Raw genomic sequence first — 144,179 nt, forward strand, 5'->3', positions numbered from 1 at the left:
CAGGTGTGCCCAGAATCGAAACTGTGAAGTAAATGGAATTAACCTTTGTTCTCCTTCCAACCCTCCCATTCACACCCACACACACACACACCACCCTGAGCTCCGAAAACACATTCGGGGGCAAAATCTGACCCAAAGTCAAGGGGAGCCTGGTGACAGACGTCATCACAGTGAGCAACTCATACCCTCTGCTGTGGAAGCTTCATGTGTTTGACGATGGGAGCCTAGGGTATGGGGCCCAGGTGTTTGGCCGGTGTCTAGTCTAGAAGTTGCTGTGAAGGTATTATTTTTAAGATGCAATTAGTGCTTGTGATCAGCTGCATCTTAATTTTATTGTTAAAACTTTTTTCATTTTAAGTAAACTCCACACCACACGTGGGGCTCGAACGCAGAACCCAAGACCCAGCGTTGCATGCTCCACCAGCTGAGCCAGCCAGGTGCCCCTCAGCTGACTTTAAATAGAAGAGATTCCTCTCAATAATATGGGTGGGCCACCACAACGAATACCTTAGGCCCGGGGCCTAAACAACAGAAATTTCTTTCTCACAGTTCTGGAGGCAGGAAACCCAATATCAAAATGCCAATGGCTTTGGTTTCTCCTGAAACCATTCTCCTTGGCTCATAGGTGTGCCCCCCTTCCTGAGGCCATGTGAGGCCATGCGCTTCCTGCCACCCCACCCTCCCCACCCCATAGTTACTTCCTCTTCCTATAAGGACACCAGTCCTGTTGGATTAGGGCCCCAACCTGTGATCTCATTTAACCATAATTATGTCTTTAGAGACCCTATTCCCAAATACAGTTAGGACTTAAATGTATGCAACTGGGGAGGATGCAATTCGGTCCACATCAGCCCCATCCAATCCATTGAAGGCCTTAAGAGTAAATGATGAGGATTCTCGAAGAAGATGGAATTTTTGCCTCAAGGCCATAACACATTTGAAATCCCACCTGAGTTTCTAGCCTTCCGTTCTGCACTGCAGATGTTGGCCCTACCAGTGCCTACCACCACGTCAACCAGTCCCTTAAGTCAAATTTCTCTCCATCATCTATCTATCACCTATCTATCTACCTGTCATCTATCATCTATCTATCATCTACCTATCATCAATCATCTATCTACCTATCATCTATCATCTATCTATATAAGATCTATCAGGAGATCCTTGGGTGGCTTAGCGGTTTGGCGCCTGCCTTTGGCCCAGGGCGTGATCCTGGAGACACAGGATCGAGTCCCACGTCGGCTCTCTGCATGGAGGCTGCTTCTCCCTCTGCCTGTGTCTCTGTGTGTGTGTGTGTGTGTGTGTGTGTGTGTGTGTCTTTCATGAATAAATAAATAAAATCTTAAAAAATATATATGTATAACATCTATCATCTATCTACCTACCTATGATCTATCATCCAACGATCATCCACCTATCTACCTATCATCTATCATATATCTATCATCTACCTATCATCTACCTCTCTATCATCTCTCTATCATCTATCTATCTATCATCTATCTATCATCTATCTATCTCTATCATCTATCTATCATCTATCACATATATGTGTGGCATGGAACATATGACAACTAAGGGGCAGTGCCGTGTACCCCTGCCTTCTGACCTCAGGCTCTCCAGGCCTTGCTGTCCAGCAGCTGAAGGTCCAGCACCTGAGACCTCAGGGTGGAGCGCCCTGGGACCAGAAAGAAAGTGGGCAAATGTGGGTTCTCCAGAGTAGCTCACTGAATACACCAGTCCTGAATCAGTAGGGGACAAGTGAGCCCCATTTGAGTCAATGGAAAGTCTTATCATGTTATTTCCCTAGATAACACCTTTTCTCAGTCTTTGGTGAGAGGTACGCCTGCCACCTTCTCTTGTCCGTTGGACTTACAAACCATCTCAGTTGTAACTCCGAGCTGCTAATGAAGTCCATTAAGCACTGCGAGAGTTTGGCCTGCAGCAGTGCTATAGAAATCGAGGGTCTTGCCGGTGACTAATCTGTCCGGGTATATTAATTATTGCATGAAATGTTAAAGCTTTGAGAAGGTTCTCAAAACATCCTAAGGATACCTTGATAACGAAAGATCTCCCCCTCCAGTTGGCTTTTTCGTGGGCAGGAGAATGCCTCGTACCACAGGAAAGCCTCCGTCTGTGGTAGCACACCCAAACATGCACGAATGTGCTTTCACACTCGCATCTGTGAGGGCTGGCCGGGGTGGGGTAGCAGTCATCTCCCACCGCCCCAGTGGGGCCCAGTACAAGTCTGGGGAATGAAAGAATGAATCATCATCTTTTCTCTCCCCTCCCCTCTATCCTGGATTTTGTTCTGAACGAAGGGGAAAAGTTCGTTGGCTACAGGTATCCTCCCTTTACGTCTTGTGAGAAAAGTTTGGGGGAGCTGTTTAGGATAGAGTCCAGATGACCTCTTGCTGGGAAGGCCCTCCAGGCACCAATTTTGCCAACTGAATATCCAGTCCTGCTCTGCTCTGGGAATCTGTGGCCAAAGTCGGAAAGGATTTCTTCCTCGCAAACATCTCTCTGTGGCCAGCAGTTCAAGTGGTTGAGATTTCGGGGCACCTGGGTGGCTCAGTGGTTGAGTGTCTGCCGCGCAGGTGCAAGCATCGGAGGGCAGTGGGGAGCAGGTGCCTGGGTGAGAGGCAAGAGCACTCTCGGAAGACTCGAGGTCCTGGGATGCACTGTGTCTCTCTCACAGTGATGTCAGGGCAACCCCGGGCCCAGCCCAATGAGGCAGAGAAGCGCAGCCTGGAGACGCAGGGGCCTCGGGAAGAGCATCTAAGGTGGGAAAGGTGGTCAGGCTTTGGAGACCGACAGGCAGGGTTCAAATTCCAGCTCCAGCTTGCTATATGATTCTGGGTGTGTTCTTTACTTTCTTTGAACCTCAGCCCTCCTTTCACATGGGATTTACCATATCTCACAAGGTTGATGTGAAGATTTAGGGGAAAGCACATGTAAAGTGATAAAGTGCTGTGCTCCGGGCATGGCAGGTAACAAGGGCTCGATAACATGAACATCCTTTCATCCTTTCTTCTCCTGTTCGGATTTCCTCCAGGCTCACCTTCACCCACCCACCCACACACACACACACAAAGCAATGCAAAAATTGTTGGTTTTATAAAAGGCCCATTCTTACCTTACGATCTTTAGACAAGTTTTTCAAATTTCTGGTCACAATCCACGGTCAGAAACACATTTGAATATGGGACACCTGGGTGGCTCTGTGGTTGAGCGTCTGCCTTTGGCTCAGGTCATGATCCCAGGGCCGGGGATCGAGTCCCACATCGGGCTCCCTGCATGGATCCTGCTTCTCCCTCTGCCTGTGTCTCTGCCTCTCTCTTTCTCTCTCTGTCTCTCATGAATAAATAAATAAAATCTTAAAAAAAAAAAAAACCAGAGGCTGATTATCATAAAAGTCAGGATAAGGCTGCATCTGGGGTGGGGGTGGGGGGGATCGAGGTGAGGAGGGTCAGCCAGCTAAGGTCTCAGCCCTGTCCTAGTTCCCAACCATGGTGGTGGGAGTTTGGGGTGTTGCCTAATTAGTCTTTAAAATAGAAATTGTATATATATGCTGCTGGGAATTTAATAGTATTTACAATTAAAATAGAGGTGAAAAAATAAACAGAAATACATTTATGCCCCCATACCAGCACACACATTTATCTATCTAGGTGTGTTTATACTAAAATGAAAATTTCACAGAGAAACCAACTTTTGGGGATGCCTGGGTGGTTCGGGTTTGAACGTCTGCCTTTAGGCCCAGGGCGTGATCCCAGGTCCTGAGATCGAGTCCCGTATCGGGCTCCTCGCAAGGAGCTTGCTTCTCCCTCTGCCTGTGTCTCTGCCTCTCTCTCTGTGTCTCTCATGAATAAATAAATAAAATCTTCAAAAAAAAAAAAGGAAAAGAAACCAACCTTTATTACATGAGGTGTACATGTCTATTCTATTCTATTTGGTTCAATTCTATTTTTCAATGTAGTTGTGACCTACTAAACTGATTTCAGAACCCCCTGGTGGGTCATAACCCATAGTTTAAGAACACTGCCTTGGACTGATGATAAATGCCAACATTCCCCCCAACCCCCTTGCCTAAATGAGAAAGGCTATTTGAAATATTTGGCAAAGCCCGATGTGGTCAAGACAGACCTTGTTCTTGGAAGGGATTTACTCACTTTTGATCAGCCATTTGCAGGTCAACGGCAGAGTTTCTCCTGGGGAAGCCTGTCCAGTAGGTGATTGCTGGTTGTGGCACTGCCACTGCCAAGTCACACACCCTTGTCATCTGATTCAAACAACTGAGGAAGAAGAAGGCTGAATGCAACAGTCTCTGGGGGCCAATGACCGTGTTTCCAAGAAAACCAACCAAAGTGTGCCATCAGGAAACACACAGCGGAAGCTACTTATTGATGCGGCAGGGAGTGGGAATCGCAGCAGGTGCATCTAAAGGAAGGGAATGCTGAGATGAAAATGGAGCATAACAGGGCATCCCATGGAAGAGCATTTCATCCTGTTGCGGTTGGCAAATGATGTGGAAGGAGCAGCCTGTGGAAGAGAGAGGGGCTCGCTGGCTAGACAACAGAGCGGCCGTAGGAGCCATCACTCAGTAGGAGCCTAAGGAAACACTCCCTAGGGTCCAAATTACTCAGAATGTTCCTCTTCAGTGCTTTGGTGTTAGTGTTGCCTTTAAGTCCGAGCATGACCCTGGGCAGAGCTGACTCCCATGACTCAGATCCATACAAATCGTGCATTTGCTCTAAGAGACCAAGCACCTGTTTGGATGGTCTCCTGCTTTTCCAGGATCCCTCAAAGGGATCCATCCACTCTCTGGCTTTCTTGTAGGCTCCCGAGTTCAGTAAATGATGACTCCTTCACCAAACTATAGAACCCAGACTAGAGTAGGAGCCAGTGGGATGCTGTATCCGGGGCCCTCAGCCCATCTAGCAAACCCCATATGGGCTATTTCGGATGCCGCCTGTGGTGGGCTAATCCCAGGCTCCTCTCCAGGGAGTGACCAGAGTAAGAACTCTGGGGCGTTCTGCTCAAGCCTTGAAAGGGTAAGTGGATGGAGCATCGAGGTGTTACAGTGGGAGAAGTCAGAGCTCAGCACTGCCCTATCCCCGACCTGAACCACAGGAAGGCAGAGCAGAGATTCTGATAAATACCTGGCCGGTAGATAGGATCAGAACTTCTGATGTGAGCTGCCAGGAGGCAAGGACATCATTTGGGCTCCAGATGGCCTCAGTAGTGATGTCCAGGTGGCCAGAGTCCCACCCAGTCATAGGGAGTGGTTGGTGGTAAGACAAGGGCGGGAATGAGAGAAAATGAGAAAGAGGAAATGAGAGAACTCTCACGTTCCTCTCTTTTCTTGAAAATCATTGCAAATTTATAGCCAGAACAATACAACTTAGGTTCCCAGATCCTTTTCATCCCAGCACTTCTCTTCCTAAGTCGGAAGGAGAAATGTCCTGCCACATTATTGACACTCTAGTATCATCTGATTTGCAGAGAAGACCACCCCCAGGTGTAGCTGGTCCACAGCACTCAGGGGCTTCCTTTCGCATCACGGTGTATGGCAATGAGGAAATCAGGAACCTTCTGTCATCTGAAAGAATCCATGAGGGAGGTCTGCCAAGATGACCTGAAATGTGTCTCCTTCATCCCCAGAAAACTATTCATGCTTCTTTGTTTGTGTTGCATAATCGCAGCTCTGTATGTGTGCGTGCGTGCATCTGCATCTGCTTGTGTGTGCATGTGTTTGTCCACAAATTGGAGACAGAGGGAACAAGCTTCTGAGCAAGACCAGAAAGGAACAGAAACATGGTCTGGTAAGCAAATGTTGACATAATCAGGACCCAGGTATCCCCTTGCAGGTTTTAGCTCAGAGAGGGGGCCCTGTCCCTAATAGCTGGGGCTCTTGATCAGTCATGCCTGCTTCTAACCTACTTTATAGAAAAGACTTACATGTGGGTGTTCGGTAGCCCCTAAAAGGAAAAATCTAGCTTTGAGAAGCTTTAATGGAACAAAGACAGTGATTCACAGTAAATACACATTTCTTGATAATAACAGAAATTAAGCTGCTGTGGGTTTTTCCTCTCCTACTTGTAGATGCGTCCAGAGGGTAATAAGCCATGAGCACATCCAATAACTCCAATAATTGAATAATAAATAAGCATCGAGTCAGCACAGACTGTGTGAGGGAGCGATGCCAACAGGCTGGAGCAGCACCTCCCCAAGTGGCACAAGGGCAGGTTGATACAGATCAAAGAGGTAATATTAGAACAACCCTCTATAGATTTCCTGACCTTGGCATTTGTCCAGGACATGCAGCTGCAAACAAACTCCTCAACGCACACCTAGCACACACCACCGACCTCCTTGCAGCTCTAAGTGAGTCTGTTGAACACATGGTTGTTTTAGCGTGGGCTTAAGGCAGCCACTGGCAGCTGCAGGCCAATTGCCTGAAGTACTTAGACCATCACAAAATTGGATGGATTCTGACTTCAGCATCAATCAGCTTCTTCTCTGGGTTAAAAAAAAAAAATGTGCACGTGTGTGTGTGTGTGTGTGTGTGTGTGTGTAGTAGGAGGGTGGAATTAGGTTATTGAGTTAGAAGAATTAACATAATGGAAGGAAATGAGGAGCTACATAAAGTATATGAATTCATTGCCATATATAACTCACTCCCGGAAATTTCTTTTTCCCTTTATGATTCCTGGCAGATTTGGCCCAATGATTTGGGGCATGTCTGAGGCTCTGTTTAAATTTGAGGTAAGGGAGAGTAGAGCTCCTTCACTAAAGAAAGATCTACAGGCAGCTGATGAGTTGGGAAGGCACGGCTGGTGAGCGTGTGATGGAATGCGGAGCTCACACTCCTCAGGGGAGCCCACGTTGGAGGGGGGTCTGCACTACCCAATTACAGCGCCAGCCTTCCTCTCCCAGGAGCTTCCATCAGGGAGACCACGGCCCCTTTAATAGAAACTCCTGGAGCCTGCCTATGCCCATGCTCCTTTGCAGTCTACGAGAGGGAAAGAGGCCCGGGGCCAGCAGATTGTTGCATGTTCCATTAATGTTATTAGCATGTCCCTCAAAGTAGTGACAAAGCACCAGGCTATCGTTAGAAATGGAAGATACAGTCTCTGTGTCCATCCGCAGGGTAAACCTAAACCATGAAGACAGTTCTTCGCACATACATCTATCGATCTAACAGGCCCCTGTATTCACTTTACACGCTTTGCATATAGTGCTCTGTACACAGAGCCTTTGGTAAAAGTTGTGGCTGATGGTTGGAGGAGGAGGAGGAGAGGGGGCAAGGGGAGGAGGAGATATTGATGATGACGACGATGGTGCCTTGGAATGGCTTGGTGCAATCTCCTGTAGAAGGGATGGATTACGTTATCTATGCAAAATCTTGTCATCTATGACTTTATTGGTCAGTCCCCAAATTGATTTTATTTTAAGGATGTTTATTCATTTGAGAGAGAGAAGGAGAGAGGGAAAGAGAGAGCACAAAAGGAGAGCGAGAGGAAGAAACAGACTCCCCACTGGGCAGAGAGCCCAACCCTGGGCTCCATCGCAGGACCCTGATACCATGACCTGAGCCCCCCCAGGTGCCCCATCAGTCCCCAAATTCTGCGGATTGTGTCTCTCAGTGTTGTGCATGTAATAGTTGAGTAAAAAATGCCCCTGAGCTGATTTTATGAATCCATTTGATAGGTTGTAGGTGGAAAGACTAAACCTATTCCACCAACAGAGAGTTTGTTATTGGGGGGGGGGGTGGCTGAGAAAACCTGATTAGACAGAGTCTGAGATGGAAAACAGGTCCTTGAATAACGAGTCCATTGGATTCATTACTAAACTCACCTTTTCTACTAGGAAGGGAAGAGTAAGAAAGCATCCAAGCTGTGACGATGGGGATATCAGAGCCAACTCCTTCCCTGAGAGGGGACAATCCCACACATCCATTACACCATCAGGGGATTGATGGTGTCACCATCAGCTGTTTTGTTTTGTTTTGTTTTTAACATCTCCAACTTCTTGTTTTCTCTGTTAGTGGAAATGAGTAAATTTTAAGTGCCTATGGTTTATTCATCCATCCATTCACTTATTCAATGATTTTTTTTAATTGGAGTTCAATTTGTTCAATGATTTTTTTTTTAAATAATTTATTTGTTCCTGAGAGACACACACAGAGAGAGGCAGAGACATAGGCAGAAGGAGAAGCAGGCTCCACACAGGGAGCCCGATGTGGGACTTGATCCCAGGACCCCAGGATCCTGACCTGAGCCAAAGGCAGATGCTCAACTGCTGAGCCACCCAGACACCCAGTCTGTCCCTGATTTTTATTTTTTTTTATTTGTTTCACTGAATACCTGCTAGATATTGTACATCATTGATGCTAAGCCAATCAAGAGACTGTCAGGGCCCTCAGGGAGCTTGTAACCTAGTAGAGCCTAAGAAGTATTCTGCCCAAGGCAGGAAAAGGGGAACGTCTTGAGAGAGACGTAGGCAGGCTAGTAGGTGCTCTGAGGCGGGAGAGATAAGGCAAGAGAAGAATCTCCCATCTCCATCATCGCGTGAGAGTAGAGCCAGGAAGGAGGTTCGTCAAAAAGCAGAAGCCAATCGGGGGATCCCTGAGTGGCTCAGTGGTTTAGCGTTGCCTTTGGCCCAGGGTGTGATCTTGGAGTCCCGGGATCGAGTCCCACGTCGGGCTCCCTGCATGGAGCCTGCTTCTCCCTCTGCCTGTATCTCTGCCTCTCTGTGTGTGTGTGTTTCTCATGAATAAATAAAATCTTTAAAAAAAAACACACAGCAGAAGCCAACCTGACATTGCAGATATATGGGCAGGATGTTGGCCTTCCTGCCTACGACCCATATCCCCTTATCTTGCCTCACTATTTGGTCTCTCTAAGAAACAGAGTGACTTTGGGCCTTCTGCTTTGTGGTTCAAGATCTAGGAGCCTGAGACGACTTCAAGTGGTCTTCATATTTGTCCTGTCAAGAGACAAAAATCTCTGACTACAGCTCAACAGCCCAAAAGAAGGACAGGGTGACAGGACTACATGCTGACACTCTCTGCATTGTCCGACCTGCAACATGTTTTCTAGGTTACCTACCCTATGGGCACTCAGGGTGAGACGGCCCAGTGTAACCCAAGAAATAGCATCATTTCAGGCCCTGCCATTGCAAACACTAAGAATACCGGGTCCCATGATCTGCCAAAAGGAAGAAAAATATCAACTCCTCTTACGGAAATACCCACCTGTCAAGGTTTCTCAGTGTTCCCCTTGTTTATATTCCTGACTTCAGGTTTTTGCATTAACCCCAGAACCTTCCTGAGGAATTCATGTTAGCAAACCTCAAAGAATTACAGTCTTTCTGATAATACGGCTGCCAGGGCCTCCTTCTGGGTACCACGTACATGGCAGCTTTACCTTGCAAGGGCTCATGATGTAGACTCTTTGGAGAGAACTGTCTAGGGTTAGTGTCTGTGACGTTTCTTTCTTACAGAAGAAAGAAAATCAATCTGAGGGGTTACCATCAACCCTGATGTCAAAACGCCAGTGGACGCTGAGAAATAACAGAAATAATGCCAAGAACAGTTTCCCTCCCCGGAAGTCCCGATGATTCTCAAGAATACACGGAGCTCCCACTTGTAAAATCAAGGGAGGGCAGACCGCAGAGCAGAGAAGTACATAATATCTCAGGAGGGCATTTTCCGCCTTATGTTTTCACGTATTCAAGCAATCGTACGCTCAATGTAGAAAAAGAGAAAACACAGATAAGTAACAAGATATTAGAAGAGCCAGCCAAAATTCCACTACCGAGTGAAAATCGCTGTAAATATTTTGGTGTATATTTATTGATGGAATGTTTGTGCATCCCCCTCCCATCCCTACCCAAATTCATATTTTGAAATCCTAACCTCCAATGTGATTAGGAGGCAGGGCCTTTGGGAAATGATAAGGGCACGAGGGGGGAACTCTCGTGAACGGGATTAGGTACCCCTATAAAAGAGACTCCAGAGAGCTCTCTCCGCCCTTCTTCCACATGAGGATGGAGGGAAAAAAATGACCATCCTTGAATAAGGAGGTGGATCCTCACCAGACACTGAATGTGCTCGCGCCTCGATCTTGGACTTCCAACCTTCAGAACAACGAGGGCTACACTTCTGTAGCTTCTAACCCATCTTGTCTGTGGTGCTCTCTTATAGCAGCCCGAACAGACTAAGACACCTGCCCAAACTTTTTCACATGTTTGCGTGTGTTTATTTTTTTAACGGAATTAATGCTGCATTCAATATTTAGTGACCTACGTGTCCTCTTCACATATCGTGAGTATCTTTATGTAGTTACAGGCGCACACACAGGCCCATCATCATTTTATTATCTTTATTATGTTTAATGTTTCAAGAATTCTATTCTCGAGATGAACAGCAGTTCCGTCCTGTATACCCGTGGACATTTAGGTTACTCGCAGCTTTTTGCTATCGAAAGGTTAGAATGAGTGTCTTCGTATGTACATTTTGCATACTCGTCCATTATCTTCTTGGCATAAACCCCTTACAGTGGAATTGCTAGGTACAGCCTACCCTTTTGAGACAGTGACTACATATTTCCAAGCTGTACTGTGGGATATTTGCACTGATTTACACTTTCAGCAACAGTGTGTAAGACAGCCTCTTTCCCTAGACCATGAAAGGCACCTTTGAAGATCCTGTGTGTCATCTTTGCCCTTGGACTCCCAACCAGGACACACTCCTTTCCTGACAGCAGCTTACAGAAAGGGCTCTGGGGCGCTCGTGTGCACCAAAGAAAGAAAGATGGGCCGGCAGCCATAAACTGGAGGAATAATTGAGAGGCGCTGTCAAGACAGAGTGAAATTTTGCTCAAGAGAAAGAAAGAAAAGAACCAGGTGTCAGCCTCAGAGATATGTGGCTTGGTTCTCTCTTCCCTTCCTCCTGTTTTAGAAGCAGCAACACAGGGCATCTGGGGGGCTCAGTGGTTGAGCGCCTGCCTTCGGCTCCAGTTGTGATCTTGGGGTCCTGAAATTGAGTCCCACATCCGGCTCCTGGCGTGGAGCCTGCTTCTCCCTCTGCCTGTGTCTCTGCCTCTTTCTCAGTGTCTCATCAATAAATAAATAACATCTTTAAAAAATAAATAAAGTAAAAGCAGCAATGCTTTCTGTTTCTATGGCACCACTCCCTGAAAAAGTTAGATTACCCCAGCAAGGCTTCAGCTGACAACCCCTTCTCCAGATTCGAGCACAGTTAATATTTGTGTGCGTTTACAGCGATCCTCATAGCAGATCCTTCCCATGACCATAGTGTTTGGTGCAGGTGTAATCACCCGCTTCGCTGCAGTTTAGGACACTTGCCTAAATGGCAGGGTAGAGCTTTGAACTTCTGGTCTTCAGTCTAGCACTCCCTTTAAATACTCTCCTCTTTCATTTAATATTTAAGGCATTGGAATAAATATATAACAGCACCAGGATCGGTGGTAAAAATTGCATTTTTTTTCATAACTCCTGCTTATCAACTTTTGTCATGCTTCTACTTCCTCCTAAAGAAGGAGACAGCAGCAAAAAAAGTAATAATAATAAAATAATAATAATAAAAAAAGAAGGAGGCAGCACAGGGAAAGAAAAGCTGAGATCTGGTCCCAGCTATTCTGCGGGTGCCATGACACTAACCACACCAAGGGGACCCTAGACATTGTGTGAGTGATCCTCTGGGGTCATGGTTACTGATTTGGGAGGAGATACCAAAGTTTGGACAGTGCCCTAAGGACCCTGTCAAGGTTAATTTTTCTGGCAATTTGGTGAGGCCATGATACTTAGATATTTTGGTCAAACATTATTCTAGATATTTCTGTGAAAGTGTTTTTTGTTTGTTTGTTTTTTTTCAAGGAGTTAACATTTATATCAGCAGAACTTGAGCGAAGCAAATTACTCTCCGTAAGGTGGGCAGGCATCATCCCATCAATGGAAGGGCTTCATGGGAAAAAAAATGACCTCCCCTGAAGATGAGGAAATTCTGTCTCCAGCCTGCCTTTGGACTTAAACCATGGCATCAAATCTTTCCTGCACCTGCCAGTTTGCCCTGCAGATTTTGAACTTGCTAGCCTCCACAACTGTGTGAGCCAATGCCTTAAAATAAATTCACTCCAATTCTCGCTGATAGATAGATGATAGACAGATAGACATATTGATGACATCAACTTGTGACAGAGCTTTCTGGCCAGGGTTTTTACCTTATCCAGTGTCACTTCCAAATCCAAGAAGCAAGCATAGGTGAACTCCATTCCTTCCCACTTGTCAAAGACAACTTGAAATGACAGTGATAATAGTAGTAATGTCCCAGGTGCTGTGCCAGGTTCACAAGTCAACAGCGGGAGGTTGGCCTTGGAGCCTGCACTGACAGGAGAGGAAGCTAAGGCCAGGGGAGGCTGGGCTACCTGCCACTAACCTTGTAAATGTGCCTCCAGCTAAAGGGCATGGGCAGCTCCAGGTGTCAGGCCTGGGGCCCTGAGTCAGGTTCGCCTGACCCCCCTGACTTCCAAGCTCAGGCTCTTTGACCGATCTAAGCCACGCTGCCTTGTTATATATGTGGTTTGGCATTTGAAAAAATACTCAGTTCCAACAGTGCTCTAAATTCTCTATTTCCGAGCATGCGAAAAACCCCTGAATACTGTTTCAGTTCTGAAGACACAAAACGAGGTTCAGGCGGGAAGGAGAGACCCCCTTCCCTGAGCCAGTGTGTCGGAAGGCTCAGTTTCTCCCCCTGGAGAATGACTGAGATGCTCCACGTCTCCCACCCGATTGTTTACAAACCTCCGTCTTCATCCGTGTCCGTGTCCGCCTCTAATCCCTCTCTAAGGTCCTAACATGCACAGCTGGGCTCCTGACTCAGCTCTTCCCCAGCGTCCCCATGGGGTCACCTTCTGGCCAGGTCGCCTGTTGGCTGCACTAGCCGCGGGCTGAAAATATCTCTAGCACATTCCCCAGACCTGCTGTCCTCTCTCTCTTCTCGCTGCCACACTCTCCTTCCTTCATCCTCTTCCTTTGCAGCTAAAAAGAACCAGAGACAGGAGCCAAGGGGAGGAAAAGAGGAGGAGGAAGACCAATGCCATTCCTTCCCTCCCTTCTTCCCTCTCAAGTCCAGACACAGCAAAAACATAATAAGCATCTTTCAGCCTCCTGAATAGATGCTGCGGTAACTGTCACAAGAAAACGTCAATGTGTCTTCACACTCAAGGGGATCGAGCTGTAAAAAAAGCCCTGCCTGCCACTGCTTGGAGTCATGGAAGGGAGAATGACAAGATGACAACAGGCACTGGACTCCTAGTTGGGTCTAGGCAGAGGAGAATGTGAAAAACACCACTTGCCTTTCCCTGATGACACCTCGCACGTCACGAAAGTATGTTCACCCAAAATATTCAATATTTTATAGCATTCTTTCCTGTTTTCCTGGGAAAGATTTACAGAATCATTCTGCTTCTTCATTTCTACTGTTTTCCCCCCTCCCCCACCCTCTGCAACGACAGAAGCAGCTGCTGTTGCCTTGGCAACATCACAGAATAAACTTGTTGCCTTTGGACCATCTGTACCCAACCTGAGCTATGTCGGAGCTGTGGGTTTCCTATTCCTGGTTATCATCCACCAAAAGTCAGACTTTGTATTTAGTTGCTGACCTTCCAAAACAGTTCTTTGAGAGCTAACTGAACTTCTCAGTCGTTCTATGAGAACTATCTCAAAGTTAGAAGGGCTGGTCATTCCTTCAAATTGGGGTCTTTTCCGTAGGACCCCTCGTAACACATATGCCCACAACTAGGGAGGTGGGGCCCACCGACACATTACAATCCAGTGGGATTTGTCCATGTTCTTGCAGAAAACAGAATCTCAATGGACAGAATCACAGGCCCACCATGTGGGAAAACAAGTACTTTATAATTATATGCACTTTTTCCTGACTGGCAGACATATTTTCACTAATTTATCTATTTGTCATATTCCAAAAAAGAGATAATGTAGTGATTAGAAAATAATATTTGTATCTTAACACAGATTGGGCAAATATAGAACAATATTTAAATATTACCAATAATCCTGTTGCCCACAAACACTGATATTTTTTACATTTTTTTCTTCTGTATTGTTATGTTTCCTTAAAAAATAAGATAGGTTTATTTTATAAATACAATTTTACATCCTGATTTTCCTAATTCAGTATACATTGGGCATTTTTGCATGTTATAAAAATTAATTGAAAAAAATTAATTGAAACCTAATTTCTCTCTCTCTCTGCAATGTATTTGTTATCTGGTAAAGAACCCAGTCACTTTTCCTACAACCTGGATTTTGCTAGTCAGATCCCCATGTTGCCATTTATCTTGTTCCTCTGTCCCCTATATTTCCTAAAAGTTGGTAGTTAAATCTAGAAGTTCGATCAGAGGCACATTTGTTACTTTAGCAAGAGTGCTCTGCAAGCAGTGCTGTAGATCTCCCGGGTGGCACACAGTACCTGGCTGTCTTTCTGTGATGTCAGCAGTGATACTTGCTGCCCAGATCGATTGCGGCATTAGGAATTTCAAAAAAGTATATTCTCATTTTATCATTATTTCTTCATTTGGGAACTGGACTACTTCTACAAAGAAAAACTTCTCATTGGCTAATTATACTTAGGTATAATTCATAGAAGACAGGCAGGATAAATGCCCAATTTATCCCTTTTATTCACTGGTTATCAAAATAATGAATTAAGTGCCAAGTATGATCCAAAAGAAATGAATTTGTTTTTCTAGTATCACTATGAATGCAGGGATTTAAACATATTTGATGTGTTTTAATTCATTACAGTTATTATTCTTAATCATGCTTCAATTGTCCCATCTTCAGCTAGTAGGGGCCTCTTGGCATTATTTTCTGAATCCTTAAGAAGGCCTTAGCATTTTTTTCTAGTATTTTTTTTCATTGCATCCTTCCTTTCTGATGTGATAAGATGTTCCAGGCTCATCTTAAACATTTTCTGCTACAGATCTGGAATTAGACATTTCTTCAGAAAGATCTAGTTTGTTTTTAAGTGGGAAAATGTATACAGAAGCCGCAACCTGGGTTTTAATGTACTTGTTTTTTCAAAGTCTTTTCTGTGGACAGAATTAAGAAACTTTGCTTTTGCTCTTCTTTTCCTCCTCCTCCCTCCTTCCCCTCTGTCTGCTCCTCAACATAAAATAGACCATTGCAATTATTGCCATTTGAATTCAAGACTACAGTATTTTTTCAACCTCATCAATCTTAAACCTGTGGCTCCTTTCTCTTACCTCAACAACACCCGCATAATTATCCATTTGCTTCATCAATGATACACACACATACAGACATCAAATTACCCCAAAACTTAATGATGCAAAGCCACAATAAACACTAAGAATGTCATAGCATCTATGAAGGAGCAAATCAGAAGCAGCTTGGCTGCGTGGCTCAGGGTCAGAGTCTCTCATGAGATTGCAGACAAAATGTTAGCCAGGGCTTGCCATCATCTGAAGGCATGACTGGGGCTGGGAGATCTGTTCCCAAGGGGGCCTACTTACATGGCTACCAAGTTGATGTGGACATTAACTGAAGACTTCTTTTGCTCTCAGAGGGCCGTTGAAGGGTCCTGACAGCATGATTTCCGGCTTCCCCCAAAAGTGAGTATTCAAGATGACAATGCTCTCAATGATCTAGCCTCAAAAATCATACATTGTCTTGTCTATTGCATTCTGCTATTGTAAGTGAATCACCAAGTCTGCTCATATTCAAGGGGAGGACAACTAATCTCCATCCATTGAAAGGGAAATATCAAAGAATGCGCAGGCATATATTTTTCTACTTGCTGGCTTACTGGTTTACATTGCAAATGTAAAATACACTTACTTTTCCAAAGACTCCCCGAAATTCATTCTTTTACAGGATCAGCTTGAAGTCTGGAATCTTGTCACCTAAATCAGGTCTAGGTGTGGAGAAGAAGCCCAAAGACTTATGATCTAAAAAAGAGACGTTATTGGCCACCTCCTCACATATACACACACTTAACACATAATACATACAAAGGTGGGACAAGCATAGGATAACTACTATGGACCATGGCCCCCAACACACACACACACACACACACACACACACACACTTTCAAAATAGAAGAAAACGGAGTCACATAGGAGCCTCTGACCCACAGCAAAACCATCAGGGAAAATGTTGGAAGTTCCTTGACTAGGACTCCTGACTCTTAACTAGGCCTGAAAATGAGTCTCCTTAGGTCTCAGCCCCAGCCTCTGTGCTCTTCATTCCATCCCCTAGATCGAGGGTGAATGATCTCTGTTGAGAAATGCAGCCCAGGTCTTCTGCAGAGGAGTTTTCTCAGCTTGCTTCCCGCAGACAGCAGCTTCAGAGTTCCAAGGCTTCTTACCATTTTATACTGATTCTGCCCCCTTTCAATCCAAGCTTGTGGCATTTCTGCCAATTTACTTCTCTTAAAAACTGCATGGATCTCCTGCGATTCTTGTGGCCCACTCAGACAACACCATACTCACAAACTCCTCCAAAATAAGCCCTTCTTGAGTTTAGGCTTCTACTCATAGTTCTTTCAAGGCCTTTTAAGACTTTCATGAATACTTTCAGCTTCTGTCCACCACCCAATTCCAAAGCCACTCCTACACTTAGGGTTTTGTTAGTAGGCAGCACCCTCCTCCTAGCACAAATTCTGTAGTTATCTATTGCTGCCTGACAGATTATCCTAAAACTTAGTGGCTTAAAGCAACATGAAACATGGATTATCCCACAGTTTCTGTAGGTCAGGAACCTGAGAGCAACTCCGCTGGGTAGTTCTGGTGGGGATTTGCCCATAGCATTGCAGTAAGGAATATGTCCAGGGCGACAGTTATCTGAAGGCAGGGTTAAGGCTGAGGGATCCACTTCCATGATCTTACTTTCATGGTTGGCAAGTTGGCACTGGCTGCTGGCAGGAGACATTAGTGCCTTTCTGTATGGGTCTCTCCAGGGGGCTAATGGAATGCCTTCATGGCATTAAGCTAGCGATCCACGAGAACGATGGAGAAACCACAATTCCTTTGATAATCTGGCTTCAGAAATCCCACGTAATCATTTCCACACTTTTCATTAGAAGCACTCACTAACTCTGTCTCACATTCATGGGGAGGGGTGATCAGGCTCCACTTTTTGAAGGTGGTGTCATACTTTTAAACCACTACCAATGCTAGCATTATTAACAATATGATTACCTAAAGTAGTTAAACTTTTATTTTTTGTTTTTTTTTTTTAGATTTTTATTTATTTATTCATGAGAGACAGAGAGAGAGAGGCAGAGACACAGAGAAGCAGGCTCCATGCAGGGAGCCCGACGTGGGACTCGATCCCAGGTCTCCAGGATCAGGCCCTGGGCCGAAGGCGGCGCTAAACCGCTGGGCCACTGGGGCTGCCCAGTAGTTAAACTTTTAACTTATTTTTGCCTTTTGGGCATATTTTACTAAAGAGTTACAGTAATATTATCATGTTCTAAAATCACCTAAAATTGTCCTTTCTGTGGGCATCTACCACCAACTTGAAAAACAGATTGTTTTATCTTGCTTTCAGCTTTTTTTTGGGGGGGGTTCTCTTTTGTATTTTTGTTTCATAATTATATAAAGTAATTTCAAGGTATCAAAGCCAAGTTATAGAACAAGATATATTCAGAGAAGTCTAGCTTCATTTCTGCCTTCTCCTCTGTCTTCCCGTCTCTCCTCTATAAGTCACCTTGTTTATGGTTTATTATTTATTTTTCTGCTTTTAAAACATAAATAACAAATACATATCCCCCATTCTAAGATAAGCACTTTGCATGCTATGCACAGAATTCTTCACATTTCTTTTTTGTATCTACTAATACCACCTGAATTCATTGCATAACTATTTGGAGATTAACGTCATTTCTTTTTAAGGCTAATGGCCACCATTATATAGAGGGAAATAGTTTAGTCAGCCAGTCCCCTACAGAGGGATAAAGCGGAGGTTTCTAGTCTTTCACTATTAAAAATAGTGCTGCAAGAATAGCTTTATGCACATGTCTTTCTAAATTTTTTCCCAGAAACATATTTTTATAGCTATAATTTATTCCACATTTTGAATAGATGTATCTTAAATTATTTAAGTGTACTTCTCTTGTGGCCACATAAGTTTTCTCCATTTATTCCACTGGTATAAGCGATACAACAATGAACATCCTCGTTGTTAAGTCTTTTTTTTTTTTCGTTGTTAAGTCTTTGTTGACATTTCTGGTTATAGCACAAGAACAGATTCCTACAAATTTAGTTAGTAGGTCAAAGTTTATGCATCTTTTTAGGCATGGATATATATTGTCAAATTGTTTTCAAGAAAGGGAACAACAAGTTTACCTTCTCAGAGGCAATAAATCCCAGTATCTGACACTGGAGAAGTCTAGGCTTCGAGTCCTATTTTCACGTGTGCTAGTTGAATAACACTGGACAAGTTCATTTTCCTGAGTCATGGCTTCCTTGTCTGGAAATAAGAAAAATAATGCTTATCTCATGGGATTGCCGTAAAGAGAAAAATAAGATATCAGATTGTGGATATACTTGCGAACATAAGCTGAGTATTTAGCGGAGTGCTTGACATACTCCAAGCATGTGTATGTTTGTTACTATTAGTCTTTTCACCAGTAGATGAGAATGTCAGTCTCACAGAAGATTCATCAACACTGGATACTATTGTTTAAAAATAAAAAGAGCCAATTTGACAAGTAAAAGATGCTATCTTGTTTTGCTGGCATTTCTTAGAATTCTAGTTCTATTAAACATTTTCCATTTATTAATATTTTTATTTCTGGGGTGGCTGGGTAGTTCAGTCAGTGAAGCGTCTGACTCTTGGTTTTGGCTCAGGTCATGATCTCGGGGCTGTTGAGATCGAGCCCCGTGTTGGGCTCCACATTCAAGTGGAGTCTACTTGAGATTTTCTCCCTTCCCCCCCCACCTTTGTCCATCTCTCCCCATCACACACGCTCTCTCTCTAATAAATAAATATTTTTAAAAATATTTTTATTTCTTCTCCTGTGTAATTGATTTATATCCTTCATCTAGTTTCTCTATATAATTTTAGTTCTTTAAAGCGTGTATGCAAAAAATAATAATAATAAAAAAAAATAAAACATGTATGCAAAAGTTCTTCACCAGGAATACAAATCTTTTGTTGTCATAATTGCTGCAAATATATCCCCTAACATGCTGGTGGTTTTTTTTTTTTTCTTCTTAATTTCACTTGTTAGACATCATTTGACAGAATTTAACATTCTATGTAATCAAGTATTTCCCTTTTTACTTCAACAGGCTTTTAAAATCTTATGAAGAACCTCACTATTTTGAAATGCAATTAGGTGCTCATCCACATGTTACTTCAGTATTATTTGGGGCATGTATCTTACATACAAAAAAGGTGCCCTGATGGTAAGTTCACAGCCTAAAGAATTTTCACAAAATAGATGTATCCACTGTATTAGTTTGCTAGGACCATCACAACAAAGCACAATAAACTGGGTGGCTTAAACAACAGGAATCTATGGTGTCACAGGTCTGGAAATGAGAGGTCCGAGCTCAGAACCGCAGCAGGATTGGTTCCTTCTGGAGGCTGTGAGGGACAATCTGTCCCACACCTTTCCCTTAGCTTCTGGCAGTTTGCTGGTCATACTACGTGTTCCTTTGCTTACAGAGATATTGCCCCACTGTCTGCCCTCCTGTTCACATAGTTTTCCCCCTGTGGGTACTTCTCTGCATCCAAATTCTCCCTTTTTATATTAGAACCCTAGTTGTATTGGGGAAGAGCTTGCTCTAATGACCTCATTGTAACTCGATTACCTCTGGAATGACCCTATTTCCAACAAGGTCACGTTCTGAGGTAGTGGCAGTTAGAGCTTCAGCACATCTGTTTTTAGGGAAACAATTTCAACCCACAACATTCACAGAATTAGAACACAGACCAAGAAACAGAATATACTTTGCTTTCTAAAACCTACCTTGTGTCCACTTTAGCTCTAACCCCTTGCAAAGATTATCACTGCCCCGGTCGCCCACACCATAGACTACCTTGTCCATGTTCTTGAACTTCATATGAATAGAACCACACAACCCATATGCTTTCATACCTGACTTCCTTACCTCAAAATTACATCTGTGAGATACACCCATGTTATTGCATTGTTGCATGTAGCAAATAATTTGCTTTTTCATTGTTATATGGTATTTAGCAAAAGGGGGGCAAAAAGAAGGTAATTTACCCATTTTATTGTTGATATTTAGGTTGTGTCCAGTTTCTTAACCACAGTGGATATAGCTGCAAGGTTGCAGTGAAAATCCTAGTGCAAATCTTTTGGTGAGCCAATGCTCACATTACTCTTGGGCACATGGAGTAGGCTTTCTGGGTCACACATAGGGTATGGATATGTTTAGCTTTAACAGATATTCTCAAACAGTTTTCCAAAGTGGTTTGCAGTAGTGCATGATATTTTTGGTTGTTCCACATCTTTACCAACACTTTGGGTTGACTTAAACAAAAATATTTTGGGTGAAAAGATGATGATGATGATGATGTTGATGATGATGATGGGGGCTTCTCATTAAAATTACTACGAAAACCAGGCACTGGGCTGGTCATTTCACCTCTATTATCTCATTTGATCTTTAAGCTACTTTTCAAAAGCATGATTAGCTCATTTCACAGACACCAAAACTAAGCATCAGTGATATAAATAATTCGCCCAAAGTAACAGTAAGTAGCAATATTGGGTTTGAACTACAATTTGTCTGATTACTAACTTTCAAGTCCAGATGAAATGCAAGTCTGATTGCTACAGAGATGAAGGGGAAGCCCTGGGCATCATGGTGTAGAATGAGGGCATTGGCGTGACCACTGCAGTGACACAGCTCTAAATCTCTATTTGAAGGCTGGCTCCTGCCACCCTCTTTTGGAGACATCAAGCATGAGCATCTGCCGTTAGGGTTAATTCCAAACATTTCTCAGCGGATGGTTATTTGGAGGACTGATTCTGAGGACAGATGATGCGCTTATTAATATTCTAAAATAGAATGACAAAAATCAGTTTTGGGGTACAGAGCTTGACCAAAAAAGTCTAAATCTAAGACCAAAGAAAAGCATCCACGAGAGCAGGTCTGTGGCGCTGCCCTCACTGCTGACATCAACACACACCCCTCAGCTCCTGGCCCTCACTCCCAGGCCCGGCCCCCAGGTCAGCAGGAATACCTACCCTTGAGAACATAGCAGGAGCCGAGTCCACTGTATTTACACCCTCTGTTTCTGTGGCCCTCGAGTGTAGGGTGACTATCCATAGGGAAAATATTTCATGGAGCAGAAAGAAAAAAACATGCTGCCAAATAATCACCACCAGGGATCTGCAGAAGACTCAACTGTTGAGAGTCTGCTTCGAAGCAGGCACCGTGCCGGGACTTCTCCATACATCATCTTAGTCTCCACAATGACCCTGAGAGACAAATTTCTATTATCCCCACATTACAAGTGTGGGAACCAAGCCTTCGTGAGGTTAAGAAATCCCTCTGAGGTGATCCAATGGGAGAAACAAACGACACAATAGTTCCATTATAACAGAGGATATAGAAAGGGGAAGTCTGGACTTTTCTGAATTGCAAATTGTGTCTTTAAGGAATCTGTGGGAGTATATGCTTACTTTTATTTGATTGTTTTTTTAAGTGAGGCAATGAGAGAACACTGAATGCTTTCCCGGTGAACCGCTAAAAGCTTGTTCTGGCAAATGAAAACTTCGGAAAGCAAATTCAGGTGTTGTGGCCCAGCAACGCTTATTTATGAACCACATAATGAGAGGGTCCGGGGACTCATCTGCTATAACGTCATATCACATCGCCTGAGCTTCTAATCAGTTCAAATGTAGTTACCTTCTCGTTTTGTGTCAGTGCAATTATTTTTTCAAAGTATAAAGTTTCCGTTAATTAAAATGGAAGCAGCAATTAGGTGTTTGGCTCACTTGTTTCTCAAAACATTGACTTGGTTTTAAATTCAAGTTAAAACTAACATTTGCTTTTGTCCTGGTTTTAGCATATCCTGCGAGGGTTTTTTCCTATTTTAATGGTGTTGTTTTTATTGCCTGACCAGGTAGGTCATAGATGCGGGTGTCCTAGGTGTGCGCATGCTTTGCCTACATTACACCCCAAGCACTGTAGCCAGAGGAGGGTGAGAGCCATTCAGAAAGATCACTGGGCTCCCACTGTGGGTGCAATTCACCCACAAGGCTGATGCGTCCTCACCCGGGTGCCAGGTGACTTCGCCACAGAGGAACCACTAAAGACAAGGGGAGACACAGCACACTCAACTCTCATGTGTTAGTTGCGAGGACTGACTAAAGCCATCAGAACTCGTTCCCAAGATACCTTAGGGCATTCTGTGTACTGTTCCGGAGACTTTCTTCCAGAACCAGCTTAGTGCCCCCACCTGCCCCACTCTGGAGAGGGAGCGCGGACAGGAGCCTGGGATGCCCTCTGCCTGCGTCAGCCCAGAAATGTGCTGCCGGCGTTCGGTGTTAGCCCATGTGGTGTGTGTGCTCCTAATCCCTATTTCAATGTCTCCAACAATCTAGTGGTTAATTAGCAATTTGCTGCCCACCAATATGCAAATGGATGACAAGCAAAGGCCCTCCACATCTGTAATTATTTTGCTGATTTACAAGCCACTTTCCTCTCTGTGTAGGTTTTTCCGTGTGTGTGCATTCATGCATCAGGGATTTCATTATTTTTAGCAGCATACTCTGTGCATTTTTATGCTTTAATATTCTCAGGCTTCAGTAATTACAGTATATATATATATCCCAACACTACCACCTCCAAATGCTTTTGTTAGGGATTCTTTGCTTTGATAAAGATTGGAAAGTAAGATTTATCAAGGGGCTGAAATCCAAATTACGGAGAGCACAAGACTGAAAGATGCACGTTTCTATGCTGCCAAATCCCTGATCTGGAATCGGAGTCTTGTAATATTTGATTTTCTCCCAAGCAGCTCTGGTGAGTCGAGCCCCGATCTGCGTTATTCCATCTGCCTACTTTGGAGCAGGGTGTTTTACTATTTGGCGGTTTCAAAATGCTTTATGTTTTTGGTGGGTGTTTTTTTTTTTTTTTTTTTTTGCCGGCGCATTAAGAAAGGCTCTCATGTTAAATTAAGTCAATTAATAAATGGAGACACATTAAGCAATCAATTTTGTCAGCCTATCTCCGCAGCATTATGTACGGTCGGCTGTAATCGCAAGATAAATGCGATGTGCTGATCTATGGTAATGTTCAATAATACATTCTCCGCCAGGCTCAATTCATCAGGGAGTTTCGGGAGGGGAGGCATTTGTTATTGGCTGTCTCTGCACCTCAAGGATAACATTTCTGTCCTTTTGATTGGCCGCCTCACTGCTGCAAGATTCTAACCGTCTTATTTTGATGATGAATCTGAAGGCACGCTGAGCTGAGCCGGGCTGGAGCGGAGGGTCCTTGCAGAGCCCAGGACTTCCAGCTCCTGACGCCCCTCGCCGAGCCAGCAGCATCCCTCCCCCCCCACCCCAAAAGTTGTGATGCTTTTCTTTACCCAGTGCTTTGGGGCTGTGTTAGATCTCATTCACCTCCGCTTTCAGCACTACAAGGCTAGACGGGTTTTCTCCGCTGCCGGGCAACTTGTCTGCGTGGTAAACCCCACGCACAACCTAAAGGTGAGTTGCTGTGGATCGTTTGACATTCGCGCAGCTGGGGTTAGGGTCCTTCCCCCTCCCCCCCGCCCCCCCCCCGGGGTTAGAGACCCTCTGCGCGGGGGGGGGGGGGGGGCCGCCTGCGCTAGGGGACTCGGAGCGGGTGCCTGGGGTCTTCGGATGTCTTGGGGTCTCGGTGATCGCGCCTTGTGTGTCCCCCCCCCATTGGCAGGAACGACTGGAGTGATGGCCTGGCCTCTCCCCCCCACCCTACCCCCCCCACCCCCGAGGTGTCAGGGTCAGGGTCGGGGTCAGAAGCGAGGGCGGTGGAGGGAGTCAGGAGGCGTCCTCTCCTGGATCCCATATATTCCCGGGGCGAGTGTTCAGCAGCCAGGATGTGAGAAGTTGCCCACGCTGCGGACCGTCCCGCGCTGCCGGGGAGGGCAGGCAGGCAGTGGATTTCGGAAGCTTCTCCTGGGGACGCTGAAGTGGGGGGGGGGGGACTTGGGAGTTGGTGAGGGGGCTCCTTCTGCGAAATGTCTCTCCTTGTGCTCGGACTAGGCGCGTGAGGGTGGGGGGTGGAGGGTGGGGAGGGGACATCCGGAGGAGTTTGCTCGCTGGGAAGCTAGCTGCACCCCTGCGCGGGGACCCAGGGGGCGGCTGCTGCATTTGTGCCTCCAGGTGGATGCCCTTTAAAGAAGAGCCCGGATCTGGGATCATCTGGGATCTGGGATCTGGAAGACAGCGGGCTGCACAGCCGAGACTGATGGGGGAATGAGTGCAGAGCCCGCCCGCCTTGGCTGGGGGGGGGGGAGCCAGTGCAGGGGGGTCCGGGGATGCAGATGAGCTGCTCCCCACCTTGGACCCTCCGAGCCACCCTGGCTCTGTTTTCAGATAAACGATGGACTCGTTGGGGGTCGCTTGCAGGTCCTGGTCCGGGTGCACAGGGCTGGGGGGGGGGGCAGGAGCAGGCGGCAGCCTGGGCTGGCAGCAGTCTCTGTGAGGAGGGGTCTGGCGTTCTGACCACTGTTCTTGGGGAGGAAAAAGTGTTGCTTGTTGCTTCTCACTTTGTAAACTCCGATGAGGCATCAGACTGTCCTCAGGCAGTGCCCTGCAGGTCAGCACTGATGGGTGCCTTCCCCCCTGCCCACCCCCCCCATTCCTGGAAGTCCCTGGGAGGGACCACCTGCCTGCAGGCCCTGCAGTCTAGAGGTAGCCAAGCCTGGGGAGGGTGGGGAGGGGGGTGATGGACCGCCCTGGGGCTTCTAGGGTGCACAGACTAGGAACTGGCTCCCTGGGGTACCCAGTCTGTGACCAGCACCCTTCCGCTCAACTGCTCTCGCTCCCTCCTTCCTATGCTCCCTCTTTCTCTCGCTCTCCCTCCCCTCATCCCACGGTCTCCTTTTGCCTCCGTGGCTTAGTTTTATAAATGAGAATTCACTGCTGGTCACCCTTGGCAAAGCAAGGGTACGGCGTACATACTAAGATATGATTCTGAATTCCATTTTATGGCCCCTTTTGAGACCGCAAACTCCCATTATTTTGTCACTTTACATTAGTTACTTCCCTGTGGCAAGAAATTTTGTTTACTCCTGTTTTGCATTTTAATACCTTTAAAAATTGTTTATGAAAAAAATTGTTAGGACTTAGCATTTCCAAAGTTGGAATTTATATGGTTCATGGACTACAGCTGATGATGGAGGAGAGAGGTGCTAAGATCTTGGGGGTGGGTGGGGTGGGGGTGGGGTGAAAGGCATCCCTGTACAACTTTTCGGTGAGGTCTGCCCAGATCGTGCTAAATAGTCCTGCTGCCTGAAACCCAGGAGTTCAGAGTCAGGGTTGGAGGCTTTGCGTCAGCTCTCACCAAGCTCTGTGCCCTCAAAATAGTCAATCTCTCTGAGCCTTCCCTTCCTCACCTTCGAAATGGACATATGAATGAATATCTCCATGGCTCTGTGAGGCTAAAAAGAGTTACTAGAGGTGGATGTGCTGTCTAGCACTCTCCTCAAAAAAAAAAAAAAAATCATGCTAGTGTACATATAACCTGTGGGGTTTCACTAGGAACTTGAAAAGTTGTCACTTCAAGTCTTTAGCCCACTTAGAAACCATATAAGTGACAACATAAAAATAGGTGTCATATGCCTTGGGAGGCTGTTTTCCGTGGCTCACCTTTTCAAACATATACTCATTTGGCTTTTCATTTTCCATAAAAATCCACTTAGAGATTTTGCTCGGACAACCGTCACCGAGGTAAACAAAGCAAGGTGAGGGCTGCTGATGCTGTGAGAGGGTCTGGCAAGGTGCGCGGGACTCGCAGAGGCCATGCCGGGCAGAGAGCCCTCTGCAACCCAGGGTACCTTTATGGTGTCTCGATAAGGACCATGTATGTGCTCTCCCAGGGTCCAGGTAGTCCATTCAGGTAAATGTTACCTGCTTTGCAAACCAGAGGGCTAACAGCCATGTGCAGCGCTTTTGAAAAGAACAATTCTATAGGAGCATTGCTGCCCCCATCATTCGCATTAAAAAGTGAATAAAACCTCAAAAGAAAAGTGCTCCTTCTAAGCATTCATTTCCATAGACAGACCACAGAAATATGCCTTGGATATAATAAGCTGTGATCTACATGGAGGAAAAAAAAAATCTTTTTTTTTTTTTTTTTAAAGAAAAAGAGATTGTGGCAATGTTAACCCAGAAGAGCTATTGATCTGTGGTGCTTCCCTGCACTTTGTATGACAGGCTGCTACATGAAATGGTGACCAAGGACAGAAACTGCAACCTTGCTTTCAATTTTCTAGGTTGTGTGCAGCTTCAAAGAGGGCTGGGAAGCCTGTGTTTTTCTTTGTGGAAGCATATTTGCGCTCTGTCCTTTCCCAGGCTTCCCCTAGAATTGCTAACAGTATTCGAGGACCGGAGGCAAGTGCTGAGTTATAATGAAAATTCACTTACTGAGCAGAGAAAATCGTGTATTTACCATGCTTCTATAGGTCACCTTCATTCTCAATCTTATTACAGCGATTACTCAGTAACCTGGGATTCCTTCGAGCAACCTGATGCCTTTATGCTTCTAAACGGAAAAGCAGACGCTCTCCTGGGAATGCAGACACCCTGGGTAGAGCCATCACACCCCTTAAGCCCATCCTAATTAAAAGGGGGCAGTCGCCAGGGCTGGAACGTGAGGGAACCCCGGGGACCTCTGCTCTAAGTGAGGGGCAGGCAGAGGGAGGCTGCATGGCAGGGGGCTCCCCATGGAGTGCAAAGGACACTCCGTGTTTCCCCATGTCCGTCCTTCTGTCTGCCTGAACGGATGGCTCCGGGCACAGATCAGGATCCCCCATTCCTCCTTCCCACTTCATGAAGAGTGACCACCCAGAGCCAGTGTTCTTGGCTTGCTGCCCCCGGCTTCATTCAAGAGGTTACAGAGATGTGGCTACGGGCTTCAGGCCGGCGGCGGGGGCTCCCGCTCCTGCTCCTGATTCAGCATTCCTTCCTCCCTCATGCTTTTTGCTTCTTTCCAAATCAAGGAGGCCTTTCTCTACTGGCGCCTCTCCTGCTGGCACTAGCCCCTTCTATAATGCCCTGGCCCGGGCAGCCCTCCCCTTGGGCTCCCCACCCCTAGGGACCTCCTCCAAGGGCTGGATTGGCCAGGCCCTGCACCCAGGCCCTTCCAGCCCCTCCAGGGTCGGTCTCTCGCGCTTCCCAAGCAGACAGTACCTGAGCCGAGGCTGCTGGACCACGTCCTCCTCTTAACTACAGCTCTTGATAAACTGGATTCCAAAAGACTAGCAAAACGCTTTCTAGCAAACTTCTGAAAAAGGCCCTGGCCAGTACTAAAGTCGTTGCTGAGACCCCCAGCGCCCTCCGTAGAGTCTAGTACAGAGGGTATAACCTCCTCACTTGTTGTGGAAGGCTATTCATGCCTCCATCCAGCTGCTCCTAGACCTCTTGTTGTTGTTGTTGTTGTTGTTGTTGTTTTAAGATTTATTTATCTGAGAGAGTGAGTGCACTGCGTGGGCATCATGGGAGGAGCAGACGGGAAGGGGGAAGGCAGGGGGAAAGAATCTCAGGCAGACTGTCTGCTGGATGCAGAGCTGGTCAAGAGGCTCCAGCCCACCACCCTGAGATCACGACCTGAGCAGAAACCAAGAGTCTGATGCCCACCTGACTGAGCCACCCAGTGCCCTCTACTTCATTGTACCCATTAACCTTGGGCTCGCAGACAGACAGACAGACACACACACACACACACACACACACACACACACACGAGGCGGGAGGGGCATCCACATGCCTTTCATTCCAAGACCCATTTCATCCCAACTGGACCCGTGTGGATGAATGTGTGTTGAGGGATGGGTGAAGGGGGGCAGGGATGAGGGCTGCACCGAGAAGGAGAGGGATTACCAAACGGAGGGAACAGAGGAGAAGAGATCTGTGGCAAAGCCAAACATCGCCTCTCCTGTTTGTGGGATAATCTTTGGAAATCCCGTTACCACCCTAAGGCTTTCACTAACTCTGCTCGACACAGTGCAGCAGGCCCCTGAATGAGAGCTAAAGACCCGAACATTGTTTTTTAGAGATTTACAGGTGGCCTTTGGAGTGTTCAGCCTCAGTACCTGTTTTAAAGCAGTTAAAGGCTTCCGACAAGATTGTTTAACAGCTAGCGCCTGTGGGTGACTCAGCTCTTGTTGACATAACGCGCCTCGGAGGATCCCATTCCCCATCCTCTGGAAATGTCACCGTCTTCCTTCTGCTGCCCTCTCTCGAGTCCCCTCACAGTTCATTAGCACCTTGGAGGAGCCCAAGCCAGGATGAGGGAGGGGCTGAAACTGGGGGTGGTCCCTCTCTGAGCTTTATTCTCAAAGCTTCCACGTGCAGCCTCTTCCAGCCCTTGGGTTCCTGTGAATATTGTCTGACACTCCACTCCACCGGCACAGAGTGGTGGTGCAGCGCTTCTGGTTGATGATGATTGCAGATGAGGCTCCCGAGTCACATAACCAACAGCCCCAAGCCCCGAGCCGTCGTTCGCTGGCTGCGTGCTAGTGATGGAGGGGCAGGCAGGCTGGAGCGGCCCCGAGCTGCTGCGGTGAGCCGATTACCGCCGTGCTCCATCTATCCAGCAGCCCCAAAGCAAATTTTGTGTGACTCCCTTAGCCACGGTCCCTCAAGCTGCAGAAAACTGTGGCCGAAATTAGAAAACAGGTACTGAAAGCTTTCCTTAAAGTCCACAGAGAGGTCAGAGCTATCTGGATGACTTCTCTGGGGTAAGGCCGAGTATGTTTCTAGCCACTAACAATAAGAAAGAATAAATAAGCGGCCGTCCACGAAGGGATTTTACCCTTAATGGAGTCATCTGGATTCAAATAGCTCTGTTCCTCAAAGGCGAGAGGTGGCCCGTCTAGACGCTCCCTTGTGACCTGGAAAGGGTTGGTTCCAGAGAACGGAGACCTGTCCTCCCACAGGGGCCTGACGTTCTGGGAATGACACAGAGAGTGTCAGAGCTGGGAGGTCAAACCTTCTCACTGCATAGTCAGGAAACTGAGGCCAGAGAGGGGAAGTGATGAGTATTTGTTTCCGAGGACTGCTGTAACAAGTTGGCACAAACTGGGTGGCTTAAAACAACAGAAATGTATGCCCTCGCAGGTCAGGAGGCTACAAGTTCAAAATGAAAGGTGTCAGCAGGCCCGTGGCTCCCTCTAAGGCTCTCCAGGGAAGAATCTGCTCCTTGCCTCATCCAGCTTCCCATGGCGCCATGTGTTTCTAGGCTGGTGGCCACATCCCCCCAGTCTCTGCCCCTGTGGTCCCGTCGCCTCTGTCTCTGTGTGCCCTCTCCTCTGTGTGGCTATCTTATAAGGATACGTGTGACTGCCTTTAAGGCCTCCCTGGTTCATCCAGGATAAGCTTCTCTTTCCAAGATCCTTAATTTAATTCTACCTTTGGTCATATCATATTCACTCTTTTGCCATATAAGGTCATCTTCACAGGCGCCAGGACGTGAACATATCACCTAGTGGACCACCCTTCAACCCACAACAGGACTTCTGCGGAATCAAACCCAGTGACAGAAATGGAACCATGAGTTAGGTCTCTTAATGCCAGGCTTATATCCCCTACACTGTCCCAGGCTGCCTTCAAATTAGCACAAACAAAATATCCCTTGCTTGGGTGCATGCTGTCAGAGCAGAAAATTGCAAGGACCTCCCTCCCCCCAACTTCCTGTACCCCTATCAGCCCTGGGCCAGCAGTAGGATCCCATAGGTTGTACCACATACCCTACCATCCCCGCCCTTCACCAAACCCACGTTTCCTTAGCACATTGGAGCCTCTGCATCATCCTGCCCCCTACTCCCCTACCCCCAGCCATAAATCTCCTTTCTTTTTCTTTTTTTCTTTTTTTGAATTCTTTTAAAAATAATACAATTAACATGAATTCACGCAGACTGTGTTCTGTAAATCAAAGGATAAAGAGATACATAGTCAAAAGCATAGACCTTTAAATCCACCAGAACAATATGGGGAGAATCAGTGGACACAGGGAAAAAAAAAAAACCAAAAACATCAGTTTGGGGGCAGCCAGGCCTGAATTCAAATCCAGACTGTGCCACTTGCAGATGTGTGACTTTGCACAAATGATTTAGCCTCCCAGAGGCTCCATTTCCTCATCTTTAAAAGAGAGAAAATCATGTCCACCTGCTATAGCAGCATGAGGCCGAAATGAGCTCACATAAGGAAAGTGTCTGCCTGACAGAGAGAGAGAGAGGGAGAGAGAGAGAGAGAGAGAAAGAGAGAGAGGGAGGGAGTCAGGAAACAGCAGCAGCAGGTACTGTCAACATGGTCATTACCAGGAAAGCAGCTCCTAGGAAGCTGGAGGCAACTCCCTGCAGCCCCACCTGGCTTTCTCTGCCCTCCCTCCCTCTCCGCAAGCCTCCCATTTGCTCTTTCTTGGTATTTGTGCATCGCCCTTGGCCTTGAAGAGAAATTTGAATAGAACAATTTCTTGCCTTATATAAAAGTCCAATTTGTCCTTAGTGCATAGCTTCAACGACAGCCCTGCAATATAGCACCGCTTGGGTTTTTGAGCCCATGCGGCCATGGGAGAGGGATTGGGTCTCTGGAGGACACAGGTGGCTCTGTCAGGACGGGAGCTGAGGAGCAGGGTCCCCTTGTCCTTCACAGAGCCAGGAGCCATGCAGAAAAGTCCCCACCTCTGCCCTCCTGAAACCTGCCCCTCATGCCTTATGCATGACTTCATTAGTGGCAGCTGACTAAGCACAGGGGTAAGTGGCCCTGTGGGGGGCATCTGATCTGGGGGGTGTGGGTCTGAGCTGAGCGAGATTCAGCGGGTGGGAGATGGAGCGGGCTGACGCTGCACGCTGCCTGGGACACGAGCCGTCTTCTCTTTGTCCCTCAGTTCATTCCGCCTTGAGAAGCAGCTTCCCTCTGAGCAGGGCAAGGATGAAGGGGGACCACGCTCCATCCAGGCCGCAGCCATCGAGGGAGGGCAGGAGACATGCTCTGACCTTTCAGAGCCAAGAAAGCATTCCTGGATCCTACTGTCATCAGAGAGTTTCTTTTTTTTTTTTAAGTACTGAGCGCAGGCCCAGGTCCCCTGCACTCTAGCCTGAGTCTCTACGCACGCCCGCACACTCACACACACTCACGCACACAAGTCAATGGCGATTGTGAGGTGCCAGGCCCTCTGGACCCCGGCGTGGCCTCTGCAGGATGGCAGGAGGCAAAGCCCAGAGCTGGGGGCAGGGAGGATCCTGATCCCCAGCACGGTGGAAGGAAGAAGAAGACGGAGATGAACCAGATCCTTCTCCCCTGTCCAGTCTGGGACTGGCCACTGCCGTCTCAGGAGGGAGGTTCAAGGGAGAAAGTGGTGTTGGCAAAGAAAAGGGGCCACTCTAGCTGAGGTTTTAAAGTACAGGTTTTGGAGTCAGACGGATCTGGGTGTGAGTCCAACGTGGCTGTTCTCCTCGAGTGAGCTCTCTGACCTCCGTGAGCCTGCATTTCCTCGCCTATAAAATGACGGTTGGGAGGATGAAGAAATGTGATGGACATCGGGTGCTTAGTGCAGCCCCTAGCACGTGATGCGTACTCCATAAATGGGGGCTATCGTGACTGTGAAGCCGTGTCCCGTGGTGATGCCACCTGGTGTCACAGGAGCTGACCAAGCTTCTTTTGTCCAACTCGGGTGGGTGACCAAACTTCTCCTACTCCAACTGGATGGGGGGAAGGGTCAGCAGTAAGATGACCCGTGTCAAGTGACTAGGATCTTGAAGCACAGTCTGCTTACTTAAGGTCAGAGAGCTAGAGCGATGCTCAAGTGCCAGGGCCGGGTCTGAAACACAAGGACCAAAGGGATGAATGGCTTGCCCAAGGTCACAGCTGATAAGGGGCTCTGTGACACCACGCTGCGTGGGGGTGAGGACGCTGGTTAAGGACACTGCCTCTCCACCAGGACTCTGTGGCAATGCTGGACATCTTCCCAGGGGCTCCTTGACCCCAGGAATGTGCCATAATATAAACCAGCCGGGCAACGGTGGGGCAATTAAGAAAGTAAATGTTCCTTGGGTCTCTCATACTGACGCAAATACACAGCGAGGACGGGGGTGAGGCTCCCAACGAAGTCACCAAAGCCATGAAGCCAAAACCCCACACTTGCAAAGAGCAGTTGGTGGAATCAGGTTCTACGACAAAGGAGCCCCAGATGAAGACGCCCTCAGAAGACAGATCTGAAACCAGCCTAGTGTCTTCAGCCATAGAACAGGTGTCCTTGCGGATAATTTAGACCTGTGGTCTAACTGGAAACATCAGTTTTACTTGCAAGATGCGGTATCTCTTCATAATTTCTCTGTCCTTTAATGTATTTTTAATAAGGAATTCGTGATGAGGAGGGAGCTGTGTGCTGCAGGGCTGTCTCCAGCCGAGGCACCGGGAACTCCAGCCAGGGGAGAGCTGCCTGTGGAAGGGGCAAGGCTGGGCGCCCCCCCCCACCCCACCCAGGACAAGGCTGGCAAACATCCTCTATGGAGGGGAGAGGCCACTGCAGACCACACTGGAGAGGGAAGATGGGGTTCGCTCAGCATCAGGAAGGCCCCCAGAGACAGGCCTTTAGATTGATAACAGATTTTGTAAGACTGGCCAGCGAGGCTAACCACTTGCCCTGCTTTGCAGCCAGACACCAAGACGCCCCCCCTTCCACCCCCAGAGTTAACTCCTACAACCTCGCTGAAGGTATGCCAGGAGGTCTGATGCAAGTAGCCACCCGGAACCTCGGTTTCCCTTCTATAAATCGGGGGTATATTGTGACTTCTACTAAGCTGAGCCAGCTACGCATCCTAAAGCCCTTAGTCCTTTTCCAGCTGTCTCAGAGACGCACGTCAGAACAGCAGTAATGACAGTAGGAGCCACAAAACGGCCACCGTTCACTGAAGGCGGGCTACGTCCAGGAACTGCATTGAACGCTGTACATTTAATGCTCGCTAGGAAGGGGTATATTATTACCATTCTCCATTATACAGAATACCAAACCGGAAAAAGGTGGAAGAGCTTGTTCACTGGGGTGGAGCCTTCTTAAATTAAAATCCTGTGCTTATTTTAAGCGCTTCTTGCTACTTCACCCTTAGTGCTCTCTTTTCACAACAAGCAACTGAGCCAACAAGCTTGGCCATAGGACTAGGATTGAGTATATTATGTTTCATTTAAAAACCCTGAGGTGGGACCCTGTCTTACCCTTGCATATATACATCAAATCCACACCTAGATGCTCCAGCTCTTGACGGACAGTCCTAGGAGGCATTCTCCAGGCTTCTTTGTGCTGCCGCTGCCGGGTAGAACCAAACCCCTGTGGCCTATAGCAGCCCCTTTCCTCCCTCCTGCTTCCCGGAATCGCCTTCCAAATAAATTACTGCATCCAAGTCCTTACCTCGGGCTCTATTTTTAGAGAACCCAACGTAAGACTATGTATGTGTGTGTGAGCTTTTTTTTTTTATTAGCTAATGTTTATTGAGCACTTACAAACTGCCGACTGCTGTGCTAAGTGATTTACCTGAATTGCCTTTTTTTTTTTTAAACATGCTCAGTACAATGCCATCAGCCTATCCCCACTTTGCACAGGAGGAAGCCAAGGCAGAGAGAGATTAAATAACCTGTCCAAGCCCTAGAGTTGAGCTGGTGCTTTTAACCTCTATCTTAAGCTCCCCCCCCCCCCCCCCCCGGTTAACACAATTGCTTATCTGTAAACGTCTACAAAGAGCAGAGCCCTCCAAATTCAGACTCAGTAAAAATTAGGATTGGCATCAAATGGTTCAGGGAAAACTTTGCAACAACTTTATCTACACACCCAATTCTGAATTACCCTGCATGAAAGAAATGTGTCCCCCATGACCATTCTTTTTAATGGGTGCACAGCAAAGGAAACTTGCCAACAAAATGAAAAGGCAACCTCCCAAAGGGGAGAAAATATTTGCAAATCATATATCTGATGAGGAGTTAATATCCAAAATATATAAAGAACTCAATTCAATTGCAAAAATTACAACAGCAACAACAAAAAATCCAATTAAAAAAATGGGCAGAGGATCTAAATAGATGTTTTTCCAAAGAGGACCCACAGATGGCCGGCAGGTTCGCGAATAAATGTTCAACATCACTCCTTATCAGGGAAACGCAAACCAGAACCACAAGGAGATGTCACCTCACACCTGTTAGAACAGCTATTATCAAAAAGACAAGTAGTCACAAGTGTTGGCAAGGATTTGGAGGAAAAGGAACCCTTGGTGCACTGTCGGTGGGAATGCACATTGGTGGAGCCACTGTGCAAAACAGCATGGAAGTGTCTCAAAAAACTAAAAGTAGGTCTGCTTCCTGATTCAGCAATGACACTTCTGGGTATTTATCCAAATGAAACAAAGACACTAATTCAAAAAAGATATAGGGGCCCCTATGTTCATTGCAGCATTATCTGCAACGGCCAAGATAAGAAAACAATCTATCGGGGCAGCCCTGGTGGCTCAGCGGTTAAGTGCTGGCTACAGCCTAGGGCGTAATCCTGGAGACCCAGGATCGAGTCCCACGTCGGGCTCCCTGCATGGAGCCTGCTTCTCCCTCTGCCTGTGTCTCTGCCTCTCTCTCTCTGTCTCTCATGAATAAGTAAATAAAATCTTTAAAAAAAAAAAAGAAAACAATCTATCCATCGATGGACAAACGGATAAAGAAATTGTGATATCTATCTCTGTATAGATATTTATAGAGAGAAATAGATATCACACAATGAAATACTAGACAGTCATTAAAAAAAAGAAGGAAATCTTGTCATTTGCAAAGACATGAATGGACTCCGAGGGCATTATGCTAAATGAAGTGAGTCAGATAGAGAAAGACAGATACCATATAGTCTCATGTATACGTGGAATCTTAAAAAAAAACAAAAAACAAAAAAACCCAAAAAACTCAGACACACAAAGAACAGGCTGATGGTTACCCGAAGGGAAGGAAGGGGTTTGCAGGTGGGTGAAAATTTTGCAAAGGGGGTCAATTGTAGGGTGACAGATTGGGAGGGACTATGCTCACGTGGCAAGCACTCCGCAGTGTACACAAAAAATCAAATTAGTAGGTTGCACACCTGGAACTAATATAATGTCATATATCAATCTTACCTCAATAGGAGTAAAGAGAGAAACGGTTATGTGTTTTATGTGTTTTAACAGGCAGACAGGTGTCTGAACCTAGCGTGACCCCCAGATCCGGGGCATGTGATTATCTTGTCAATGCGTCCCTTGCTTCTCCACGACCATGGGAGCTAGGTGACCGCGTCACAAAGGCAAATGCTTTCTGAACACGGGGACAGCATTAGACCGGCCACATTTTCTCAGCAAGAAAAAAAAAGGAAATTTCTTTTATAAAAAAGTGAACATGTCCTTTAAGAGAATGTGGCTCTTCCCATGTCACACCCGTTCTCTAAGAAGATCCACAGGCCATTGAAATTCCCTGTCTCGTTCTCAGCCATATTTATTGCTAATTTTCTTTTCCCCCTAAAACCAAAGAGAAATGCAACTTTAATGACCATGTGCTACCTAACCTAACTCAGCCTTGGTCTTGATTTCTGGCCAACCTTTCTCCTAGTCCCTTGCAAGCATTTTTCTCTTTCCAAAACTGCTGTGAGGTGAACTGAGGGAGGGAGGCATAAGCCCAAGAGGTGAGCTTAGGGAGAGGAAGGAGAAGGAGGTCTGTGAGCTTTGCTTCCAGGGTGCCAGCTGGAGAAATGCAGGGTAATGTTCACAGGGACTTTGGAGGGCAGGAGGGAAGTCGCCAGGGTGAGCCCAGGGCCCCTGCCCCAGCAGCCCTGACGTGTCGGGGGTCAAGGGGGGGGCTGCACAGGGCTCGCAGGGGACCCTGCTGGGGAGCCAACGACAGGACGCCTATGCACGCCGCGCCAGGGCACCCAGGGCCCCGTGAGGCCTGCTCAGCCCGGCCTCCCCGGGAGCAGGGGGGCCTCCAAGCACAGTGAGGACCAGCCTCACTGCAGCCCAAGTGCTGCAACTGTTTGTGGTAATTAAATAAATGCCAGCTGGACCCTTCTGGGCCCGCTGACTGAGGCGGGCGCCAAAGACACCAGGCTCTCCAAGACTCCCGGGGAAATCCGAGGCGGGAAGGCAAGCGCCCAGGCACTTACCACCCACTGCTTGAAAACACTTGGCTGAGGAGCTCTTCTCGGCACCCAGAGGCTGAGCTTTTCTCTGCAGGCTGGCTCAGGTCCTGGCGGGTCTTGTGCAAGTCCCGTCACCTTGACTTCTCCACCTGTCAGGGGGGAAGGCGCCACTGCTCTGTGTGTCCCTCCCAGGTGACCCTGATGTGCCTGTGGAGGGGGTCCTTACCTCTGACCCCGCCTCCAGGCTGCCCCTCTGCCAAAGAGGTCTGAGGCCACCTCCCCCAAGGGCTGCGGGGGCAAGGGAAAGACGATGTGGGGGGGGCAAGTGGGCTCACCGTGCCAGCCTGGCCCGTTTACAGTGAGTGACAGCACCTTGGTGACGCTGGGAAACCCCGCACACGTGTCTTAAACACCTCTGAGTACACTGGAAAGATCATAGCCCTTGGACTCCCACGTGCCTTCCGATTTAGCTCCTGTGTTCTTCGCTGTGTGACCCTTGGCAAGTGCCTTGACCTCTCTGCGCTTCATTTTTTTTGTTTGTTTGTTTGTAAGAAGGTGTGCGGTGTGCAGCGGCCGGAGCACATGTGGCAAATAGATGGAAAAGCACCTAAATGGGGCCTGAGCACGTGGCAGCGCCCTCAGAAATGCTGGTTTATTTTTCCTGCCTGCCTTCTTTCCTCTCTTCCTTCCTTCTACCTTTCTCCTTCCTTGTTTTTTTTTTCTTTTCATTTGTCTATCCGTGTTAAATAAGCAACCCTCCCAGAAACACTACTGCCGTGACCTGATTAGTGGGTTCAAAGGGCTTCTCTGGTGATGAGAAAGAATTGGGAATTTATGAGAGGAAGAAATGCCTGTCGTGCGGGGAAGGGGAAAATTTTAGAGATGGGGAATGACTCAGTTAAGCTTATCCAGAGTCACTAAAAGGTGGGCCTTTTAGATTTTCTGCATCTTATTTTTGTTATCTGGGTGAGGGGTTAGTAAGATGGGCTCCCTTGTATATGTCCGATCTCGCAAAGGGCTCTGGAGTTCAAGGGACACGGAGGGTGTGCGTTGCACACGAGGCTGGGAAGGCCAGGGCACGGCTGCAGGCCCACGGCCAGCTTCCCAACAGCAGGGCAGCCCTCTAGAATTCCAGGCAGCCGGCAGGAAGGAGCCCCTGCTGCCTGGGCCGCGAAGCCCTGCTGGAGAGCCTCCTTCCCCAGGGGGAGCCAAAGCTGCCTCACCTATTCACATCTGTCCCTGCGTCCGTCTGCACATCTGTGTCCCTTCTGGACGCTGAGTCCCCCAAGGGCCCGTGTCCCCAGCCGTGGCGTAGATGGACGGCACGCAGGTGCTTAGTAAATGCAGGTCTCGCTAACACGCAGATGGCTCGGGATCAGAAGAACAAGGCAAGGGAGTGAGAGACCTGAGAGGGTTATCCAGAGACCCAAAAGATGAAGCCCGTGTCCCGAAGCCTGCTCTAAGCTATGACCACCCCACCCCACCTCCCAACCCCCGCCACCGATCCTTCCTGCCTGAGAACACGGTTGGGTCTCTGAGCCCAGACTGGATGTGTGGGCTCATGGGTGAGGCCAATGACTCAGGAGGAGGTAATGCGATGCTAAGTGATGGACTCTGGAGCCACCCCGCCTGGGTTGTGCAACCCCTGCCTCCACAGCTATCAGCCTTGTGACTCTGCACTTGTCACTTAGCTTGTCTTATGCCTCAGTTTCCCCACCTGTAAGATGGGGATGATAATAGCACCTGCATCCCAGGGGGGCTGTAAAGACTGAGTTGATATGGTAAAGTGCTTGGCACACAGTGAATGGGGCACAGGTGTTCCCTACTCTCCTTACTGCTGGTGGTTTGGTGGGGTCATTACCGGATGCAAAGGGGGCGGGGGGTGCACACAGTCAGCCCAGAGGTCCTGAGATGCAGAGAAAGGAGGGAGGAAGCTCGCGGGTTCTGGCTCCCGTCCACCAACCGTATTACAGCTGCTCCAGCTTTAACTGGTTAGGAGCTGATCATCTGAAGATTAGCTCTCCACGTGCTGTTGGCAAATGTTTTGAGTTCCACTCTGAGAGCATGGGGCGGTCACTACTACCCTGGTGCTGCGTGGGTCGACTTTTTGAAAAGAACACGGGTTGGAGATCTGTTTGCTGATGTCTTCAAGTGAATCGGGGCAGTGGGGGGGGGTTGCTTCGCGGTTTAGGGGATGGTGGAGCAAGCTTTCTGTCTTTATACGCTATGTCGTGGGCTCTCAGGCCTAAAGGTGACAAAAGAACATGAAAAACCCCTTCAACTGCTGAAGGGAAGTTCTTGTTTATTTGTGTCTAAACACATAAAGCACTCGGTGCCAGGCACATGAGTCTAATGATAAATACTCAATCTTCAAAATAACCCCGAAAAATAGAGCTCCCCTCAGCCGTACTCTACAGGTGAGGATAGGCAGTGGGCACCCAGCCACACAGCAGTGCGAGGGGAGCCTGCCCCCCAAGGCTGCTCCCGTGTCCTTGCCACACCGCCTCTCTGGAAGGCCTGTGTTTGGGGAACCGCACAGGAAGGTAAGCGGACCCTACTCAGCCCAGGATGAGTTGAGCTGCCTGCAATCCCACGTCCCCCATCAGAGCAGCCGTGCCGTCCCTGCTGGAAGGAAAGAAATCCCACAGACCGCATCACATTCCCAGGTTCCTGCTGACTCTGGGGGCCCAGCTTTGGAAGGAAGGCGTGTCTAGCAGCTGTGGGGCCTCAGCTCCCAGCAAGCACTGCCCTGTACCCTGGGCTCCCCCCCAACCCCCACTGCTTCTGCCTGGGGGACTTCCTCTTCTCCAGGCAGGCGGAGCAAAGGAGCCCCAGGGAGGCTGCGGATGTCAGTAAACAGGGCTGTGTGATCGCGGGGCCTTCACAATTGGACGGCCTTCTCTTTCCCCTGATAGAGATAAATGTTGATAACTCAATGATGATGAAAACATTGTAAAGTGCCAAGCGCAGCATGTTTAGTTACAAAAGCCAGGAATAATTGCCTCAGCCTTGCTGCTAAGAAAACCAGTTGTTGAGTCCAGAATAATTCTAGGAAGAAATTGGCATTCGGGGATTAATTGTTTAGAATGTAATGACTGCTACAACCCAAGCTAATGAGAACAGAAGGCAGTTTCCAATTTGAATTTCGGGAATGAAATAGGCTTTGCCAGGCTGGCTGGTGCAGAGAGAGAGAGAGAGAGAGAGAGAGAGAGTGAAAGGGCCTTTTTTTTTTTTTTTTGACCTCCGTTCTGATTGGGCGAAAAATAAGAAAGCATTTTGCAAGAACAGCTTCTGAGGAGACTAGCCAAAAGTCTGTGCAGACGCCTCAGGAAAACTCTTGATTGATTATTAAAAGCCTGGCTGAGCTCTTCCTAGGGGCCCTGAGCAGGTGTGGGGGCAGCAAGGCAGTGGTGAGTCATGACTGCAGGTGGAGGGTGAGCGGGCCCTGGGCATGGAGTCAGACCTGTCCCTGACACTTCTGCTCCGACCTTCGGTAGGTCACCTGTCCTCTCTGAAGGTGTCCCCCTGTAAACAGTACTCACCCTGCCAACCGCAGTGGCTTACGGTGAGGCTCGGATGAGAAATGGCAAAGTACTCTGCGATCTTTATATCACAGTGCGGCTGGAGAGCATTATTTGGATAAATTACTCCCTTCCACATCCATTAGAACAAGCCCTGCCTTGTTCTAGAAGGGACTCAGGGCAACCTGCCCCCCCCCTTTTTCCCCTAATTTCTTGCACAGCTGTGAGTACCCTGTAGAGTAACTGTCAAGGCAAACAGTGGTTCAGTACCAGAAGAGACCAGAAGAGACCCAGATGGTTGGCAGGGTCCACCAGACAGGAGCCTGAGACCCCTTAGGGAGTAGAACCCTGGCCTGGATTTTGGAAGGGGCTATGGATAATAATAGGCGAGGGAGAAGGGACAATGGGGTGGCCCACTCATTCAAATGTCTACTTACTGGGCTCCGGCTACGAAGAGATATTTATTTATTGAAGGGCTGTTATGGGAAGCAGCGCTCTAATGGGGAGATTAAAAGGACCCTCACAAGACCTATTTAACGGGAACCCCGTGGGACAGGCCTCAAATTCTCCACCAGTTTCCCAATTTTTTTTTCTTTTGAATTATTGGTGTTTATTATGTTTACTACAAACTCTGGCTTCCTAAGTAATATGAAATAGACCCAGTTACATAACAGAGTTTGAGTTGCCTATAGATTTATTTCATTTTTTTGGCAATCATAGTTGCTATTTTTTTATTTATTTAAATTCAATTCATTAACACATAATGTAGTATTCGTTTCAGGGGTAGAGTTCAGTGGCTCATCAGCTGCATACAACACCCAGTGCTTGTTCCATCACGTGCCCTCCTTAATGCCCGTCACCCAGTTACCCCGTCCCCCCACCCACCTCGCCTCCAGCGACCCTCAGTTTGTTTCCTAGAGTTAAGAATCTCTTATGGTTTGTCTCCCTCTCTCATTTCATCTTATTTTATTTTCCCCTCCTTTCCCCAGTGATCCTCTGTTTTGTTTCTTAAATTCCACATAGGAGTGAGATCATGTGATAATCGTCTTTCTCTGATTGACTTATTTCACTTAGCATAACACCCTCTAGTTCTATCCATGTCATTGCAAATCGCAAGATTTCTTTTTTCTTTTTTGATGGCTGAGTAGTATCCCATTGTATATATATCCCATATCTTTATCCATTCCTCTGTTGATGGATATCTGGGCTCTTTCCACAGTGTGGCTATGGTAGACATTGCTGCTATGAACATGGGGTGGGGGGGCAGATGCCCCTTTGGATCACTACATCTGTATCTTTGGGGTAAATAAATACCCAGTAGTGCAACTGCTGGGTTGCAGGGTAGCTCTATTTTCAACCCTTTGAGGACCCTCCATACTGTTCTCCAGAGTGGCTGCACCAGCTTGCATTCCCACCAACAGTGTCAGAGGGCCCTCCTTTCTCTGCATCCTCGCCACCATCTGTCGTTTCCTGACTTGGTAATGCTAGCCATACTGACTGGTGTGAGCTGGTATGTCATCGTGGTTTTGATTTGTATTTCCCCGATGCTGAGGGATATGGAGTATCTTTGCATGTGTCTCTTGGCCACGTGTACGTCTTCTTCAAAAGCTTCCCAGTTTCTTACCCAGTTTCTTCACATCTCCATCCCTGCCTTCTGGCTGACATTGCTAGTAGAGATGCTGAACAGTGTTCCCCTGACTTACTTCCATGGGAATGTACCCTCTTCAAAATCCTACCATAGGTGAGGACTCCTCAGACTGCCTGCCAGACTTGAGGTCAGAGAAGGTTCTGAGGGAGGACTTAGATGTGATGCTGTTAGGATAAAGACAAAGTCACTGGAAAATCACAAGTGTTGGCCAAGGAAGGATGTGAGGAACTGGAAACCTTGTATGCTACCAGTGAGAAATGGTGCAGCGCCTATAAAAAAAAAAAAGGGGGTGGGCAGCCGGGGTGGCTCAGCGGTTTAGCGCCATCTTCAGCCCAGGGCGTGATCCTGGAGACCCGGGATCGAGTCCCACGTCGGGCTCCCTGCATGGAGCCTGCTTCTCCCTCTGCCTGTGTCTCTGCCTCTCTCTCTCTCTCTCTTTCTCTGTGTGTCTCATGAACAAATAAATAAAATATTTAAAAAAAAACAAAAACACTGAACTCTACCCCTGAAACGAATACTACACTATGTGTTAATGAATTGAATTTAAAAAAATTAAAAAATAGCAACTATGATTGCCAAAAAAATAATGAAATAAATCTATAGGTAACACAAACTCTGTTATATAACTGGGTCTATTTCATATTACTTAAGACAGGATGCCTGGATGAAGGGTCCTCAAAACATTTAACATAGAATTACCACGTGACCTCACAATTCCACTTCCAAATATACACCGCAAAGAATTGGAAATAGGCTCAACCAGGTATTCGTACACTGATGTTCGGAGCAGCACTCTTCGCAACAGCCAAGCGGTGGAAACCACCCAAGAGCCCATCAACAGATGCATGGATAAACAAAATACGGTCTACACATCCAATGGAATATTACTTAGCTATACAAAGGAATAAAAGCCTGACACACATGTTCTGACTCTAAAATATGATGCCAAATGAAATAAGCCAGGTACAAAAGGACAAAAGGACAAATATGATATGATTCCACTTACATGAAATACCTCAAATAGGCAAATCCATAGAGACAAAGGTAGATTCAAAGTTACCGGGAGCTGAGGGGAAGAGGAAGCGGAGAGTTATTATTGCTTATGGTCACAGTTTCTATTTGGGACGATAAAAAAGTTCTGGAAATAGATAGTGGTGGTGGTCATACAACATGATGCATGTAATTAACGCCACTGAACTGTACACTTCAAAACAGTAGAAAATGGCAAATGGTGTGTTTTATATATTTTATCATATAGAAACTATATACTTTGCTTTAAAAATAAATAAATAAAAGGCGGAGTCCCTAAACAAAACTGGGCCTGGCAGGGCCCTTGCTTTCCCTGTGGTGGGCTGGGGGGGGGGGTTACCTCGATTTCCCTCTCTCCCCCTGCCTCTCCAACTTTGCTGCTCACCTTACTCCCTGCCACCACTGGGCCTTTGGGATGCTCTTCCCCCCATCCAGAGCAAGCCACCCTAAGTCAGGTTCCTTGCTTACGTTCTCAGAGACCCATGCTCCTTCTTCACAGTACAAGCTCCAGTGGTGGGGTATTTGAATGACGTCTGGCTCTCCCATGAGACATCAGTGCTGTGGTAACAGGCCTCTGTGTCTCCTGCCCACAGCAGGCCCTCGGCAAATAAATATATCCTGGATAACGATACACATTGAACAAATGAACTCCTCCATCTTTTCCCCGCCCCCCCCCCATCTCCCCGCCGTCATGTCTATCCCGTTATTTGTTATCCATAGCACTTACATCTATCAAAATAATGTGAAGTATTTATTCCCTTACCATCTACGGTGTCCTTGCCTTCTCATGAGGATGCAAACCCCCTGAGAGCAGGGACTTTTGCTACCTTGCCCCCTGCAAGGGAGCAGCACCCCCAGGATACAGCAATGCCTGGCACGTTGTGGGGCTCCATGGGTGTCTATTGGATCACTGAATAAGCAGACCTTCGTTACCTCCCGCCTGGATTATCTTCTACTGAGTCTCGTGTCTCCATAAGGATGCCAGAGTCACGTGTCTACACGTGTCAATTTGTCCTTGTACCCCTTCTGCTCTAAGCCTCCAGGGCTCCCCCAGGGCCTGGAGCCATGCTCCTGGTAAAGCATACAGTGGCCTCTCCTGACGCGACTCAGGTCACCCCTCAAAACCTCCCACACCCTCTAGATAGACCATTCTTAACGCATGCTGTTCTCCTCCCCGCTTCTTTGGCTTGTACTTTCTCACTCCCCAAGCCCGCTCAGAGGTCTTCTCCTTCCAGAAGTCCTTCCCTGAATGTGTTTCCACCATGTTGACGGCCAGGCTCTCCCACTAGACTGGAGGCCCTGGAGAGCTGGGAGCCACTTCCATTCATCCCCATCCCCATGCATGGCTTATCCCCAAGTGGCCTGGTGTATGGCAAGCCCTCACTGAAGAAGGATTTAACCAAACTGAACTCTTCAGAGTGACTTTGAAAATGAAGAGGGTTTTCTCCTGATGGAGACAGATGATCTCAGTTCTGTGGAGTCACCCTCGGACCAGACAAAAGGGCGAAACCGTGTGCTCTGTAGGTGTCACCTGGCTCTCCTCAGGCTGTGCCCCACACCATGTGGGGTGAGGAACCTGCAGCCCCAAGAGAACGTTCCTACCTGGAGCTCGGATCTTCCCTTCTAAGCTTCTCTCTGTGTACTCAGAGCCTGTCTTCCACAGATCTACCCTCCTGAGGCCACACGGTGCCACCGGCGTACGTGCCCCTGGGCCGGACAGGTGGTCAAGGCTTCCTTTCTTGTGGAAAACCACAGCAGAACCTAGATGTACAGGCTGGGGTGGCCACACGCATGTGTCAGGTATGGGACAGAACCAGAGAGGGGAAGAAAAGGGAGGTGGGCCGCCCATGGCTGACTCACTCTCCACCACATTCTGGAACTCTGAGAAGTGTGAACCCTCTAAACTCAAGGCTGGCTTGCCGACGTACTGTGAAGATGTTTATTTATTAAGATAGAAAGAATATATGTCTTTTACATAAGTCTCCTGGCTCCGCATACAACTCTGAAACTTCTAGACAAGTGGTCTGTGAGCCTCCGTCTGACCCTCGCCCTGAGTCTTGCTAATGTTGAGGGTAGGCCTGCACCTCGGCCAGAAGGAGGGATGTCCTCACCACGGGGAGAGGAAGATCGTGAGACATGGATTTCATGTCCTGAACAAAAAGCCTCTAAAAACACAAGGGAATTGCTGCATTGAATAGGTCTTTTTTGATAAGCGAGATTCAGCGGCGGGCTCTCATGGCCCTTCGGATTGAATGTGGTTGCCCTGGAATGCCTGATGGTGAAGGGAGAAGCTTCACCTTAAAGACCTTTCTAGGGCCGCCCGGGTGGTTCAGCCGTTGAGCCTCTGCCTTCGGCTCAGGTCGCGATCCCCAGATCCTGGAGATCTGTCTCTCATGAATAAATATATAAACTATTTTTTAAAAAGACCTTTCTAGGGCAGCCCGGGTGGCTCAGCGGTTTAATGCCACCTTCAGCCCAGGGCGTGATCCTGCAGACCCAGGATCGAGTCCCACGTCGGGCTCCCTGCATGGAGCCTGCTTCTCCCTCTGCCTGTGTCTCTCATGAATAAATAAACAAAATCTTAAAAAAAAAAAAGAATTAAAAAAAAAGACCTCCCTATATGCATGAGCATACATCTATATATCTGTATAGGTGCATGTGTACACGCGCACACATATGTATGATTTATTAGCAGACCTGAGACAAAGGAGCACCTGTTGGTCTTCTCTGAGGAAAAAATGCAGGAAGGGACACAAGCAAGACTGTTGTGCCTCTCACTATGTGACACAGACAGGTGTCAGAAGAGGGGTTACCTAGAAGTGGGTGCGAGGGAGGTAGGTTGACTGGGAAGGAGCGCGAGATGCTCCCAGGGCGCTCGAAGGGTCCTACATCTTGACCTGAGTGGGGGTTCCTGGGTTGCGCACAGTGAAACTCCACCGGGCTGTACACCTGAGATCGGTGCACACCTGAGATCGGTGCACTTTACACACACGCAGTTTTGGGGAGTCCATCACCTTGGGCTTGCCAGCCCAATGCCCTTGAGCGGGTTAATTATCCTCTTAAACCCCAATGTACTTACTACGTGGTGGACCCCCTGCTCCGCAAGGAGTCAGCACACAGTCAGCGGAGGCCCTTCATCCCATCAGCTGGATAAACCACTATTGAATTAGCTGGGGTGGCTGGTGCTTATGAAAACGCTCGAAACTTTGAGATGTACGGATTTTTGTTTTTAAGGTGGCTTTTCTTTTTTTTTCTCTCAGAGCCACAATAACAACAACATGAGTTCACTGTATCCCAAACCCTCCTCCCTTTCAGCTCTTCCGTCCACACCGGTCATTCTCGGGCACTGAGCTCCTTTACGCAGCGCTTGGCCTGTGTGTGGACTGTTCTGCGTGGGAGGCAGGTTCCCCTCACCATCAGGCATTACTCTGCGACAGAATTTGGTCCCCGGGGAACCCAGAGCACTGTGCGGTGGCTGCTGAGACTGGCTTCTTGAAAAAGGCCTTTATTGCTCTCATGGGGAACGTCACCTAGGCCCCAAAAAGAGGCCTGGTCCCCGGCTGCCTCTGATTCCTGTGCTAATGCCCTGGCTCTTACCTCACCCCACCCTGGAACCCCAGCGTGGGCGGCTGGGACACTTTGTTGTCACTGCAGGTAGGCCGGAAAGCTTGTTCCCGAGACTCCAAAATGCTGAACACGCCTTGCTTGGCAACCGCCATTTAACTAGGCAGTTTCAACTCCAGATCGACCTGGAAAGGAGAAGTGGGCTCCGGGAGCTTCAAGAGGAGCATCTTCATACATTCATCAGACCCCTCCTGGCACCTGCCAAGGACAAGGGACCGTCCCAGGCACCCTGGGAGGAAATAAAGAGGCTCTGGGCCCTCAAAGAGCGTTACGGGCCCTGTTTTAGACGAGGCCCTGCAAATGTGAATGTGAGCGCCACCACCGGCTGGGCGCCCAGCACCTTCCCATTGAGTCAGGCACAAGTCCACACCTGCGGGAGGAGAGCCCAGCAGAGCGCTGTCAGGCGGGGCGCCGGGGGGGGCTGCTGTGCCCACGACTCATTCAGTCCTCCCGGTAGCCCTGCAAAGCAGTTCTCATCATTCTCATTTCACAGATGCGGAAACAGGCAGTACAGAGAAGCCAGGCCGTGGCCCAATGTCACAAACCTCCTACGTGGAGGACTGGCTGCATAATTCGTGGGGTACACAAATTTGTGGATTTGTGGGGTTCACATAATCCGTGAAAAGTGAAATAGGGATCCTTGGTTAGAGATTCAAGAATTTTGCAGTAATGACAGCTGCGCCTTAAATCAAGCCTGGGGCCCTACTGAGCTTGGGGCCCCAGGCGGGTGCGCGCGTAGGACGTCCACGCAGCCTACTTCCAGGGGTTGCAAAGAATTAGGGGAGCACAGAGGAGGCAGGAAGGGACTAATCTATGTGGGAAAGAAGAGCACAATGAAAAGTCTTCTTGGGAGACGTGGCAGTGAGCTGGGCGCGGAATGTGGTTTCCGTTTCCTACAGACAGACGTGAGGCTGCCCTGGGGACCCTTCTGGACCAGAGCCCAGTGCAGTCAGGAGCTGGGGTTTCTCCTGAAGCCTCTGGGACTGAGAGGCCTGTCCTGGGAGCAAGCTGCCTGGACCGAAGGCCAGAAGGAATCCAGCTCTTCACCTCATCTTCTGCTGTCTGGAAACTTCTCCATCCCTCAATGAGCTCTGTGGCCTCTGGACCAGCTCCAGGGCCCGGACCGGCCGTGTCTGCACGATTCCCCATCGGTTCGGGATAACATCGATGCGAGTAACAATGACCAAGCACCGGTGGCTTGAACCCGTGCAGGGTCTCTGTCTCACGGGGCCGGGACTGGGACCAGAGAGCTTCCAGCACCAGTTCACCTGCTGCACATCAAGAGTGGCCTCTCGGTGATTTTCTTGCTCTTTCCCTTGGGGCATCAGCGATGCAGTTAGGCGTCCCTGCGGCTCTAGCCGTGGCTGCACCCAAAAGTAACTGCAGGGAAACGAGGACACTGCGCCCCAAAGGGAAAGCAAAAGCTCCCTCGGAGTCCCCACCTCCCCTGACCCGCCCTGGTTCACGCGGCCACCCAGAACCGCCAAGACGGCCAGGGAAGCGCAACACGGGGACTGCCACTGAGCCCGCTGAGCCCCCCCAAACAAGCCCCACGTACCCGGGGCCAAGGAGCTGGGACTGGTACCTGCGCCCGAGCTCACCCGGCCCTTGTGCGCGACCCTGAAAGTCCTAGGGGGCCCCGAGGCCGGCTGGCCGGGCGTGACCCCAGGGGACCCCTGTCCCCGCGCTCTTCCCCCGGGGAACCCCCCACTGCCTTGCAGGGCGGCGGTCCCCTGAGGTTGCATCCCGCCCCCGGGTCGCAGGCTCCCGGGCAAACGCGCGGCCATGAAGAGGGACCTACCCAAGGGGGCCGCCCCCAGAAGCGCCGCAACCCCGACCCCCCCCTGCCGGGGCGCCCCCGACCCTGCCGCTGGCCCAGCATCCCGGGGACACACACCCACAGGGGCTGAGAGGCAGCTGAGGCGCTCGGACGCCACGTGGTGCTGGCACCTCCCCCGCGGGCAGGGGCTGCCTTCGGCCCCCGGGACTCCGCCTTCTCTAGTGGGGTTCCGTGGGGAGGAGCGTGGGGGGTTCCGGGGGGAGGAGTGTGTATGGGGAGGGAGGGGGGAGAGGGGAGGGGGAGTAGTATCCCGGGGTTCCGTGGGAAGGAGCATGGGGTTCCGCAGGGAGGAGTGTGCAGGGTTTCTATGGGGAGGAGTGCAGGGGTTCCCCGGGCAGGAGTGTGAGGGGTTCCACAGGGAGGAGTGTGCGGGTTCCCCGGGGAGGACTGTATGGGGGTTCCGCGGGGAGGAGTACGAGGGGTTTTACCGGGAGGAGTAGGGGAGTTCTGCGATGACGTGTGTGCAGGGGTTCCGCAGCAAGGAGTGTGGGGGTTCCGCGGCGAGGAGTGCGGTGGGAAGGAAGCGCTGGCACAGCCGCCAGGCCCTTCCCTGCCTTTTCTCTAGCATCTTCATTCCCGTTTATTAGCGTGATGCTCCCGGAGTCGAGATAATGATTTAAAAGCTCTAATTTTGTTACATTCTGAACCCTGTCTGCCATCGAGGCTGATGGTAATGAGATTTGGAAAGGAGCCGGGCTCTTAGCCGGGGTCAATTCATCTCTGGGAGAAAGTGCTACCATCAAAACGCCCAGGAATTATTAGCACTTAGAGGACAGCTGAAGAGGCCTATTAACCTGAGATGCCAGGGGGAGTCCTGAAGTGTGAGGTGCAATTACATTTCTGCTTTATTCCCCCCGCCCCCGGCTTCATATTTAAGGGTGAAAAAAAGATGGGTGAGTAAGAGCTTGCGGAAATCAATAAATATTTATTAGGCCCCCAGAATGCCGTCATCCCACCTCATCTCTGTCATCCCACCTCATTTCTGCGTGCCGCACCCGCATGCACGAATACATGAACACGGTGGCTCCCTAACTCACTTCTCAGCCCAGCCCTGGAGACAGCAGGCCCACCTGTTTTGCTACTTTTGTGTCTTAACCAAGGGGGAATTCAGGGCACAGCAAGGATACTTCCCTGTCTCTAGTTGGTGGCAGAGCAGGATTTAAGTCTGGATTTCCCAATTCCAGCACGCTGTCTGCACAAGCACATGCCAGCACTTTCTCTAGCTGCCAGGCTCTACATGGTGAGGCCAGGCGGCGAAAGCGCCAGCCTGTGGTCTCTTTTGCAACAGTGGGTCTCACTCTGCCTGCATGTTAGGCTCATCTGGGAAGCTTTAAAAAAAAAGAAAGAAAGAAAGAAAGAAAGAAAAGAAAAAAAGAAAAGAAAAGAAAGAAAAGAAAAGAAAAGAAAAGAAAAAAGAAAGAGAAGAGAAGAGAAAGAAAAGAAAGAAAAGAAAAGAAAGAAAAGAAAAGAAAAGAAAGAAAGAAAGAAAAAATACTGAACCTGGGTCCATCTCCCAGAGATTCTGCTTTGATTAAGGGCAGACCCAGACCCCATGAGCTTCTAGAGTGTGGGAGAGTGTTGTGTGCCCATCTCAGCTCCTCAATAACCAATGTTGCGATTGGGCAGGCCTCTGTGGCCTTAGCACGATGGCAAGAAGCCTGCAGCAATAACCATCAGGAAACTGCAAAACTGAAGGTTCATCACTTACAGGGCCTGGAAATTATACACACGGCAGGTCCTATGTAGGGGGGGGGGGAAGCAAGGCAAGTGGGGGAGAGAGGGAGACCCCAAAGAGGCCTCAGGGTGGGAGGCTGCGTGGCTCATGGTCTAGTTGTACATACGGCTGGCAATGTGTTTCTTTGAGAGAGGCATCTTCAAAGTGGACGCTTAGGCACTCAAAGTTTATGTCAGGTCCTTGCATTACAAAATGCAAAAACAAAGTAAAAAGTAAAATAAGAATGGTCAAGATTTACACTGGAGAGAGAGAGAAGGAAAAACGTGGTAAGAGACCCATGAGTTGAGGGTGGGGGGAGAGGCAGGAGGGGCTGTGGTTACTCTTTTTTTTATCAATACAGGCAGTTACCCTGCCTGCTGCCAGGCCCTACCCCCTTCAATCCTACCAACCACCCTTTGAGCCAGGGGACATTACTCACCCTTTGAGGGAACGTCATTGCAGAGTGAGACAAAGAGTTTGGAATGAAGAGGAACTGACTTCAAAATCAAGTTCTGCCGGTGGCTATTTGTGTGATGTTGAACAAGTCACTTAAACGTCTTTAAGTCAAATCTGTCTACTTTGTAAAATGGGATGTAAAAATTTGCCCTAAGTTAGGTTGTGTGAAGATCAAACGGAAGAAAGTCTATCTTTGAACTTCGTAGGGTCTACTCCGTAGGCCATATAACATCATCCCAGTGATACTACAATGGGGGAGAAAACTGAAGTTCAGAGCCAAGAAGCCATTTGCCCAAGGTCACAGGCGGGGGACCCAGGCTTCCAGTGGGACAGACACACTCCTTTTGATATGATTCAGCACCGCTCCCTACACTGAATGGCCTATAATAGGGTGAAGCCACCAGAGGCACACTTTCAGGGCACCTGCTTGTCCAGAAGGCATTCGCGTTTTTGGCCTCTGCCTAAAAGAGAAGGTAGGACAATTTCTGGGTGGAGAGAAGCTGGAGAGGCTTCCCATTGTCTTTGGATAGTGAACGTTTTGGGGCCAAAATGTTTCCAGGGCTTGGAGTATCACAGAACAGACGAAGCTCTCGATACAGTTGAGAATTTACATTCAGATAATTGAGGAATTTTAAAGCCGGAAGGCATATCAATCGTAGCTTTCACAGAAAAAAAAAAAAAGAAAGAAAGAAAATTGGAAAAACTCCAGAGGTAGAATGAGATTTAAGGTTTCTAAAGTAGTGCCTATAAAAAGACTTGCCAGGGAAACTAGGGCAGACTCTCCTTGCAGACAGCGGCCCTCGCCCATCCGCTAAAACAGTGGACAAGAGCTTTAAAAAGTCGGAAGCAGCAGTTCTCAGCCGTGACTGCGAAGTAGAATCACTGGGGGAGCTTCACGAGATCCCAGAAGCGGGGCCCCACCCCGGAACAATTAAGTCAGAATTCTGGGGGTAGGGCCCAGCAGTCACAACTCCTCGGGCAATTCAACCTAGCAGTTGAAGCTGACCAAGGCCCCTCTGAAGCATCATGCAAATATGAGTCATTAGTATGCAAGTGATCTAGGCCAATTACGGAATAAGGTGCCCACCTTCTGCCAAGGTTCCAATAAGGACTAAGGGCTTTAGTCTATGGCAGGAGGGACCAGCTAAGCCTAAGGAGCTGATGGTCCGGAGGGAGATTAAGAGAGTCCCCAGTGTTTGCCCTTCTCCAGCATGATCCAAGTGTAGACTACCATGGAAAAGTCATGACCTTCATTTGGTCTTCATCTGTTCTTTAATAAAGAAAATAAATAGACCTGCGCACAGGGAATATTTAAGGCCGTGGCTAGTGGCCAGGGGGGCAGGAGGTGGAGTGTGAGAAAACAGCAGCTTTAAAACCAGCTCCTCTTTTTTTTTTTTTCCCTCCTTTAAAACCTCTTCAAAAATGAGGATGAGTTGGTCTCTTCCAGGCCTCCAGCACACCCAGCTCTCATACACTATCTGCCACCTGCACTGAGGGTATGGACTCTTTTAAAAACAATGGATTTTCCGATTGTGTCTAAAAACTGCATGTTTGTTTTCAAAATTTGGAGATGAAAAACATAAACAGCTTAAACCTCCAAATAAATAAATAAACCAACAGTTTAAATCACCCATAATCTCATGGTCCAGAGGCAATTATTATTAATATTAACACTATTTTCTGCCTTTTGTCCTCATGATCATACGGATATTTAGACGTGAAAACCGAAGCTCTCTTTCTTGTGTCACAGGTCACTCTTGAGTAATAACTCAGAGCTGAAGCTTAGATCACAAAAGATTCCAATTCAAATACAGCTTATTTGGCTACAAGATCTTTCCTCTTAGTGCCGTGTGTTTTCACATGATCCAATAGGCTGCCTACTATACTTTTAAAAATTAATGAATTGTTGGGGAAATATATTCACCCCTAAGAAAGTTATATGACAGCTGAAGCACAAGAATCCAAATCACAGTCCTGAAAGACTGCAATTTTCCTGCTCATGGCACCCAAGTTATGAGAGTGGGATAGTATTCGGGTCTGATGTGAGACCCCAGGGTCTGCGGAGAGCACCCTGGCCTCCTTCAGACTGATAGCTCCAGCAGCCAGACTTCTCTGAGACGCCCTGGGTGCCACCCCAAGAGCAGAGGCATGCAGTCTGAGCCAGAAACACACAGGTATGATCCATTTCCTGTAACCGCCCCATAAATCACTCCTAGCAGGCATTTCCCTCAACCCAGGGGCCCTCAACCCCGCTTCCCCGAGGGTGGTGCTGAAAGATAAGCCCCAGAAATCAATTCGGGTGCATGAAAAAGAACCTCCAGGTATTTCCCAGTGAAAGAGCTTTCTGGTTCTCTCTTCCTACCCAACTTGCAGAGCAGAAGGCCTCCCCACTCCCCACACTGCACTGCCTCCCCGACCCACTCCCCTTGATCAGTAAACCCATAGTCAGGAACAGGTATCTGCTCTATGTCGGGACCATAACTAGGGGATGAGATGATCTGTCCTAGGGCCACAGAGTCACTTAAATAACACTTGCTCATTTTCCTCAGCCCTGCCCCCCCAAAGCCTGACTTCCTCTTTGATTTTTTTTGTTTTAAATTGGCACCACTGATTTCTTGTAGAGGCCTTTGGTGGTCTGATTCTTCCCCAAGGACCGCACTCCTTGTGTGTACCGCACCCCCAGCCATGCCCAACGCTGTGCAGCCCCCAGACACACCCGCTTCCTCTGGCCTCTGTGAATCGGTGCCCACTGTCTGTCCTTTCTTCCTGACACGCTCTTCCCATCTGGTATCTGCGAGAAATGAAGTTCAACGGCAAATAATACCAACCGTGTTGCTGTGTCACAGCAGGCTGGAGGCCGGCAGGCGGCCCCACAATAGATGGTGAGCGCATGGGCCGGCAGGGCCCGGCTACTATGGGGCTTGCCTCCTTTCTCAGCGATGCAGACAGTCCACAGGTGGCCCTGGCCATCCAAGCCAGCACACCCACGGAGGAAGGGGTTAAGAGCACATGCACTGAGGTTGCTTTCCCTCAAAGAGCTTTCCAGAAAGTCCAACTGACAACCTCCACTGACATTTCTATGCCCCTGCCCCATCTAGATGGCAGGCAGGAAAAATGTACCATATATGGCCAAGCACATGAAGACCCCCAACAAAATGCAGGCCCACTTCTGAAGGAAGACAGGGAGACTGGAGGCTGAGTGGTTACTGGCGGTTTCTGTTCTACTAGGGCCCATCTTAGGGTTTGACTCAGGGGGCACCTCTTCCAAGAAGCCCTCCATGCCTTGCACGGGCTCACTTATGAGCCCTTCTTGATCTCCCAGTGCCCTCTTCGTGACTCTGGGTCAGCATTTAGGTAGAAGGTTTCTTGACCATCGCTCCTCAGAACGTGAGCACCAGGGAACAAAAGAGTGCTTTATTCATCTGTGTCCCTAGCCCTCCAGCACCTGACAGGGGCTAAGAGTAAAATTTTTTGTGTGTGATAACTGTTTTATTGTAGTAGGCTGATGATGGACCCCAGGCATGCCCACGTCCTAATCCCCAGGTCCTGGGAATGCTACCTTCTATGGCCGAGTCTTGGCTCACGGGATTGAGCTCAGGATCTTAAGATGGGGAGGTTGTCCCGCATTACCAGGCAGGCCCCAGGTGCACTGGCATGTATCTTTAGAAGATGGGGCAGGGACAGATTTGGCACAGACGTATAGAGGGGAGGGTGATCTAAAGGGAAGGTGAACACGCTGGCTTTATAGACCGGAGTGATACAGCCCCAACCCCAGAGAGAGGCCCAGAAGCTTCTCCAGAAGCTGGGAGAGGCAAGGAAGGACCCTCTGCTGGAGCCTCCAGACAGACATGGCCCTGCCGCCACCTGGATTTCAACCTCGTGCTGCTACTTCCAGATTTCTGACCTCCAGAACCGTGAGAGAATACATTTCTGCTGTTTGAAAGCACCCACCAAGTTTATGGCAGTTTAAATTTGTTACCACAGCCCTGGGAAAATATCACGCTTATTTACCACTTTAAAAAGCCATTATTGAACATAACTGCGTAGAGAAACACAACAAATACATACGTGTGTGTGTATGTGCCTTAGTTTGGGTTCTCCAGACGCAAACCTGAGACAATGACATCAACGCAGGTGGTTTATCAGGGAGGTAAACTGAGGAAATGCCTGTAGGGGAGTGAGTCCATGAGACATAAATGGGAGGGAGCCATACAAGGTGCTTGCGTGAGCACACCACCACCATCAGGACCTGCTGAAAGGCGCAGGACACACCTCAGAGTCACCCCTTATGAAGGAGGAATCTGGGTATTTTCTTCCAATTTCTGGTCATTGTGTGTCAACAGCTACCTCTGGGGCCCAGTCAAAGATACTTGCAGTGTGAGGCATCAGCATGTTTGGGAAGGCGAGGTGGCTGAGGGATGTGCACAGGGCACCTGCAGACCTGCTGGGGATGGGTCACGAGCAGGTGGTCTTCCCTGCACATGTGTGGGAGGCGGCCATGGGGCACAGTGTGTGAGAGCAGGGGCTCGGGGATCTAACCGACCTCCTGTCATAGTCTTATCTGTAAAATGGGAATAGCAATTGCTTCCTGACTCATGAGATAGTTAGGAGGAGTAAAAAATACATATAAATATAAAACTGTGTATAAAATATGAATATACATTATATTTATTAAAGTGCTTACAGTGATGCAGACACTCTTTTAAGTGTTTTATACAAATGGCTGGTTTAATCCTCAGTAATCCTAAAAGGCTGGAGGTATTATTACTCCTAGTTGCCTATGAGGAAATTAAAGCACTAGCTAGTTAAGTAGCAGAGAGAGGATTTGGTCATCTCATACTAATTCCTAATCACAACGGAGTATGGCCTTCTTTCGATGAAATAATATGACCTGATTTGAGGTAATAACTACCTGGTTGGTAACAGGCTCTCATAATAGTATTGTTGTTGTTGTTGTTGTTCCTGTCATTATTGTTTACTACTGCTACCTCTAGGCACGTGTGGCTACTACAGACACTCTCGGAGCGCTCTTCTCCAGCCACACTGGAGGGCGGGTGGGAAACAAATGCTACCCAAAGCAGAGAGAGCCCCCTGCTGAAGTCATGTGAATGCACTGAGCAGTCCCACGGGCCTTGACCGTCTTGGAGGCAAGGCAGGTGAAGGTGAGCAGAGCACTCTGACGCTGCTCTACCCCAAGCAAACCAACCTTAGGTACATGGTGTGGCCCCAGAGTCCTACTGACATGAGGGCTGTGTTAATATTTATATGAATGCTGATGAATGCTACCCCTCCAGGGTTTTATAGCTCAAAGTTTCTATTTATGATGAAACTTTTAAAGATAGAAGCATATGCATAATTTTCCAGTCCACATGTCAGTGGAAATAAGTGGCTATAGACACCTGTCTTATTTTTTTTTTTAAGATTTTATGTATTTGTTCATGAGAGACACACAGAGAGAGGCAAAGACACAGGCAGAGGGAGAAGCAGGCTCTCCAGGGGGAGCCCAATGTGGGACTTGATTGCAGGACCCCGGAATCATGACCTGAACCAGAGGCATATGCTCAACAGCTGAGTCACTCAGGTGTCCCAGACACCTCTCTTCTCTAGCTGGGATATTAGCAGCTTTCCCTGGCTAGGCCTCACTTCACTATCTTTATTCCAGTCCAGCCATCAGGACCCTGAAGTGAAGAAGCCAGCAGAAGCAGGGTTACCAGTTCGCCAGACTGCAGGGCACCAGTCCCTGCAGGCTTGTGAAAGGAGGAGAGGGCCCCCTGGAGTTGTGCAATGTCATGGCACAGAACAGAAATACAAATTAGATGGAGCTCCAGCTTCAGCTCCTTATGCTCTCAATCCAGGTCTAGCTAGCAGAGTTGGGCAAGCAGAAGGGCCCAGCCTAGCGACCTCAGCTTCCTGAGAACCTGGGCGATGCAGCTGAGCTCCATGCCTCGGTGTGTTCTCATCTCCAGAGTAAGGTTGATGAAGCACACATGGCTTTGCTATGAGATGATGCATGTAACTTGCTTAATGTGACTCTTGGTTTTTGGAAAACGTTATATAAATAATATCTGTTGTCACTTTTATTATAAGCATCCCACACATTGCTGTGTCACCTTAACAATCTCTGTGAGTTGTGTGACAAATGAAGAAGAGACTCCTAAGAAGTTCATCAACTTGTCTACGCCCTGGAGTCTCATTCCAGACTGGAGCAAGAATGGAATTCAGGAATGTTATTTCTACCAAGCCCTTTGAGATCATAGTGTGAATACTATAATCAGTGGGAAAAGCCAGAAAGGTTAGTCTTCCCTGGTGGATAAGATGTAATGCTTTTAAATGAATCAGGCAACCTAAAGGTGCCAGGGCTTATCCACGGTATTAGTCAGGGTTCTCTGGAGAATAGAACCAATGCCAAAAGAGAGAGATTTATTATTATAAGCAATTGGCTCATGCGATTGTGGGAGCCGTCAAGTCCAAAGTCTGCAAGGCAGGTGGAAGACTGGAGACCCAGGGAAGAGTCTGCGTTGTAGCCAAATCTAAAGACAGTCTGCAGGCAGAGTACCTCCTCCTCCTGGGAGCTCAGTCGGCTTTCATCCAAAGCCTTCAAATGATTGGATGAGGCCCACCCACATTATAAGGAGTGATGTGCCCTACTCAAAGTCTACTGATTTAAATGTTAATCGTGTCCAGGGGCACCTGGATGCTCAGCTGGTTACGCATCCTACTCTAGATTTTGGCTCAGGGCGTGATCTCAAGGTCACGATCTCAGGCTGGAGAGATCGAGCCCTGCGATGAGCTCCATGTCTGGCTCCACACTGAGCATGGAGCCTACTTAAGATTCTCTCTCAGCCCCTGCCCCCCCACCCCTGCTTTCACTTTTTCTAAATAAATAAATAAATAAATATTCATTTTATTTAAAAAAAATCCTTTCCCAGAAACATCTGGACTGGTGTCTAACCAAATATCTGAGTACTTTGGACTTGCCAAGTTGACACCTAAAATCAACCATCACACCCAAAAAGATGAAATATTTCAGTATGACCCTTCCCCAGCAAGCACCCACAGTGATAGATTTTTTTATTTCTGCTAGATCTTTTTTTTAAAGATTTATTTATTTATTTATTTATTTATTTATTTATTTAGGAGAGCGAGAGTGCACATGAGCAGAGGGAGGGGCAGAAGGAGAGGGAGAAGCAGACTCCCCACTGAGCAGGGAACCCCACAAGACAAGGGGGTTCTGGGATCCCAGGGTCCTGGAATTATGCCCTGAGCTGAAGACAGACTCCTGACTGACTAAGCCACCCTGGCAGCCCTATTTCTGCTAGATCTTTATGGACAAATAAACTTGGAACTTCCTCCAGCAGTCTAGAACAATCTGAAAAGCACGGTGCTATGGGGCAAGCTGAGGTCTGGGAGGGTGAGAGAGAAAGAAGCCTATGGATTGCTGAACTACCTTTGCAAGCACTGTTCCCCATGCCAACAAGTCTGCTCTCCTGTTTCTTCTTGCTTGCCCAGCCTCTCTTGGAGGCCACTTCTGGGGAACCTTCCCTGATACCCCAGGATAATGCTGGTTTTCCTATTAAATATCCTCTGGCAGCCAGCACGCTCCCCGTGTATCTAAGTATGTAATTGCTTAACAGCTTGTCAGTTTCTCACACTGAATTCTCTTTTTCTTTCCTTCCTTTTTTTTTTTTTTTTTTTTGAGAGAGAGATTGAGGAGAGGGGCAAAAGGAGAGGGAGAAAGAGAACCTTAAGCAGGCTCCACACAGCCCAAAGAGGGGCTCAGTCTCATGACCGAGAAATCATGACCTGAGCCAAAACCAAGAGTCAGATGCTTAATCAGACTGAGCCACCCAGGGATCCTACTCCCACTGAATTCACAATGTCTTGGGGACTATGCTCCAAAAACACTTCTTGCATAGATGGATGAGTGTTATGCACCGCATGGTTGTACCCTCTGCCCCAAAACCTACACATTGGAACCTAACTTCCAGTGGACGATATCAAAAGGTGGGACCTTTGGGGGGAAATTACATTTCAGTGAAGTTGTGAGGGTGGAGCCCTCACAATGGGATTAGTGTCCTCCCAAGAAGAGAGAATCTAGCGCTCCCTCTGCCATGTGAGGATACAAGGAGACGGCCATCCGCGAACCAGGCAGAGGGCTCTCACCAGACACTAGTCCTGCTGCACCTGCTCTTGGACTCGCCAGCCTCCAGAACTGTGAGAAGCAAAATGCTGGTGAAGCCGCTCAGCGTATGGCCTTCTGTTAGGGCAGCTTGAACTAACCAAGAGAGAGAAGCAAACAAGAGAAGGAATGACTTTGGAAGGCTAGGGAGAAGGGCTCATCATTACAAAGCTGGCCAAGGGGGTCTCGGATGCAGGACTGCAGAACAACGTTCTCTGTGTCTTAGTCTACTCGGGCTCTTGTAACAACACGCCACAGACAGGGCATCTTATAAGCAAGAGGAACTTAATACTCCCAGTTCTGGAGGCTGGAAGCCCAAGTCAGGGTGCCAGTGTGATCAGATGAGGGTCCTCTTCTGGGTCATGTCCTCGCATGGTGGAAGGGGCGAGGGAGCGCTTCAGAGCCTCTTTAACAAGGTAGCAACCCCACACATGATGGGTCTATCCTCATGATTTAAATACCTCCCACAGGCCCCACTTCCTAATACCATGATGCTGGGCGTTAGGATTTCAATATATAAATTTGGAAGGGAGAAAAACATTCAGACCATGACATTCGGGTTCCCTGGCAGCAGGTCAGGGCTATTGTTTTCTTGCCCCCTAAACCTTTGGAGCCGAACAGCCTCCTTCCCACACTTGACCTCTCCCCCTTCTCAGCTATAGGAGAGCATCACCATGCAGAGCTGAGGCCAGCCACTCCTGGCCAGGCTCACGTACTCTGTCTGGGTCCAGTCAATGTGCTTGTGAGTGTGGATGGTGCCGACAGCAAGGGCCAGGTGCTCTCTCACTTCCCAGCAGCCCCCACGGGAGCCTGGAAAGCACGAGTGGACCTCCGTACACGAGCTTCCTCCTGCTTCTGAGGACAGACAATAGCCTGACATTTCCAGCCCAGGAGAGGCTCGGCACCTTTAACTGCTACCTGCACTCGAGCCTACGCAGATACCCAAAACTTGCTCTCATGGCAGGAATGCCCTGCGTGTGTCATCTGCAAAGGCTTCTGTAGCACTGGAGCATCAGAAAATCCTAGGGCATTTCTGCTTTCTCGTTCCCCGGGGCCTCAGGCCTTGCTGCTAGCATCCAGCTGCCTCACCAGGCTGCTCCGAGGTGCAGGGGTGTGTGTGGACGTGTGTTGAGGGGGTGGGTGGATGTGGATGTATGTGGGGGGCTATGTATTATACACACACACACACACACACACACACACACACCCATGTGTGTCACAAAAAAGCCAGACATTAAGCAAGACATACCCTGGGCTCCCAGTGATTCTGTGTCATAATACTGATCATTATAATCATTATAATATTAGCCACCCGCTGCTTCAGGACGCCGGTAAGGATTAATGAGATGCTGCTAACAAAGTGCCGTGAGTCCTTGGGGAAAGCTCTTTAGCAGGCACTGGTTTGAACCTCTTTCGGGTGGGAAGGAAAATATAAACTAGGAATGGAGCCACATCTGGCCACTGCCCTGCCATGTCTTAGCTGTGGGGCCTTAGGCCAGGATTATATCCTGACTTTGATTCCTCCTCCATAAAATGGGCTCATAGGGTATGTCTGTTTTCTCCCCTGGGGACTGGGCAGGACAAAAAAAAAGAGATTGTGTGAGTGAATACCCTATGAAAACTGGCAAGCTTGGGACATATCCCCAAGCTTGACACTGTCAACTCTCAGGCCAGGTCCCTGCACCACCAGGTTGGGGATCCACTGGCAGCTCTTCCTCAGAAGTCCCTATGTTTGTTCAAACGTGACTCACTTTCTTCACTTCCACTGGTGCTGGGAGGAGTCCTTTGGATGAGTGGCTTTAGGCTAAAAGGAGCACACGGGGAGGATCTAGCCTTGTTCTCTATGTCCTCAGCGTCTGTGCCCAGGTGATGTGTCCCTCCCCAGTTGACAGCTAAGGACTCTGAAAATCCAGATGGCACCTTCCCATGGGATCCCCGCGTGGAGCCACTCTCGCAGCAGGATAGGGCTAAACATTTACTGATTTCCCAGAGGCAGGATCGCCTTCCCTTTGGAAGACTCCTTTCTCCAAAGTGACTCCTGAGCCCTAGGTCACTAGTGGTTGGTGTACATGGGGAGCAGAAGGTAGACCCAAAAGCCGCCAACTCCCAGGGAGGACGGGCTTGGGAAACCCTTGGGAAGAGAAACTGGAGCAGGGTGACAACAGAAGCGACCATCTCCTGTCCCCCACCATAGTTTCCTAGCCCTGAGATCCTCAAATGGTCTCCTGACGCCCAAAGAAAACGTCACCCACAAGGTTTCACTTAGAGGACACGAAAAGTACTTTTCCAGAGTATCTATTGCTCCTGTCCACAAAGCCTGACCGCAGTTTTCAAAATCCATTTAGGCTGAAAACATTCCTTTCCCCTAAGAAGCGTTCACCGCCCCCACCGTGGCCAGAGTACCAACAGCGACCATCCTTCATCCCCTCCAACTAGTCCTGCTTCCCTAGGTTCAGAGAATCATCATCATCACTACCACTGGCACCGATTCACCACTCCTCTATGCCAAGCAGGGTGCTGAGGTACACGAATCTCTCTCTTCATTCTGGAAATTACCCTATGACAGAAGTTCTATTACCGGTCTAATTTTACAGGTGAAGCCAGAGAGCTTAAGTAACTTTCCCCAGATGAGCATTTGAGCAGCTGCACTGGGACTCAACCCCAGGTACCCCAAACTCACGCTGTGAACTTCTTCCCTGTTTTGCTTCTCTTGGGCATAACAGAGTAGTTCCTTGACCATAGTTCCACGGAAGCCAACCAGAAGGATATGGGCGTGCAAGCTGTATATTCATTCTTTCTGACTCAGTGCCTGATTTCTGGAACGTCTGCCCCAGGCCCTTTCAGTTCCTGAACATGCAGACCTCATTTTATTTTTATTTTTTTTAAAGATTTTATTTATTTATTCATGAGAGACACAGAGAGAGAGAGAGAGAGAGAGAGAGAGAGAGGCAGAGACACAGGCAGAGTGAGAAACAGGCTCCATGCAGGGAGCCCGATGTGGGACTCGATCCTGGCCCTCCAGGATCACGCCCTGGGCCGAAGGCAGGCGCTAAACCACTGAGCCACCCAGGCTGCCCGCAGACCTCATTTTAACTAAAAGTTCTGTGGAGACAATGAATCAGAGGGTCTAGAGCAAATTTGCTGCCTCTTGTCTCCAGAGCCGCCTGCAACTATATCAGGAGTGAAGACGCACAGCCAAATTTTAGCAGAACTCGTTCAAAGGAATCATAGAGTTTCAGTTCTAGACTCCAATAGTCTCAGAGTATTGCAACGTATTATCTCTCGAAGGGGCCCCATCCGACTTGCAGCTTAGAAGTGTTCCAGAAATCAACCAGCTCCAGGCAAACGCTGGGCTAAACCTCTAGTCCTTCATCGGCCCACGTCCTAGCACTTTTCTATTTCCAGAGGGTGATTTGCTCTGATTCCAGGACACAGCAATACCCCACGTCTCAGCTACTCAACACCAGCTGCTGGTAGCAGGGTTTGAAAAATGCCTTCCAGATTTTAAGTATCCGGAGTGGTTTGCAGCAGCGCTCCATCAGCTCGATGACACACGCAAGAGTCGAGATATATGTGAGCTCCTGGTGCAAACCATTCTTCACCCAGGCGCCGTGCGAGAGCCGACTCGACGTGAGGTTCATCCCTCCATTCGGCCCACCAGCCATCACAGAGCAACCCCAGTGCCCAGGAGCCAGGGCTGGGCCTGTCCCTCACCTCCGCTGGAATGCAGATGTGGGGCTGAGCAAGTGGGTGGGGGACCCTGGCATCTATCTCCCAGGGGAGGACGCGAAGCTCAGTTTCCTGGGAAGGTCCAGAACAGAGGACCGGCCACGTGGGCTAAGCTGAAGGCTTCTCTGCTACCCTTGATGATTTATGCCTTCGGCTCTTGCCCTAGGACTCTGCACTGGCTTAGGAACTTTGGGTGCTGTGGGTCAGGACTAGCGAAAGCAGGGACCCAGTGATGCCTCTGAGCCGGGCTGCCAAGAGAATTCTAAACCCAAGTGTTTTGGGTTTTGGTTGCGCTCTTTCCCCTCCTTCCCTCCCTCTCTCTCTGCCCCACCCCCACCGCAACACATTATTTTCAAAATAACATTTTTCTAATTACAAAACCAGTACATAGAGGGGTGCTTGGGTGGCTCAGGCGGTTGATCGTCCAACTCTTGGTTTCAGCTCAGGTCATGGTCTCATGGGTCCTGATATCCAGCCCCACGCTGGCCTCCACGCTCAGTGGGGAGTCGTCTGCTTGGGATGCTCTCCCTCTGCCCCTCCTCCCACTCACACTCCTGTGTGGGCACACTCTGTCCCTCTCTCTCTCTCTCGAATAAATAAATAAATCTTTAAAAAGAAAAAAAGTGTATACCAAAAAAAAAAAAAACACTAAGAAAACTGTCGTCTATCCTCCCACCCAGAGATGGCTGCTGCAATTAGCATTCTGATATTTGTACTTCCAGTACATTATTAGTGCAATCTACCTGATTGTATTTTTCTGTAAGAAGAGAGTTAAATAGTGATAGGCCTGTACAGTCCTACCTGGTTTTTTAAAAATATTTTTTAAAGAAAATAACATATTGTAAACACCTTACAAGGTCCGTCTGAAGGCAGGGGCTCCTCGGGTAAGTGCTTGGGGTTCTCCTTAGCCCCATATTCCCTGACTCGAGTCTCTGCCAGGCTAGAGGAACATGGGTCAAATCACTGACCTCCAGGCTGGGGCTCTCCTTGCCGTCAGGAAGCCGCCGATTTTCCCCGTGGTCAAGAGTCATGCCTGGCAATTCGTCCACAGGGCACCGCTCTCCATCTTCGGCAGGCACACACTATTTATCTGGGATGTTTCTTAACAATGTCCAGAGATACTGATTTCCCAGATCTACAAGCACAAAAAAACCACGTCTAGTACTTGCAATGATTCCCAAGCCATAGTCTATAAATTTCCAGCGTCGACTTAAGTGAGGAATGAAAATTATGGAGTCCATTTAAAGGTCTTGGTTCTGGGGAGCCCCCAACACGCCCATTCCGCTACCTCAACGCCCAGCAGCTCAGCCAATTACCTTAAGGCAACCACCACTGAGAGGTCAAAGGTTACACAGGGCAGCCTCAGGATTTATGTCCACCTCAGGACTCATTGACCCTCATCGACTTCTTTTATGAGTCAGGACCAGGAAGGGACCATCAATATTGTTACAACTGGGTTGGAAGCCCACTCGTCTACCATGTGGGACATACCACCCGAGGCATAAACAGACGGCTCTCTGGCTTCAGAGGCTCCTTACTCCACTAGGCTCCTTTAGATGAGAAATGGGTATAAGTTGTAAGCATATTGATCATTTGAGGTGTGCATTAAGTGTAACTGGATTTAATATACATACTTTAGGTTCTCACTGCATCAACAGAGGAAGGTTAATCTTAGCCATCCTCAAGATTCCCCACTTTTTCCAAGTTTGGAGGGGCCAGTGAAATATTCTAGTAGATGTCTGACAATCAGCTCTCTGGGGCGGAGAAGGGGAGCAGCAGGGAAATATGCATATACATGTGTACATAAATTTATTTTAGATTTTACTGACATAGGGACGCCTGGGTGGCTCAGCAGTTGAGTGTCTGCCTTAGGCTCAGGGCGTGATCCCAGGGTCCTGGGATCAAGTCGCATATCAGGCTCCCTGCAAGGAGCCTGCTTCATCTCCCTCTGCCTGTGTCTCTGACGCTCTCTGTGTGTATCTCATGAATAAATAAATAAAATCTTTTTAAAAAAATAAAATAAATTTTACTGACATAAAGGATGTACGACACAATTTTAAAATAATCGTAAAATATGCAATATTTTGCACTTTGAATTCCACACAGCTGCACAGAATGCCTTCCCTGGTTTTGCTGAACTCTTGTACCCCTAGGCAGCCTATGGTTGTGAGGCAGCCATTATTTCCCAAAATCAGATTACAACAAGAAGCCACCACATCACTAATGAATGTGTGTGATTTCCATATGAATGTTGGTATTTTATGTTAACAGATACAAGTGAAACAACAAAGGTAAATGTCAGAATATCACTCACTCATCAGTGATGCGAACTGGATAATGATCTTACAATACTAAAAGAATATTCCATCAATACTGTGTGCTAACACTAGGTAACAGCTACACACATGACACACTTTAAAAATAAAAATAAAAAAGATTTTATTTGTTTATTTGAGAGAGAGCCTGAGCAGGGGGCAGGGAAAGGGAGAAGCAGGCTCCCCACTAAGCAGGGAGCTCAGCTCAGGGGCCAATCCCAGGACTCTTGACCTGAGCCAAAGGCAGATGCTCAACCAACCAACTGAGCCACCCAGGCACCCCCACATGACATACTTTTAAGTTTAATTTGCCTTATTAGCATTTTTTCCATCACCTTCTTCAGTCTGTTCTAGACAATCAAAAAACCAGGAAATCAAGCCCTGATTCTCAGCATTTGTCGATCCCTGAGGTGCAAACACTCCCATCCATAGCTAATTTCAAGCTACCAACATGACATTCTTCTGGAGGAGATGCTTACCATTATTTAGTATTTCCACCATCCAAATAAAGATACAGATTTATAGATAGGTAAATAACTTCAAGAATGCATATAATAGTAAAATAATTAGAAAGTGATGAGTTTGGGGTATTTATTGCCTTTGTTCTCTATATAATTTATCTAATTATCAGTTCACATAATTTGATTTTAACAACAGCTGTATCGGGGATCCCTGAGTGGCTCAGCGCTTTGGCGCCTGCCTTCAGCCCAGGGCCTGATCTGGGAGACCTGGGATCGAGTCCCACATCAGGCTCCCTGCATGGAGCCTGCTTCTCCCTCTGCCTGTGTCTCTGCCTCTCTCTCTGTGTCTCTCATGAATAAATAAATAAAAAAAAAAAAAAACAGCTGTATCTAACAATCAGCTCACAAAATTCCTGAAACTTCAATAATTAGCTCTTATGAGCTGATATACACGGGGCCTGAGCACTGTCAAATGGTTGGATCTGGTGGGCATTCTTTCTAGCTATTGCCGTCTATCCAGAATGACACCTGCTAAGAATTCTCGCTGACTTCTAGCTTCTGGTCATTGGTCTAAGCAAGGTCACTGCTATGTCTTGATTTCTCTACACACTGTCTTCTCCAGGTACACGAGCTCTCCCTCAGTTCACTTCCATGGATAAATGGAGATGCAGATTTTAAAACTCATTAGGACAGTTGGAGAATCTTCTAGTAATACGCAATGCTTTCTGCTCCATTAAATGTACTAAATAGACTCATATCTATTTAAGTTTATTTTTGGACTCTATGCTGTTCCATTGGTCTGCTTGCTTTTTTATGCAGCAGAATCACACTGTTTTAAACTCAGTGTTTTACAAGTTGGTTGGCTGTTCTCTTTCACTGCTATTCATTTTTCAGTAATATCCTAACTATACTTTTGTGCTTTTTTTTTAAGATTTTATTTATTTATTCATGAGAGACACAGAGAGGCAGAGACACAGGAAAAGGGATAAGCAGGCTCCCTGTGGGGAGCCCAATGTGGGACTCCATCCCAGGACCCCGGGATCATGCCCTGAGCCAAAGGCAGATGCTCAACCACTGAGTCACCCAGGTGCCCTTTCATGCCTAAACTTTTATTTTTTTAAGAAGTTCTTTTTTTTAATTTTTATTTATTTATGATAGTCACAGAGAGAGAGAGAGAGAGAGAGAGAGAGGCAGAGACATAGGCAGAGGGAGAAGCAGGCTCCATGCACCAGGAGCCCGATGTGGGATTTGATCCCGGGTCTCCAGGATCGCGCCCTGGGCCAAAGGCAGGCGCCAAACCGCTGCGCCACCCAGGGATCCCCTCATGCCTAAACTTTTAAACTTCATCTTTTTTCGTTGTGCTTTTTAACCTATTGGCATATTTGTTATGCAAACAATACAAAAATGTCAACATATTTATGATATTCAACCAACCTATTCATGAATAGACTATATATATATTATACTTTTTACTTACTCAATTCTTTGTGTTCTTCAGTAGCATTTTAAACTTTTTTTTTTTTTTTTTTTAAGATTTTACCTATTTACTTGAGAGAGAAAGAGAGCACGAACAGAGGGGAGGGGCAGAGGGAGAGGGAGGAGCAGACTGGGGTTGAACAGGGAGCCCAACATGGGACTCGATCCCAGGAACCCCGGGATCATGACCTGAGTTGAAGGCAGATGCTTACCTGACTGAGCCACCCAGGCGCCCTAAACTTTTTTTTCTTATAGCTGTGAATGTTTCTAGTAAAATTTATCCTAGGTATTGTTTTTAATGTGTATAACTAGTTTTTGAATATAATTATTAACCTATATTAAACCTGTGCTTTCCAAAGTTCTTTAATATAATACTTTATTTTTCTACTTATACCTCTCATTTCCAAATCTTTATAACTCTTATTTATTTCTCCTATCAAATTGCATTGGCTACTTCCTGTGGAATATTAATAATAGTACAATGAGCATTCTTGGTTTGTTCTTGATTTCAGTGATGCTTCCAGAGTTTACCCATTATAATTAATGCCTGCCTACCTATTAAGAAAGTTTCTATCTAGTTCTATTATTTATAAGTCTTATTGAAATATAATTTGCACACCTTCTAAAGTATATAATTCAGTTGGTTTTCATATCTTTACAGAGTTACACAACCATTACTATTAGCTAAATTTAGAAAACCCTCAACACCCCCAAAAGAAATCCATACTTATTCAAAAGCACTCTCATTCACTCCTCCCCCCACCCCCTGGCAGCCTTGAATTTACTTTATAGGATTTACCTATTCTGGGTATTTCATATAAATGGAATCATACAATTTGTGTCTTTTATGAATGAAATTTTTCACTTAGGATGATGTTTTCAAGGTTTATCTATGCTGTAACATGTATTAATACTGCATTCCTTTTGTTGCCAAATAATATTCCTTGAATGGATATATACTACATTTCATTTATTCATTTGTCAGTTTATAGGCAGTTGATTTGCTTTTTTCCAAGCGTTGGCTACTATGAATGATACTACTTTAAACATTATTTTTAAGATTGTATTTATTTGAGACAGAATGAGCATGAGTGAGGGGCAGAAGCAGAGGGAAACAGGGAAGCAGGCTCGCCACTAAGCAGGGAGCCTATTGTGGGGCTTGATCCCAGGACCCCAAGATCATGACCTGAGCCAAAGGCAGACACCTAACCAATGGAGCCACCCAGGTGCCCCTGCTATAAACATCTTTGTAAGTCTTTGTGTGAACATCAGTTTTCACTTCTCTTGGGTGTGTACCTGGAGTGGATTATATGGAAACTCTACTACGTTTGACCTTCTGAGGAACTGATCGAATGTTATCCAGAGCGATTGCACCATTTTATATCTCCATCAGCAGTGTGTGAGGGTTCCAGTTTCTCTAAACTCTTACCTACACTTGTTATCTTTTTTTATTTTAGCCATCCTAGGAGGTAAGCTTTCTTACTGGGGCTTTGAATTACATTTCCTTAAGAGCTAGTAACAAAGAGCATTTTTTATATGCATATTGACCATTTATACATCTTCTTTTGAGAAATGCATTCTCATATCCTTTGCCCATTTTAATTTTTTTTAAGTTTTTATTCAAATTCCACTTAGTTAACATACCAGGTAATAGTTTCAGGTGTACAAGATAGTGATTCAACACTTCTCCTTTACTCATTTTTATTTATTTGAGATAGAGAGAGTACACAAGCAGAGGGGAGGGATAGTGGTAGAGGGAGAAGCAGAGTCCCCATTGAGCAGGGAGCCTGATGCAGGACTCTATCCCATGACCCTGGGATCACGACCTGAGCCAAAGGCAGATATTTAACTGATTGAGGCACCCAGGTGTCCATACTTTACTCATTTCTAAGTTGAGTTATTTGGTTTTTTATTGTTGAGTTGTAAGAGTTCTTTATATATTATGGATATAAGTCCCTTACCAGATATATGACTTGGATATTTTCCTCTCGCTTTTCAGTTTACCAAATGTTTTTCAATAGCAAGGAAGATCTTTTGATCTATTTAAATGGTGAATCATATTAATAGCTTTCTAAATATTGAAACATCCCTATAGTCCTGATATGAACCCTTTCTAGCCAAGGGATATGATTCTTTCCATATGCTGCTGCTATATTCTATTTGCTACCATTTTATTTAGAATTTTACAATGACATTCATAAGTGAGATTAGTCTATAGCTTTCTTTTTTGTATTATCTACATTAAATTTTATTATTTTATTTAAGTAGATCATTTATTTGGTAAAGAATCCCTCTGAAACCATCTGGCCCGATGGCTCATCTTGCTAGAGCTATGGGCAAGGAGTGAAAACTGTCTCTGTTGGTTCTTAGCAACTGATGCGTTTAGATTTTTCTATCTTTTCTGAGATTACTTTGGCTAATTCATCTTCTTTAGAGAAAGTATACATATATTCATAGAGGCTGAAGCAAAATACAGTTTTATAATTTCTACACATTTCCTTTCTGCCCTGATTCTCATTTCATATTTTCACATTTTCCTTTGATAATGGCTCAAGTTGTTCTTTGGGATGGCAACATGCTGAATACAGAACTGAAAGTACCTGAGTGCTTTCATGAGTTTCCCGAAGGCCTCTGACCTCTGTTTTAGAACACTGTTTTATCCACAGCATACCCCCTGCCTATTTCAAGACATGAACAGTGACTCCTAGTAGCAACAAATGTGGCTTCCCTGGCTAGTGTATGAATATCTTCATTGAGGAATTATCATAATAATCCAGAAGCTTTCCCTACTGTTCTTTCTGCCCAGGGACCACACTACCAGGTCCAGAAGAAGGATTAACTCAATAGCTCCTTCCCTGCCTCACCCCACCTAGCCCTATCCCCTCACCATCATCCCATCAGGGCCCAGGAGCTAGAAAAAACTAGACTCCTGTCATCCTCCACTTCACTGAATTTTCTTACTTTTTGTACTGATTTTCTGGTGGATTCTCCTGTGTAATATCCCAGTCGGTAGACAAAGCACTCTCCCCTCCTGCTACCTGTGTCTCTCGGAGTCAGCACAGACAGGTACAATCTCCACCAAAACTCAGCCTCGCTGCCTCTTAATGTTTTCATCTTCTGGCTGAGACCAATGCCCTGAACCTAGGGAAACCAGGTAGCAAATGTTATCAGCTGGCTGACTGGGCAACCTTACCTATATTCAGGATTACCTGAAACACTGGATGCGAAAACACTTTAAATGCTAGTGATGGTTCAAAGTAATGGTTGCTGACTGGAAAGATGGCGTAGGAATGAATAATGTAACATGTCATTAAGTATCTGTTGAACCCCCTGCTGTGTGAAAGGCTCCATACACATCCATGTGCCAATTATGATAATTTGTCATAATTTTTTTACTCATTTGTGTTAGAAGGCATTCAATAGATGGTCATATATGCAGGATATGGAATGGATCAAAAGTGCTGTGAAACCCTCTGCCACCCCTCCTGCTCCCCACCATGGTCTTGTTTTCAAGGCTCTCAGTCATCGGGGTATATTGTTCTGCCCAGCCTTAGTTCTCATTCCTCTGCTGAGGCCTCATGAGGCTCCTGTCCATGCTCGAGGTGTACTCCATCCTCCAGGAGTGTTCCTGTCTCGCCCTTCCACCACCCAGTCCTCATCTAATATTTCTGGCCCATTTCTGGAGTCTCCACCTACCTAAGCCTTCCCTACAACTCAAGCCATCTGATGCCGATGAGAGCACAACCTGCTTCACTCCATGAACTTTTACACTGCAAAAACATATGGCTTCACATATGGCAGGTGTTACTGAGCTCCCTGATGGCCAAAACAGCAATGTCAATGGCCATGTCCCCTCAACACATCACCCAGCAGCCAGCGTATTCTAATTACTCTACAGGTGTATGCTAAGTTAGGGACCCCAGGAGGAAATGGCTCTGAACCTACAATCAAAAGTTGACATAGGCAAAATCTGCCCATCTCATGGGATAGGGGGACAGTCGCGGGAGTGAGGCCCCCTTCTTCTCCCCACCAAGAACATGGCGCCAGGAAAGGTCACCCACAAAGACGATGTTCTATCTCATTACCAATTCAGTCCCCGTGGAAACCCTCGCCAGGGCCCTTAATTTCTTGTGTTAAAACAACAAACGAGGTGACCACAGCACAATCTCTAATAGGTAGCATGGGTCAACAATTATTCATTTGTACTAGTGCTTTTCGCATGACGGGCCGAGATGAAAATTTGTCCTCTTCCTGGCAAGAGCTATAAATTAGTTTTATGCTACTGTTAAACCCAGAGGCAAAAAAGGGAAGGGATTGGAAGTGGGGGAGGGTCAGGCAAATAAGGCCTGACCACTTCCAGCGACAAAGCTACTTCTTGGACCCTGTAGACAAGGGGGAGGGAACAGCAGAAGACAATGAAATTGGGCCAGTAAAAAAAAAAATGGATACAGAGTCTCTTACACAAGACAGCAAACTCTTCAAAGATCTAAACTGAGTCTTATTTATCTTTTTATCCCAATATCTGGCAGGTGTGCTGAATGAATGAACTAATAAATGATGGGCTATTTGCAGCAATTGTGTCCCTCTCAGCCACATCCAAATGCAACCAACTATGTCACATCCCTATGAGTGCTCTGTGAGTTCTCTGGGTCCAATGGAGCCAGTGCAAATGGTGGTGTTAATCAACATTTTTTGACATGTATTGTTCCATAAGATACTAAGCAGAAAAGAAAACAAATTATAAGGTATTTATGTTTAAAAGCACCGGAAAAAGTACGCACCAAAATGTTAATGGTGGCATTTGCCAGGATGGCGGGGCATTCTGAGTTTTCTATTCTCTTCTTCATACCATGCAGAATTCTCTAAAATTGGTGTGATGAGAATACATTCCCTTCTAATCAGAAAAAAAAAAAAAAGGTTGGTTTTTGGTTTTTGTTTTTTAAAACTCTCATCCTCCCTTAGTTATCAGCTAGAAAAAGAAAACAGTGTAGATCATCTAGGAGATGGGAAAAATCACCCATGCTTGACTTTGGAATCTGCCACATACATTCCCTCCCCTCAAAAGATTTATCTCCCTAATTATGCTTTGCTCTTTACTTAATATTAGGATTAGTTCTAAGTCCCTGAGCTCCCTTACCAACTAATGAGCTGAACTACATGGCAGGAAAAGTCAGGTTGGAATGAAATGAAATATGAGCTGCCGATAATCCGCAGGCACATAACTGAGCTTCAGCTGCACACACAGAGGTGGGTAGGAGAAAGCTCTGGGCGGGGGGCTCAGTTCCCATGCTCCAAAGCCAGACTCCCGAGGATCAAAACCCCAGTTCCATTGCTGCTAACCCCGAGGTCTTAGGAGAGACCTTTATCCTTTCGGTGCTCTCGTTTTTTCTTGTTTCTTCATTTGCAAACTGCTAGAGATGATGGTCTCCACCTCCTGGAGCCCAGAGGAGGATTAAATGAGACGAGGCGTGTAATGTGTTTAGCGCAAGCCCTCAGCAGGTGCCCGCCGGGACAACTGTGCATTCGGGGCACACCCTGCCATGATTTGCATCCATATAATACCTCCTTCCAAATGGATTTCACTGTTTAGAACACATTTTAACATATTCCTCTTATCCTTTCTCTGGGAAGGGAGGCGGGTTTCGTCATTCGCATTTTACAGTTATAAAAACGAAGGCCTGGAAAAGTGAAAAGAGTTGCTCTTGGTTTTGTGAGGAGGAGGAGGTCTGAGACCACATCTCAGTTCTCCGTGAGCCAGCTTCCCCCTGTGCCCCTGCCCTGCCGCCACGGCGCATAATCTATGCCTCTGCTTCCTTTCTTAGCCAACGCAAGGAAATGTAGGCTTTCATCCCGAGGCCTATTCATCAAGACTTGTGAAGATGAGCCAGGGAATTACTGTTAAGTGCTTGGCCAAGATCAAATGCTGTGCACATGCCGAATTCTAGTAATAGGGAGAAACTGAAGAGACCCCAGTTCATGGCGGTTCCCTGTCATGAGGCTGGGACGTTTTCAGGGCTGGGATTGAGGACTTGTCATTTTTGCGTTTTACAGAGGAAGGCTTTGGTGCCATTAGCAATTTATCTTCCTTCTGAAATATTCTCCAACACTGGATTCATGGAAGAATTTTTCAGCATAATGGGATGGGGGAAATGAGGAAGATAAAGTCCCCCCAGACTCCCCTTCCTAATTCATACAGAAATCACTTTCCAGACCCTTTAAGTGCATCTTAGCTCCTTCCTCAACCACTCCCGTTCAAGGTTTTCTTCTTTTCCCTCTTACCTTCCCTCTCTTCCCATTGGGTTTGGCATTAAGACAAGAGAAAGTGAAAAAGGACAGGGCAACCTGCACTCAACCCTCTGCATGAAACTGGACAAGGTGCCACCCTGACCATCCTCCTACAAACCCCTTCCTGGCCTCTGACAGCATTTGCCACCCTTACCAGAAAAACCAGGTCTGTGACAACAGGGACCATACCATGTTGGCTTTGTTCACTATCTTATCCCCAGCATCTAGCAACTGCTTAATGTATATTTGTTAAATGAATGAATGAGTGGGTGAGTGAATGAATGGATTCCCTGTGTAACAGCAGAACAGCCTGGAAATCATTGGATGCTGCTCAAGAGAGTAATGTTTATTTACATGTTACTACTTAAAACGAAGAGGAAGGGGCACCTGGGTGGCTCAAGAGTTGGTTGACTATCCAACTCTTGGTTTTGGCCCAGGTCATGATCTCAGGGTCCTGGGACTGAGCTCGGCATTAGGCTCTGTGCTCGGCAGGGAGTCTGCCCCCTACCCCCACCTACATGCCCAGGCTTTCTCTCTCTCTCTCTCTCTCTCTCTCTCTCTCTCTCTCTCCCCCCTCTCTCTGTGAAATAAATAAATAAATCTTAAAACAAAACAAAACAAAAAACAAAGAGGAGGGAGCTGCTTCTAACTTCTGAACACGAAAACCCAATTAAATGAAATAGTAGGAAATGGCAGGCAGTCATAAAAATGAAGAATTTATTAATTAAAGCTAAGCTCTCTGAAAGAATGAATTTAACTACTTTGCAAAGAAAGAAGATAAACCAACTTCCCATCCTGTGCTTAACACTTCTCTCAGACTGTAATTCCTTCCTGCCCCTCCTGTGAAGCCGGTCTGTATTCCAAGCTCCGCCCGGCTATGCAGGCTCTGAGGACTGACAAATTAAGTGGTGTCCTGTGAAATCAGGCGGCCCTATTGCCTATGTTACAAAGGTACTTTGGAACCCGCAGGGATTGGAGGCTGTTGAGGAATCAGAGGATTAAGAGGAATGTCTGAGATCACTAAGAATCCTCTGATTCCAAAAGGGATGCCCAGCAGGCTGCAGTGCAGGGGTGGGGTGGGGTGGGGTGCTAGTGTAGCTCCTCCTCCTCCTCCAAGTGTTGTCTGTGACCCAGCAGCTCTGACCTGCAGGCTGGTTAGCAATGCAGTCTCAGCCTCCGCCTCCGCCCAGACCTGCTGACTCAGAGTCTGCACTTGCCCCAGATGCCCAGGACACCCGTGTGCACACTGCAGTGTTTAAGGCGCCAGTCTAGCCCGCTTTCTGCCATGCAGTGAAGAGTTTTGCTGCTTGTGACACTACAAGGGATGTTATGGGATTTATATAAATGTAAGGCACAACATCAGGTGCTATGGATCGCTCAGAGCTTCACATGAGCATGGGAAAAAGCAAACAGATAGGAGGCAAGCCCAGCCCCCCAGTTGACCCTAGAAATGACCCAAGCTACAGGTATCATCATCCTAGCCCGTAGATGAGGGGGCACTCAGGCTCCTTCCCCTCGGGCTGGTTGGAGAGTCTGGGACACTGGTAGAAAGTGAGCACCCTCCAATGGGGAATGGGAGAGATGTGAACAAAATGGGCCCAACATTGAAAGGTAGCCACGGTGAATTCTGGAAAGAAATACACTTACGGGGACAATTTCAATTGCCTTGAAGTACGTGGGGCTAATTATCTTAGCGGACACTAATAAATGTGTTCCTTAGAGACACATGGTGACTGTAATAACTCAAAGATGAATATTGGATGAATGAGTTATTAGGGACTGGCCAGACTGCTAACCTCTCAAGCCCAGGGGGCAGCTATTCTCCCTTCTGCCTTCCTAGACCTTTCCCTGAAGCCTAAGATTTTTATTAAATATGTACCCAGCTACTGGGAAAGCTTTAGAGTCAATAAAACACCTGCCCCACCTCACTTACGGGTATTTACTTGGAGCTGTCAGCCACTTTCCATGGCGGTACTGGTCCTTGGACTGGGGTGAGGAGAGCCACACTGCAGAAAGGGGAGGAGCCTATATGCAGCCAGGCACTCACCCCAAAGTTAGGGTAGGCCTCCTCTAACCCGTTGACATGCTATGGTACCAGTTGCAATCCTCAGCCCCTAATCTCTCAGAGGAGCCTTCTGCCCCAGAACCAATGGGCTAGGCTGCACCACTCCAGGCATGACTGTGAATACCCTCAACTGCTCCTCCCAGTTCCAGGCCTGCATCCCCTCCCACAAGTGGACTTTCCAGCCCCATGGGACACTTAGGTACCCAGGGCCTGTCCCCTCTGTGACTCTCATTCCCAACCCACAACCCCCTAGGTATTTAGCATCACAGGTGACCAGATCAATCCATGGATCAAATGAGCACATGGCAAAATGAAAGAAAAGCCTTTCTAGGGTTCTTTCTTAAGCTTTATACAATGTGCCCATTTTATAGTGACCTAGAGACAATGGCCACATCCACCATGCCCCTTCTTCTGTTTGTTCACATCTAACATGCAGTATATATATAGCATAGCAGTATCTTGATGGATTTATGTGTATGTGTGTGTGTGTGTGTGTGTATCCATATAACCACTACCTAGATCAAGAGTTAAAATAGGTCCAGCCCCCCAAAGGGTTCCTCATGTCCATTCCCAGTCAGTATTCCCCTACACAAAGATAACCCCTGTTCAAGCCTCTGTCACCATAGATCAGTTCTGCATGTTTTTGAACTTCATATAAATAGGATTATTAAGTATGTGTTCTGTGTCTAGTGTTTCTTTATTCATCTTACTTTTGAAATTTATCCACACTGCCGTGTGTAGCAGGAGTTCTCTTATTACAGCTGTGTAGCATTCTATTGTGTGAATTTACCACAATGTGCCCCTTTAAAGCACACTGAAGTGGTTTTTAGGTTTGGGGCTGTTATGAACTAATCCTGTAAATATTCGTGTGTATGTTTTTTCATCGTGTAACACTCATTTCTGGCAGGTGTTGAATACAACCATAGAAGGTCTGAGATATTCTACTTGTAGGTTCCCCAAGGAGCCTACCCCAGTTTCATAGTTGCCGGTGGAAGACATGAGACTCTCGGGTCAGAGATGAGGGGCAGTTTCTTAACCACAGCAATAGCAACAGCTAGGGTATTTGCATCTTTGCACCAATTCCTTGAAATCCAGTTTCCACAGGTAATGCAGAGAGGGTAGACGATGTCTGCACACACAATAATGTTGCATTATAAAAGCTCAGGTAACTCAAATCTCTTCTAATGCACAGTGAGCATGCCTGCCCTTAATTCCGAAGGAAGATGTGGTGTTTGTGTCCCAAAGCTGTAAGCAAACCTGTCTTTTACTCCAGAGACACTATGTCTATAGTTAAGGTTATTCACTACAAAAACATCCTTGAAAACAATGGTCTGGAATAAAGGTCATTCAGTGCCATGCTTGCAAGATGTGCAAAAATGCAAGAGATCAATGAAGAATTGTTTCCCAACAAGTATATGCCCAGGAGTGGAGTTGCTGAGTCAAAGAGGCTGGAATATATTTAGCTTCAATAGATGCTAAATAAAAAATTTAAGAAAAAAATAAAATCCCAAAGTGATTATATCAATTTACACTCCCATTAGCAGCATATGAGAGTTTCAATTGCTCCACATCCTTGCCGACACTTGGTATTGTTGATCTCTTTCACCCAAGCCATCCTGATATGGCCATACCTCTGTTTTTTCAAGGACTCTCCTACAAAGCGGGGCTGCTTACATGTTATTTATAATCATGGTGAATACCACTGCCGAGGGCAATGCAGATTGGAGGCTCTTGGAGAAGCAGAAAGACGCACAGGGCAACTTCTCTCAGGAAATGTGCTTCAAAGATATAGAAAATATGAGGCAGTTCCTAAGCAGGGAGAGCTGGTCTTAGGGGAAGGCACTGCCTATGTAATGCTCTTCAGGGCTTGCCACCATGGCTGAGAGACCTCAAAGAGGAAAGAAGGATGCATGAGTGGGGAAGGTGGGAGGACAAATGACCGGACCTGCTCAAAGGATTGTCTAAACTTTTCTAGAAGCACTGCACTGGCCAGGATGCTAGGAAATGATGCTCGCAATGCAGATGATGAAGAAGGTGATAGTAATCACTGATTGAGTACCAACTATGTTCCAAGCCCTAAGCTAGGCTCTTTACTTATATTAAACTACTCTGCATTGCAACAGCATCCACTGGCCAGTGGTGAGATGGAAATGGTCAGTAAAAGGCTTTTGCTAGTGAAAACATCTGGTCTTGGGTGAGAATTGTCAGGGAGCTTTAAGGGACATCTGGAAGGGCTTTCGTGTTTTTATTATTTCATCTAATTCCTATATGAGCCTAGAAATTATGCAGGGTGAACTGCCTTCACCTACATCTCAATCAACTAGCTGATTGACAATAAAGATAGTAGCAGTGAACACAAGGATCATGGTAATAATATCTTTTTACTCTGGGCTAGGTACTACCCAGTGTGCTTTGTATCCCATTCAGTCCTCACTTCAACCCTAAGACACAGTATGATTCCCATCTTATAAAGAAACTGAAGCTTTAAAAAGTTAATTAATGAACCCACAGTCACAGTTTTTAGTAGCAACGCCAGGATTCATTTCCAAGTTTGTGACTTCAAATATGTTTTCTTTCTCCTCTGAGCACTATCTTTCCATCTACTCTTGATTAAATGACATACTTCCTATTTTAAGGATAAGCTTATAGGAAGGCCTAATTTGCTAAAGCTGATTATTTGGGAATTTAGCCTTCTGTTGCAAGATTTGTGTGAAATGACCTGGTCCTCTGCTCTAGATTCATGCATTTCTGATATTAGCATATGGATGTGAGTTGATGATCATTTTGGATGGATTATAGGCTACATCCATGCCTGTGTGTAGGCACAGTGTTTTCTGGCAGTGAAGCCATTCCCAACCTTAATCATCCAGGAAAGAGGCAAGTCCTCAGATAGCAAACCAGAATCCTAACTGGGGGTCCTAGGCAGGCAGAGAACCCCTGCTTCTCTCACAGCCTTGCCATTATGGGCCTAGAAGACTTTGAGGAGTACAGTATGCAGGCATGAATTCATCAGTGGTGGAAAATTTGGAGACGGGGAGCCAGGACGGACAGACCGGAAAGTCCTAGAGGACAAGCCTACTATTACATGCAATAAACTAGACTTTCCCCTAAGCACTGGTCCACTTTGGAAGTTTAATCAGAGTGAGCTCAGGAATGCTTCTGCTACATTTTACTTTGAATCTGCAAATAAATAGCTCAAAGAGACACCGGGGATCAGGGACACACGTGAATGAATGCCTCTCTCCATTGCTTCCCCAGGTCCCTACACATGCTAAAAGTTCCACAGTTTCAGCAGTCACAGGCTGAGAGAAATCCACCAGGTCAGAACTGCCCAAAACTCATGAGAAGAGTTGGGGTAGGGTGTTGGGAATGGGGATAGTCATATCAACATTCTAGTGACATGTACACTTTCTTCCTCTAAGATGGAAAAGGTTAAGACCTAAAGGAATTTATCCATTGATTCATTAAAAACAAAATAAAATGACTGCACTTTTAGGTACCAGATAATGTTCTAGAGATACAGTAGTTAACCAAGATGGCCAAGTTCCTATTCCCAAGAAACACTGCAGTAGAGAAGACATAGTACAGTGCACATGCACAGACATGTGACTCCGACTATATAATACATTATAGTTATATAGTATTGATAAATACCAGGAAGTAATGTAAAGCAGAGTAAGAGGAGTGAGAGGATTTTTTTTTAAGTGAAGGTAATTGTGGAGCAAAGATGCAAAAGAAGGAGGAGAGGGACCCACATGGGAATCTCAGAGTGTTCTAAGCAAAGCAAAGAGATAATGCAAAGGTCCTATGGCAGGTATAGACAGCATGTTAAAGAACAGTGAGTGGTAATGTGCTTAGAGCAAAGGGAGCAAGGGTGATACAGGTGGAAAAAAGATGAGGTCAGAGAGTTAGCTGGGGGCCAGAGTGTGTTGGCTCTTGATGGCCATGACAGGGAGTTTGGGCTTCATCCTGAGTGTGATGGAAAACTATTAAGTTATTTAGGGAGAAAAGTTATAGTCTGTCTGAAGCAAGGATGGACACAGGGAGACTCGTGTATTAGTTTCCCAGGGCTGCCACACAATTACCACTGACTTGATGGCTCAAAATAACAGAAATTTATTCTCACACACTTCTGGAGGCCAAAATTCCAAAATGAAGGGGTCTCTGAGGCCACACCCCCTCTGAGGGCTCTAGGGGAGGGAATCCTTCATTGCTTCTCCTGGTTCTGGTGACTCCAAGTATTCCTTGGCTTGTGGCCACATCATTCCAACCTCTACCGCAATCCTTACATGGTCTTCTCCTCTGTGGCTTTCTCTTCTATCTGTGTCTTCTCTTCCCAACTCTTCTAAGAATATTTGTCATTAGATTGAGGACCTACCTGGGTAATCCAGGATGATTTCATCTCAAGATCCTTATCTTATTTATGAATACAAAGACCATTTTTCTCAAATGAAGTCACATTCATAGGTTCCCAAAGTTAGGATGTAGACATATTTTTTGGGGTGCCACCTTTCAACCCACTTCAACTAGTCAGGAGGCTCTCATAGGAGCCCAGAGAGGGATGAGGGGACTTGCCCTATGGTAGTGGCCCCTAGATGGTAAAAAGTGGTTAGATTGTGTTAGGGTGACAGTCAATGGGGAGCAGTCATTTATTTACCCTCTTCACAAATATTTCTTGGCTACCTACCATGTTCCAAGCACCGCAGGGGTAAAAACAAATATAATACTCACCCACCTGGAGCTCACATCAAGGTCCAGGAAAACTGGATATTGAATAAGCATGTTGCATGTTATAAAGGAAGTAGGCAACAAACAGACCTGACCTCGTCGGAGTACCGAACACCTCAACAAGGATACAACTAGGGGTTGTATCCTAAGAGTAAGGGATTGGGAGGGTATGGAGTCCTGGCAGAGAGAGCTGAATGTATGAATTATGGAGTTAAAGACATCATTAAGTCATGATGTCTTTAAAAACAAATAAAAACAACCAGACAAACAGTGATGCCATATGGCCTTGGAGCAGTCTGGCCATCAGAATGTCTTAGGCCACTTGGGACACACCTCTGCCCCCTCACAGCTGCTGAAGTTTACATCTGTATACATAGCCATTTCTAGCAACCTGCTCACTCTCTCAAGTTATGGCATGGACCCCTATCATACTATGAGTGGTACTGTTGCCCACAACCTGCTCTTGTCTAGACCACTTGAAGTGGTGCTTTCCCAGCATGCTTGGCACACCTCCCTTGAGCCACTCCCTCAGGACTAGAGTCATTCTATGGAGATGCTCATGTTAATGGGACTTCAGTTAACTTATTTTTAACCTTTACATTGCCAATTGCAGATATAAAAATCTGACTACACAAAAAGTTGCTTTTAAGAAAACGTCTTTCCTCTCCAAGATTCATAACACTCATTAGCAGGCTCAAGATCTCGCAGCTGAAAGGCAGAGCCAAAGAATAAATGAAGATGGAGCGGCGCTGCTCTGACTCTGTGGTTTGACTGCAGGCCTGCCCCTAACATTTGCAGGGCTCGAGGCAAAAGTGCAAATGGAGGTCCACAGACTTGCAAGTCCAGATACTTAAAAGTAAAAACCAAGGTGAGAAAGTCTTAAAATATGTTCTTCCCTCCTACTTTAATAATTATGCCTTCGGGGAAACCCTGGTGGCTCAGCGGTTTAGCGCTGCCTTCAGCCCAGGGTGTGATCCTGGTGACCCAGGATCGAGTCCTATGTCGGGCTCCCTGCATGGAGCCTGCTTCTCCCTCTGCCTGTGTCCCTGCCTCGGTGTCTCTCTCTCTCTCTGTCATGAATAAATAAATAAAATCTTTTTTTAAAAAAAATTATGCCTTCATAGTGACCTGCATGGCCACAGCCCCCAGCCAATGACCTGTCTCACTTTCTTCCTGATAAGGCTTAATCCTGCACTGTGATAAGTCTCAGGCAAAGGCAAGTGAACCCCCACAGGCCATGCATCCAAATTCTGTGCATATCCCCCCAAAACAGTCACCCACTGGCCACATCCCATGTCTAATGGCCCAGCTTCTAGATGTTGGATCCCAGAAATAGCATAGCTGCAGAAAGTCGACCTAGAGCCACTGGGTAGGGAATTCTAGGATCCCAGATATCTGGAATATAGTCTACAAGGGCCAGTTCAGGAGCTCTGGGTAGGCACAACCCATTAGTGCCTTATCTCATGAGGAGGAGATAGCTGGAGGAGGGCCAGTAGGCTTTGGTTGGATTGAAGTTACTTCCTGTGGATGGGAAGCAGAAAATAAATAATGAGGAAATATGGGGGCACTCAGCCTTCTGTTAGGTCAGTGGTCCTGCCGAAGTATGGGAGGGGAAAGTGGTCTAGGTAGGTCTAGCAGGTGGGCAGATTTCCTCAGTTTACCTAGCAGACTGTCCTTCCCAAACAGCTGTAAAAAGTAATCTGCTATTGATAAAAGGAATGCCAGAGTCTTAGAGTAATCTCTGTGAAAAATAAAAGCAAATAAAGTACCTCTCTGACATGAAAAGTTTGTTCTTCAAAGTTTCCTTTTACTTCCTATGATGGAAACTGAGTACACTTCAGGGCCCTCCTCCTGGCCAGAGCCCAGTACATACTCTATATCCCCTCACTGTTGGGTTCTGGGCCGAGGGCTGCCAAGAGACCTTCTTGATAAGCCCTCAGCAATGGACTCACACAGACACACACATCCACACACACACACACCATATATTTCTATAGGAGCTGAGAATAAAAGGTAGAGGACAGAGCCTCCAACTGAAAACAAAGAGCTTTTCTATGAAAATGGTCCAGAACAGGGTTTCATTTATAGATCACTCATGCATTCATTCATTTGAGCAGCAAAAATTTATTGAGAGTCTCCTAGAAGCCAGACATTGCAAAGTGCTGCATTTGCCTATCACTGGACCAGGCACTAAGGAAACTAAACATAGCCTCTGCCCTCAATGACTTCCAGCCTAGTTGAGGAAAGAAGGCCATGAGCTAGTGATTTTCAGTATGAGCTGTTCTAAGTAATGGATTATATGGATAGGTCTTAACTGCTGCTGGAATTTACCAGGCAGAGAGAATGGTGGCATCCATCTCACAGAGGCTGATTGGTCTCAAACACACAGCACCAGCTGGGACTGGGACTGACCCGTCCAAATGATATGAAGGACAAGAACCAGCACGATCCTCACATATGAAGCTGTCACTAAGGCACCGATGAGCACAGCAAATATGTATCAAGCATCTGTTGCATGTCAGGTGCTGTGTTAGCAGTGAGGACACATGAACAATGTGTTCCCCATCCTGAAGGCTCTTGAAAGACAGGAAACTCGTCAGATATAAATCAACCAATCCTGGGAAGCCAAGGGCCAGGATCTAGTAACTAACGAAGGTCCCTAAGATCTCAAGGACTGGGTCATATTTTTTGTTTTCAAAATGTCACCCACATATTCCTTCCCAGTCCCTCACAGAGTGAAATGTACTATATTTATATGATGACCAGATTGGTCAAGAGGCTTTTGAAGTCATAGGACTGATAGGTCCTACATAGACCTACATAGGTCTGTGGAGACATCTATATAGACCCCTCTTGTTGCTCTTTGCCCATGGACTTTGGTTTTTAAAATGCTTTGACCACCAAAATTTTCATGTTCCTCTTTTCTAACTAGTTAATGGCATACATATCCCAAGACCCACAGCTTTTGTGTGCCTGATGACTGATAGTTCCTTGTTCGATTTAAACATAATTTTGATCATCAAGAAACTGTGTGTGCAGCGATATAACAAAGGGAAGAATCAGATACTCTCAGAGATGGTCCTCGACTCAGTGGCCAGATATAGGAGTATTTAGGGACTAAGCTTCCAGGCCCATCCCTAAAGTGAAGAATCTCTCTGAAGTATTTAAGCCAATCTTCACAGCTTGAAAACCACAAATTTTATCAAGGCAAGTCCATTTCTAACATTTATTATTCTGATTAACTAACTACTAATTTTACCAATGAAAACCTCTGCGAAATGTTAATTAGCAGCATCTAGTGGGGATCAGAAATATGGACGTTAATTGAGGCAGTTGGAGTCGTTATCTGTGGAGTGTGGCCTTCCTGATAAAATGTTGGATGATCACCTCAAAGCGTGAATTTCTGATTAGGGGACTGACAGCCCCTAGAGTGTAGGTTAAAAAGTTACACATTTATATCACATTCCCTCCTCTAAAGTATTTTAAAGAAAATTATAGACATTATCGGTGCTGTCCGTAGGAAAAACCTCATCCATCTGTGTACCAAGTATAACTAAGTCTGGGGGAAATGGAGCATGAGACACATTTGCTAATGAAGATGTTTTCTATTCCAGGTGATAAAAGCTCCACTGTTGTTTTCTATCTCAGCTTTTTTTTTTTTTTAACTGTTTGGAAGGCATTCCAGAGTCATCCTGAGTTTTGTGTGCATGTGTACATTCTAGGTGTTGGGGAGAAGATGTGAAGAGCCAGGGCAACCCAGGAAAATGCAATAGGCAACATCCAGCCTTCAGCCTTGACAGTCCTTCCTTGGAATAGTGAGAATTCTTAAGCTCTACAGAGTGGGACCTAGGAGTAGCTACAATTATTCCTCTTCTTAGCAGGCCTGATTCCCAACTTGGTCCAGGCCTTGATCTTATCCCAAAACTCTGATACCTGCCCTGAAATGTTACCCCCTGCCCTAGCTGCCCTTCCTCCGTGTGTGTGAAATGTGCCTATCTCGGCAGCATCGCTGCCTTTGCTCCTTCACCAAGCACTGGAAACCCTGGTGAAGTCACGGCTTACATCTGAGCAAACTCAGAGCGAACGCCTGTCATTTGAAACTGAGCACAAATCCTACTTCAGCTGAAATGCAATAGCTGATCACAGAGAACAGACACTGGAAAAAAGGGGTCACACGATTTTCCAGGGGCAAATGTCCTCCTTGGAGGCCAGGATTTGGAGGGATAGCCATTACCAACCATGGAAGTGTAGCTGATCAAATTAAGGCAGCCGGTTTTCTTTTTTAAATTCAATTACACCCTCAGTGGAAATGGTCTCCCTAAATGCTTGGGGAAAGAATTATACCTAGTCCATAAAGCCTAACACTTCTAAACCCAATTTTGCACATTATTCTAAAGGTTAATTCAAGATCTCTCTTCCAAATGGGAAGTTAAATACAGCCAATGGGAGGAAAGCATCGCTGATTGACTGAGGAGTTTATCCGTCTGTAAGAGTTCATTAGTTTTAATTAGTGTAATCACTAACGTTGCATTAACAGTTTAGTGAAGGAAAGTAATTACTCACACATCCACTGTATTAGATGGGAAGATTAGAATTCATTTTCCAAAACGATTAGCATTTTGCCAATTAAAAGAACCCTTTCTCCCTGCCAGGAGCCCTGTGACCCCACTCACCCAACGATCGTTTGAACGAAACATATTTTGCATCAGAAAATGCAGAGGGAAGAAGTGAAGAAATAAGGCTGTGTTCATTCTTAGAGCTTTCTTGGGGCCCAGCAAGTGCATGGGCTCGCTGAGTCGATAATGTCACGCTCTATTTGCATAGCCATTCACTTCAGTCGCTTTGGATTATGCCCTAGTCTCCCACAGAAATTAAAAAATGAAAAGAGGCTAGTTGAAGATGAGGCCAAAAGGAAGCAGCAGAGAGTCCATGTGAAATGGCCATTACCAAGGCCCTCTGGTTGGACAAGTGTGGGGCCTTGCCACTGGTCCCATCCTGAGCCCACAGGAGAGCTCCAAGTCACGAGGCTGTGTTCCTTGGGCCCCCTAATGATTCCCCTGAGCACTGGTGCCATCTGGGTGCCTCCGACTGCTCTCCAGCACCTTGGCCACCTCCTGTCCAGCTCTACCAGGACCTCCATCTACCCAGCCACACGGATCTGTGCCCCATCAGCAAACCTCTGACCTGTTTTGGTAAGGCATTCACTCTTCACACCTTGCCCAGTGTACATGATGCTTCACGGTAACTAAATGAGCTATTCCCCCCACTTTGTCCTCGGGGCCCCCCCTCCCCACATCCTGCAGTTTTTCATTCTATATTCTACAAACTCATAGTGAGCTACTGAGGCAGGAACAGGGATCTTCCTCTGTTGGGGATTCTCAGCCCCTTGCACATATTAGGGGCTGCACACATTTTTATCAAACGGCCAACTGAATTATAGGCATGTACCCATCTCCCCGTCCCCCACTCTCTATCAGCCTAGTCAGATTTCAGCCTAGGAGGCCCAGCCTGGTCAGATCAGCAAATTTATCCCTCAGGAGGGAACTGAGACATTTGCATACAGGGGGGAAGTCCCCTCTTCACCTGTACCTCTCACCCAGCACTATTTTCAAAAGGAGCCGGCCTCTGAGTGCATCTCTAGCTCCCTTCTGGTGGGTCTCTGACTGGTTTTGGCCAACGGGAGGCGCTGGCAAGGGTTCGGAGGGAGGGAAGAAAGGGAGGCCAAGGAATTTCTTCCCCAACTCCTCCCTACTCTGACGTCACGTGTCTGGTATTAGCTGCACCAAGCAGGGTGCAGAAAGGGCAAATGGATCAGGAGCAGGGCTCATGGAGAATAACTAGCCCAGAGATCCCTTTCTGAGATGGGAAGTTCCAGATGTTCTGTTGTGGGTCAGTGTTGTGACAGGAGGCCCCAGGGCAAGTGTGACGTCAGGGTCTCCAGGCCCACACATTGGCCTGTGCTCCACCCAAAGTGCTCCCCGAATACAGAGGTCAGCTAACCAGGACCAAGAGGCAGGCACCGACTGAGGCAGAAGGCCATCAGGGTAATCACTCAAGACCACATCTGAATGGAGATGCCATCTTGATGTCCTATTTGATGTAGTCATTCAAGCTGTCTCACAGGCGGCTCATTTGATCCCCAAACAACCCTTGGAGAGAAATATTTTGTTGATAGGGGAACTGACTTAACCAGGGCCGCTGGACAAGTAAACAGCGAAACAGACCAAAGTCTGCTAACATCCGGCCCGGGATCTCCTTGGCTGATTTGGCTCTACTCCCAGCTGCACCCCTATGAGCCATGTGACTTTGTTTTTTTTTTTTTTTAATAAATTAATTTTTTATTGGTGTTCAATTTACCAACATACAGAATAACACCCAGTGCTCATCCCGTCAAGTGTCCCCCTCAGTGCCCGTCACCCATTCACCCCCACCCCCCGCCCTCCTCCCCCTCCACCACCCCTAGTTCATTTCCCAGAGTTAGGAGTCTTTATGTTCTGTCTCCCTTTCTGATATTTCCCACACATTTCTTCTCCCTTCCCTTATATTCCCTTTCACTATTATTCATATTCCCCAAATGAATGAGAACATACACTGTTTGTCCTTCTCCGACTGACTTACTTCACTCAGCATAATATCCTCCAGTTCCATCCACGTTGAAGCAAATGGTGGGTGTTTGTCGTTTCTAATGGCTGAGGAATATTCCATTGTATACATAAACCACATCTTCTTTATCCATTCATCTTTCGATGGAGCCATGTGACTTTGGGCAAGTGACTCAACCTCTCTATGTTTCTTCATCTGTAAGACAAATGTAATCTGTTTCTCTGTTGATCGTTGTAAAGACAAAGTGAGAGAGAGGAGCTCCTCAGAGGCTGGGGGAGGGGACCGCGCTTGGGGCTTTCTGTGAGAGGCTGAGACCAGGCTGTCTTGAGCTTCACAGACAAGGCCGATCTGCTGCCAGGCCTGAGTCTGCTAGAAGGACCTGGGGGGCCTGGCACCTGCCTGACAGAGTGCGTGAGCCTGGGTTTTGGTACAATCCCAAGGGATGGGAGGAACTCCCCATCGCCCACTGATTAATGGTACATGCCACCAGCAAGCAGGCAAGAATGAAGCCAGATTTCATTTTACTTTTTTAAACAAAGGGGAATTGATCTTGGCTGTGAAAAATTAAATGAAATTATGCAAAAAAAAAAAAAAAGCAAAACCATAAAACCAACTTTTCACAGTGTCTAATTCTTAGTAGAGGCCACATAGTAATTAGTTCCCTTCCTATATTTAACACTAATGGGTAAATCAGACTCCTCACTAGCAGGACTCTGGAACACAGCCTATTCCCTCCTGGGCCTGGTAGGTGTGCAGGATGGGTGACAGCAGGCTACCCATCAGCTTCCATCCAGGAACAGGGCAAGGACTCCTAAAGGGCCCCTGGAGCACATACTCCAGGTCCACTGCATTCCCTGGGTAGCACACGGAAACTGGCATCTAAAGCTCACAACTTTGGGAGCAGAGCTAGTTTGACCCCCACCTGCCTGTAGGTCACCTCGGCCACAGAGTGACCACCCCAGCACACCATGTAGGTGTCTACAATGGATGAGGGGGTCCTGTAGGCCCTAAAGAAAGGGAAGCTAGCCAGACCTCCACCATCGGCCATCCTCTGAACCCCAAGAGACAGAAACTCTGGCAGCCCTCGTGGCCAGGGTGAAAGGCAGACCTTCACCCTCACCCCTACACACTGGGGACAGAAGGAAAGGAGGGGAGGAGGCAGGGGCCCAATCAGCGGTGGTCCTTCTGAAAGGGCTTGGAGAGTTAGGGCAGAAGGGTCACCGCACCTGAGGGCAGCTCAGAGAATGGATGCCACATAGTGGCCTTGTGCCTCTCGGAGGTACCATCCTATTGCATGGTGACCTGCATTCTAATTCAAGAAAACAGAACTGGAGCTCCAGAAATGGAGGCGGAGCTGGAGTGAGGGATGACCACAGGGTGGGGGAAGGAGGTGACGAGCTGCTATGTTCAGAGTCAGGAGGCCTCCAAACAGACCCCAACCTTTCCCCTACGAGCCTTGTGACCTTGGGCATGTTACTATGGGACCCTGTTTCTTCAGCTGAAAAATATGGCTCGTAGTCCTCGTGTCACAGGGAGGACCCTTGCAAAAATCACAGTTAATGATAGGCACGCTAATGTCTGTGCCCCACACAGCCAGAAACATGGTTTGTTTTGCTCACAGCTGCACCCCTAGTGCCCTCCTGGTCTGGCCATCCATAGAAGATATTCAATAAATGTGTACTGATAATACCTGATCAGAAGGTGCCATCAGAGCTCCTGGTGTTTTTGAGGGCATTTATGGACACACTGCCATAAGGAACGAAAGGTTGGGAGAGTCTCAGGGTGGAGGGCTCCTCGTGTTCAGCCCCCAGGAAGCTGCTCTGGAACAGTGAGCCTGGAACAGGGCAGAAATGTACCTGGTGAGGTGGAGTCCTCAGAATCATAATGAGGCTCCCTCCCTGGGTACTGTGGCCCAACTGCACCTGATCAGCCCTGCATCCCACCTCAGGACCCAGGAGAAGGACACCCAAGATAGCACAACTCCTGGTATCACGGGAAGGACAAATGGGCACTTACTGAAATTTTGTTCTAAAAATAATAGCAATGATAAGAAAGAGAGGCAGGAATTCCATTGACCTCTAATGCCTGCACAAAAATATTAACAGTATCAAAAGAGGAAAAACTTTTTTTGGTTTTTTGTGGATGTTGTTCTTTAGTGACCATCATAATGCATGTTGAGGGGGAAATTACCTATTTGTTTCAGTATCTTATTAAAGAATCAACAAGACACAAATAGTGTATTTTCTTGGACTGAATTCTCAGAATCTCAACTACCCAAGGCATCTACCTCAATTAAAAAAAAATTTTAATATACTATTAGATTTGGAAAATCCCTTTTTTCAGGAGGAATCTTTTAGAGGAGCTTCTATTTTTAATTGGAAAAATTTAGATTCTACACCAAAATGAAATGTCATGGAGAGGACTTAACAATGCCTCATCATCTAATTCTGGCAAAACACTCAAAATAATCAATTTTGTCTCACAGAAGTATTTGTCAAATTAGATAATCACAAGTGTTGGCAAGGATGTGGATAAAATGGAATCCTCTTACATGGCTGATGAGAATATAAAATGGTGTTGCCACTTTGGAACACAATCTTGCAGTCCCCTCATTTTTTAAGAAACAAAGCTTTCTCTAGACACCTGGGTGGCTCAGTCGATATAAGCGTCGGACTCTTGATCCCGGCTCAGGTCATGATCTCAAGTCATGAGATTGAGACCTAGGTTGGGCTCCACACTCAGCATGGAGTCTGCTTTGAGATACTCTCTCCCCTTCTCTCTCCACCTCTCTCCTCCTATGTCTCCCCTTTATTAAGAAAGAGAGAGAGCAAGCAGGCTTTCTCTATCTGCACTGGGGAGTCTGCTTTCAACACATGGCATACCTGGGGTGTCTCAGCCACGCTGAGAGACTGGCCTCAACCACTAACGCTCTACTCTTCCTCCCACAGTATGTGTCCAGCCGACGCACCGTCACCCAGAGTGCACCAGAGCAAGGCAACTTCCCCCCTCATCACCTCACCCACCACCACCGCCATCACCGCCCCCACCACCACCTCCGCCACCATGCTCGCCCACACCACCTCCATCACCAGGAGGCAGGGCTGCACGCCGCCCAGGTGACACCCTGCATGTGCCCCCTGTTCTCCTGCCAGTGGGAAGGCCACCTGGAGGTGGTGGTACCCCACCTGCGGCAGATGCATAGGGTCGACATCCTTCAGGGGGCTGAGATAGTCTTCCTGGCCACGGACATGCACCTCCCCGCCCCAGCCGACTGGATCATCATGCACTCCTGCCTGGGCCACCACTTTCTGTTGGTGCTTAGGAAGCAGGAGAGGCACGAAGGGCACCCCCAGTTCTTTGCCACCATGATGCTGATCGGGACCCCCACCCAGGCCGACTGCTTCACCTATCGCCTGGAGCTCAACAGAAACCATCGGCGTCTCAAATGGGAGGCCACCCCTCGGTCTGTCCTTGAGTGTGTGGACTCAGTGATCACCGACGGGGACTGCCTGGTCCTCAACACCTCACTGGCCCAGCTTTTCTCCGACAATGGCAGCCTTGCCATCGGTATCGCCATCACTGCTACGGAGGTCTGCTCCTCAGAAGCCGAGATGTGAAACCAGAGACTGCCAGATGTTTGGGCACAGCCACCGTCCACCCAGACTCTCTGCCTGTGTCCCTGGAATCTCTGAATGCCAGGACTCCAGGCTTCTTTTTAGTCTTCTCCCTCCTTCTGTCCTTCCTTCCTTTTTTTTTTTTTTTTTGTCTCAGGTACTTTGTGGGATTTAGTATTTGTCTGCCATGGGCATTACAGTAGGTCAACAGCCTGTGATTCAACATCTTGGTGTGATGCTTGTCCTGATTTGTCAGTATGGCTTTAGAGAGCATTTGTCATCCAATTTGGTCAGAATGGTTATTTCCTATACCCCCAGCATCCTTCTTCACTACTTCCCACGTGAGTAAAAGACACCAACACCACAAAGCAGACTGTTGGGGTTGAAAGGAGACTTAGTGTCCAAATCATTTCTTCCTTTTCAGTCTACTTCAGACCAAGCTAACTCGGAATTGTGTGAGGACAACAGGGTGGGGAAGGGGACCTGGGCAGCTCAGAGTTCTATTTCAAACCAACCAGTTACAATTCTGACCCCCTCCCAGAAAGCTGAGGGTCAGAGCTAAGCTGCCTGGACACAAGGAGATGGTTTTCCTCCAAAGGCCAGGGTACTGGACTGGAGGTGATATCATGCCATGAGGCCACCAAAGTGACCCTGGGACTCATGGGGGTGGGTAGATGTTGAACTCTCTGTTGGCAGGCTGCTGTGGGCTTGCTGTCAGCCTGGGCTGTCAGTTCCTGTGCTGGAGTCAAAGTCCTCATGTTTTTGGTGCTTTCTTGAAAACCTCTTCACCCTCCATTGAGCAAGTAGGAGAAAAGAACAGGCAAGATGCAAAGGAAGAGAAGCCACTGAGAAAAAAAGATAAAATTAACCTCCCATTTCTGGGAGGGCGTTCTCTCTTCAGAGAGTTTTATCATCAAATTGTAAAATCCATCAATCCTGCCACTGGGGTGGAACTCTTGTATCACACCAAGAACCCACTTTACTCTTGATATCCTGTGAACCAGAACCACAGCTGAGCAACAAACCCAAGGAATTGGGAGGGTGTGCCTAGGACCTCTGACCTCGGAGGTCAGAGGTGGCTCATACACCTGGGACGGGGGAGAGGGGGTCCTCTTTCTTTTTCTTACTTTCTAAATGCTCCAAGGGCCCCATTCAGCACACAAACATTGTCACTGGTCAACTATTATCAGTTCCCTGTTGCAGCGTGAATGAAAAGGTGACAAAAATCCATCTTGCCTCTACGTAGACTGCTTTCTTATATTTGCTGTCGGAACAACTGAACACCTTCTTGTGGAAGTCTCTCTTGTGTATTTGAAGAAAGTAAGCATGTTTAATCGACTTTGTCCCTTCTGTTCAATGGTGAACACCTTTCAGCCTTCCCAGTAGACCCCCTTCTCCCTCCTGTCTGAAGTTTCTGTTCTCTCCTTGGCTGCTCTCTAGCCGTTGTAAAGCATGGCACCTGAACCCCACACAATGCTCATTAGAATTGAGTGAGCCTGCGCCATCCAGACGTCGCTCTCTGCCCTTTTCCCTCATCTCGGCCAACTTGGCTGCATCTGGGCAGGCCTCCAAGTGAGTACTTAGTTTTAGGCAATTTGCCCTGGCTGGCCATCAGCAGTCTTTTCCCCACTAAAAATAATTGATCCCAAAACAGAACTCCCTTCCCCTCACCAAATTAGGAAATCCTCTAGCCACCCGTGCTGCCAACCCACACCCCAAGCACCAGAAGGGTGGCACTAATCAGTAGAAAATGTCTTAATGCAGCCCCCTCTAGTCACACAGCAATCGCTGAGACCCTGGGGCCAAACTTTGGTTAGGTTAGAGCCCTAAGGGGGTCAATAAACTTCGTATCACTGACTGAGGCAAATATCAGGTCATGATCCCAAGGAAAGGGATTGCTCTTGTTTTGTCAGAACATCCTACCAGGGCACCAGTTCTCCCCTCAACCACACAGAGAGCTCAGGAACAAGCTGAGGCTGGTTGGTCAGCACTGGGACAGACTGGCTCACTTGGTTCCTGACTTTATCCCCAGGACCATTCCCAAAACCTCAGATCTCCTTGCCCGTATGTTTGATTCTTTGAGAAGCCACAGTTCCTCCCCTGGTTTCTGATACTCAACTACTCTGAAACATTTCTATAGCATCACAGGTGCCCCAGATAAACAAACAGACAAAACCTCAACAAGAATATAATTACAGTTCACAGGGGCCTTAGAATTCCTAAAAACATCACCTCTGCCTTCTTGTTGTGCTGTTACCTGAGCCCAACTGGAAATAACTTCAGGCCATTATTGCACACAAGACTGTATTATGCCTAGGTGACCCCAGGTAGGAACTTGTATTTTCGGTACTTAGAAATGTTTAGAATAAAGGGTAGAAATGTTTTATTTTCGTACATCTGTGGTGCTCCCAAGAAAGCCTTCCTCTCTATACCCACATGTGAAGAACTGTAGAAAAAGGAACAAACCAAAAACAATGACTAGAGAAAACAGTACCAACAGACTGTGCTGTGGCGAGCTCTATAGTCAAAGTGCTCTCCCATTCCAGTCTTGGGTTACTTATTATTGGCACCCTCAATATACTAGAAAAAAACAGAGACTCTGAGACATGAAATGACCTTCCAAAGGTCACACTTCAAGTAGGACCATGATTAGAACTCAGACAACTGACTACACATTGATGTTCTTGAAAAAGAAAGGCTGACCCCTAAGGTTTCAGCAGTGTTCCCACCTCATCTGTCAACTGTGGGCCCGAAGGTCAACCCGGTCTTTGTTCTGAGATACCTGAGTGATCAGGGAGAGAGAGAGACTAGCCTGGATTTGCTTTTAAAGGCAGCTCAGCTTGAAGAACCAGTCCACCTGGAGGCAGGGGTGGGTGTGGGGAGTGAGGGACTAGCTGTGGAGTCTTCAGTGCCCTCAGGCTCATCACCCACTCCAGGATCCTCATTCTCAGATTTCCCAGGAGTCTGGAGAGTCTGTGGGGTGAAGAGCCCTGGCATCCCATGATCTCATTCACACCTAGGCGCTGACTTAATGACTCACCCTCTAAGGGGTATCTGCACTCTAAAAGTAGGCCTGGGGAGAAAGCCACACTTACCGCAAGAAAGGAATCATCAGTACTTAAACTTCAGGCATCTGTGAGAATGATTTTTTTCAGGACGTGTAGACATCCCTCCCCTAGAGGTGTCTACATACCTGGTAGACGCTGATACGGAGGTCAGCCCATACAAAGGTTGTCTTTGACAGTCTTTGCATGGACCTGCATCTGAGATAGATCCCATCACAACCTGTGGCTATGGACATTTTAGAAATAGGCCAGGTTAATAATAATAACAGTACTGATGGCTACCATTTATTGAGGGTTTATTATGTGACACAGTAGATTGAACACTTTGAATATATTATCTCATTTCATCCCCATAACAACCTTATGAAATAGGTACTGTTATTGTACCTGTGAGAAATTTAAGCTGGGAGAGTTTGGACCTCATTTAAGATCATACAGCCAGCAAATAGTGAAGCTGGGCCTGGAATCCACATGTCTAACTCTAAAGTCCAGGCTTCTGACCAATAGCAACTTGTGCATTTCTATAAATTGGTGGACCCAAGGCTCAGAAAGTCTGAATGGCATAGAGGCCTTTTAGTACTAACTGTGCCCTTTCATTTCTCTTTTTTTCCTGCTCTTCTCCCAGCCCAAGACAGCTGCGTGCTAAAGCTGGTTTGTATTTCAGTTGTTAAATGTTTTAGGAAATCTGCAAGCTAAGTACAGCCATTACTAAAAATTAGATTATCTAAATTTACAATTAGTTATATTAAAAACAAAGGTGACAAATATTCAAAACTCGCCACTTCCTAATTGTTTCACTACTCTTGTATTTTCTGTGCTCTTGAGATTATTCTCATCCACCATAATTGTATGGTGAACATGCCACACAATGATGCGCCACCAACTCCATATTGAGTGATGTCATGGCAATAGCTGGAAATCGGCTGTGGTGGTAGTGTTTACGACCATTGGAAACTGGCAAATGTTATAAGCCAGGGCTTTTCCCCCATGGAAAACTAGCTGTTAAACGTTTACCAGCACACCAATGCCAAGACATCCCTTTTGCACACAGCAGTGTGGGAGAGAGGGGACTTTGGAAGGAGAAGTAAAATTCTGTTGGCCACAATGACAGGGACACAGATTATGGCCAACCTAGCAGAACAGCAAATTATGGGGAAAATACAATCTGTTCTGTAAAAGGGAGTCCGGGTCTTCTAAGTAGCTTCACAGGCATTCCCTGCCCTTCTCCAGACCCTGCTCTACTGCTGTTAGGGTGGGACGTGCTATCTGATGATTTTCACGTACAAGTCATAGCTCCACAAAGCCAGCCTCTTGGCCATCACAATCCAAAAAGCAAAATCACGCTCTATAAGACTAGACTACCTTGTTACTTGTTCTTACAGGTCATCTTTCTTATCTCTACATGTAGACCAGAAAACCTCATCTAAAGAAATATTTTACTTTGGAAAAAAGAGAGAAATATTTTACTTTGAAATTAGTGATTGGAAATGGCCTACACGTGAGGGCACCATGAGCAGTGGTTTCAAACATCCCATAAAATGTGTTACCATCAGAGAGAGTAAGACATTTATGCAGCACAAAGGGACAGAGAGATAATGAGTCAAGAGATGGCACCTTACTTTCCTACTCTGGCTGCTTCACTCCACTGCAACCTGACAAAGGATCCTGTTCACAATCTGTAGCCCACTCTAACCAATACTCTTCCTAAATTAGGGGCATGGTTCCCGCTAGGGTGAAAGTCAAGGGAAACTCTAGGCTGTGTCTGGCAGCAAGAAGAATCTGAAGGTTAACAGTAAACCAGTTACTCTGGTGCCAGTGGTTTCCGTGTGAGGGAAGAAGTGAGGTTTGCCAAAGTTTCCAAGGGGATTGGATTTCTGGTGGAAGAGGAAGGGATTGTGGACGGGACATCGCAAAACTATGCTCTAATGAAAACCTCCCCTACAAGTAGCATCAGAAGTAGAGTCTCCCAGTAGATTGTTAGGCCTTAGATGATCTGTTCTGAAAATTTCCTTCAGGAACTAGTGAGTTCTCTGTTACATTAACCTGGAGAATGGCCAGCCAAGAAAAACCTCACAGGAAAGAGATCCAAGAGATCTGTTGTAGATAAACATTGATTCTTTTCCCCCAAATCAGGCTATCACATGGGTTACCTACAGGAGTTAGAGTTTGTCTTTTCCAGCATTGTGTGAAAATATTTTACCTTGAGTACTGTAAACACTCCTCTCTCTCTTTTTTTTTTTTAATGTTTTTTCTAGGGTATTGACATAAGAAAGAGAAGGGAAACTGAGAATCATTTTACTTACCCTGAATTGATGTATATATACTTTTCTAAGCTTTCTTATGATGTTAAAGACAGCAAGAAGCAAACTTAGAACGCTACTTTACCTCTATCCTGTCTCCCATGAAGAGTGTCATTAAAATGCATTTGATACTGTTTTCCTGAATTCTTTGGAGTTGTTTTTTGTTGTTGGTGGTGGTTTTTTGCGTTTTTTTTTTTTTTTTTCTCTTCCCACAGGCTACTGTGCAATATGCGGGAACAGAAATGAAATGCTACAAGGAAAAGCAATTATCAGAAATTCGCCAGCTGCCATAGTTGACTTATGTTTCATTATCTTCCTCTCCTTTTCATTTTTGCCTCTATTTTAAAGTCATAATTGGATGTAAGGAAGACAGTGCTACTAGAGGTGAATAAAAGCCCTGGCAACTCATTTGCCCACAACACTAGCTCAGCATACGGTGCGGCCCTGAGGGGGTCACTGGATTGCAAAGAAAGAGACAGGCGTCCACTCCCCTTCCCTTCCTCCCTGTGCCCCTTATCTCTGCTCTCCCCTCCTGAAATTTACTTCTAGGCCTATCAGATCAGTTGTCAAGGGAGCCTTCATGGTTTAATGCTTTAATTTCAGGCTACTGTTGGTTACTCACAAGATCAGGATTGAGCAAGAGTACTAATCCTATTGCCTGTCAATTCAAGTTAACCTCTATCTTCTTTCCTACTCCCTTATTCCCAGAACCTGTTTTGTGCCCTCACAAAGGCTACAGACACTGCCCTGAATTAATCGGAGTGATCAAACTGACCATGTGGTCAGCATGAATATTCATGAGCTAGGTGAATTCTCTAGCCAGGGCCTCTCTTGGGACAATTCTGCATCCCATGCTATTCCAGACAGGTGCCCCTTCCCTCCAAATACCTTCAGAGCCCTGCAGGAAGGTTACTCAGTGCTAGAGTGAGACTCCACTAAGAGAAGTGAGAAGCTGACCCACCTGAGATTTGACATGGAAAGAAAGGCCCCTTGTCTCTGGCCCCACTCTGGGACCCAGGATTTTAGTTCCCAAACTTCCAGGTGCTTAAGAAATATCAGGAGGGGCACTTGGGTGGCTCAGTGGTTGAACATCTGCCTTTGGCTCAGGGTATGATCCTGGGGTCCTGGGATCGAGTCCTACATCAGGACTCCCCCCAGGGGAGCCCGCTTCTGCTTCTCCTTCTGCCTATGTCTCTGCCTCTCTCTGTGTGTCTCTCCTGAACAAATAAAATCTTGAAAAGAAAAGAAATATCAGGATAATTTAATTTTGGAGTCCCAGATCCAGAGATTCTGATTCAGGAGGTCCAGAGCAAAACCCAGTTCTGATTTTTAACCCTCTCTTCCATGGGATTCTGCTAAGGGTGTGGCTGACCATTCAATTCTCAAATGCAGGGATGAGCTCATTGGTGAGAAAAAGAGCCACAGAAAACAAAGGAGCCGATCACAACACCTGAAGAAGAGAGCTGGTCCTTCTATAAGAGGGAGGAAGACAGGAAAAGAGGTGACGGGGAAGTGGCCAATATTTCATTCTGATGGTGAAGCAGTAAACACTTAAATAGAGATCAGAAAGGATCTAAGAAGGGAACTAGGGAGGGGTTCCCTGTAACCAGGTAGTAGAGGAAATTATTCTTCCATCATTCAGGGTGGTGGGGACAGAGAAGCAGGAGAAATGGCTATGCAGGTAGGATGCCAGAGCTCATCAGCCATGACCCATGGCCAGCTGATGGAGGCCAGAACAGAATGATCCCCAGTACTGAGTGTCACCCAGTGACAACCCCCACCCCGCAGCCTGGTACCCATCAAGGGACTGTGTAAATCTTCCCACAAGCACAGAAGGGGCTCATCAGTAAATCCCTGCCAGGTTGGTATTTAAATCTCTGCCCCCAGCGCTGACAGGGAGTTACCTAGCGAATCCCCAGGGAGGCATTTGTTTATCCTGCAAACCTTCCCAGGACGTCTGAACAGGGTCATCATTTGGGGAGGGCCCTCCGTGGGGAATGTGAATCTTTTCTGAGGCATTTTCTGAGGCAGCTCAGAGCTAAGCTCCATGTAAGCCTTGCCTATGGGGTGAGAGAAAAGGAAATCACTGAACTGCTTTCTTATTAGCCTGGAAAAAGACAAGATATATACTCAACACACCCTCTGCAAGGGTGGAGGGGGCCAGTGGGAAAAGCTTCCATCAAGGATCCAAGTTGGGGATGTGGATTACCACCCATCTGGGGGGCAAGTACATCCCCCATCCTCTCCTTCTCCTCCTGGGCTCCAGTTTGACTTTCATTAGTAACACAGGAGATTGACTTTTTAAAAAAAAATTTTTTTTAGACTGGATATGACAGATAATTCTGGGAATTACAGATAAAAAAAAGTAAAACAGGAAATCAAGCACCCCCAAAACATCCAGATCATTCAAAACGCAAGTCCAGCTGCCACCACTTGGTCCTGCTTTCTGCGAACACTGATAGAAGGCTGCTGGGCAATATTCAAGGAAATTCTCCTTGAAGGCTCATTTTTTCCCTAAACACCCAGCCACCAGTCTGGGCTGGTAGTCCTGCCCATGCGAGGGGCTTGCTTTCCCTCCCGCAGCACCCAGCACCCAAGGACGGACTTCAGGGGACACATTTAGTGTCTAAGACCTGCTGCTGGAGACAGTGTCTGCGGAGGCTTCAGCAGCAGTGGAAACGTTACAAAACACTTTGTTTAAAGATTTTATTTAAACTATTAAGAATCAACATGCAAACAGCCTACTTCTTCACGAACGATTCCATTTTATTGACTGAACTTTTCTCATATTTCCACATTTCTCAGTCCTGAAGACTAAGGAAAACAAAGTGATGCCTATTTTGTATAAAGTTTCTGACTCTGTCTTGAAAACAAAAAACAAAAACCCAACCCAGGAAAATGTGCTCTATGGATGAGGGAAAATCTGAAAAACCCTTATCACTAAGGCTGGTTTACAGTAGGGACCACATCCTGAAGAAGAGGCTCAGTCGCAGAATGGGCTATAGTGAGGAGACAGCAGAGAATAGGGCTATGTAGTAAAATACAGGATGCCTGGTTAAATTTGAATTTCAGATAAATAACAGCAACAAAAAAAAATTATATATCTTTTGCAATATTTGCAATACACGATATGCAGACTCATGCTAAAAAAGTATTCATTGCTTATCTGAAATTTGAATTTAAGTGGGTATCCTGTATTTTTATTTGCTAAATCTGGCAAACCTAGGAGAGAAAGAGTCCATAAAGTACATTCATTTTATTGTGAGTACAGTTTGCTATCCACAGCAAGCACTCAGGAGGAAAGGTCTCCCCCCACCATAACTTTGCCTCCAATCTAGGGAGCCAAGGATGTGGCCAATTCTCTCTGGCCACAGGGCTGGTGGGGCTGTTTTCCTTCGGCCCTGCTGCCACATCCATGGTGGGCTTGTTTTCTAAGTGGGCACTGGTGGGGTGAAACTGGCCTCTCCTTAACAAGACTAGATGGCTTCAGATCCCAGAGTCTCAGAGACACCTGGGTAGAGGGAAGCCATAGAAATTTAGAAATAGTTCCAAGTCTTTGTGCTCCACTAAAAAGAGTGTTTCAGAATAGGATGTATAGGTGCTTTTAGCTTGAACAACCAAATACTATTGAATGCCTACTATACGTTGGGCTTGCCGGAAGATATGAAGGGAAGAGAAGACGTGGGCCTTGCCCTTGAGGAACTTCTCAGTGAACCTGAGGCTTGAGGCCACGAACAAATGCACTTACACCTGCATCTAACAACTGTCAAGCGCTCCTGCAGCTCCTTAGCAGCCACACAGGAACAGCGGTGGGACTGGTTTGCATGCATCCCTAGATTCAGCCATAAGGGGCAATGAGCCCAAATGGGTTTAGACAGTTTACTATTTACAGCAATAAGAACATTTTGCTCCAGGTTCCTTGAACCCCCATTCCAACAGGACAATACAACAAGGGCCAGGGTGTTGCCTACACACAGAGAGAAACCTGGTATTAGGAGGCTCTGATCTTACATGGGGTTGCCATCAAACCTGCCCATCCTCCCTTCTGGAGGGAGAGATTATTTTTATTACCCTGGAATGTAAGCAAGTCTGAGAAGGGCATACCTCTTTCTAAATGTAAATAAATTTGCTCTAGAAGGAGTTGCTGTCTCCATGCTTCTACCGACATTCCTGACAAGATAATTCTGGAGCAAATTGGCTGTTCGTGCCTTGACTTGTAAAACCATGAGAGATTCGTGGACAATTGTCTTCCAACAGTAACACACAGTCTTACATAATGAAGAGTTAATAAGATGATTAAGACTTGACTGGTGCAAGGAGGAGCTAATTAATTAAAGAATGCTTCAGGGAGCAGCACCTGGGTAGCTCAGTCTGTTGAGCATCCAACTCTTGTTTTCAAGACATGAAGGTCATGGTCTCAAGCCCTTCATCAGGCTCTGCACTCAGTGTGGGGTCTGCTTGAGATTCCCTCCTTTTCCCTCTACCTCTCCCCTGGCTCATACACTTGTGCTCTTGCTCTCACTCTCAAATAAATAAAATCTTTAAAAAAAGGAAAAAAAGAATGTTTCATGGGAAAAGAACTTGAAATTGTCCCTGAAGAACTTAGAGATAATGTCTAAGACTACAGCTTGTTTTATCCAATAGAAAAAGGGCTGGCAAACTCTTTCTGGAAAGAGCCATACAGTAAACATTCCAGGTTTGGCAGACCGTACACCCTATATTACAACTCTTCAATTCTGCCATTGTGCTGTGAAAGCAGCCACAGACGTAAATACCTAAATAAATGAGTGTGACTGAGTTCCAATAAAACTTTACAAAAACATGCAGCAAAATGATTTTTGTCCCATAAACTATAGTTTGTCAACTTTTTCCACTAGAACACAATTAACATTCAAACAGATGCAGTGCATGATCAATTGTTAGAAATGGTGGGAGGGATTCATTCAAGGGAAAGACAGTTGGATGAAGTACTGAATAAAGAACAGTAGTAGAGGAAATACCCAGACTAGGTAACTCCCGGAGTTCCTTATCACTCTGAAATTCCACAAAGGTTCAGAGATTTGGTAGAAAAACTACAAACTATGTAGGCATTTTGAGCTTTCTCTCAAATGTTAGGACGAAGTTATAGTGCTGTTAGAATCTTTATATATTCATCTCCAAGATTCTAGAAGGACTAGAAGATTCTAGAAGGCCACAGGCAGCCTTGTTCATATGATAGCTACTGGGTGCTCTGAAATAAGTGAGGAAGGGGTCTTTGAATCTGATGGTCAGTGGCCTGTCTGTAACACTAGGATTAAGCTCCATCCTAACAATGAGGGGGAGTACACTGAGGGATAATTCTGCAAGTAACTTCCCTGAGGCAGAAATCAGTCAAAATACAAAGGCTCTGTCTTGGGAAATCCAGTTTATCATAAGAGATAAAGGCTTTGGAATATCATAGTACGTAGTAGAGCTCAAATACCTTCTTTCCCAGTTTTTAAAGATGTACCAGGATTTGTTTTAATGAGGTATGGTAAAATGACAGACATGGAGATAGCTGCCTTTGAAAGAAAAATGGACTGCTTACAATTCCCAAGAGAAGGGGGCACATCATGCCATACAAGGCCATACAAGGTTGATCAGGAGACAGAAGGAGAGATGGAAAAGCACGGGCAAAGCTTTTAATGTGGGTTTTTTACAGGAAGGAATGGCTGTGGCAAAGTAAACATCTGAGCAGGTTTAGGATTGGAAGTTTCAATTGTTTCAGTGGGCTCTAGGCTACAAAGGTGGTCTCAAATTTATCTGTACTTGGCACTGGGGTGATTTAGGGCAGGGGGATAGTGTCAGACTTGAAAAGCCTGATAAAAGAAGTAGGGTTTGGGTGTGGATTCAGGATTGGTTGGCTTGCATGTTGAAGGCAGGCTCATAGACAAGTTGTTTGCTATCTCTAGGAATTAGCTAACTTTGGGAGGGGCGGTCCCTCTCCAGGTGCTCAAGACCTTCAGGTATCAAAGCATCCTAAACTACAAAAAATAAAAACATGATTAATGGGCCCAGCCCCTGGAAAAAAAATTTTTCTAAGGGTTTATAAAGAAAAAAGTACATCCTAAAAGAGTTTTAATCTTTTGAAGAAGGTCATATGGGCTGAAAGAATTGTAATCTTTATAGAAAATTCTCCCTTCACACTTGGGTGGCTAATGTACAGATTGTGGAGTGAGACCCAAACTAAGGCGGTACGGGCAGCAGAGCTTAGTAATAGAGAACAAACAGGCTTTCAGGAAGGCAGCAATTTGTAGGGCAAAGTTGCTCAGTGTATGTAAATGATTTCCTTTGTAGTTGTGCAGTGTACGATCCAAATAGCTGTACACAGTAGCCTTGAGTGTGAACCACCCAGAACACACAGGGAAGGGGAGGGTATATCAGCCAAGTCATAGATGGTAAAATCTACTTTAGCGGGTTTAAGCAGGAAGTATATTAGGAAATTCACAGAAGGTTTAGAGAGTCACACAGTCAGAAACAGAGCCAGAGAAAACTCGGCTACAGTACAGAATGCTTCTAGCAGAAATACCACTGTTGTTGCCTTCTGCTGCTTGATACCTTGGTGCTAGAGACCAAACACTAGGCTCAGAAACTGTCGCAGCTGCCCCGGAAGAGGGAAGAGGAGCAGAACAAGCCACTCCAAAATATGCCTAGGAATGCCTAGGAGTAGGAGTTCAGGACATGCCATCTCAAAATAACACTTGGATATCCTGATATTTTGAGCTGTAGATGCTTTTAAAAAACAGCAAAAGCAGGAAGAGACTTTCTCTGAACTCATCTTCTCTGCCTAAAGACAGGTCCTCCAAAAGGAACTCAGTTGTCATACATGCCCTCCCCCAGAGTTTCATCAATGGGGGAAGACTGACTCTTATCATGGGGAGAAAACTTCCAAGTCAACACTGCACTCAAACTTTGTCACAAACTATCATAAGTCCCTACTACTTTTCTCTTAAGATTTATTTATTATTTTAGTGAGAGAGAGGGGGAACGAGCCTGGGTGGGGAAGGGGCAGAGAGAGTCTTAAACAGATTCCAAGCTGAGCACGGAACCCGACACCGGCTCAATCTGATGACCCTGAGATCACAATCTGAGCCAAAATCAAGTCAGACGCTTTACTGCCACCCAGGCACCCCCTACTCCCTACTACTTTTCTAAATGCCCATTCATCTCTATGAAAAATCATTCACTTTCCCTATGAGGGCTAAATCCATCTTTTCCTTTCCCTCTTAAGATGGTATTTAAATCTGAATTTTAAAATCACCTCTTCAGCTTACTCATTTCTCCTGAGTATCTCCCATGTATACATGAGGTATACGTATTTGTAAACTGCATTTCTCTTGTTCATCTTTTATTCCAAGCATCTCAGCTAAGAACTTAGAAGGGTAGAGGCAAAATGATCTCTCCTCCCCTACAAGAGCCAGATGTCCCTTCTTCCATGCTTGCCTAAGGATCAAATCCCTAAATTATATGAAGAGCCCTACATGCAGGAAAATCCCAAAGTATAGGCTTTCAGACTTAGCTTTGGTCAAGAAGGCAAACTGGTGGGACACCTGGGTGGCTCAGCGGCTGAGTGTCTGCCTTTCGGCCCAGGGCATGATCCCGGGGTCCTGGGATAGAGTTCTGCAACAAGTTCCCCACAGGGAGCCTGCTTCTCCCTTTGCCTGTGTCTCTGCCTCTCTTTGTGCCTCTCATGAATAAATAAATAAAAATCTTAAAAAAAAAAAAAAAGACAACTGGAAAGGGACTGGCATCCTGGCATCTGCGCTAAGCGAGTCATCTTAAGCTGTCATGGTAAAGAACGACAGAGTTTCAAGAACGAGATTGGTGATAAGCAGCAGCTACCACTGGAATTGTCATCTGAGTTCTGGGCTGTCCCCATGCTGGTGGGGCCTGGGGAACAAGGGGTTAGTAATCTGCCTTGAGGAGCACCAAGACCCTTTAAGTAGGCTGCATTTTGCCAATAGCCCTATTCCTGAAACAACGAACGAAATCACATTCTAAGTGCCACATATAATATTTATTACTGAAAGAATCCCATTGTGAATCCTTTTGCAAAGTGAGTAAGTGCGCTTCTATATTTCTTTCACGTGAAGCTAGATTTAATATATTGAGCTTTCTTAAATAAAGGTATACCATCCCCTTGGAGCCTTTAAAAGGATGGAACATCACAAATCTCATGAAAGAAGGCCATAAAAAGTCACAGTTTTGACACGACAGGCATGACATAACTGCAGATGGTAACTGGCAACTGTCAATGCCATTGTCAGCTCCCTGCCTTCCAAATTGGGAGCTGGAACCCATCAGCTTGGACTGGAAGGAAAGCTCTGCGTGGCTCTAATGCCTGGCTGCGTCCACTCAGTAGTAAAAATCCTCCAAGTACCAACTCAAATGGAGACGCTGGGCCGCACATCCACAGCACGTGTGCTATAAATACCAACGGGCTGGATGGGAGACACAGGTACTTAGTGCTCTCGTAAAAAGCAGCATGCAGATGCTAATTAATGCTTCACCCTGTCCCCAACGCGCAAACCAGAGTTTCTACAGTGGCAGCAATACTGATTTCTGATTTCTTTTTTAAGATTTTTGCCCAGAGAGCTGGAGGCCAAAAGCAGCACATTATGAAAGATTTCTCTGTCAGCTCCCTCAAACCTCAGCTCATAATGGAGATTGGTTCTCGTTAATAGATTCATGTACTCCTTCCCCAGTGCCTTGTCAAATAATAGCACAGTCAAAGCAATAAGAGAGGAGTGAGTCCACACTCATAAGCAGCTCACAAGTCCGATGGTGAGGAGGGGGCTTGTTTATGACCCTGTCTGGAGCTGAATCAAATTATTTATGGATCATTTAGATGCAAATGCATCATTCATTTAGCAAACATGCTGCATATGCAGACAATTTACCCAAACAATGGATCTATAAGGACATCCCCACTAATCTGGGAATATCCACTGTGCCTTTTCAAAGGGGATTTGGATTTTCTCTGAATTGATCAAACTTGACAAGTAATTTCTACCTAATGTTCAGGCTAGCCTCCTCTCTCTTCACCATCTGTAGGTGAGAAATCCTATTTTCTGCTGGTGATGGGGTAATGCAAAAGGCTACAGATGCAGGTTGAAAAAGAGGAGGAGGTTTTGTGCCCACGACTCTCTGTCTCCACAGAAAATAAAACCGTTCTGAAGGATCTATTTTGTTCGGTTGCTTTGAAATTACAAAATGTTTCCATTCGACACACGCCCCATCCCCCAACCCATTTATGCTTCCTGAGCTGTTGCAGGAGAGGAAGCTGGGAAGAAATCTAAGCCATCTTTTTACAAAGAGAGTGTTTGCCCCCACCTGCTCTCCGGGAAGAATGTCTCAGTCCCTGCCCGGGAATTGTAAAAGAGTAACTCTCCAAATCAATGAAAACCATATTAGGGGAAAAGACACTAAATTTGAAAACTCTCCCATCTTGGAGTTTACTATCAAAATGTCAGCTTGATTCAGTCGTTCGAAACAACTGGGTGAGTGGGAGAAAGGCAAGGTAATAAGTCCAGCAGGTCAGAGATGTAAAATGGAATTAGATGAATTTTTCCGCCACGGGCTTGGAAGGGAAGGAGCTCTGAACCTGAGACTCTCTAAGTATTCTGATCTCGGGGCTCAGTCCCACATGGATTTCTATGCGGGTCCTCTGTGATGGACCTTTTTTTAAAAAAAACAAAACAAAACAAACAAACAAAAAACAAAAACAGAAACAAAAACATTTTTCTTTGTTCATATCCAAAAGGAGAGATTATATCTACAATCTGCCCGCTGCCTCCTCCAGAAGCCTTAGTCCAAGAGAGGCCGCCTCTGCCGCCAGGAGATTCTTTGGCCTGGTCACTGGAAAACAATAATTCAATTGCCACTGAATCCTTTAATTAGGTTACCTCCATTTTACTGAAAGGCCAGCCAACGCCTAGGTTCCATTGACAATAATAAAGCAGCAATACTGTGGACCAGGAACACTGGGCTTTGATACCTTTTAAGAAAAAAAAAATTGTGTTGTTGTTGTTGTTAATTCAATGAGCTTTGTAAAATGTTGGTTAGGGTACGATTCTCTAAGTTCTAAATAGAACTCAAATCACATGAACTGTAACTCATCCTCCTGGATCCCTGGCTCTGCTTCCCCAGACCCTTCTGTGTCTGCTGCACCTGCGCACGCGAACACGCGCAGTCTGCCGTGTGCTCCCCACTCCTTCCAAAGATCCAGACTCTTAAAATCTGCAGACTCTTAAAATCTACTTCATTAACTTCCAATATCTTCTGTTCTGCATTCCAGCTTCATCCCTCACAGCTACTATTTTTGGCTCTTTCAAGTCACAAGCTCCCACTTACTTCCCTGCCAGATACAGTCAGTCGCCTCTTTCCAGGCTTTGTTGTACCCAAACTCTCTGCCACACTGGATGCCGTGGAAGCTTGTGGATTTCCAGGAAATTCCTAAACACCGCACAGGGAGCTCCTCTAGGCATCTCAAACTCAGTTTACCCAGGTGAACATTGACCTGCATCCTAGGGGCATCCCCAGCAAACCTTGTGTCCTTCTGAACTTCCTGCCTTGGGGAAGGTCTGCGCTCAACTCAATCACCTGGACTACAAGACTCAGAGGCATCTTAGACCCTTCCCTTTGCCTCAGCAGCCTTCTCCAGACACCCTGGCATCTTCTTGATCCTTCCCCTATACCACTGGTTCTCCAAATCTTGTCCATCACAAATGGCAGTATTACTCAAGGTATGCAAATTGCCACATTAAGATGCTCCATATGATGTCATATTATGTTGGCAAAGTGACGCTTTCACAATGACCTTAGTATAAGTGACAAGATCTGATGAGTTGGTGTTGAGATGCAGGTTATTTGACCATAAAGAACTTTGTTGTTTTTTCTCCTTTATATTATGCTTAGTGCATGATTCTTTCTGAAGTTATGAGAGTAGGTTGGATACATTAATGCGGTTGATAAATACTGCTTGCTTCCAGTGTATATTTAACATTTCCTTCCCAGGCCCACCACTTCTGTCTACATTCTCACCCAGATATGAAAATTATCATCCCCTATCCCATTCTTCTTTGTAGAACTGCTTGTCTCCGATCTGCCCTTTCCACTGCCAGAAAGATGATCTTTTTCTGCACACGTCAGACCATGTCACTTTCCTCCTTCCACGTCTGTAACGAGAGGCGATTCTAACTCTTGAGTGTGGCATGTAGGACATCATACTGGGGTCCCTGCGACCTGTCCAGTGGGTCCTTCACGTATCTCAGCACACTCGCTAGGCATTGGTACCCGGAGTATCCTGAGTTTACTCCTCTAGACCTTTGCTTATGGTGCTCCCTCCCCTTTAACCCCCCTTCTCTCTTCTCAAGCATCCAAGCTCCAATATGACGGTCACCCCCTCAGTGTTGCCTCCCTGCCTCCAGACGCCGTACTCTTCTTGAATGCTTTGCATAAACTGCATTTGTGGGCCCAGCTCATCCCTCCTTGTACCACAGTTTAGTGGTTTACATACCTCTCCCCTAACGTGGGTGTCCTCCGAGCCAGGACCATCCCACTTATCTCTGTACCCCCTTGGCGCCCTGCACTTTGACATCGTGCCTGCTCAAGAAATGCCTACTGCATGCAGTTGAAAAAGCCAATCCTTCTACGCTCAAGACATTTCTGGAGAAAGACCAGTTGGGTGAGCCTGAGGGAGGGGAAGTCTGGCTAGCCCTATTAATGGAGCTAAATTCAGGGCTTAGGGCTCCCCCCAGGGAAGGCCTCAGACATTTCCATCCTGTTATTTTAACAGAAATTAAAAGCACACATCAATAAAACAAGGAAGGATAAAGCAGTGCTTTCTTAAGAGGCCATACTGTAATGCCAATTCGATTTGCGGAGCTCAGCTTCCTCCACCCCCACCCCTCTGTCTGCCCTGGAGGTCCCTCCCATAGGTACTGTCAGAGTCAGGGTGACTCTGTGGCCAATGTTCTTCCAGCTGCGAGTGGGGTCCATAGAACCCATCCGGCAATGGGCTTCAGGCCAGGGGTGCCCATGGGGAAAATGCTCCCCACCGTCATCTCTAACCAGGAATGATGGACACGACCATTCCTCTCTTTGTGTGCCTCCATGGCCCCTTAACCCCCATCTGCATCTTTCCCAGTGCGGCAGGTCCCCAGTCTTCCCTTCTGTCTTCCGGCTCTGTCTACCTGGCCCACTCCGATCCTGCTTTCTCCACTAGCCTCATTCACCCACCTTCTCTCACTCTGTTAACTTTCTGGCCCTGGGACGCATGTGACATCCTGTCTCCAGGGTCCTCACGCTATTGCCACTGCCTGGAAGATTCTCCCTCCTGCCCACCCCCATTCATCTGAATAAATCTCACTCCTTTGTGCCTCCTGCAGGGGGTCTTGCTTGACATCTCTGATTTAATGAAGGCTCACACATAGATTTCTCTTTTTAAGATTGATTGATTTTAGAGAGAGAATGCACATGGGGGAGAGGGGCAGAGGGAGAGAGAAAGACTCTCAGACTCCCCACTGAGCATGGAACCTGCCACAGGGCTCCATCTCATGCCCCCAAAATCATGACCTGAGCAGAAATCAAGAGTTAGATGTTTAACCAACTGAGCCACCCAGGCACCCCAGGTTCCCACTGCTTTAAAACCTGCTGCTGTGCAACGCTCATCACACTTGCAGTACCCTACTGTGTTCCTTCCCAGATCAGAGTCTGTTCACCATAGTTTCCCCAGGGCCCAACACGGGGGTTGGCACACATGAGAAAAATCAATAACTATTTGCTGAATTGAAATGAGTTGCCTGCCTGGTTGGGTCTGCTTATTTCACGTGAATGTCTAACCACATGCCTGACCGTTGTTCCCAAAGTGTTGGAAAAACAGCCCTGAACTAGACAGCAGGGTCTCTGTTGTCAAGGGCCCTGTATTACTGGAAGGAGATAGACTTTAAGACATAAATAAATGAAAAAGGAATAGGATTACTTTTTTTTGGAATAGGATTACTTCCAAAGGCGATGTTTTTGAAAAAGTTAAAATCCTCCCTTTCTTCATTAACCTGTTGTCAATGTTATGGAAGACCCAATTCCCTTGATGCCCATGATCACCCAATATGGGGGTATCACAAAATGAGGGTGATTGTAGCTGGGAGGAAGGAAGACCGACAGCCCTTGGGTGGACAGCCAGGGTATCTGCCCCTTCCCCACGCCGGACCCCTCTCCTGGCACCCCTGCACTCTATCACCGCTCCATCCAGCTACTCTTCCTTTCCAGTTCTCCACGGATGTCTGTCTCCAGTGGTTATCAGCAAGGACCACCACTTCTTTAATCCTTGCACGTGCCCCAGCATATAGTAGGAGCTCAATTAACATTTGCTCCTTCTGATAGAGCTGAATTTGAAGGCTAGTGTACCAAAAGGTAACTCCTGAGAAATACAGAAAGCAAAGAGCAATGGGACTTTAGCGAACGCTGAGAAGATGATTCCATATGACTCACCCTCCTGACCTTTCTGACACTGGGTCCCTGTCAAGAGATTTGTGGACTGGCGGATGTGACACTCATACAATTCTGTTGTCACTCAACTATCCTAGCTCTTCAGTTTGCGGTGCTCCCTCTCCGTGCCTAAGCCCAGACCCACCACCTATGTTGATGAATAACCTCCTCTGGGGCCCATCAGCGACATGCCCCCCACCCTCATGGGTTTGGGAATGCGGCAGTCACTACAGACTCTGCTAACTGTGGCTCTACACAAACTGTCATCATTCCTATATAAGTAAGTCAGAGCCAGGCCTGGTGGACTGGGGATTTCCAGCGTGTGAGGCAAAGCAGGAGCGTCTTGGGAGCCTGGATCAGAAGGCAAGTGGCTTTTCAAGAATGTGACATCAAGTTGTCCTGTTTCTCTGCCCTGGGGGGAGGGGGCATGAGGGGGGGCCTCAGAGAAGACAGAGGGAGAAAGAGTACCTACTGTTAACACTCAAAGGGGGTAAGGGTATGAGATGGGTCGGGCAGTAAACTGTGGAGCCAGAGAGAGTTGAGAATTAGACCAGAGCCGTGCTTCTCAAACATTAGGGTACCTGGGAATTGCCTGGGCAGTCCTGTCAACATTCGGGCTCTGATTCCATACGGCTGGGTGGAGTCTCAGATTCTGCACGTGTGACCAGCCCCCAAGGGACACCCATGCTGCCGGGCCTTGGGTCACACGCTATATAATGAATGAAGAGATGAATGAAGAATGAGATGAAGAATGAGATGACTTCTAAGACCCCCATCAATGCTGGGCTTGGGCCTATGATCTTCTGCAGGGCTGGATGGAGGGTGACCGTGCTGACTCGTGGAGGCTGGGAAGAAGAGTCACTGCTCCTATGGCCAAATGCCCGGAAGCACTGGGAGCTTATAGTACCGTGTGAGAAGGAGAGAACAGCTTTTGGAAGATGTGCCACATCCTGTGCCACACGAACCCTGAAGCATCACTTACTGTGTGCTGAGCACGGCACTTTCTGCTCTATACATACCAAGTACTGGGTAGCAGAGCACTGCCTATAAAATGGGCACTCCTGTTAGTCCCCTGCTGTAGCTGAAGATACCCGGGCTTGCTTAAGGAGGCTTCAGAAATGTGCCCAGTCACCCAGTTTGAAAATGGCCAAATTAGATTTTGAACGCTATAGGGCTGAACCCAGGGCCAGGGTTTGTAACAACTTTGCCGTGGCCAGGTGACATGAGTTTAAATAAGGCCTCTATCTCTTCCTGGCTGTGTAATCTTGAGAATAGAGTAAGGGCCTGATAACAGGGTCTATTCTTATGACCATTAAATTGTTGGAAGCAGGAATCCCCTGGGATTTAGAAAGCAGGAGGAGGAAGGGAGGATCTGGGATGCTCTGAACCTCTGGGCCAGAAATAAACCTCTGCTCAGGGAAAGCCCTGAACCGAGGCGCATTGGCTTCCAGCCTCATTCTCTTGCCCTCAATCTGTTATTCTTCCTCTGCCAGCATCGGACATCTACGGAAAATGACACGTAGGGCAAAGGTTCACCTTAACCTCAGAGCCATCGTTTTCCTCACAGGCATCAACAAGGGATGAGATGCATTTACTGTCGCAGAAAAAGGACCAGAGAGACACAGGGGAAGCTGAGTGCTCAGCAGCTGGTTGGCTCGTGCAGGACCGCAGGGGCCAGGCCGTGTAAGGCAGGCAGCTGTGAGTTTGAGAAGACCTCGAGAGCTGGCATGGCACCAGGAATAGGGTGCGGAGAGTGAGGCATTCACTTCAGGTGTGAAATTTAAGACGGTGCCCCCAAATCAAAAATGAAAATAGATATTTTAATGCAATCTTAAAAAAAAAAAAACTGATGCCAAAAAGTCCATGATAGAAAAAAAAAAATCAGGGTGATCAATAAAGACCAGATCTGACCTTGTACTTTGCAAGTGTGAGCTTCTCAACTGGTTCCAGCCTTCATTAGCTGGGCATGGATAAGAGACCAAGTCCCCCACATTGGGTATAGGGACAAAATGAGGAGATGTGGTCCCCACCCTTCAGGAACTTGCCATTTCATCCCAATGAAACAAGGAAGCAATTGTTCACAACACAGGGGCTTGCCAGGCCAGCAGAAGTTGGAGCGATGTTACAGAGAATAAAATGTCAACACTGGTCAAACCCTTCAAAATAGGCAGGCTCTTGAAATCAGCAATTTCACTTCTAGGAATTTATCGTAAGGCAGTAATAACACATGTGCACAAAGACATTCATCATCGCACGGTTTGTGTGGGAGAAATTTTAGAAGCCACTTCAATGGCCAGACATAAGGAACTGGTTTTAAAACAATAACAAGATCCCTATAATAAAAAATACTATTCCGCCATTTAAAATGATGCTTTTAGGGATCCCTGAGTGGCTCAGTGGTTTGGCTCCTGCCACCAGCCTGGGGCGTGATCCTGGGGTCCCGGGATCGAGTCCTGTGTCGGGCTCCCTGCATGAAGCCTGCTTCTCCCTCTGCCTGTGTCTCTGCCTCGCTCTGTGTCTCTCATGAATAAGTAAATAAAATCTTTAAATAAATAAATAAATAAATAAATATAAATAAAATGACGCTGTTAGAAGAATTGTTAACGACACGTGAAAAAGCTCCTGGCACACTGTCACGTGATGAAAGTAACTGAATATGTACATATGAAAATCATCACCAAAGAGCTAAAAATGATTACCTTTGGGGGCAGTGGCATTATATGCTAGTTTACATTATATTCTTTATTACCAATATCTTCTAAAATGAATTGCTCTTAGAATTAGATCTTAGTCTAGTTTGTGTTTTTGTTTTTGTTTTTAAGAAGCAAGGGCTTATTTACGGGCCAGTAGAATTCGGAGAGGGATGGATGTAGAATGCTGTCCTCAGAGCTGGAAAAGCCACCCAAGTGTGGTGGCCCATGAGAGGGGAGGAGAGCATTCCAGGAATGGCCACGGGCACAGGCAGTGGGGGCGGCTGGGATGGCTGGAGCAGGAGAAATGCTCATCCAAGTATGGTGTTGTAAACCACACTCGTGGCTGAGGGACAAGGGAGCACAGAGCCAGGAGCAGAGGGAAGGTTCTTTGCACTGAGAGCAGGAAGCAGCTGACCACACAGCTGCCAATTCCAAAAAGCCCTGATTATCCTACATCCCGTGCACAAAGGATCCAGTGACCTGCTCCAACCAAGATGTAAGGAGCCACGGGCATCACTCAGAGGCTGTGATGAAAGTTCCCGCAGCTCCTCTGATTAAAACTGCAAATCCACAACTCTCCACCTAATCCCTTGGTGAAAAGGACAGATTAGCACGAGTCACAGCCCTGATAACTTCTTCTATCCCTTTAAGTTGCATGTAAAATTTCAGGCATCACCCTGGAGACCCCAAGCTGGGCTATGGCCATGGCTCTCCCACTAATTGGAAAACTATAATAAGAAAGTAAACATTGCCGATTCTGTAATAACCTGAATAATAGATCAGCCTGCCTTGTGCTCCCTGATTACTCTATCCGTTTACTAAATACACTTGCAGGGCTTGAAAGGATGAGTGATGGGGGCTATTGTAAGCCCTTGATGTCACTGCATTTTTCATTATATTAAAACAATAACATCTGTACTGGGAGAGATCATTTGGTCCAGAAAACCTTCGGCCTCCTGCAGGCTGGGAAGGAGGCTTTGCCAATTTCAATGACTCCCTTTGGGGACATAAAGACACGCAGCTTTCTTTGCCCACAACTGAATCATTAAACCACAGCAGGAGGAGGCGGCGGCATGAACACAGGCGCCTTGGCGAGGCGGTGGGTTCTTCCTCCCTTTTTGTTCCAAAACATTTCATCTCTGGCATCTCCAGCTCTTAGGAGGCCATAGCCGATTGAGGCAGAGGAGGCGAAGGGAGTCCATGGGGCAGGGAGGGGTTGGAGCACCTCCAGGCTGGAGTGGAAGATGCTCCCGACCCAGTCGTGAAGTCCAGAGTGCTGTGCAGTGGCTGCAGCCTGCCTGCTGCACCTAATGGAGACCTAGTTGTCGCCAGCACGCCATTGAGAAAACTGCATTCCCAGCCCTGGGTGGCCTTGATCGCTCAACCTATGACACAGGGATCCAAAGACTCCTAATGCAGAATCCACTGATTTCCTGATGGTGTCCCCAAAATTGCTACTTTTATTGCTGATTCTATAGGGCTAGTTCTATAGAGGTGTGGGAACGGGACAGGGCTGCGCAGAGTCCTGTGTCAGGATGGTTACTCTAGTTCAGGCATTCTACACATTGCTTTTTCTTGCATTAAGTGCACAAAGGTATTAAAACATCCCAGGGCTATTAAAAGAGTGGACAATATTAATGGAAATATAATAGAGCAATACGCTGTTAAAAGTATCCCACTTGACACACTCGGGAAAGGCATTAATGAAATTTTAATGAGAAGTCAGATTGCAGTAATTTTAAAAGTAATGATTATCTTCCTTCCAAAAAACCATTTTGAATAACTGTCTCCACAGTGATGCCCGTAGTTAGAGAGGTGTGTATTACTAAAAGAACAGGGCCACAAATAGGCCACAATGGTTGTTTTTGCAAAAGAGTGGCAGAGGTGTTAACTGTGAGGCTGTCTAAGGTTTTACATAAAGGGATGCATTTTTTTAATGTCTGCTTGGTTTGAGATAAAATTACAGGTGCTGTTACATATGTAACAAAAGAGGAAGCCTCTAACAAGCATAAAGCCAATTTCCGCGGCCTACTGCAGATAACACCAATTTTGCTTTACCTGGAATAAGCATTGGACAATCAGCCATTCTTGAACCACAGAGAATGCTCAGGCCCAGGAATAAAGAAGCAGTCCCGAAGCAAGGTGCATATTAGCCTATAGGCAAGAAGCGAGGAAATGCTGAGAATGGAGGATAGAACGTAGCAGGAGGAGGAGAAAAGGATGCTGCTGGACAGGTGTATGGCCACCCTTGGTACTGTCCATCATCAGCCTAATCCCAAAGCCATCCCATTTTGTAAAACCCTGCAGGTTGAGGCGGCACAAAATTTTCAGAAAGATGTTTTCCCAAATGCAAGACAGTTCTCCTCTATGCCATAATAATACCTAAAGCTTATTAGAGCAGTATTTCTCAAGATTTAACAGGCATACGAACCACCTGTGGATCCTATTAAGATGCAGATTCTGATTTGACTGGTCTGGGTTGTGGCCTGAGATTCCTGCAAAACTAACAAGTTCATAGGTGACATGAATGTTCCAGGTCCCATACATCACGCTTTGAGAAACAACATTATGAGGTTACCATGAGCCAGGCACTTTCTGCATAGCGTTTGCCTGTTACGATAAACCTCTGAGGTGCACGTACCATTATTTCTCTCCCCTTCTGCAGATGGAGAAATGGAGACACAGAGAAGTTATGTAATTAGCCAGGATCTGACCCTGGGCAGTTAGGTGCCAGTGTGGATCTCTTTGACAGCTGACTTTTTAAAATCAGGTTTAATTCTCAGAAATAGAATTCTCTGTAGATCTCTAATCTGCTGTGAAGCCATACATACGGGGTTCAGATTTCTGCTTGGATACATTTCTTAACACACTTATTTGACAACACTTACGGAGCAACTGTTCTGAGCCAGACCCCCATACCAAGCGCTAAGCTTGCAGAGAGCCTGTCTGAAGGAGCAGAGGGAGGCAGGTGGGGCACTGAGACCACTGAGCTGACAACCCACCCTGGGGTCACCAGATGCACTGGCCCTACTCTCCTTTCCAACATGGACACAGCCAGGCTACTGTTTACTTTTCTCCAAGGTGGAGGAAAGGGAAGACAAGGGAAGCTAAGACTGTTTTCAAATGCCTAGTACCTGATAAGCCTTGTACACCTACTACCTCATTTAACCTTTACATCAACCTGAAACACAGGTGGTATCTTCCCCATTTGAAAGCTGTATCAGACCCTGTCCAAGGTCACTGAGCTAACCAAGTAGAAGATGACATTCGAACTGACCTATAACTGACTCCAAAACTGGTATTTTCCCCATATGCCACTGTCCTGGTTATATATTGCTGCAAAACCCCACAACTTTGTGGCATAAAACCACACCCAATTGTTTATGCTCAAGGATTTTATAGGCCAGAAATTTGGAAAGGGCACAGCTGCTCCACAGTGTCTGAAGGATCCACTCTCAAAGAGGCTTCTTTATTCACAGGTCTGGTGTCTGGGTCAGGAGGATGAATTTGGATGAGTTTGTTAAGGATGAATTTGTTCAGCTGGGACTGTCACTTGGAGTACCTCCCTGTGCCCTCTCCAGCATGGCTGTCTCGCGATAGTCAGACTCTTTACAAGGTGGATCAGAACTCCAAGAGTGAGTGCTTCCACAAAGAAGGTGGGAGCTGCCTGACAGTTAGTCATCTAACCTCACTTCACCTTTCTCTATGGGTACGTCGTAGTCACAGAACCCGCCCAGGCTGAAGGAGGGACCTGGAACCCAGCCTCTCCATGTCAGATGTGTCAAAGAACTTGTGACCACGTTTTAAAACCACCACAGTCACTCTTACCCAGAAGGACCACCCTTAGGTGTAGTCCTGGTCTTGGGGAACCACATAGGAACCTTCTGAGGACTCAACCCATAAGGACCTCAATCAGTACAACACAGATTTACTTGGACCAAACCCCCAAACTCACCAAAGGGTGAGTTCCTGAGTGGCTAGAAAATACCAGAAGGATGAGTTCACCTCCAATCCACCCTGTGGGAGTGCCCTGAGGACCACATTCATAGAGAATCATGGAACTGACCTGACGTCAGATCCTCCCCCATTAACACCCAGTGCTACTGCTGAATGCCAAAGCAGAGATAATATTGATGAGCAGAAATAGCTTTTGACCTATCCACATCTTTCTTGGACCTACCTCCTCACCACAGGCAGCAGTGGCTCCTATATGAAATGTAACGGGATAAAAGCTTCCAATTCACAGAAGCCAGTATTCCCAGAAAAGCTTGGTTTCCAAGGGACACCTAGAGTGGGGACTTCTGGCTACCATCAGGAGAGTCTATCAACCTCTATGTAGATGAGGGTCTACTTCCACCCCCCTCAGAACCTCAGGTCACAAACCTCATAGCTTTGAAAGCCTGACAAGGAGCCAGAGGAAGCCTTTCACCATTCAGTATGGCTGATGGGTGAGAGCAGAGATAATAACTGATGGAGAGTTGATTAGACAGGAAGCCGTTTAATCAATCTGCACAGGTGCTGCAGACCACTCATACTGAGTTCAATCAGAAACAACTGACATGTGAGAAATACCTCCTTTACTGGTCCTCAGAAACGTGGTGCTCTTCCCTCCACTCAGTGCAGATTTATGTTGATTTTGCCTTAACAGCTTTGGTTGTAATATTTAAGGCTTCCAACAAAATGGAATCCTTCCTTCCTTTTTTCTTCCCTCCCTTCCCCCTTCCTTAACAGTTTACTAGATAGTCTAGGAAAGCATTCATGAAGCAGCCAGACCAAAGCCTCTGCCTAGGTTCCATTCTGGTTGGGAAAATAAATGACCAATAAGCACAATCAACAAGTAATGTATACATTGTGTGAAAGTGTGGTAAATGCGATGGGAAAATTAGGGCTGGGCAAGATTAAGTGTGCTGGTGGGATGGTGTAGTTTTAACTTCAGTGGTGAGGGAGGGAATCACTGTGAAGATGGCACTTAAGCAGACGGGTTCTCCTCAGGGCACCTCTTGGGGAGAGGTGAAGGTACCAGGCATGAGTGTGACTTGGCAATGTCATCGAAGCAGATTGAGCAAGATGTAGTCACAAGTGAGGTCACAGAGATACAGAAGGGCCCAGTTATGGATTTAGGCTTTTATTCTAGGAGAAATGGGAGGAGAAGGAGTTGTAGGGTTTTTAGCAGCAGAGTCACACCATCTAACTTAACTTTTCAGAGGATTATCCTGGCTGTTATATGGAGAATAAACCAGAGGAGGCTGAGGATGGAACCAAGGAGACCATTACAGAACTGCAGGGGACGGATGATGGTGGCTAAGCCCAGGGAGGAAGCAGTGCAGGTGCTGAGATATGGTCTGATTCTGGCTGTATTTTGAAGATATGGTGAATGGAATTTACAGCAGATGGGATATGGGATGCAAGAGGAAGAGTGGCATGAAAGGTGGGTGACTCCAGAGTTTTGGACCTGAGCATCTGGAAGCATGGGGTTACCACTGCCCAAGATGGTGCAGATTGGAGAGAAGATGAGGAGTTCTGGTTTGGGTTTTTGAAGTTGAGATGTCCACTAAGACAGCCAAGAGGAGATGTCAAGTAGGTAGATAGTGGGTGTTAGCATTAACTTTTGCAGGAACCACCTGAGAAGCAGCTATTTCTGGAATGATGCCTGGGTGTTCACAGGTGACTGTCAACAGGAGCAGATTTTCCTAAAGATATGAAGACACTGGTCAAAATAGATAGCAACTCTAAGGTCAATGGATCAATCAGGGTGCATTTTCTGGGCACCTGCCATGTGGCAGCACCATTCCAGGCACATGAGGGATGGAGCAGGAGCCTCAGACACAGATGTTTCCTTCAGGGTATCTTTAAACTTTCAAGTGACACTTGAGCTGCACCAAATCAATAAATTTATAGATCTCCACAGGGCACAGATGATGTGCTGGGCACAGAGGAAACACAAAATGCCAAGACACAGCCAAGAGAGTCACCTATAGTCAAAGGGGCAAGACATAAGCTATGAAAAGTTAAGGAGTATTCTTTTTTTTTTTTTTTTTTAAGGAGTATTCTTAAAGAAGTCAATAGCGTAAAACAAAAGTAGGAAAATACCCAGCAAATGGCCTCCTACTCAGGCATGTTTCCTGGGGATCTGAGTATAAAATTGGGAAAAGCAGGTAACTGCTTGGATTTCAGGAAGCTCTCTCCCTACTGTTAGGCTTTAGAACACTCTACCTCCAGTTTTATAATCTTTAAAAGGTGTGAGCCTCCTCCTAGCTGATAAGGGAGTGTAGGAATCATTTCATGTGTGGACAGTCAGTGGTTTTCAAACATCGGTGTTTTGGGAAACTGAAAAAAATGGAGAGTCCTGGACCACATCTCTAGGGTATTTGGTTCAGTAACTTACTTACTTCAGTCCCATGGTTCCGGGCTCTAGTAACCTATCGCCACAGCCGCAAGCGGAATGAGCAGGAAAACTGGCAGGTCCCCAGGACTAGACTTGGGAAGAGGGTGGTCAATAGAATGTAAGGGGCCTTTGTTTTGGTAAAAGCCTGTGATTCTCTGTAATTTTGACTTATTCAGAACTCATGAGTCTCTATTTCGACCACATATCACTGTCATATCTCTTACTCTAATGAAACAGAAAACAAGAAATATGATTTAAATCTATTTTCTGGAAAACTCAGAATACATTCACCCAGCAGTGCACATTCTTCTCTTTGATGACACAGGAATAAAAGTAACCCCTTCAGTTGGACCCTCTCTCTTCTTGCTCTTGATGTATTTGGATGTTGTAATTTTTAACAATCAGACTGCTTAGAGTCAATAACGTGACAATATCAGCCCCCACCCCACCCCTGGCTATTTTGACATCTCTCTCCTTGAAGGTCTTTTTACAAGTGTAAAAAATCTCAACTTATTGATCTCCTCAATGTGAAACACACTGAAATATGTAACCACAGTTCTTTGAAGGGGAGGGGGTGACAAGTTCATGTAAACGTGTCTTCTGGGCTTCACGTACTGGACCTCAGAAAAGCCCTGTGGGTTCACTGCCATAATAATCCTACTACAGTTCCTAACATTTCGGAACGAGAGACAAGGTCATGGCAGTCTAGTGTTTTCCTTATCTTATGTCTGTTTAAAGAAACAAATTCCTGAAGCAGTGGTTGGCAATGAGTTTTGATGGTTTACAAAGGATGAAGACACAGATCTGCCCAGGATCACAGGCTACTATGTGGTTCCACTAAAAACTGAACTTAGGTCGGTATGACTTCAGAATCAATTCCCTTTCCTCTTCTTCCCCATGGAAAATACACCAAGATCAACCACGTTTGCTGTTCGCCTTTTCCCCATAATCAGTCAAACTGAGACATAGTGACAGGTCTCATACCTCCTCTGCTCCAGGTCAATCCAGAGTCAAATTTGATGGCGAGTCCCTATGGGGTGAAGAGCTGCATTGTACAAACACCAAAAACAGCAGACAGAATTAAATTATTCTATTGCATGAGGGGTAGGGAAGGAGTCCCACAAAGCCTCCTCTTGTGAGCACAAAAATCAGTGGGTGGCACATAAAATGTTTACAGATATATTCTTATTCTTTACCCTTTGTAATCACAGTTTCATTCAATCTTTTAAATCACAACAAATCAAAGCTACCTTGAAGCCTTGCCTTGTGCCAACTGAACAGCATCACTGTTACAATCTTGGGACCTGGCAGGTGGATGGGGGCAGGAGGGGGGGATCCCTGCGTGGCTCAGTGGCTTAGTGCCTGCCTTCGGCCCAGGGCGTGATCCTGGAGTCCTGGGATCGAGTCCCATGTTGGGCTCCCAGCATGGGGCCTGCTTCTCCCTCTGCCTGTGTCTCTCTCTCTCTCATGAATAAATAAATAAATAAAATCTTTAAAAAAAAAAAAAAAAGCAGGAGGGACACAGGGAAAAATGGATGGAGCAGTCACCGAGATCAGGAAAACCACGAGCTCAACTGAGTGCTTTCTAATCTAATGCATTTAAGTCAGACTCGATGAAGCTTGGCACTGATCCCTGTTCACTGTGCTACCAAGATCTCTGCAGATTCTGATTAGTACATTGGGAGCTTTCCAAAATCCTTTTTCTCGTAGTTGTTCGGACTGAGCCATGTGGAGGTCATTAATGCTGTTTGCCAACTACGGCTTGTCCTCCCCACTTTGGGCCCATGTAAGGACTGCACGTCCTGGTCTCCTGTGGTTGCATGAGGCCATGAGACCAGGTTTGGCCCATGAATTGTGTGCTTCTTCCAGGCAGAACTTTAACTACAGGTGTAAGAACTTTCAGGGTGTTCTTTCTGATGGCATAGCCACCCAACTTTAAGATGGTGGCTGCTCTATCATCCTGGGTTCTTGAAGGATTTTTAATATTTTTTGAAGGTTTTATTTATTTAGGTATGAGAGACACAGAGAGAGAGAGAGAGAGAGAGACAGACAGACAGAGAGAGAGAGAGAGAGAGGCAGAGACACAGGCAGAGGGAGCTCCCTGCATGGAGCCTGACGTGGGACTCAATCCCAGGTCTTCAGGATCACGCCCTGGGCCGAAGGCAGAGCTAAACCATGGAGCCATTCAGGCTGCTCCCAGCTTGAATGATTTTTAGGAGCAGAGGCCACTTGGTAACCTGAGAGGGCATGTCACATGCAAGTATCTCTCTACACATCCATGACCTGTGGGCATGTATCCTGTGTGAAAAAAAGCTGGTGATAAAATGTTATATTATATAATATATTATGTTCATTATGAAACATACCCTATCCTATCCTGACTGATTTGGTAACCAAGCTTTGGAGCCAGGGACAAGCAAGGAAACAGAGCTTTGAAATTGTAGGAAGCCTTTGCTGGAACTATGAGGAATTACATATGGCTAAGATTTTTGCCACTCTGGCAAAAAGAAATTTCTGGAGAGCTGTAATACGAACATCCAAAGCCCTGTTGAAGCCTATTGAGTTTAATGACTCTCTCATGATTCCAGAGGGCGCAACTCCCAGTACCTGATACATGTCACAAATCCCTGTAGAAGTCCTCAATAAGGGTGCCTGGGGGCTCAGTCAGTTAAGCGCCTGACTTTGGCTCAGGTCACAATCTCAGGGTCCTGGTTAGCGGGGAGTCTGCTTGTCTCCCTCTCTGCCCCCCCAGCCCCAGGTCTCTCGCTTTCTCTCTCTCAATAAGTAAATAAATAAATCTTTAGAAGTGTTCAGTAGACATCAACATAGTGCAAAAAGTAAGTAGCAAGGGCAAAGATAGTGCTCTATCCTGTCAACTGTGGTCCCCAATTTAAGATCCTCCTGGGATTATGAGCATGCAGTTGGGCTCCACCACAAGGGTTCCAATCACAGCTCCACCGTTTACTGGCTGCACGACCTTTGGGCAGATTGCTTAATCTCAATTGTTCTCATCTGTGAAGAGGATCTACTATATCTCTAGGAGTGTTGTAAGGAACTAACAAATCCATGTAAGTGGACCAATGACTGGCACATAGGAAGTATCAGCTATTAATATCACCAATTCATTATTAGTATTATCATTAATCCATGTTTTCAGCTGTCAGTGAATATCTTTTTTATTAGATAGGTAAATCTGAGTAATAAAAGATTTTCCTAACTGTAAAAGAAATATTTTCTAAATTTAAAATCGGTATTTTTTTTAAGATTTTTATTTTTTCATGAGAGATTCACAGAGAGAGAGAGAGAGAGAGAGAGGCAGAGACAGGCAGAGGGAGGAGCAGGCTCCACACAGGGAGCCCGTGGGACTCGATCCCAGGTCTCCAGGATCACGCCCTGGACTGAAGGTGGCGCTAAACCACTGAACCACCGGGGCTGCCCAAAATCGGTATTTTTTTTTTTTGAAAATGTATTTAAAATCAGTATTTGGGGGCAGCCCGGGTGGCTCAGCAGTTTAGCGCCACCTTCAGCCCAGGGTGTGATCCTGGAGACCCGGGATGGAGCCCCACGTCGGGCTCTCTGCATGGAGCCTGCTTCTGTCTCTGCCTCTCTCTGTGTGTGTCTCTCATGGATATATAAAATCTTTAAAAAATAAAAAATAAATAAAATCAGTATTTCAAAAATTCCAATTTTAAATACATTTTTTTTTCTGGCCCCAAAGAATCTGCTTGCATTTCTGCTATAATTTCTGCTATAATACCACTAGCTGCACACATGCATCTGTCTGGGTGCTTGATGATTCACAAAGCCAGTATAAGCTGTTGGCTATTGTTCATAAATGGCTATCACCATTCTTGGCCCTAGACACCATCATTTTAAGAATTCTCCTTACTGCATAGCTTTCAAGGTCCCCGGTTCTATAGGATGTAGTGAGACATTCAGACCTTTAGAAGTGGAGACAGTTTTTGACTTCTCATTGAACTTGGTGCTCCATTCTATGAAAGGGCCATGGGTTTAAGCACAGAGAAGCTCAAGGCACACCGAAATGGTGCATCAACTTTTTTCAGGTGACACTCAGTCCCACTGACTTTCCAAGTATCTGTCACCAAAGCATCTAACACACTTTGGAGAAACTCCCAGAGCTCTGTGTGCTCACAAACACCACAGGCTTCAAGAATATCAATCTTCCCTTGCTAGCCCTCAAATTGCTCTCAGAGGTGCTAGGGACCCATCATATGGCACTCAAAATGTGGAGCACTGGCAGCCTGCTCCATGCTGGAAAGTTCTGGCAGATAATCATCCCTGCATCCTCGGTCCCATTTAACTCCTCTGGTTCTGTTCTCTCACCCAAATGTGAGTCTGCTCCGTGGGTTAGAGTGAAAAAAGAAGAAAATAAATTAATCCTAATTTCATCCATGGAAAATTTAGGACCATTCTGTTTACCTACATGTTTTTAAGCCACGTTGCTTGAGGTATAATTTATACCGGGTAACATTTATCCTTTTTTAGGTTTACACAGCTCTGCTGTTTTTAATCCAAAAATTCAGAAACTCCTTCTAACAAGGGTCCTCCTAGGATGCCAGGGAATCCACTTAGAACCGCAAATACAGCACAGGTCTCTAACTTCTGCACTTATATTTTTGCCCTTCAAACCTCCAGACAAGTGATAAAAACCGCTTTTGAACACATAGAAGTAAAGGGCATAGAAGTTTCGGTTTTCTATTAGGCCCTGAGAGACTGAAATGGCACCTTTGAACTCAGTAGAGCTATTTATATATGTATTAATAAAGCCTTTTTATTTTCTGTATTTCTGTTGCTTTGACACCTGGGGCTTTGCTGACCCTCAAGGGACTGTCCCTCCCACGGCTAGCCAAGTCTCAGAGGCAGTAAATGACTTGTCTGCAAGTATGCCTTTTATATGCAAACCAACCAATCCAAAGCCCACCCACCCACTCCCCATATACACACACACACACACCTCCTCTCTCAGACTCTCCTGTACTGAGCCACTATCTCCCTGTCCTAATCACCCCAGGGCCATGTACTGGACAAGTAGGATGGGCCATGTACTGAACAAGTAGGATGGTCCCTGTAGCCCAAACTCACTACAATTGTTCAAACTAGCTGATCCTAAGCCTACTTACCCTGCCCAGCTTGCATTTTCCTGCAGAAACTATAATAAAAACACTTGCCTACATTTTCCCTGCACTCGCTCTGTGTCCGGACCAACTCTGGTGCTTTCCCATGTGGCCCTACACCGCACGGTGTGCCACCCTCCTCTCAGGAACTCTGAGTCATAGCTATCTTTTCAATGGCTGTCATCTCCTGATCTACTGGCCTCACCATGCCCACATAATAGTAAAATGCACATTTTAGAATGATACAAATCCCCACGTTACGGATGTTTTACATAGTATATACGTCCTACTGACTACCCAAAGGGCTCTTCCCAGGACACATGCCAATGACTGCTCGGAGCCCATTAATAGCAGCACACAGGTGGCACACAGGCCACCTCCAATTCTCTGTCACCATACCCTTAACAGTATAAACAGTGCAGGAAATGGTTTGGTGAAATTTAACATAAAATTCATTCATTCGGATATTCACTGAACATCTACTATAAACCAGGTAGTACCAGAGACTCGGGAGAAAAAATACATTGTGATCCAGACCTCCTTGAGCTTCTAGCATAAAAAAAAAATTAGAAACCACCATCACCTTGTGTTCTGTAGAGTGCAATGAACAGTCATCCTGCTCCTGGCCTCCTAGCTGTGGTGTCATGGGAGGCGGGGGGCAGTTCAGAGACTCCAGCAACAAGGCAGCCAGAACGGAAGCTAAAGGTATTGGCAAATATAAAGGATGAACAAAAAACTCTTTGTCTTTGTGAATGCATTTCTTCTGTTTCCCAAACCTCAGCCTCTGGCCTTCCCAGTTATCTTAATTCATTAGTATTTGACCTCACACTTCCAAAAAGTCTCTATTTCTAAAAAATAATATGGTTCACCTTCTGGGTCATATATTGTGATATTGTGATATTTGGCACATCTGCCTCCCATTTCTTGGCCAAACAAGGAATGGAGTCGAGCCAGAACAGATGGCTGGCCCAGAACACTTTCTTACCAGAGGAGGCACCAGCCATCGGGATGTCCTAGTGAAGGGCAGTAAGGAGGGCTTGCTGGTCATGACTGCTTTTTATCAAATATTCCCACCACTCTACACTAAGGCACAAAGAAGAATTGGCCTTGCTGGCTCCCTGTGGTTGGATGGAGCCACTTGACCAATTTTATCCAATGAGTTGTTTTTTTCTTTTTTTCTTTTTTTTAAATTTTTATTTATTTATGATAGTCACACACAGAGAGAGAGGCAGAGACACAGAGGGAGAAGCAGGCTCCATGCAACGGGAGCCTGATGTGGGATTCGATCCCAGGTCTCCAGGACCGCGCCCTGGGCCAAAGGCAGGCGCTAAACCACTGCGCCACCCAGGGATCCCTATCCAGTGAGTTGTAAGCAGAAGAGAATGGGTAGTCACTTCTACATTAAGAATATGATTGTCGGGGATCCCTGGGTGGCTCTTCCTGGGATGCCTGGGTGGCTCAGCGGTTTAGCGCCTGCCTTTAGCCCAGGGCGCGGTCCTGGAGTCCTAAGATTGAGTCCCGCATCGGGCTCCCGGCATGGAGCCTGCTTCTCCCTCTGCCTGTGTCTCTGCCTCTCTCTCTCTCTCTCTCTCTGTCATGAATAAATAAATAAATCTTAAAAAAAAAAAGAATATGATTGTCAAAAGGGAACTCGAGGGCTCTGCTGCCCAGGGTGGTCGCCAATCACGACATGTGCTTCCTAATAAGCCCTTGAAATGGGGTTGGGCCAAACTGAGATGTGCCATAAATATGGAATACTCACACTGATTACAAAAAGCTGGTATCCAAAAAGGAAAGTATATACAAAAATGCACTAATAGATCTGATACTAATTACATGTTGAAATTATGTTGGATTCAATAAAATCCGATAAAAATTCGATAAAATTTATTCAAATCAACTTCACCTTAATCATCTTCCCTTTACCTTTTTAATGTGGCTACTAGAAAATTTAAACTTACATATAGCTTATATTGTATTTCTACTGGACAGTGCTGCCCTAGAGCTTTTTTTTTTTTTTTTTTTCTTCCCCTCTGCCACCATAGCAATTGGGAATGTGCCAGATAAGGCTGACTTCTGATGACCAAAGGCCTGGGGTAAGAACAACAATGATGTGGAGAGAGCCCTGCAGCTCCCCTCAAAGGCCATGCAGCATAAGCAAGGAAAACCCATTTATCACTGTAAGCAGCCAATTGCCACAACATGATCTAGTCTATTCTGATACAAAGAAGAATGAAGACAACAAGACACCAGGAGCCAATCTGGGTGAAGGTGAGGCAAGACACACAGTAGGAGGGAAACACAGAGATAGAAAGGTTCCTTATATCATGACCTTGCCTATAATCACTTCCATGCATGTGTATACATGTGCATGCACACACAAACACACACACCTGTTTATTTCTATGGAAGAGAAGAAGCCAGGATGTGAAGTGTTCTTTTTTGCCTTTTTGATTCTTCAGACCACAGGTCTCATAAGGAACCTGGATTGCACAAGTAGTTGATGCTGGAGCTTTTAGCTTGGCTATATATTTCCCATGCACGATGACAGGTTTTCACCTCATTCCTGTGCACAGAACCACTTCTGCTATTTTACTTCTAGGGCTGACAGTCACCATAATGCCTCATTCAATGTGTACTCTTAAGTTAATTCAAGACTCATAGTGATAGTGCAGGAAAAAAATAATAATAACCCTGGGATGATCAGCTTAATGGAATTCTGAAGGCACAATGTAAGGGTGGACTTAGCCATTTGGTCTTCAACAAACATTTGGGAAGGGAGATCATGAAGTCCCCTTGTAAAGGAAGTGTGAATGGTATCTCTGAAGATGAGTTCACCAAGCATCAGAAATCCAGATTCCTCTACCATTCACCTATCGGCTAGCTCCCCATTCCCTTCATCCATTATGGGTATTTTGGCAATAATAGAACCTTTAACGGTAGCTTATATTGGGATTTAGCTTTCTCATATAACAAGAAGTTTGGGAGTTGTTAGTCCAGGGCTAGCCTAGCAACTCCACAGTCATTGAAAACCCAGACTCCACCTATCTTTCCTTCCACCTTCCTAAGCAGATTAAAGTGTTGTTGCCTCATGGTTATAAAATGACTGCTTAGCTCCACCACCATGCCCACTTTCAAGACAGTAATAAGAAAAGGTGGAGGAATTAACCTAGGTCCCATCCCTGTGGTACAAAAGGTGGGGCAGATGCTCAGGCCTCATAGTTGGGGTTAGGAGCATATTTTAGAGAGACAGGTACAGGAGAGATGTACTTTCTTCTCCTGAATCTATTGGCCTTGACTCAGGGCTTCATGGGCTGGAAAGAAGGGACACCTTGGTGACATTTTTCTGCTCAGATATTCTTTTTGCAATACGTACAAAGCACCATATATGCTGGTGACCTTGGACCTGATAGCCTTGGTTGAAGGGCCTCTGCTTCACATGCTTCCAGAGATGCCCCCTGCCACATACAATGATCATTTTTACAGGAAAGGTGACCAATAGTTTAGAAAGCAGCACCTTAGGATTACAGTATATAACCTGTGATGGCTCATCCCTGGACTGTCCTGCTAATCCCACCCCTTACCTCTTTCCCACACCATCATCAGCACCAAACAGAACCACCCAAAAATACAACAGGTTCTTACCTCGTGGCAGCTGATTGGCAATTCATCCCCACCAAAATCTTAGCAAATAATAACCAAGCATTATGTCCTTAGGAGCACCCGATATTAACTGGCTACTGTAGAACTATCCAAAGCTCTTTCTAGAGCCTGGGAGTCATGGGTAGTTACTGCCCTGACCTAAGAGAAGAGGTCAGTTCTCTGGAGGCAGCCTGCCTCGCTCCCTGCCATCCCACTGGTGGTTCTGGTTCTGGTTCTGGTTCCGGTTCCCCCCAGAGGCTGAATGGGATTTTCCGCCACTCCAGACTCGAGAGGCCAGCTGCACCCATTCAGCAAAGACAACTCTCACAAGTGGTGTTTCTGGCTGCATAAATTGCCCTGCAGCAAAAAGAGCTAGTGCTAATTTAGTGTTCGTTTCTCATCAGCTGAAATGTTTTTATTTTAGGAGGGAATTGGTGAGCCATAATTATTATTGATCTCTGTGATAGCAATCAAAGCTTTCGTGTACCCTCAAAAGAGCAGGACCAGAAATAGATACAGTGTCTTTCTTGGCCAATCAGAGTTTCTTCTTGCTCTAAATTGATTTTATAGCCATCGAAAGAAAAAAAAATGAAGTTCTACATAGTAAATGTCCTAATCCCTCCCCCCTTACCCCCCTGCCAGTATTTAAGAGGCTTTCACTAGGACCCTAGCCATAGTCTTAGAGAATGTCTTACCTGACTTTCAACAGATGGATGTTAATGGGATATTTATTTACAGAGTAAAATTAAATTGGAGCTGCATCTTAATGCACAATTTACATAATCAGCTTTGTTCTGAACTGATGAGCTGTTTTCAACAGCACTTGGGACCTTGCAGTCACAGCTGCCTCAATGCTGTAGCCACTGAGAATAGATATTAAACAATTTCCTAAAGCTAGAAGTCTTGATGAGGATCTATTATCCCATCCTGGAGACCTCATAATTTCTCTAGACACTGGCATGGGATCAAAGTTCCATGTTCACTTCTTGCTACCATTCAGGATCAAAAGAAAGATGTTCAATGTGCATTTGGAAACCATTACAGTCATGGCTAATCTCCACGCTAACCCTCACTTCTAAAAAGTTGATGGCATTTCTAGTTTTAAAACACCTCACACTCCAAACAACACACATAATTACCAACTTGCCACACCATGTGCTTGAGGAGCCTGGAGGAAATTTTTCTAATGATGAATTTCATTGTAATACCTGTGCACATAGGGCTGGTCTCCATGGAGAGCAGATCATAGGCGAGACAGGTTCAGAGCCTGGAGGGGCACAGGGAGTAAAGGTTGAGGCGGAGAGCCAGGTTGGCAAAACTGGATTCTTAATAAAGAACTGTCATCTCCTTATCCCTACCCCAGCCCAGAGTGCAGTACATTGACCATATGCTTCCTGTCTTTCCAACCCATCTGAGCTCGACCAAGGCTATGAAAAGCACTGCTTCTGAGACAAGTCATAATAATAAACACTTCCTGAAAACACGTTAAGTTTGTTTTAACTCTCTCAACAGCCTTAAGAGATAGCAATATTATTCCCCTCTCCTTTTACAGATGAGAAAACTGAGTCCTAAAGAAGTAAGTAGGTCTCAACTCCCCCAGTGAATTAAATGGAATAATCAGAATGTGAACCTAGGCTGTCTGGTTCCAGAACACAACTTTCGCACTATGCTCTCTGCAGTCTCAGGGGGCAAAGTCTTAGTAGACCAGAAGTTCCCGCTTAACAGTAAGAAGAGGCTTAAACAAGACTTCCATTCCTTGGGGTGGTGTTTGCTAATGTCTGTTCTTACATTGGGCAAACACATAAAATCCGGAAAAGGAAGGTTGGTTTATTTATTTTTTCCTTCATTTGTTTATTCATTACAAAATGGTTTGTAAGGCATACTTGAAATATAGTAGAGAGGGCAAAGCCATACCTCCTGGAGAGCAAGCAGTATACACCACTGGAATCTCTACGAATGTGGGATTTTGTGATGTCAACTGTTTGTCTAAAGAAAGTCCAATTCTGACAGAAAGGTATATATACATGAAACCTGTTCCTAAAATACACGGAGATCATTAGAGAAAACCAAAGGTAGTAGGAGAAACATTCACCTGGGAGTTAGAGGAGTCCAGAGACTCTTCTACTGGTTAGGCATTGAACTCTCAACTCATGGATTTATGTTTCATGATGGGTTAAAAGGCTATTGAAATCCTGTTCATGCTTAAAATCCCAATTCAATTCCATTGCAGGCTTCACACTTGCTCTGGAATGTTCCAGGAACCACGAGATGAGAGAAGAAAGGTGGTTAGCTTCCTTGGTCAGGTAGTCAGTCCAGGCAGGAGAGCACAGCACAAATATGATGCAAAATTAGGGAGTACCTGGGGACTCAGTCGGTTGAGCATCCAACTCTTGAGCTCAGCTCAGGTTTTGATTGTAGGGTCATGAGTTCAAGCCCTGCATTGGGCTCTACTTTGGGTGTGGAGCCTACTTTAAAAAAATATATGAGGCAAAATTCGGAATGTCTTTGCCTCCTAATGGGGGTGCCCTTTCATGGGTTCAGTCTGTTGAGGTACAACATCTTCAACTGAACACAATTCAGTCATTTACCCCAGAATGCCTGGTGTACCAGAGCCTCCTTGCCTCTTATTGCTTTACTAATATTTGCCTTGTCTTTCCCCTTGCCCCAGGATCCTGCTGTTTACCCATACTAATGGGTACTAAATGTTTAAATGACCTTTCTCAGAGATATTTTACTTTTTAATAGGGGCCTGCTAGAGAGATAGTGATTAAATTTCAGTTGCGTTTCTAAAACAGTAGCAATTTGGGGACAAGACAGCAAGTTGGGAGAGAGATGACCATTGTAGTAGGTTGAATGATGGCCTCCCAAGACATATGTGCATTTCTAACCCCCAGAAGTTGCAAAGGTGAGCTTTTTGATGACCTTATGTATCTTTGTAGATATAATTAAGTTAGGATCTCAGAATGAAATTGTCCTGGATTACCCAAAAGAGCTTTAAACCCAATGATAGGTGTCCTTATAAGAAACGGAAGACACAGGGCACCTTCATGGCTCAGTTAGCTAATCATCTTGACTCTAGATCTCAGCTCAGGTCTTGATCTCAGGATCACGAGTTCAAGCCCTGTGTTGGGCTTCATGCTGGGCATGGAGCCCAGTGGAGCCTAGTGGAGCAAAGCCTAGTGGAGTGGAGCCTAGTGGAGGTGGAGTGGAGTGGAGTGGAGTGGAAAGGGAAGGGAAGGGAAGGGAAGGGAAGGGAAGGGAAGGGAAGGGAAGGGAAGGAAAGGAAAGGAAAGGAAAGGAAAGGAAAGGAAAGGAAAGGAAAGGAAAGGAAAGGAAAGGAAAGACACAAGCGTAAAGGATGTAAAGATGGAAACAGAGACCACAGTGGTGTAGCTATAAGCCAAGAAATGCTTGGAGCCCCCAGAAGCTGAAAGAAGCAAGGAGGAATTCTTGAGCCTTCAGAGCTTAGTCATGATCACGGAAGCTATCTGCCAAGTTGCAGACCCACACTCTTTGTGGCATGCTTCCCAACCAGCCCTACATACCTACATTGCAAAGAAGATGGGGAGTAAATGTCTACATTCATGAGACCCCAAATTGGGATCATGAAGAAAAACTCAGGAATAAAATCTATAGTGCCAGGACATGCTGAAGAAAGAATATCATGATTTCCTAAAATATTACAGGAAGGTTTAACATAACAAAGGAGACTAATAGAATAAAGAAATAATGGAATTAAAATGAGAAAGGAAATACTTAGACAAATACGTGACTGTCAAGAACTAAAATTAGTCTGCAAGATGATTTCTATAGGTAGGTGATGGAAGACTTGTCACTCGGAACAGTTAAAGCTAAATCAGTCTGCAGGATACAAACAGAAGTGAAATGCATCACCAGGGCCATATTCAAATAATTCAGAAAGAAAAAGAAAACTATTCTTTGAGGTAAAACAGTGCTCTCTGAAAATCTGCACTTAATCTTTGTGCAAATCAAATTTACCTGGCAATTGCTTGTCTACTTCTTTGCACAAATCAGGGTTTTTTTTTAATGCATGCAACTTTCCTAGGAGTACCTAGTCAAGGTTAGGAAAACATCCTCTACCAGCAGGACAACCAAGTTACCATAAAGATTATTTCAGCAGACTCCAAGATCTGACTTCTAGACACCAAAGTCTCTCTCTAGGTGCTCTAGGTGGTACAGGTGCAAATGTGGGTGGGCCCTGTGGCTCTGGTATAGCCCCATCTTTAGCCCACAGCTTCATCTCTCTGTGTCTCCCTCACCTACACAACACAACAGATTACTCTGAGGGCAACGGCGTGGTTGTTTGAGCTAACCCACCACTGTGATGCCACCTGACCAACCTGCTCTGGCCACAGTGTGCCCATCTATAGAAGGAGGAGGCAAGATGGGGTGTCCCCCACCCTCCCAGCACTCAGGCCCAGCTGCCCTCACAGATAAAGCCTAGAGAGGGAACATGCTTCACCTCCTTCGTAAGTCAGGGAGGCTTTGCATAAGCTCCCCATCATAAGTGATTCCCAACAGCAAATAAGGGTCCTCTTCTAGCATGCTTGTTCAGATCACATGTTAACATGCTAAGAGACACATACAAAAAGGCAATGACGTGGGGATTTTTACTGTAAATTTTCTAACTCTGTTGTATGTAAAAAGTTATCAGGACCATGCCATTTAATCTCATCTTTTTCTCCAAGGTAAGTTACTTCTATTTAAAATGTGAAACGTTCCTGTCTCTCGCCCTCCCCACCCCACCCCACCAGCCCCCCCCCCACGGCCTTGCAGCCCCTCCATGATCTAGACCCTGTCTCTATCTTGGATTCATGTCCTCTTACCTTCTGCCTCACCCCTCAGCTCAGCCACACTGGCCTCCACACCAGGCTGCTCCTACCCCAGGGCCTTTGAATGTGCCACTCCCCGCCTGGCAAAGTCCCACACCCCCGACCCCAGTTCCTCACATGGCAGCTCTTTCTCTTCATTCATCTCAGCTCAGATATGTCAAAGAGCCTTCCAACGACTGGTTTCCACTCCAGCACATAAAGACCCTGGGCATCTTCATTCCCTTCCATTCTCACAAGAAAGTCTTTAAAGACTAGAGATCAATGACTCTTCTTACAGAAATCAGAGAATTGGGGTTCCAGGGAAAACTGCCACCCCCAAGCTGGAAAGACAGAAAGGAGGATACAGGGAACCACAATTTACCGGCACAGAAACTTCTGTGGGAATCAATCCTGTGCTAGGGTAGGAAAATCAGAACTGTGGACAACTCTGAGAGGGACCCATTTATGGAGGACCCTCACGTTTTTGTGACTTTTACCTCTAGGAGTTCCACCAGATTCTCACATGGAAGACTAGGGAAAAATCCGCTCACGCTTTCTGCAGAGGGAGGAGAAACAGTAGCCGTTTTCAAAGACATCAGAACATTCTATTCAGGCAGCCCGGATGGCTCAGGGGTTTTTAGCGCCGCTTTCAGCCCAGGGTGTGATCCTGGAGACCCGGTATTGAGTCCCATGTCAGGCTCCCTGCATGGAGCCTGCTTCTCTGCCTGTGTCTGTGCTTTCTCTCTCTGTGTCTCTCATGAATAAATAAAATCTTAAAAAAAAATTCTATTCTCCTTAATAAGGCCACTCTCAAGAGAAATGGTTTCATCAGAGCCTACCTAACCTGCTGGGGTTTTATCAGAGCCCACCCGGTCTTGGTGAAGGAAAATACTCAACTCCAGCCCCTCCAGCCATCCTGTCCCACCTAAATGAGGGAAATCTAAGGGGCACCTATGAAGGTCAAAGCCACCAGCCCCCTGAAAGACGGAGACTACAGGACACTCTCCTGCCCACATACCTTCACATCACATGGATGAGGATCCTGTATAATAATCAGGGAATATAACTAAAGACCTGCACAACTTGGATCTTATTTAAGAAGTCTTAAAGAGGCCTTTCCTGACAATCCTGTCTCAAACTGCCATACACACCTTGCAACCTAACAGCTCCTTCCCTATTTCTTCATAGCGTTTAGCATCACCTAAGATTATCCTGTGATATGATTACCTGTTTGTCTTCCCTACTAGAATGTAAACCTCATGTCTGCACTGAACCTCAGTGAGCCCCCAGTGTCTATGACAAAGCCTGGAACATAGTCAGGTGTTAAAAGAATATATGGCAAATTACTGAGTAGCCCATTGGCGTATGTCTCATTAGCCTGCCGTTTTCACTCATGACATATGTTTTGATGCGTTCCTCTTCTTTTGGATCTTAATATATATATATATACACACACACACATATATAAAGTATGTGTACGTGCTTTGTGCACGTATAGATAATATGTGTATTTTATATATACACTGTACTCTAGCTAGCTATACTCTAGTTCTTTGTGATGAAGAATGACTTAATGCTGCTATCCACACACACACATATCAAAACTGTTCCATATTGAAAGACGTCAGCCGCAGTCACTGGGCAATCTCTATCAGGTACACAGTCATGGAGAAAGGAGAACTTTGTAGTGCACGGTAAGATTTAGGGTTAGAATAAGATTTGGGATCATGTTTGCCCTCATATCCATAATATTTTTTTGATAGTGCCACCATCCACTTGCTCTATTTAAAAGATCATTTTTTTTTCAGTATATGGGAGCATTTCAATTCTTAGATACTAAAATTAGTTAATGTCGAAGAAAGCCTTGGTAGTTTGAATATTAGCAAACCCCTGGAGCCCCTGAAATCAAACAAATGAGTTAGACTATGATGATCATATCTTCCCTTGCTAACACCATAAGGATCTGTTGTATGTAGCAGATGGCGTACAGACTTGCTCTCTCATTACACCTTCCCACAGTATGCAACGCACATCAGGTCAAAGTTAATTCTTGGGGCAGCCCCGGTGGTGCAGTGGTTTAGAGCCACCTGCAGCCCAGGACATGATCCTGGAGACCTGGGATCGAGTCCCACGTTCGGCTCCCTGCATGGAGCGGGCTTTTCCCTCTGCCTGTGTCTCTGCCTCTCTCTCTCTCTCTCTCTCTCTCTCTCTTCTCTCTCTCATGAATAAATAAAATCTTAAAAAAAAAAAAAAAGCTAACTCCTCCCCACCAAGAGAGCCCATTATCCAAATCACTGCTGTAACTTCTCTGTCCTCTTTCTCACCTAAATATCCAGAGGCATCACTGCCTCTTTCTGAGGATGATCAATGAAGTAAAGGGGTCATTGTGACCTAACCACAGTGTCCTATTAGAGCTACCTAAGGAGGATATTTCCATCTTAGTGACCTCTAAACACAGTCTTGAGTGAACATTTCTACAGCTGTTGGGCTCCAACCATAGTTCTAAAGGGAGCATGTCCTCCAAACGTGTGTGTGCATGTTTGCAAGATCAAGATGTACGATTTTTATAAACTTTTGGTTTTTACAAATGACAGCATCACTCTCTAATCTTGACCCTGAATCAGTGTTTATATATATATATAAATAATCTTGGAAATGGTAGTTTTCTACCAGCCAATAGCCTACAGACTCTAACAACTAAAATAACACTAAATCCTCAGGGCAGCAGCAGTGGGGATATAAATCACCATGAGCATCAGTATCGGACCGTTTCCTTACTAATGCACAATTCTCTCTCCTCTTGTCTCCCTGTTTGGGATATCATGTTCCTTCTCAACTGCTGCTGTTAAAATACAGTAAGATTGCTAAGACAGAAGTGTTCTGCTATATATTTTTAATGCTACTGACTTCAGTATTCCGATATTTTGAGCCTCATGATCCATTGCTGGTGGACAATTTAAATCAGACCCCATTAGCAAAGGGCATAAAAGCACTGAGTTTTTAGCTAAACTGCCAGCAGAAGAGTACTATGGCTGTCCTCCGCACAACTCCTTGTGTTTCTTAGCTACTGAGCTGCTACTGTGTTCCTACTGCCTGACACTGTGCCAGGCAGTAGGAATTTCTGGATGATTAGCCTTGTCCTCAAGGAACTGTAAGATCAAGAGGAGGGACAGATATAAAAACAAACTACTTCTTGGGACGCTTGGGTGGCTCAGCAGTTGAGGGTCTGCCTTCAGCTCAGGGAGTGATCCCAGTCCTGGGATCGAGTCCCATGCCGAGCTCCCCACAAGGAGCCTGCTTCTCCCTCTGCCTGTGTCCCTGCCTCTGAGTGTCTCTCATGAATAATAAAATCTTTAAAAACAACAACAAAAACAAAACAACTTCTTGGAATATGCGATGAGTTGATCTGGTAAAAAAAATATATATATATCCCATGGTTAGGAATAGGGAAGACAAAAAAGAGGGACCCTTGGCCTAACCTTGAACATTAGGAACATTTTCTGAAACAAATGATTCTTAAATTGAGTCTTGGAGGATAAATAAGAGTTGCAAGATACAAGAAGAGTCAAAACATGTTCCAGATACAAAGAATCACATGAGCAAAGAATGATACCTAAAAGGCTGAAGACATTTCCACATTATGACCACAAAAAAGTCAGAGTGGTGGGAGGTGGGGCTTATGAAAGGAGAGAGGTCTGAGCAGCTTGGATTTTATGTCATAAGCCTTTTTTCCATCGTGGCACACGTAGTAAATTATACCTGCGTGGAATATGGGGGGGAAGGGGTGATAAATAAGGCTGCTCCCAACCCTTTGAGCTAAAGGAATCAATATTTCTGAACACCTATAATCCAATCCAGCATACTAGTAGGGAAGGTCCGCAAAAAGAAATAAGGAGCCATTAAAAGCTTTAAGGGAGAGTTATAACACAGTCCAAGTTGTGTTTTAAATGGCTCACTCTGGCTGTGGTGTGGAAAATGGACTTACTTAGGGTTAGACCACAACAGACAAGCCAAGAGCTGAAGCAGGTTGATGGCTATACAGATCAAGAGAAAGAGACAAGTTCAGAAAACTTGGAGGAGGTCAGACTGGCCAAATTTGGTGATTTATTACACGTAGGAAAAAAGGGAGAAAATGAAGTCAGTATGTCTCTCTGGTTTCTAGCAGAGGTGTTGAATGAATATATAAATACATACATTTATTTTGTCCAGAAGATTAAGATCTTTCCCCATTAATCACACTGCACATACAGAACTAGAGAGTTTGTTCGTGTTTTAAAGATTTTCTACGACAAACACACACTAAGGGTGTTTGACATCCTCTCTTCTTTTCCCTCTGACTACCAGAGCCAATACTCTTATAGGGATACAATTTTAAATGTTAAGAAATAAATCTGATTTTCTGTGTGACAGGCTGACATTAAATTCTCCTTAGCTTGGGGCCCTTGCCATCTTGCCAGATCTAAGAGCACTGCAGGGGGCCTTCCTCGGCTTAAATAGCTCCTTTGCCTCTATTCTTTCCAAGATATCAGGTGTCAAGATAACACCATGGGTCTCAAGTCCTTCAAACGACCTTGAGATTAATGAAGCTAACCATTGGGCAATATTGGTACATCACATCACAACTCCAGTGAACACCTTTCTGAAGAGTTCTAAATCAAAGGGGCTTTAGACACACCAAATGGTACCATTAACATTCCCTGGAAGATACAAAAAAAAGTTTCAGGAAACCACACTGGTTTGCACCTATACTGAGTGCATCGGGCCCCTTTCAGGTCCTTGGCAGGCCAGACTACAAATAATACTTGCCCATGCTGGATGGATGCCCCAGGAATTGCACAGAATTCTCCTCCTGTAAAACAAACTTAGGTTTCTTATATAATACATGGATCTAGTTTGACTCAGATGGACAATGGGAGAAGTTTTATTGTAGACTGGGTATTAGATGCTATTGAATTGGGTTAATTTGGATATAGGTATGACAATAATATAGTGGTTCTATTTTCTTAAAATGAAACAAAATGTCTATCCTGAAGTACTTATGGGACATCTAGGATTTGCTTTTAAAAACTACCAAAAGAAAGAAAGTGTGGGGGGTGGGGGATAAGTGAAGACGGGCTGTGGATTGATTTTGGGAAGCCACGTAATGAGGGCATAGGGGCTCATTATAGCTTCTATGTGTGCGTGAGAAAATTTCCGTCCTAAAGCTTTGTTCTACTTCTACTTCGTACATTGACCACCTGTTAGATCTGAGTTCTCAGTATCACGTTAAGCCGATCTGCATTAGTTTTGGGCAACAAACTGGGGCTGGGTAAAGGCAGATTTTTCCAAGTCATTGACCCTGCTGCAGTAATATAATAATCATAGCCACCATTCGTTAGTTCTCATTATATTCCAGATGCTGAGTTAATCATTTTGGGCACATTAATTTATTCAATCCTCACACTAAATCTGTGTTTAAGAGCATAATAAGCAGCTCAGATGCCAACTTTAGACAGCCTTCTAATACCATAAAAAATTATTGTAGCTAAATACACTAAAATTTTTTTCAAAAATCTTTGAAGCAGTTTTCTATGAATTATTCTAAATTCTGTAATTTTTTAGACGCACATAAAAATGAACCATGATGAAAGTGGATAAAACTTCTTGAGTGTTTACAGTGTACTAGTCTCAGTTCTAAGCACTTTCTATGTATTTTTTTACCTAATCCTCACAACAACCTATAAGGTAGTATGATGGATTAAGTGTATTGATGGTCCTAATTAATGGATGCCTTATATCCATGAGGAGGTGGAATGCATTTCACATCCCTTGAAATCTGAACTGGCCTCATGACTTGCTTTTGCCTATAGAATGTGGTCAACAGAAGTAAGCACAGACCAGTTCCAGCCTAGATTTCAAGACACCTTGCCTACTGCTTTCTTTCTTCCTCTTGAACCCTTGCCTCTGCCATGGGACTAAGCTTGGGGCAACTAGCATGAGGATGAGAGACCACATGAAGGAGAGCTAATGGGCCCTGTCATCCAACCACTGGAAGCAGAGCCACCACCTAACAACCTGCCAGCTAACCAACAATAGGTTGAGCAGGTCCAGCCATGACCAGAACTGCCTGGTTGAATCCAGCCCAACTGAATACATGGTTAGAAGCCATTAAGTTTTGGGATGGGTTTAGATGCAACAACAGCTAAGTGAGATAAGCAGGTGCCACTTGTTTTCACTAGAAAAGGGAACCATGATAGAAAGGTGTCTTGCCTGAAGTCTCATAGTGAGTGGTGAAGCTTTGATACATACTCAGAAGCCTGACTCTGAATTCCACACTGCTAGTGCAGAGCTCTTCAGAGTAGATGATCTTCACTAAAGACATGGCAAGATGGGAAGCTACTGGGCTCTAACACCTAATAGCCCAATCATGGCCAGAGATTACTTCCAACCACCTGGAAACACAGATGTCCCCATCCTTCCTCACTAGGCCAAGTACATCTTCCCTAGAGCTCTGCTAGCCCTTTCCAGGAGGAGGGATCTCTCTGAGTATAATCTCCAAGAGACAAAGAGGCCATTTGGTTAAATTATATTGAATTCCAAAGGAGCCCAGTAGGGACCCTGAGAAACAGTGATGTGTAACAGAATTGAGAAGGCCAGAAGAATATAAAGTAGTAGCTGCACTCAAGTCAGAGACCCACAGTAAACAGTAAAGTTTTATTTTATCCTAAAGACCTTGGAAAGCTAGTGATGCATTTTAAATAAGAAAATAGTGGGATAGCATCCACACATTTAAGAAAATCAGTCTGACTGCAACATGGAGAATGGGCTGAAGGTAACCATGCAGATCTGGAGATGAATGCAGAGTTGGAGCAGTCACCCAAAAGATGACAGTAGCCAGGACTAGGGTCATGATCATGGATATTGAGGGAAGTATAAGGATCCAAGAGCTGTTTAGGAGGTAGGATCAACAGGACCTGGTAATGGATCGAATGAGTGAAGGAGAGGGAAAAGGCGAGGATGCCCCAATCATCAGGCCACAAAAAGTAACTTACAACCTGGCAATTCTACTCTGTTCCACAGTGTTCCTGAGTGATGACTAACCAGTTTCTGAAAAAGATTTGGACTCAGTCTCACCATGGTGAGAGGAATTCTGATGGAGGGCTCTGAGTCAACATATCTGCAAAGAATAAAGGCAGGCTTAGAGAGAGAAAATGTCAAGAATTAAACAGCCACTTGTCTTGACAGCATTAAAAATAATCTGTCACCTGCTCCTAACTTTGTTCTTGGTTACAAAGGCCATTGTTTGAGTGAACAAAGAGGGTTAAGGAATTTGGAAGAACTATTTACCCAGAGAAACTGATAAGAGCTCAGGCTAGAGGAGACTTGCATGTGAATGAGGAAGGGGGTGGGCAGCTACAAACACAAACATTCTGTGCACAGCAAATAACACAACAGCTCAAAATCTCATTCACTGGAGAGAACATGGTTTTCAGCAACTGCTGTTGGTAGTTTCGGATCTGAAAATGACCTGGCCTTTTACTAAGAGCCATTTCCCATCTGATGAATCAAAAATTCAATCCAAGGACAATAAACTGGTTAGTTGAGGACTTAGGGTCTCCACCTTCCTCCATCAGAACCTTGCCCCAGCGTGCCCTCCTCTCAGCCACTCCCCATGCTGCCCAAAGTCACACTGGACTCTGCCAAGCATTCACCACATGCAGACTGAGGTCACTCCATATTATGAAAAGTCCTTAGAAAAAGGGAGAGTTCAAGAATAGAATCTGAGTATACAAAAGCAAGATTTTCTTCAGAGTTGTTTTGATTCTGGTTCCTCTCATTGGCATACTCTGCTACACTCAGAATGCCTGTTCTTACATAGGTGATTTTCCTACTGGAATTCCTTCCCTAAACTAATTCTGGGGAACTTTAGTTCCCATTAACTAGCTAGTTGTTTTAGGTTGTGAATATTCTTCTCTATTTGACCTGACCCTTAACTCATGGGCCCTACACAGGCCTACGGATAGGATTCAGCCAATTCAGTAGGAAGATTCAGTTGACCCCAGCAACCAAGAGTGCCAGTTAGCCATGCCAAGAGCCAAATGGGAGAGGGATAATGCTTAGCTCTCTAAAGCCAAACCCTAGAGGCTCAAGCCAAAATCATCCCTACAAAAAGAAAACAGACTCAGCCATTAGTGAGGGACCCAAGGAGGCAAACAGAGTGGAAAAAGGAGCGGAGATGTTTAAAGGAAGTGCTCCCTGAAGAATGAAATTCACTGTGTTCTACAATAAGTTAGCTTCTACCAAATGTTAGCTAATCTGTGACAGATTGCACCATACAATGAAACATTGTTTTGAAGTAAATCTTCCCCACTCCATAAAAATGACATTTTATGGCTTTTCTTGCTAATTTTTCACCCATTTAGAATCTGCTTGACAGAGAAAGTTGACATAGTTAAATAGTATTAAGTCCTCTGAGCTCCCTCAGCTGGCAAGAAGCCCCCACCTGCTGTTATGTAGATTAATCCAAGTTAAATATTTGTAACACACACACATAGGGAGAGTCTGCCTTTTGTCTTCCAGTTGTCTGGAGTCACAGAAATCAATTTGATTTCATCCAAAAAAAAGAAGAAAAAGAAAAAAAATCCTACACCCTGGGGTTATCATATTGACTTAAACATATGGCATATCATGATGCCCCTGCATGATGCATTTACCAAATGGAGGAAAAAAACAACTCCCAAGGGCCAGAGGCCCATTAGCAACAACTTCCTATTTATCAAATTTGGGTGGCAACAAGGGGATGAATTACTGAGCTTCTATGTGCACATCAGTCCCCTCTGCTCCTGTGTATAGAATAGATGTGTAGTCACTAATTGGTAAGAGAAAATACTATCCTTGTTTTCCTTCATTTGGAATCTCTGACACTATTTTGGGTAAGACTCAACAACTTCCCAAATCTGGAAAATAGGCACAAAAAACATTTTTAAACTTAATTTTCGGAGACCAGGCTTACTTGGCAACATGATCTACTAGGAGTTTGAGATCTGCAGCCATGAGGTCTGTGTTGAAGTCCCTGCTTGGCTCTTATTAGCGGGCTAACCTCTGCCAAATCCCTGGCATTCCAGTTCCTAAAGCTGCAGAAGAAACGGTAACGTCTGCCACACATGTATCAAGTGTTGGGGCCAGGCGGGAAGGGAAACTCCTCAAGATGGCGGATACCCCAAAATGGCTGAAGTTCCTGTCACTACCTCCACTTGGGACACCAATGACCTGCTGACAGCTTGACACAGACCCTTAGACCTCTCCTTTGGACTTCCCCAACCGAACCCAATGCCCTTCAAACCCCAGAGGAGGAAGTCACCTTTGACTGGCCGAATTGCAATCCTTCCTTTGCATAGTGAGGGTCACTCTGACTGGTTGGATTGCCATCCTTCCTTTGCATATGAGCCGACCAATAGGAAACCGTTCTGCCTTACAACGTTATGTAAACCCCCTACCACCTTGTCTTGGCGTGACTTCCTCTCTTTCCCTCATGAGTCGTGGAACCTCGCCCGAGGGTGCCTGCAATAAAATCTGTTCTTGGACCTTCGCTTGCCTTGGCAGTCTCATTTCCATTTAGTTACTAAAAAAACCTAACACCGAGGATCATGGGGGTCACGCCAAGTGCAAAGTGCTGGGCAACTGCCTTTCACTCACCTTCTGGAGGTTACCCAAGGCTCAGAAATCTAGCCAGCATGAGCAATGGGTTAGGAGTGAGGATATTCCAGTCTCTCACTCACATCTGTCACAACAGTTTCCCATCAACAAAGTGGATAAAACTCCTCCTTTCCCTCACACGTCTCCTCCTGAAGACCCATTGCTGGTGAGTGGAATAGGATACTGAGAATCCGTTTAGCTCAAGGACCACTAACCTAATCCCTCAATTTTGTAGCAGACTGGAACACCTGGGGAACTTTTAAACATAAAAAGTAAGGAATTTGGAAAGAACTATCTACCCAGAGAAACTGAGGAGACCTCAGGTTGGAGAAGATTTGCATATGAATGAGGAAGGGGATGGGCTGCTCCAAATACCAACATTCTTGAAGTGCTGCAAACAACTCAGAGGCTCAAAATCCCATTTGCTGAAAGGAAAACAGTTTTTAGCTGCAGCAGTTTTTTTCAAAGCCCTTGAAGTGGCTCCACTATATAGTAAAATTTGGGAACCTCAACCTAACTCCCTCTAGAGTCACCCAAGTGTTCCTTTCAACCTCTTGGTTCTATACTCTGTCCTAGTATCAAAGCCTAGGACACTAAATTTTGAGCCTCTGTGCCTCCCTCCAGTAAGCCTGGGAGCCATTTACCCTATCACTTACCTCCACCTGGGAAATGTGAACCATGAGTAAGTAGAGGGCACCCAGGGAATAAGGTGGTGAGCCTCAAGTTGGGGAGAGCACAGGCACTCCTTTCCACATTGGGTGAACAGCAGGGTCACATAAAAAGAGATTTTGAGGTCAAATAAAATTGGGCTATTCTCAGCTTACCAAAGTTAAGCAGATTTCTTCATTGCAGGACTTCTCAGATTCTTTAAGTTTGATTATAAGTCTGTGAGAGAGGATTGTGACAGCATTTCTCCCCATGGAAACTTCCATTTTCTCAGAGCATGTCAAGGACTAGTGTTTCAAAGAATATACTCTGAGAAACTTAGAGCAATGTTGGGGGTAGGGAAATTTGGCAGTATCTGGAGACACCCTTGGTTGTTACAGCTGGGAGTTGTTTACTGGCATCCAGTGGACAAAGGCCAGGGATGCTGATCAACATCCAACATGCAGGAGAACCCCCCATGACAAAGATTTACCCGTCCCAGATATCAATAGCATTGCAACTGAAAAGCCCTGGCCTAGAGTGACCTCTTCTCCTACAGGCCATCCTTCATGCCATAGCTTCAGAAATGGAAGACGATGAAAGAAAAAGACAGGAGAGAGCAGACAGGAGTAGGGGGGAAAAGGAGGAAAATAATGAAAGAGGAAAAACAGACAATAATGAAGAGGCTGGGGGGTGGGGGACAGAAGAAGACAGATTCATAAGTGCTAAACTCAGAAGTGACCAAGATGTCCTCCCGCAGGTTGAATGGATAAACAGTGGTACAGCCACATGGTGGAATATTACTCAGCACTAAAAAAAAAAAAAATGAACTATCAAGCCATGAAAAGACATGGAGGAAACTTATACACATACAGCTAAGTGAAAGAACCAACCTGAAAGGCTCCATACTATATGTTTTCAGTATACAACATCTGGAAAAAGAAAAACAGTGGACACAGTAAAAAGCTCAGTGGTTGCCAGGGGGTTAGAAGGGCAGGGTGAAAACACAGAGCACAAAGGATTTTTAGGGACGTAATACTCTCATACTATTAACAGTGGATATGTGTCATTATCCGTTTGTCCAAACCCGTGGAATGTACGATACTGAGAGTGAACTACAATTGAAACCGCAAACTCTGGGTGATCATGGGGTGCCACTGAAGGTTCGTCAGTTGTGACACTGCCCCACCCTGTTGGGGATGTGGACAACCCTGAGGCCAAGCATGCCTGAGGGTGGGGATCTATGGGAACTCTCTGCACTATCTGTTCCATTTTGCTGTGAACCCAAAAACTACCAGAAGGAAAAAGAAGCCAGAGCAGCACACTGATGTTAACTGGCCCTAGCCTTCTCATGCCTTTATTACTTCCCCGCGTTTAGGAAGGTGGTAATTCTGCTCCTCAGCAGGCACACACTGGTGGCTGAAGACCAGGAGACAAGTGGAAGGCAGGAAGTTTTCTTTGGCCGAGTTTCCGTGCCCAGTGCTCCTTGGAGGCCTCAGACTCTGCTGGGCTTCTTGGGGTCCTTGTTCTTGGCAGGCATGAAGGCATAGAGCTCCTCAATGAGCATCTCCATTCGGGCAGTGACCTCAGTCACCGTGTCGATGACCAGCTTTTGCTGCAGCTTCAGCTTGTTGTTCTCCCACAGGGCCTTGTTCTCCTCCTGGAAGATTCTGTGCTTCTCGCGAAGCACGTGAAGGGCCCTGTTCTCCTCCTGCAGGAGGCGGTTCTCCTCCCGGAGGATCTGCAGATTCTGGTTCTCCTCCCGCAGGGCCTGTAGCACCTGGTTCATCTCTCTCAGTAGCTCCAAGGATTGGCTTCCATCCGGCAGGCCCGAACTGGCTTTCATCTCTTCATCCCCAGAAGACCCAGACAGGTTACCGACCATCTGGCGTAGGACCCGGAGTGTCTTGGAGTCCTCCTGGGGGGTCGACGGCCCCTTGGACTCCTCAAAAGGCGAGGAGAGGCCTGTGCTCTGGTCTGGCAGCAGCCCAGGCACATGGGCCTCCTCATGAGGCAAGGGGGCTGTCTTGTTTTCCTCCCCGGGGCCTACCTTCTCCTCCGTCTGCACCCAGTAGGCCTTCCTCTGCTCCAACAGCTGCTGCAGGGCCCTGTTCTCTTCCCTGAGGAGCTGAAGGGTGCTGTTCTCCTTGCTGCGGTGCATCTGCAAGGCTGTGTCCTTCTTCACCACCTCCAGGGCCACATTGTCCTTGTGCAGCAGTGGCAAGGATGCCCTGCTCTCATCATGGCCCAGTGTGGCCTTGTGCTCCTCCCAGAAGACCTGCAGGATCTTGTTCTCTTTCCGGAGGGTCCTGTTCTCCTCCCGCAGGGCCTTGTTCTCCTCCCGTAGGGCCTTGTTCTCCTCCTGCAGCAGGTACTCCTTGGCCAGCCTCTTGTGGTGCAGCTTATGGTGGAAAGAGGAGGATGGAGAGAAGTACGGGGACTGGAGGCGGCAGTTTTCATTCACCCACCGCCCATCCTGGAAGACAAACATTTCATCGCTGAGCTGCACCCGAGGAGGGTTGTAATCCAGCTCGAGGTCTGCCTGGGATGTGGGGCGCTCCATGGGGTCCAAGGGCACAGAGGAGAAGCGATTCAGCGGGTAGGAGTGCTGGC

The 144,179-nt window shown here is 46.3% G+C and overlaps 2 protein-coding genes across 2 annotated transcripts in view; one reads left to right on the top strand and one right to left on the bottom strand.

Moving 5' to 3' along the window:
- Nucleotides 1–23,632: 23,632 nt before the first annotated feature.
- On the top strand, nt 23,633–89,777 carry SIAH3 (siah E3 ubiquitin protein ligase family member 3). Its single transcript, XM_055335583.1, has 2 exons — nt 23,633–23,773; nt 89,023–89,777. Exons 1-2 carry the CDS (start codon nt 23,639–23,641, stop codon nt 89,689–89,691), a joined length of 804 nt encoding a protein of 267 aa, XP_055191558.1. The 5' UTR covers nt 23,633–23,638; the 3' UTR covers nt 89,692–89,777.
- Nucleotides 89,778–143,020: 53,243 nt separating this feature from the next.
- The window catches only part of CBY2 (chibby family member 2), an 11,076-nt gene continuing 9,917 nt past the window's right edge, over nt 143,021–144,179 (bottom strand). Inside the window, exon 2 of the mRNA XM_055336163.1 lies at nt 143,021–144,179. This exon is cut by the window's right edge and continues 100 nt beyond it. Within this exon, the coding sequence (XP_055192138.1) occupies nt 143,062–144,179 (1,118 nt within the window). The 3' untranslated portion in view covers nt 143,021–143,061.

Source organism: Nyctereutes procyonoides, unplaced genomic scaffold (genome assembly GCF_905146905.1).
Source record: "Nyctereutes procyonoides isolate TBG_1078 unplaced genomic scaffold, NYPRO_anot_genome, whole genome shotgun sequence".
Taxonomy (NCBI): domain Eukaryota; kingdom Metazoa; phylum Chordata; class Mammalia; order Carnivora; family Canidae; genus Nyctereutes; species Nyctereutes procyonoides.

Excerpts from the sequence above, each read along its gene's own strand:
- SIAH3 (XM_055335583.1), top strand. The coding sequence starts at position 23,639 with ATGCTTTTCTTTACCCAGTGCTTTGGGGCTGTGTTAGATCTCATTCAC. Across the intron at positions 23,774-89,022 it reads ACCCCACGCACAACCTAAAG|TATGTGTCCAGCCGACGCAC; the intron begins GTGAGTTGCTGT and ends TTCCTCCCACAG.